The sequence below is a fragment of the Cyprinus carpio genome, chromosome B15 (genome assembly GCF_018340385.1).
Source record: "Cyprinus carpio isolate SPL01 chromosome B15, ASM1834038v1, whole genome shotgun sequence".
Taxonomy (NCBI): Eukaryota; Metazoa; Chordata; class Actinopteri; order Cypriniformes; family Cyprinidae; genus Cyprinus; species Cyprinus carpio.
In genome coordinates this window covers 7,034,083-7,178,261 of record NC_056611.1, presented here as the reverse complement: position 1 = coordinate 7,178,261, position 144,179 = coordinate 7,034,083, and the positions used below count along the sequence as shown (strand labels likewise).

General features: G+C 36.0%; 5 protein-coding genes across 9 annotated transcripts; 4 read left to right on the top strand and 1 right to left on the bottom strand.

The window, feature by feature from the left end:
* The first annotated feature begins 16,316 nt into the window (after positions 1 to 16,316).
* LOC109060051 (P2Y purinoceptor 14-like) lies at positions 16,317 to 21,215 on the top strand. The gene is made up of 4 exons (XM_042739037.1): positions 16,317 to 16,454; positions 17,496 to 17,580; positions 19,626 to 20,059; positions 20,189 to 21,215. The coding sequence occupies exons 3-4, from the start codon at positions 19,626 to 19,628 to the stop codon at positions 20,883 to 20,885; spliced, it is 1,131 nt and encodes a 376-aa protein (XP_042594971.1). The 5' UTR covers positions 16,317 to 16,454; positions 17,496 to 17,580; the 3' UTR covers positions 20,886 to 21,215.
* Positions 21,216 to 22,443: 1,228 nt separating this feature from the next.
* LOC109060050 (probable G-protein coupled receptor 171) lies at positions 22,444 to 25,822 on the top strand. 2 transcript variants are annotated; one of them, XM_019077201.2, is made up of 3 exons: positions 22,444 to 22,656; positions 23,894 to 24,090; positions 24,177 to 25,822. In XM_019077201.2, exon 3 carries the CDS (start codon positions 24,190 to 24,192, stop codon positions 25,141 to 25,143), a length of 954 nt encoding a protein of 317 aa, XP_018932746.1. In that variant the 5' UTR covers positions 22,444 to 22,656; positions 23,894 to 24,090; positions 24,177 to 24,189; the 3' UTR covers positions 25,144 to 25,822. The 2 variants fall into 2 exon arrangements, with proteins under 2 accessions (XP_018932746.1, XP_018932745.1); XM_019077200.2 differs by having other exon boundaries at positions 23,894 to 25,822.
* Positions 25,823 to 45,725: 19,903 nt separating this feature from the next.
* LOC109062964 (inactive ubiquitin carboxyl-terminal hydrolase MINDY-4B-like) lies at positions 45,726 to 54,884 on the top strand. Its single transcript, XM_042740031.1, has 13 exons — positions 45,726 to 45,931; positions 47,347 to 47,465; positions 47,546 to 47,672; positions 48,480 to 48,656; positions 48,997 to 49,119; positions 51,813 to 51,907; positions 52,311 to 52,476; positions 52,567 to 52,632; positions 52,809 to 52,879; positions 53,442 to 53,514; positions 53,611 to 53,806; positions 54,305 to 54,484; positions 54,589 to 54,884. Exons 1-13 carry the CDS (start codon positions 45,761 to 45,763, stop codon positions 54,729 to 54,731), a joined length of 1,707 nt encoding a protein of 568 aa, XP_042595965.1. The 5' UTR covers positions 45,726 to 45,760; the 3' UTR covers positions 54,732 to 54,884.
* Positions 54,885 to 56,298: 1,414 nt separating this feature from the next.
* On the bottom strand, positions 56,299 to 118,788 carry LOC109062965 (mastermind-like protein 2). 3 transcript variants are annotated; one of them, XM_042739034.1, is made up of 6 exons: positions 118,500 to 118,788; positions 116,721 to 117,149; positions 72,609 to 73,868; positions 62,033 to 62,200; positions 60,121 to 60,229; positions 56,299 to 57,986 (listed from the first exon to the last, which is right to left on the bottom strand). In XM_042739034.1, exons 2-6 carry the CDS (start codon positions 117,120 to 117,122, stop codon positions 57,136 to 57,138), a joined length of 2,790 nt encoding a protein of 929 aa, XP_042594968.1. In that variant the 5' UTR covers positions 117,123 to 117,149; positions 118,500 to 118,788; the 3' UTR covers positions 56,299 to 57,135. The 3 variants fall into 3 exon arrangements, with proteins under 3 accessions (XP_042594968.1, XP_042594970.1, XP_042594969.1); XM_042739036.1 differs by having other exon boundaries at positions 56,299 to 57,962; positions 118,500 to 118,786; XM_042739035.1 differs by lacking the exon at positions 118,500 to 118,788 and adding an exon at positions 118,276 to 118,490.
* A 3,955-nt stretch (positions 118,789 to 122,743) lies between these two features.
* LOC109103468 (NACHT, LRR and PYD domains-containing protein 12-like) lies at positions 122,744 to 134,907 on the top strand. Of its 2 annotated transcripts, none has more exons than XM_042739033.1 (10): positions 122,744 to 122,877; positions 125,869 to 126,072; positions 126,605 to 126,721; positions 126,922 to 128,892; positions 129,014 to 129,178; positions 131,827 to 132,000; positions 132,813 to 132,986; positions 133,075 to 133,248; positions 133,332 to 133,378; positions 133,451 to 134,907. In XM_042739033.1, exons 2-10 carry the CDS (start codon positions 125,924 to 125,926, stop codon positions 134,041 to 134,043), a joined length of 3,564 nt encoding a protein of 1,187 aa, XP_042594967.1. In that variant the 5' UTR covers positions 122,744 to 122,877; positions 125,869 to 125,923; the 3' UTR covers positions 134,044 to 134,907. The 2 variants fall into 2 exon arrangements, with proteins under 2 accessions (XP_042594967.1, XP_042594966.1); XM_042739032.1 differs by having other exon boundaries at positions 126,919 to 128,892.
* The last annotated feature ends 9,272 nt before the right edge of the window (positions 134,908 to 144,179 follow it).

The window sequence follows — 144,179 nt, the reverse complement described above, 5'->3', positions numbered from 1 at the left end:
TGTGCACTTTGGATGGGTTAAATGCAGAGCACGAATTATGAGTATGGTTCACCATACTTGGCTGTATATCATGTCACTTTCACTTTTTTTTCCACTTTCACATCTTGTGTGATGGGAAGCTTTATTAGAATGTTAAAGGATAATGTTCTAACAATGTTATCAATAAACATTTTTAGAATGTTTTTAGAGAATGTTATCCTAATTTTTAGCAGAACATTCTGGTAACTAAAATAAAACCTGCCGCTGAAAACATTCCCAGATCATGAAAAATTTCTAGATAGGAATGTTTCAAAAGTGAAAGTTAATTGCCTAACGAGTCTTTAATAATGATAAAAGTATTTATAATTTTAATAAAAATAATAATTTATGTGGTGGTTTTAAGTGAGACACTCTGTGTAGATTAAGTGGGCTTGTGTGTTTGACGGTTGATCGATTGATTGCTCTGGCCTGAGGGGCACATGTGAGTCTGTATAGAAGTTAGACAGTAAAGAGAACACTGGTTCATGGCATAAGGTCTCATAGTGTGTTTATTGGATATACGCCGAAGACATATAACATCCTGACAAACAGATAGGACACACACAAAACTACAACATGGTGTCAGAAGACAGTTCCAGTGAGTACAGCGAACAGACTGTCCATAAGAATTGAACGTCACGCCAGCGAAGTTTTGCATGCTAAAGGCTAGCGAACATGGAACAGTTCAAGCCGCCAACGCCATTATTGTTAACGGGCAATTTGGCAGAAAATTGGCGAAGATGGGAACAACGTTATCGTCTGTACATGACCGCTACGGGAGCGAATACCAAACCAGAGCCAGTCAAAATTGCAATTCTGCTACACACCATCGGAGAAGAAGCATTAGAAGTGTATAATACACTCACCGTCCATCTTGCCGATCAAGAGAACAAGACGATAGAAGACGTGCTCACAGCATTCCGAGACTACTGTAGTCCACAAAAAAATTTTGTATTTGAAAGACATCAGTTCTGGTCACATCCCATGGCGGAAGGATAGATTCGTCACAAAGCTGAGACAGAAAAGCAAAGACTGTGAGTTTGGCCCGATTGATAATGACATGCTGAGAGATAAGCTGGTGTTTAACATAACGAACACTTCTCTTAAAGAAAGATTACTCCGAGAAAATGATTTGTCGCTGCACAGAGCTTGCGAAATATGCAGAACAACAGAGTTACCCAAAACGCAGATACAGGCCATGCAAAGTGCAACAATTGTTCAAGACTCTCAAGTGAATACTATAAAAAAAGACAACAGACCAAAAGAAAATAAGCATAAGATGAAAGAGCAACAAGAAAACAACTATGCGAAACTGCAGCAGATGCGGAAAGAGCCATGAGCCTCGCCAATGCCCAGCCTTCGGTGCAGTATGCCACAAGTATGGTAAGAGTAACCACTTTGCCATGGTATGTCATGCAGTCACTCGCAACGATAACAGAACAAAGACTGTGCACAGCATAAAAGGTGAAATAGAATCCATGTACATTGTCACTTTAACACAAAGTCAAGTGCAAGAGAAAGACCACACGAAAGACAGTATATGGTACACAACAGCTACCATCAGAGGCGTACAGATAAAATTCAAGCTACACTCTAAAAAATGCTGGGTTAAATATAACCCAGTGCTGGGTTAAAAAGGGACCAACCCAGCAGTTGGGTTGTTTTGACCCAGCGGTTGGGTTATTTTGACCAGAGGTGGGTAGTCCAGGGGTCAGAAAGTAAAAGTCCTGCCATATTTTTGCTCCATCCATGAACTCAGCAGCTGATTTCACCAGAGGAGGAACCAAGTCATTCCTTTCAAGTCACAAACAAGTCTCAAGTCAAATCCCAAGTCCTCAAAGAGTTAAAGTTAATGAGATAAATAAGTGATTAATTAAATGATGATTGTGCATTAATGATGAACACATGCTGTTATTGGAAATTACAGAGGATCAGATGTTGATGTTTTATTGGTTAAAATGATGCCACCATCATGGAGATCAGTGTTTGATTTAGTTGTGCTCTTGACCCTTGAGTTGTTGCGCTAGATCTCTCTCTCTGTAGATATGCATGTGGTGTTTTACAATGATGAGATATTTGCTGTTTATATGTGATGAAACAAGCCTCATGAAATGGCCTGATTTCATTTAAAATAACTTGCTTCCATTTACATGTTCAGGTTTTGCATTAAGAACTATGTGAAACTACAGAATACTGTTGTTCTAAAATATACAGTGAATTAATAAAAAAAAAAGTATATGTGTGTATATATATATATATGTGTGTGTGTATATATACATATAATACACCAAAAAAAAAAACTACTATACTATTTAGACACAGAGAGACATCAAGAACCAGTATACCAATCTCAACAATGTTGACAATCAACAAAATGCTTCATGATGCAATGAATGCTGGGTAACACCATAGTAAAAACTCCCATCATGCACTGCAGTATGAAAAATTATTGTCACCACTGTTGAGGATAGTATGATAAATGTTCATGGCTAAATTCCTGAGTTGATATAGCTTTTTTTCTTTTATTCACTATTGACACATTAAGGTGGCATTTGTTTAATAGTTTTTTTTTTTTTTGTAGTTATACAGTAACTGAACAATAAACCAAAGAGAGAGACCGCTTTACGATGTTTATTTACCATGAGTTATTAGCAGAAATCACAAGTTACTCTGCTACTTCAAGCTTTTGATTCCGCAATGCACAAATGTTTGCTGTGAAACAATATTGCAATTGCTTAGAAACCAACTACTTTGAGTTATTAAAAGGGTCAAGAGACTAATTAAAGCAAACCTTGATCACAGTTATGGTGGCATCTTGTGTGCTTTTTAAAAAAAAGAAATAAATCAGTATAATTCATCCAAGGCTGTGCCTGGAGTCAGTTGTAGTTCTTGTGTTTCTCTTTTCTTCTGTTAAGTTGATTGTTAACAGCAGGTGTTCATCACTAATGCACAATCTTCATTTAATTAGTCACTTAATTATCTCATTAACTTTAGTTATTTGTGGTTTTTGTGTTTGTCTTTTGACTCGTTTGTGATGTGAAAGGAATGACTTGGTTCTCCTCTGGTTAAAAAAGCAGCTTGCTGAGTTCATGGGTGGAATAAACATATGGCAGGACTTTTACTTTCTGACCCCTGGACTTTATACCTCTGCCAACTGCTGGGTCAAAACAACCCAACTGTTGGGTTGGTCCCTTTTTAACCCAGCACTGGGTTATATTTAACCCAGCATTTTTTAGAGTGTAGACACAGGTGCAGAGGTGAATGTGCTACCTGTATCCATAGTCCAGAAGATCCCTGGTCAAGTTAAGCTTCAGCCTACATCAACCGTGTTAGTGGCGTTTGGAAGAATACGATCCGCTCCAACAGGTGTTGTGTCGCTGAAATCCAAAACAGACAAAGTCACAAGGAATTTACAGTTTTATGTGTCCGGTCAAGCAGATATACCGATACTTGGCAGAGCAGCGTGCAAGCAGCTACGGCTGGTGAAAAGGATTGAGGTGCTTGCAGAGAAGTCGGTGACTATCAAAGAGGACCTGGTCAGAATGCATCAATCAGTCTTTACAGGGCTTGGTGAGTTCCCAGGAGTTCATCGTATACACATAGATCAAACAATCACGCCTGTCATTCATGGATGCAGAAACATTCCACTAGCTGTTCGAGATAAGCTAAAAGTGACACTTCAAGAGCTTGTGCACAGAGGGGTCATAACACCTGTAACTGAACCAACAGAATGGGTAAACAGCCTGGTCATCACACAAAAAAAGAATGGGTCACTAAGGGTATGTTTGGACCCTCATGATTTGAACAAAGCCATTAAAAGACAGCACTATTCCATTCCCACACCTGAAGATGTGTGCAGCAATTTGTCGGGGAAGTCTATTTTCACCATTCTTGATGAGAAAGACGGTTACTGGCAAATCAAATTAGATGAACCGTCCTCAATGCTCTGTACTTTTAACACACCCTGGGAAAGATATGGATTTTTGAGATTACCGTTTGGCATCAAGTCTGCAAGTGAGGTGTTTCAACAGAAAAACTGTGAGACCTTTGGTGACATACAGGGAGTCCACATCATTGCAGACGACATGATAATAGCAGCCACGTCACAACAGGAACATGATGACATCCTCGCTAAAGTGATGGAGAGAGCAAAAGCAGCCAACGTGAGATTCAATGGTGATAAGATCCAGTTTAAGGTAAATACCATGAAATACATGGGGCACATCATCTCACCTGAGGGCCTGCGACCAGATGAGGCAAAGGTGAAGGCGATCACGGACATGCCGCCTCCAAAGGATAAACAAGGTCTTCAACGTCTACTGGGTATGACCAAGTACTAAGCATAGTACATCCCAAATGAAGCTTCAATCACAGCACCCCTGAGACAGTTGCTGAGGAAGAATGCTGTATTGCAATGGAACCCCCACAATGATGCTGCTTTAGAGAGATTGAAGTCAGCTCTCACACAGGCACCTGTCTTGAGGTTCTACGACCACAAGAAGCCAATAACGATACAGGCAGATTCGTCAAAAGATGGCTTGCATGTCTCTTGCAAGAAGGCCACCCTGTGTGTTATGCATCGCGGGCACTCACTGACACTGAGCAAAGATATTCTAAAATTGAGAAAGAGTTGCTCGCCATACTCATTGCAGCAAGGAAGTTTCATCAGTACATATACGGCAAGCCAGTGATGGTACAATCAGATCATAAGCCCCTAGAGAACATCATGCAGAAACAACTGTGTAAAGCCCCTGCAAGATTGCAACGAATGCTACTACAACTGCAGAAATATGATCTGAACATAGCATACACACCAGGCAAGCACATGTATATAGCTGATATGCTATCATGTGCAACTGCAAGCAAAGAGGTTGATGAGGCTGGAGATCTCTATGATGAGAAAGTCATGCATGGCTTGGAAGCCACTGATGCACTGAGTCCACAGACTTTGCAGCAATTGAAAGAGGCCACTGCAGCTGACCAAGTCCTGCAGGATCTGTGTGAAAAGGTAAAGTCAGGCTGGCCACAGAAACGACGCAGTGTAAACATCAATTTACACAGTTACTGGCCTCTGTGACACAAGATCAGCATACAGAATGACATTGTGATGGTAGGTGACAAGATAGTTATACCTCACACATTCAAAAAATCCTAGAGAAGCTGCATATAGCTCATCAAGATGTCCAGAGAGCAAAAGCCAAAGCAAGAAAATCCCTCTACTGGCCAGGGATGGCACGGGACATTGAGATGATGGTGGAGAAATGTGCGCCGTGCCAACAACTCCAGCCGCAACAGCAGAAAGAGACGCTCATCACTCACGATGTTCCAGAGCTACCATGAATGAAGGTTGGTGTGGACATTTTTGAGTTGAGAGGCCAGTCTTATCTATTGCTGGTGGACTATTTGTCAAAATATCCTGAGGTCCTTAACCTGTCAGACAAGTCAGCCCACACAGTAATACTGAAAATGAAATCTGTCTTTGCCAGACACGGTATCCCGAAAGAAATAGTGAGTGACAATGTTCCATTCGCAAGTTACGAAATAAGGTCATTTGCAGCATCATGGGACTTCAAGCTCACACATTCCAGCCCAGGATACCCTCAATCAAATGGACTTGTGGAAAGGGCAATAAAGACTGTCAAACATGCACTAAAGAAAGCACTACAAACTGGCACAGACCCACATCTAGTGCTGCTGTCGCTGAGAAACACACCAGTGACAGGCCTGAATGAATCCCCTGCACAAATGTTAATGGGAAGAGTCCTACGGAGCACAATCCCATGTTCTTGTGTAGTGCTCCAACAGTCGACCCCACAGTTTGTACACTCTAAAAAATGCTGGGTTAAATATAACCCAGTGCTGGGTTAAAAAGGGACCAACCCAGCGGTTGGGTTGTTTTGACCCAGCGGTTGGGTTGTTTTGACCCAGCGGTTGGGTTATTTTGACCAGAGGTGGGTAGTCCCAGGGGTCAGAAAGTAAAAGTACTGACATATTTTTGCTCCATCCATGAACTCAGCAGCTGATTTCACCAGAGGAGGAACCAAGTCATTCCTTTCAAGTCACAAACAAGTCTCAAGTCAAATCCCAAGTCCTCAAAGAGTTAAAGTTAATGAGATAAATAAGTGATTAATTAAATGATGATTGTGCATTAATGATGAACACATGCTGTTATTGGAAATTACAGAGGATCAGATGTTGATGTTTTATTGGTTAAAAAATGATGCCACCATCATGGAGATCAGTGTTTGATTTAGTTGTGCTCTTGACCCTTGATTTGTTGCACTAGATCTCTCTCTCTGTAGAAATGCATGTGGTGTTTTACAATGATGAGATATTTGCTGTTTATATGTGATGAAACAAGCCTCATGAAATGGCCTGATTTCATTTAAAATAACTTGCTTCCATTTACATGTTCAGGTTTTGTATTAAGAACTATGTGAAACTACAGAACACTGTTGTTCTAAAATATATAATGAATTAATAAAAAAAAAAGTATATGTGTGTGTGTGTGTATATATACATATAATACACCAAAAAAACTACTATACTATTTAGACACAGAGAGACATCAAGAACCAGTATACCAATCTCAACAATGGTGACAATCAACAAAATGCTTCATTGATGCAATGAATGCTGGGTAACACCATAGTAAAAACTCCCATCATGCACTGCAGTATGAAAAATTATTGTCACCACTGTTGAGGATAGTATGATAAATGTTCATGGCTAAATTCCTGAGTTGATATAGCTTTTTTTTTTTTATTCAATATTGACACATTAAGGTGGTATTTGTTTAATAGTTTTTTTTTTTTGTAGTTATACAGTATCTGAACAATAAACCAAAGAGAGAGACGGCTTTACGATGTTTATTTACCATGAGTTATTAGCAGAAATCACAAGTTACTCTGCTACTTCAAGCTTTTGATTCAGCAATGCACAAATGTTTGCTGTGAAACAATATTGTAATTGCTTAGAAACCAACTACTTTGAGTTATTAAAAGGGTCAAGAGACTAATTAAAGCAAACCTTGATCACAGTTATGGTAGCATCTTGTGTGCTTTTAAAAAAAAGAAATAAATCAGTATATTTCATCCAAGGCTGTGCCTGGAGTCAGTTGTAGTTCTTGTGTTTCTCTTTTCTTCTGTTAAGTTGATTGTTAACAGCAGGTGTTCATCACTAATGCACAATTTTCATTTAATTAGTCACTTAATTATCTCATTAACTTTAACTCTTTGAGGACTTGGGATCTGACTCGAGACTCGTTTGTGATGTGAAAGGAATGACTTGGTTCTCCTCTGGTTAAAACAGCTTGCTGAGTTCATGGGTGGAATAAACATATGGCAGGGGTTTTTACTTTCTGACCCCTGGACTTTATACCTCTGCCAACTGCTGGGTCAAAACAACCCAACTGTTGGGTTGGTCCCTTTTTAACCCAGCGTTGGGTTATATTTAACCCAGCATTTTTTAGAGTGTACACAAGGGGCTGGTGGATTTGCAGTCACGAATGAGGTATCAATACAACCATAATGCCAAGACACTACCTGAGCTAGCTCCTGGAACTACAGTACACATGCAGACCAGACATGGATGGAAGCCTGCTGTGGTGGTGCATAGGAGAGAAGAGCCTCAGTCATACACGGTGCAGACACCAGCTGGAAATTCATTCAGGAGAAACAGGCGCCACTTGAGGAAGATACATTCAAGCCTGTTCAACAATATTGATCCTGATGAACAAGTGGAGGAAGTACCTACTCAGACACCCGGACAAGCTGACCAAACATCTTAGATTGCGCCGGGAAAGGGTGGATGAGTATCCAGCGTGCCACACTAGAAGTGGTAGAACAATAATCCGGCCAAAGAGATATAATGATTATGTTATTGAAAAAAACAACTGAGAGAGAGTAGAGGAAGCAAAACAGGTGTCTGTAACATAATTGCAAAAAAAAAAAAAAATTTAGGGGTAAAGTAATTGAATAAGTTATTAATGTTCTAAATGTATGGTATGGTGTTTGGTTAGTCATGCTAAAGTTCAGCTAAAGTCACTGTTATATAGGCTTTAATTCGTAAATTAGGAGATCTGAGTTAAGTAAATTTGAATGTAAGAATCATATCTTTTTTTTTATTTGGAAAAAGGGGGATGTGGTGGATTTGAGTGAGACACTCTGTGTAGATTAAGTGGGCTTGTTTGTTTGACGGTTGATTGATTGATTGCTCTGGCCTGAGGGGCACATGTGAGTCTGTATAGAAGTTAGACAGTAAAGAGAACACTGGTTCACGGCATAAGGTCTCATAGTGTGTTTATTGGACATACGCCGAAGACATATAACATCCTGACAAACAGATAGGACACACACAAAACTACAACAATTTACACTCTGTTATTATTGGATCCAGTTAATGTACAACAATACTGAGATGCAAATAGGCCTAGTATGTATCTGCCAGTATAAAGTATAAATAGCATCTAATTGCTATTTACACCTATTGCAATGAACAGCTACTTTTGCATGGTAAATACAATATATCACGATTTTCACTAAGTGTAAATAGCATCTAGAGCTATTTGCACTTAGCCTACTGTAAATAGGATCTTTCGATAAGAAAGTATGTTAATTCCACTTAGTCTTAATAGCCACTGCCCTATTTTTCTTACCCTATTGGCAGATCATTTGTAAAATAAGGAAATGCACTTAAATTATTATTATTATAATTATTGTTTTTTATTTTTATTTTTTTGCAAGTGAGATACCATGAATATGAATAGTCTATTAGTTCAACAACCTACCGTTCTGCCAGTTTTCACCTTTGATATTATAACAATGATAAGAATTAAACTTGTATTGAGTCATAGCTTTTCATAGTTGTGGTGCACACGCTAAACTCAACCTACTCAGAGTTGACTGAACTTACACAATTCAGCTGTTCTGAACCTGAAAACTCAGCGTTTCTCATCTCAGAGTAAGTCAACTCAGAGCTCAAGTTTTAACTCAGAGTTGGTTGAATCTCCTTATTGAAACGGGCCCCAGGACTACTCACCTCTGGCTACACGTTAGATATACACATAATACAGCAATCCCACCACTGGTTAGATGACTCTTGTACCTGGCATTGTAATTAGAGTAATGATGAAGGTCATGTTGTGACTGAAATGTTTGTTGTTCCTCAGTTCACCCTGTGTTTTTTTTTCTTCTTTTATTCTCTTTATCTTGCATTTGCATTTTTGTTGTAATTTTCATCCCTATAGTATTATGCGGGCCCTCTTTTGCCTCTTTATGCCTTTTAGAATCCCGGCACTGAAACCAAACTAGACCGGACTGTTAGAATTCAGACACAAGCCCTGCACACTAGTGATGGGAGAAACAGACATATTCAAACAAGCTTTAAAATAAATTAACCAATTGCTTCCCAAATGACTCACTGTTTCAAAGCGCTCTCGAAACCACACGCTGGTGGCACCTGCTGGTCAAAACAAAGTAAATGCAACAAAATCTCAGGCCAAAACATGCATCAAATCAGCCTTTACAAGCCATTGCTAATGTTTAATTGTTATTGATTTGTTTAAAGTGTTAATTTGCAGGGGATCTAAGATCAGGTAAAAACCATAGAGCATTTGTCTCAAACTCAATTCCTGAAGGGCCACAGTTCTGCACAGTTTTGCTTCAACCCTAATCAAACAAGTTTGATCCAGCTAATCAAGGTCTTCAGGATCACTAGAAACTTCCAAGCAGGTGCTATTTGAGGCTGGTTGGAGCTAAACTCTGCAGAGCTGTGGCCCTCAGGAATTGAGTTTGAGACCACTAGCATACCCCCACAAGGACGAGACCAGGGGTGTCCAAACCTGTTCCTGGAGGACCACTATCCTGCAGAGTTTAGGTCCAACCCTAATTAAACACACGAGAAACAGCTGATCGCTGTCTTCAGACTCTCTAAAAAAAAAGACTTATAGGCAAATGTGCATTGGAGCTGGTTGGAGCAAAAATCTGCAGGGTGTTGGCACTCCAAAAACAGGTTTGGACACCCCTGGACAAGACAATACACATGAGTGTCAGGATTCTGACACTAAACCAAGAACAAGACCAACCAAAGTGAAACATGACACAAAAACACAAATTTGTTAAATATCCATTAAGGCGAAGTGTCATCATCCATGGTAGATGTATCAGCAATTTGCTTGAATACATTAAGCACATTTTCATGATTATTGGCAACTGTGGACACTCCTCATGAATTAAAATCCAATGTAGTTGGAGCATTCTTGGCAACCAGGAGTAGGCAAGTCCCTCCAGCAGAGCAGCATCATGCCTATTCAAAGATTTTTGAGGTAAATGGATATTAAGTGAATAAATGCACCTTTTATGGCCATTAATGGAGAAAGATGCTTGCTTTAGTTAAGGTATCTAGCAGCAGGGTCTCGGTGAATGCTCCATCAAAAATGGCATACTTCACTAGCATATAGTAGGCAAAAACAGTATGTGAAAAGAGCATTTTTATCCTAATTCACAGTATTCAAAAAGCAGTAAGCAAAAAGTACCGAGGTGTTCTATGAAGAAGGTGTTATATGATTCTGGAGAGCGCATGCAATGGTAGGGGTGGGCGGATCGATCCTAATATTGATAATATTGATACCAACATTGGTATTGGTAATGGATCAATACTAGTCTGATTAGATTGATACTTTAGGTTAATTCCCCTCTCCTCTAAACTTAATACATTGCTTAATACATTCAACAAAGAGTAGACATGTCTGTGTGTGTATATGCTGCTCTTTTCTAATCTTGTTTGCAAACATTGGTGCTCCTCCCTTGCTTTAATGTTTTGTTGTCATGCCATCATGTGACTCAGTGGCTTCAAGCGCAAGTGGATACTTTTGACTACAGAGAACTGCGAGAACTGGAACTGGAATGGTAGAAATTTGGTATTGTAGTAACAACATCACAAACTTATCCACCTTATTTTTCAATGCAGAATATTTTTTTTTTTTTTTTTTTTTGTGAATGTGCGAGACTTCTGCTTCATTAGGCATGGTTGGGGATATAACAAGAAAAATAACAAAGTACAATAAACAGTAAAACTGTTTGTGCTACAACGCTATGTGTTTTTAATTAAGACAATACTTTAAAATAATAGGCTATGATAAGAAACACCAGTTTGCAATATCAAGCAGCAAAACTAGTTATTTTTTACAGCTAAAAATTGCTGGAAGCAGATGAAACTAAAAGCCAGACCCATTAAATTTACCAAATGTGGCCTTTTTATACAGTATTACTGTCTTCAACCATTAAGCCACATTAAGTTTTTTTTTTTTTACTTTAAATAGGTTTTGTATCAGAGAAAAAACACTTAACATGTATGCGATTTGCATCCTGGGCTGCTTGCCTGCATATACTTTATAGTTTAATATTAGCCTACTTTCTTAATGCATTAAGCCACATTAAGTTTTTTGTTGTTGTTGTTGTTTTTTTCTTTATAACACTTTTCTACAGAGCCCCGCACATGGTATGCAGAAAAAAAAATAGTAGGCTAAATCGTGTGCATGATTTACTATTTCGTTCCCTCGATTTCTTAAATCGTGCACACGATTTATAAATTGAGAAAACAAATTAGTAAATTGTGCGCACGATTTAGCAAATCAAGGGAACGAATTAGCAAATTCAGGGAACTAAATAGTAATCGTGTACACATTTTAGTACATCGAGGAAATGAAATAGTTAACTGTGCGCACAATTTATTTATTTTTTCTTGCATGTCATGTGCAGGCATGGCCGGACTTACCATTGGGCTTGAGTGGGCTGCAGCCCATGGGCCCTGCCTTGTAGGGGGCCCCGCCTTTGCCCGTTTACGTTTATTTGATTTGTTCATTATATGCCAGTCAGAATTCATAAATTATTAGCCGCATTTCCACTGCGCACGCAAGATCTAAATGGGCCAGCCAGAGCTTACAGCTTAAGCCGGGCATACACTGTGCGATTTTCGTCTGATTTTGTCCTGTCAGAAATTTTGGTCGCCCCTCGTGAGGGTATTGCACAGTTGAAGCACCGACTGCCCTAAACTCAGTGCTTTTCCCCCTCACTGCGCCTGCACGAAAATAGAACTTCAACTATTTAATCTTTAATAGTCTACAGTAAGAAAGAAAACGAAAAGAGAGAGATCTTTTGATAAAATAATGTTATTATCACGGGAAATGTGAACCATTGTCCATCATTTTGCAATTAGTGATAAAGACAAACACGTCGCAAAATTCTAAATATTTCAGTTTTAAACCTTCGAGGCCACAATCAAACAGCATAAACTGGTATTTATGATTATTTCAAATAGAAGAATGACACACATAGGTCGCGTCTGCACCGAGTGGTTTATCACATGGTTACTTTAAACAGCTCCATTAAGCCTTTAGCCAAAGAGTGCACATTTAGAAAGATAATGATAAATTCTCAAATTTTCACACCTCATTTCTTTACAGAGGATGATTCTATATTACTATATTAATGTTCCACTAAATTATGTGATCATCTGATAAGTTTTATACAAGAAATGAAGAAATGTCATCAAAATTATTTTAAATAAAAAATAGCATTTTAATGAGTTTCTGTTTTCATAACATAGCTTTGTCTATGATATAGGATTTAGCCTATCACACAAACAAGAGTCCAGTTTTTTTTTCTCGAATATCTGCACGATCGCAAATGTACAATAAACAAATTACAGAGTAACTTTATCAAACACAAAATTCAGTTTTGCTCCGTCAGAAAGAAAATAAAACAAACAGCAGGACCTCTGAGTCAAGTCAAGTCAAGTCACCTTTATTAATATAGCGCTTTAAACAAAAAAGATAGTGTCAAAGCAACGGAACAACATTAATTAGGAAAACAGTGTGTCAATAATGCAAAATGACAGTTAAAGGCAGTTCATCATTGAATTCAGTGATGTCATCAAGCAGCTCAGTTTAGTTTAAATAGTATCTGTGCAATAATTTGCAATCAAGTCAATATTGATTGTTGATATTGCTGTAAATGAAATGTTCCCAACTAAGCAAGCCAGAGGCGACAGCAGCAAGGAACCAAAACTCCATCGATGACAGAATGAAGAAAAAACCTTGGGAGAAACCAAGCTCAGTCAGGGGGCCAGTTCTCCTCTGGCCAGACGAAACCAGCAGTTCAATTCCAGGCTGCAGCAAAGTCAGATTGTGCAGAAGAATCATCTGTTTCCTGTAGTCTTGTCCCGGTGGTCGTCTGAGACAAGGTCTTTACAGGGGATCTGTCTTTGGGGCTCTACTTGTCCTGGTCTCCGCTGTCTTTCAGGGCTGTAGAGGTCCTTTCTAGGTGCTGATCCACCATCTGGGCTGGATACGTACTGAATCCGGGTGACTGCAGTGACCCTCTTGACTTTGGATACAGGACTGGATTCTGGTGGCTACGGTGACCTCTCGGAATAAGAGAGAAAAACAGACTAATATTAGCATAGATGCCATTCTTCTAATGATTTAGCAAGTACATCAGGTGTGTATGGGGAAGTGTTCCCTGGTTCCAGTTTACCTAATTAATGCAGCCTAAAAATCCTTTAACAGATTTGGATATTAGAAGTATATTAGTGTGTTATGTGTAAGCTAGGTTAAAGAGATGGGTCTTTAATCTAAATTTAAACTGCAAGAGTGTGTCTGCTTCCCGAACAATGTTAGGTAGGTTATTCCAGAGTTTAGGCGCTAAACAGGAGAAGGATCTGCCGCCCGCAGTTGACTTTGATATTCTAGGTATTATCAAGTTGCCAGAGTTTTGAGAATGCAGCGGACGTGGAGGACTATAATGTATTGACACAGAATTGACAGAGCAGCCATCAAGTCTTAGACAGCGTTCTAGGTTATTACATGCAGAGCTTTTAGGTCCTATAATCAGCACCTCTGTTTTTTCAGAATTTAGCAGTAAGAAATTACTCGTCATCCAGTTTTTTATATTGACTATGCATTCCGTTAGTTTTTCAAATTGGTATGTTTCGCCGGGCTGCGAAGAAATATAGAGCTGAGTATCATCAGCATAACAGTGAAAGCTAACACCGTGTTTCCTGATGATATCTCCAAAGGGTAACATGTAGAGCGTGAAGAGTAACAGCCCTAGTACTGAGCCTTGAGGTACTCCATACTGCACTTGTGATCGATATGATACCTCTTCATTCACTGCTATGAATTGATGGCGGTCATATAAGTACGATTTAAACATGCTAATGCACTTCCATTAATGCCAACAAAGTGTTCTAGTCTATGCAAAAGAATGGTGTCGAACGCAGCACTAAGATCCAATAGCACTAATAGAGAGATACAACCACGATCAGATGATAAGAGCAGGTCATTTGTAACTCTAAGGAGAGCAGTCTCAGTACTATGATACGGACTAAATCCTGACTGGAAATCCTCACAGATGCCATTTTTCTCTAAGAAGGAATATAATTGTGAGGATGCTACCTTTTCTAGTATCTTGGACAGAAAAGGGAGATTCGATATCGATCAGTAATTAACTAGTTCTTTGGGGTCAAGTTGTGATTTTTTGATGAGAGGCTTAATAACAGCCAGTTTGAAGGTTTTGGGGACATATCCAAATAACAATGAGGAATTAATAATAGTCAGAAGAGGATCTATGACTTCTGGAAGCACCTCTTTTAGGAGCTTAGATGGAATAGGGTCTAATATACATGTTGTTGGTTTAGATGATTTAACAAGTTTACACAATTCTTCCTCTCCTATTGTAGAGAATGAGTGGAACTGTTCTTCAGGGGATCTATAGTGCACTGTCTGATGTGACACTGTAGCTGACGGCTGCATGGTTGCAGTTTTATCTCTAATAGTATCGATTTTAGAAATAAAGTAGTTCATAAAATCATTACTGCTGTGATGTTGGGAAATGTCAACACTTGTTGATGCTTTATTTTTCATTAATTTAGCCACTGTATTGAATAAATACCTGGGGTTATGTTTGTTTTCTTCTAAAAGAGATGAAAAGTAATCAGATCTAGCAGTTTTTAATGCTTTTTCTGTAGAATAGGTTACTTTCCCTCCAAGCAATACGAAATACCTCTAGTTTTGTTTTCCTCCAGCTGTGCTCCATTTTGCGGGCTGCTCTCTTTAGGGTGCGAGTGTGCTCATTATACCACGGTGTCAGACTGTTTTCCTTAACCTTCCTTAATCGTAAAGGAACAACTGTATTTAAAATGCTAGAAAAGAGAGAGTCCATAGTTTCTGTTACATCATCAAGTTGTTCTGAGGTTTTGGATATGCTAAGGGATTGAGATACATCAGGAAGATTACTTACAAAGCAGTCTTTTGTGGTAGAGGTGATGGTTCTACCATACTTGTAACAAGAAGTAGAATTTACAGTTTTAGCTATATGAAGTTTGCACAAAACTAAATAATGATCTGAGATATCATCGCTTAGCTGCATAATTTCAACAACATCAACATCAATTCCATATGACAGTATTAAATCTAGAGTATGATTTCGACATTGAGTAGGTCCTGAGATGTGTTGTCTAACCCCAATAGAGTTCAAAATGTCTATAAATGCTGATCCCAATGCATCTTTTTCATTATCATCATGGATATTAAAATCACCAACAATTAAAACTTTATCTGCAGCCAGCACTAACTCGGATGTAAAATCAGCAAACTCTTTAATAAAGTCTGTATGGTGCCCTGGTGGCCTGAATACAGTAGCCAGTACAAACATCACAGGGGATTTATCATTAACATTTGTTTCTCTGGATAATGTTATATGAAGCATTACTTTAAACGAGTTATACTTGAAGCCTGCCCCCTGAGAAATCCTGAAAACATTGTTATAAATTGAAGCAACACCTCCCCCTTTACCTTTTGGATGTGGCTCATGTTTATAACAGTAATCTTGGGATGTAGACTTATTTAAAATAATGTAATCATCAGGTTTTAGCCAGGTTTCTGTCAAACAGAGTGCATCAAGATTATGATCAGTGATCATATTATTTACAAAAAGTGCTTTCGTAGAAAGGGACCTGATATTCAATAAGCCAAGCTTTATCATTTGTTTATCTGTATTGCATCTGTATATATTTGTTGAACCTCAATAAAATAGTTGCTCTTAAATTGGTTTGGACATTTTTTGTATTTTCTAGCTCGGGGAACAGACACAGTCTCTATAGTGTGATATCTAGGTTAAAGAGTCTCCATGTGCTGAGAATTCTGTGACTTGAGGTCACATGATAACAGCATGAGGAATGTAGTACATCCAGTTTACATTCATACCACACAGTCATTTTAAAAAAAAGTAACAACTCTGAGAGTATCAGAAGCAACCTCAGAAAAAGCTTTTATTTACGTTCAGCTGGCTCTCATTATTTGTCCCAATAGCACGAATGGTCTCAGTGCTTTTTACTGACACCAACCGGCAAGGATTCGTGGCTGCCACTTCAGAGAGGTAATACATACATCTCTTGGTCTGCAATAAAAGCAGCATACGCTGGTTTTCATTTTCATTCCTTTATGTGTAAAACATTTTCAATTAGCAAAAAATTGTGGGTTCAAATTTTGGATGGAGTTAAGGTGGTGGGTGCTTGTTTTGTTATTGTATGGTTTACTGCTGGCTGTTCAACAAATTGCTCCAATGGGGATAATAAACAACTTTATTAACCTTGACCCTGAGGTTGAGACTCCTTAAAATCACCATTTTAGGGGGATACGTTAATCCTAGGTTAATTTTAAGGTTAGATAGTAGTCACAGGTAACCTGTTGTAATGCAGTTGAAAGAATGTTGTTTCATAGAGACTCCACTTGATGGCAGCAAACCTGCAAAAGTATATGTACATCAGCAGTTATAACCTTATGCAGCTTCTAATCTCACAAGTGAGTAGTCTCGGGTTGCAAACAGTTTGGTCGTGACAGGAACTTTGCGGGTTCTTACTCTTTTACTGAACATTATTCAGTGAAAGGTTCTTTGTTAGGCTGAGATATTGACACTAGCTAGTTATTCAGGATGGCCCACAGCTACAGAAAGGTATTTGCATGGTGAGAGAGTGTTGCACAGGCATCGACTAATCTGATGACTATAAAAAGTGAATCATTGATTGGAAATGAAACTCACAGCAGCATAACATAAACCACATTTTTTTTTAAAAAGCAATCCCCTCCAACAGTTTTGGTTTTTAAAAATACTTTTAAAGTACAACACACATAGTCTGAATTTTGTTTCATGTCCGAGAAAACAAAATGGGAACCAAACAATTTTGACTTGCAAATGACTAAAAAATATAAACTAAAATATTATTACAGCTCACAGTGTAGTCCTGCAACTGTTTGTGTATTCTATAACATCTATCAGGTGTCACCACAAAATCACCCAACCACCTCACCCCCCGGCCACCTGTGTTTGCATTTTTGTCATATACACTGACACACAGAGAGAGAGAGAGAGAGAGAGAGAGATACATACAAAACCCAATTTCCTCTTTACATGTTACAGAAGGAACATATGAAGGAAGTGAATGAAAAAGACCAACTCTAGATCAAAGCACAGTGGACAGCTTGGCTACAAGTGAGGATTTCAAGTAAGTTAAACGTGATCAGCTAATTAGCTTTTAGCTCTTCTTTTCTTCTTTTCTTTTTTGTTAATTGCAATTAAGGTTCTATTATAAACTTTGCTGGGGCAGTTTGACAGGAGACTTTATAATTTGTTAATTGCATCTTGTATATATCATGCATTATTATTATTATTATTTTCATTTTTATAGTCCTCTCAGTGCTAAGGAACATGATAAAGTTTTAATGTAATATGCATAATTATCAAGAAATGACCTGTGCTTTATGGAGCACTTTGTGGTTACTTTGTTCTAAATTGAACTGAGTAATAGATTTTTTTTTCATCTCTCGGCTCTCTCTCTCTCTCTCTCTCTCTCGCTGATATGTACTTGTTCATACATTTAGTTGCTAATAAACAACCTTTTTTGAATGCTTGGCATTATATATAAAAATGTTTGCGTCACTATTGATACAGTGTGTCAGTATGATATCAGTAGGACTTGTGGTGCGGGAAAGAGCACCTTAAAGTGGCCTCTGTGAACAGACCTGACCTTTATTAAAGAGAGGCATTTTATCAGTCATTGAACTTGATAAATGTCACATTATGCAGCTCTCAGCACTGCAAGAGAACGACAGAGATCTGATTATGCAACACTATATAATGATATGACCCTGTGTGATGATTCGTCATTTTGATCTTTTTTGCTCAAAATATTTTAAGTGTTTTGCTGATTATGCTGCCATAGATGGGCAAATGGGGTCAGGTTAGTCCTAATCATCCCTGACTGAAAAGGGAATATCTTTCTTGTGGTTTATTACCCAAAATGAGGATGTGCTCTCTGACTTTCTGTTGCTTTATGTGATAATTTTACATGTAAATATAAAGTAACGGAAATCACAGCATATCAAAAGTCTGATGATTTTGTCAGATTATGAAGTAGTAGGTACATTTGTCTGTATTAAAACAAAGCTGTTTTTTACTTTTGAGAACATCTATTTTGAATTGTCAAATTACACCAGTCTGTACTAAGTTTGACTTGCTCGCACAGGATGCATCTATCACGTGCTATTTTTAAAATAGTTGGCTTTACATGCTTTATTTAGCTGTTCTGTTGCACACTGTATGAAGTTAAAAGAAGCTCAGTGCACCTGGTGTTCAGTTTGATTCTGCTACGTTCTATTCAGCTCTGAAGAACACATCCTGTGTGAATAGAGCTTTTTAGTTTTTAGCATATGCTTCCCTTTTGATTATTTTTTGAGAACCATTCTAACATTCTAGGAATTGCTTCCATTTTTGTAACCATAAATGAACAAGGAGATTTTTGCACAACGATCTAACAAGAACCTAGACAGAATGGCTGCATTTGAAATCACATACTACTGTATATAACATGAAAAACAGAATGTGAAAAGAGTAGTATGTCCAATTCACAGTATTCATAAAACAGTGTGTGAAAAGTTCCTGGATCACCTACTACTTGTCTGGGCTGCGTAAAAGCACCGTAAACCGAAGTTGATTGTAGCTCCATTGATGACAATGCTTCTATGATCAACATAGGCTTACGATTTTATGCTTTTGGGAAATGCAGACCTGAAGTGTACATCCAATGGACACTTTACCATCCCACGATGCCATGGGAGAGGATTCGTGAATGACAGTGAAGTGATACAAATGACAGACAACGTAACAAATGTAGTACGCCTGGCTCCAATTCATACTACGCACATTCATAAACATACTTTTTAACAGTCACAAAGTAATAAAGACCTGCCCAGAGAGTATTTCAGATGCAGACACCATTCTGTAAGGGTTATTGCAAGTTTTAACGAGAAGGTATACAGAACATTGCCTATATTCAACCATAAACTAATGGTTTGATATGTTTAATGTTTTAGAATCATTAGTCGTCTGTTACGACTATAGACATAATCCTGCACATAGCCTATAAATATTCTACATTCTATGAATGATGGAGTTACAGCATATTTTACTTTTTGAGCTTTGAGGATCAAGAAAATCCCATATACAACATATGGTGACTTTAACTACCCCGTCTTTCTTGTGCATTAATAGATGGAGTCCGCAGTTTCACAGATTCTTCGAACTGCAGTCCCACTAACTAGCTTCACCACTGCCCTGGATGACATCACAGGAACAAATACGACTGTCACAGAAACAAATGCTTCCTGTGAATTTTCAAAGATCCCCTCTCACCCTGCTTTCATATTTGCATACTCACTAGTGTTTCTCGTCAGTCTGGTGCTTAATTGCATCACGATGCGGGTTTATTTCTTTTCCAACCAGCGCGTTCAGTCCAGCGTCACAGTCTACATGAAGAACCTGGCCGCAGCTGACTTCTTCCTTTGCCTTTGTTTGCCTTTGCGCATTGCTAACTACACCAACAGTTCAGATATAATGCGCAATATTTACTGCAGCTTTGGAGCATCAGCATTCTATCTAAACATGTATGCAAGCATTCTATTTATGGACTTTATTGCTGCGAACAGGTATGCAACTCATGCAAGCACCTACTTAAGTTCACCTACTTTTCAAAAAACAAAAGAACATTGCTCTTTTTTTAATTAAGTAATTTGAATGTATTATGACATTATATTAATATTTTACTCTTACCTCAGGTACCTGAAGATTGTCCGGCCATTGGAGACTCATGCTCTGCAGACGGTTCGTACTGCTCGACACATTTCCATAGGAACATGGCTTTCCCTGTTAGCCATGTCTTCCGTCTACTTGATCCTCTTTCTCCTGACCTCTTGGGGTCATGTTCACAAGCCTGAGAAAAGCGGCTGCGAGGCCTTACACAGTCCCCAGCTCAGTCTGGTCTACAAAATCACTCACAGTGTGTCTATGGTGCTCTTCACATTTGTGCTGGTGTCTCTGATTGCTTTGTACTGGGGCACTTTGCAAAAGATCAGACAAGCTCAGTTGTCCACACAGTCCACATCCAGAAACCATAAATTCAGAAAATCGAAGCGTAACATGCTGGTGCTCGTGGTGGTTTTTTGTGTATGCTTTGTGCCCTACCATTTGGTTAGGCTGCCTTACGCATTCATCAAACCTCAGACGAAACTCTGCACGGCGCAGGCATTCTACGTCCTGAAGGAGCTGACTGTCCTGCTATCGGTGCTCAATGCTTGTCTGGATCCTCTTATATACTTTATTTTCTGCAAGGCCTTCAGAGCCCAGCTGGGCCTCAGGAGGATGTCAGATTCAATGAGAGACAGCGACGATAAAAGCCAGCAAAGACGAATGAGCAACATGTTGAGCTACATTGAAACAAAGGTATCAACATTACGACGTGAAAGTGTCATTTAACACAAAAATTCTCTTGAAGGATGACACTGTGCTACTAACAATGCAGATAAAGGCTTATTAAATCTAATGCCGTGTAATACATCAATTTATTAGGTTCCTTCCTGTTACTACATGCAACATTTTATTTTCACTTTCAGTTGATTACAGCATGAAGATGATATAGAGAATTGGTTTTGGGATATTTTATTTAACTGACTGTAAATGTGACCACTTCTACCTGACCATCCAACCAGAAACTGGAATTGGGGATGAGCTTTTTTTCAAGTGCAATATAATTAGCATACTAATAGACAACACACACACACACACACACACACACACACACACACACACACATATATATATATATATATATATATATATATATATATATATATATATATATAGTTAATTGTCTGTGTATAGGCAAATGTAGAATCAATCTATAATCTACTACTCTGTATATACTGTTCAAAAGTTTGAAGTCAGTAAGAAAAGTTTTTTGAAAGAAATGTATTTTATTCAGCAAAGATGCATTCAATTGTTCGAAAGAGTAAAGACATGTATAATGTTACAGAATATTGATGTTTCAAATAAATGCTATTCATTAGAACTTTCTATTCAACAAAGAATCATGAAAATAATGTGTACCACAGTTTCCACATGGTTTCAAACCATATAATAGTAAAAAAAAAAGACTTGAGTAATCATGCTGAACATTCCGCTTTGCATAACAGGAACAAATGACATAAAATTTCTATTTTGCATATTTCTATAAATGTACAGTATATTTTGTATTCTTATTGTTTACTGATCATATGTGTGTGTGTGTATATATATATATATATATTATATATATATATATATAAAGTGATATGAAAGAATGATGATTTTTGGACATGTTTTTAGTTTGCTATGGAAACAATACAGCATTTAAAATTAAAAATGGCAAAATAAAATATTAAAATTGTCTTTTTAGCTTAAAAATATGTTTTATTGTTGTTTACTTTAATGCTTTATAGCTATTTTATTTTGAAAAGGAATTGTGCATTAATTTTGTAAACAATGAAGCAAACATGAAAAAAAAAAAAACACTTTGAAATTACTTCTCTGTTTGTTATTTAAATGGCTTGCATTATCTGACTTGGTAAACCTTATATGATTTGATATATCTTATGGTAGAATTATGTTGACAACATGCTGTATCTGCAGGCCAAATGATTTGTCTAGGTAATACTGTGCCAAACTGCAGCTGCAAAACATAAATATTACTGGATTCCCTGTTTGGTGGGTATGCATTGTTTTGTTTTGGTTTTTGAATGATTTTACTGAGTTACAGAAACTCGATTCGATGACGTGCCTGAAAGCATGGACGCCGTTAAATGACACTAACAGTGCAACTTATGTTTAACACATCGAGTGGAAAGTCAAAACCAACCTGTTGTCTTTCAAACCAGGAACTTAAAGCGCAGAGAGCGCATGCAAATGAGAGCCATAGACTAGTGGTTTGTGGTCGTCTACAGACACAGAATTTGGAAAGTTCACGTTTCCGCTGCGTCATTTCACTTCATTGTAGGTGTGGTAAATGCTTTCTTTCATTGGCTAATATAATTGAGACCAAACCCCAAGTAAAACGGAAACTGGATTTGTAACGCAGTTGAACCAGTGAAGAAACAAGTATCTCAGTAGCTGTATAGATCATTCAACAAGAACAATATACAGCCAGAGAGCAGAATCGCATTACTCCAGCATCTGATCTGATGTCTGCTGGAGAAGCCAGTCTGGTCATGTGGTAAGTTATCAAAATCTAATTCTGATACGAGGCATCATGCATCTGTTACTTCATGTCAGTTTATTAATCTGATATGTCCTCGATGTGTATTTACTTCCTGAAGAGACAGATGTGGGAACAATGTGCATGATGTTAGTGAGCAATGAAGGATAATTGAGGATTATTAAAAAGTGAAATAGAACAGTTTAAATGTAAAAAGAATTTAAAAAAATAAATAGACACCTTTCTAACTTCCGCCTGTATTTTATTGTCCATTAATGTAAATGAGTTTCCTTTTTCAGCACATTAGATGACCACAATTTGACTCACTTCCCTTTAGCGCATATTCAATGTTACCCTTAGCACCATTGGCAAAATATGCTAACAAAGGCCATTTTTTGGTTAAAACAGTACATAAAATTGTCTAGTATAAATTCAAGATGAAATGATGAGTGTTGAGCAAAAGACCTGAAATCCACTGCTCCACAAGATCCAAACAGATTGTATTGCAGTTGTGGATTACTTTGAGAAAGATACAAAGTTATGCTTTTAATTGACATTTTTGTCCTGAAATCAAAATGTCGAAATGGGAACCCAATTTAAACACTCCTTTTATGGACACTGAGGACAAGATGGTGACTGTCATTTGATCTAAACGTATTGGTAACACTTTACAATAAGGTCCTATTAGTTAATGCATTTACTAACATTAGTTAATAATTTGTAATACATTAGTCAGGCATACAGTATTTATTCATTAAACATTTGTTATTCATTAAACTTCAGTAAATGAAAATACAACTATTCATTGTCAGTTCAAAGCCATTAAATAACATTAACAAATATAACTTTTGATTTTAATAATGTATTTGTAAATAATAATAATAATAACAATAATGCATTGAATCAAGATTAAGATTTTAAAAAAATATGCTTTAGGATTTTTAGTTCTATGTAAATACTAATGTAGTTAACTAATGTTAATAATTATGACCTTATTTTAAAGTGTTACTAGCTTATCTATCATGGAAGAAACTGTATTTAATATTAAAAGACAATGTCTTTCCAACTAAACATTAATAGTGCTGTGATCCAGAGAAAATATCAAGAAACTGAGATAATGTGATTAAACTGATGCTTTGATAGCAGTTGCCTTGATGCACATTGTTGCCATCACATCTAAACCAGCTTCAGCATGTGCATACATTCATATAAACAGTTCATATATTATTGTGAAACACTTTTTTTTTTTTTCCAGGATTGCTGCATAAAATTTTCTATTTGATGCTGATATGTGACATCCTTATGCGAGCAAACAGGAAAATGCGTTCGCGTGCTTAAACAGGGGATTTACCACTTCCTCTACTGATACCTTTTACTTTCTGGTGAAGTGAAAGACGGAATTGTGTTCACATCAGCTTTGATTATTCTCGGTGGTCTGACAAGACTTAAAAGGTATAGTTACGGGAAGAAAAGGGGAAGTAAAACATACTTATTCGATAATCTTGATTTTAATCAGATTTTACTGTGAGTCTACACAGTCCAGATCCAAACATGGAGAGTTCGAACGCCAGTATCTGTGTGGTCAACGACAACATGGTGCCCTTTGCCACAGTCTACATCCTCATCTTCCTGATTGGAATGACTGCCAGCCTGGTGGCGCTGTGGGCCTTCATAACCAGCCGAAGTGCTAAAAAGTGCATTAATGTTTACCTCATCAATCTTCTGACGTCCGACTTCCTCCTCATGTTGGCGTTACCTGTCAAGATTGCCAAAGACTTGGGCAATGATTCTCTGAGTTTGACCATCTTTCTTTGCCGAGTGAGTTCGCCACTCATCTACATCAACATGTATGCGTCTATCATTTTTCTAGCTTTTGTCAGCGTGCAGCGCTACCTCCAGATCACCCGCAGCTCCAAACTGCTGCGATTGCAGGAAGTAGGCTTTGCGGTGCTGATGTCTTCGGTGGTCTGGTTCCTTGTGCTCTTCATCAACGTGCCCAACATGGCCATTCCTATGAAAGAAAACGTTGAAGACAAAGTTGGCCTAACGTGTTCAGACTTAAAAGATGATTTGGGCAAGCACTGGCACGCTTTGTCTGTGTTTCTGGGCATGGCCATCTTCTTCAACTCCTCAGTAGCGGTGCTGTTGTCCAATGGCCTGGTCTTGAAGCGGCTCTGGGGTCGGCGTGAATCTGACACTGAGGAACAGGCTAGTGCCCGACACGCCTTCATTAACATCGCACTGGTGACCTTGGCATACGTGGTGTGCTTTGTGCCGTACCATGCTGTGCGTATGCCGTACACGTTTACGCAGATAGAGGTCATCATCACCGAATGCAGATTACGGAAGAATCTGTTCCTGGCTAAAGAGTCGACTCTGCTTCTCGCCATCCTGCACCTGTGCTTCGATCCAGTGCTGTACTTTGTCATCTGCCGTGCATTCAGGCATCAGATCACGAAGGCCTTCTCAAAGAGAGGCAGCGTTCCGACCACAGACACAGAGTGAAAATTCAACCGGAGGAGAGTTATGGACCAAGTACTATTGCCATCATTTGCTGAATGTCAATTCAGTGTAAAGAAAGAGTTTCTTAAAGAACTGTGGATTAGTAATGTAGCGAAAGCCAGAAGACTGAAGCCTGTGGAAAAAGATGCACAAAGACCTATGGCAAAAGAAACTAACAAAAAAAGTCAGCTGTGGCAATACTAGTTGATAAGAATTTTGGGGCAAAATACAGTATGTACTGTATATATGTAAACATAACTAAATCTACAGAAAATGTACTGTACAATGATGCTCAGAGGTGTTTAATTGTACTTATATACAAAAAAAGACCAAGAGCCAGGACCAAGAGCCACCTCAAGCATGCAATTTAATTTGTTTTAGTTGTAGTTATTTTTCATTCAGTGGAGAATTGTGTGTATAAGTTGTATTCCATATCCCAAATTCATATTAAAAATCAATAAATAGACCTTTATAAAATAGAATATAAATAGAAATATAAAATATAAATAGAAGTCGTCATAGCTGGGTAAACTTCCAGAGGAATGAATGGGAGAGTACCACAAATATTTTATTTTAAATTAAAACCTTTTTTTTTTTTTTTTTTGCATTCCCACTTGCTCAAATAGCAAAAGAAACTCCAAGATAGTTTTTTTCCAAATGTTCAAGAAAGGGGAAAAATAGAGAGAGACTGATAACAACAGTCAGAAGTGAGAAAAAATTTACCATCCCTCCCATGCTGCATTAGAAACAGCCTTGCATTAGTTAACTTTTTTTTTTTTTTTTTGTAATTTGATGCAGAGGTGATATAATACCAAGATATAATATTTTGATTGTTTTTTCATCTAAATATAAAAAAACTTTGGAGTATTTAAGATGCTGATGGCCATTGAAACGGGTGTATTAAGTATGGCTCTATCCGAAATCGCTCCCTATACCCTTATTCACTATTCCCTACATTAGGTCACTAATTCAGTTCACTTGCAGGAATGAATGAAAACACGTGAGTGAATCTGGACACTGAGGGCACCGGAAGGACTGATGCTTTTTCATAGTTTGTGCTTGCAGTATAATATTCATTTGAAACTGGCAAACTGGCCTCTCCAATGGTAAGATTAAAGAATTTATGATATCATAAATTGTATTCCAAGTTAAATGTATAGGTTAAAAAATAATAGTTTAAAAAAATAATAATTATTGAATTTATTCCTGCTTTGTATTACTCTGTTTTATGCCGTGGACGGGTGCTTAGTTTCATCTGTGGGTGTCATCATCTGGTGAGGTGTGCGACTCTTACAGTGCATTATGGATATTCTCTAGCCTGTCACCTCAAATATATAGTGTCCTATTTAAGGGTATGGGGCAATTTATGTTTCTCAAATTATAAGGGTTGATTATAAAGAAATGTTTTTATTTTAACTATTTTATTTTTTAATAAATCATTGTTACCACATGTAATAATGTCTTATTTCTTTCCTGAGTATCTCTTATCTCTTTTTGATTAATGACATTTTGCATTGAAGTTTACATAATTTTTGCTCTGATATGACATGCTGTGTGTCAGAAAAGTCAAAACCGGCATGACTATTATTTACTTGGGATATTATTTCATATTCATATATTTAGCTAGCCCGCTATTATACCACACATAATAAACTGTAACCCTATTAAATGCAGCCAGAGATGTTGATATAGTAACCAATCCGATGTAAGTTCACATCTTGCCTGGAGCGAGATTCAACCCGGTTGCTTGGAGACGGAGGACGGTGAACACACTTGGCGTGGCTCTATCCAGAGAAGACATTGGGATCCAACTTTACTCGGCCAACATGTGGTATCTAGCATCAGGGATCATTTTATAGCATTCGTGTTTTTAGACTTTAAGGGCAAATCGACAATAGCACAATGTCCTTTTCCATGTTGGATTACAGGAAGATCGCCGTTGCACGTCACTGATTACTGTGGGTGCGCTCTGGCAAACATAATGCCTAGCTGTCAAAAGAAAATGATATTCTCTGTCGCTGGCATGCTTTGCTTCGGTTGTGTTCTAGTCGTGGCGGCCATGATGGGGACGCAGTTTTGGGTTCAAGCAGCGGTTCTGTGCAAGATGGGCGTACAGATCGTCAACGCGTCCGGAGTGTATCAACCCGTTAAATTCAATTTTTTTTTTCCCAGGTACATGAAAATATCCAAATGATGAATCAACCCTTTGAAATAATCAGTAGCTTTTTTTCTCTCTTTTTGGAAAAGTGTGTAAAAGAAAAAAAAAGTGTTTTATGGTCGACCGGTGGGATAATGTGTGTACTGAATTAACAGTTATGCAGTCATAACATTTTTTATATATCTTAGCTATATTAAACAGTTTGATCACATTCTAGGCTTTATTCCATATTTGCAGGAAGTGCGCTAAAACATCAGTCAGTACATTTTTTTTTAGAGCTTTATAAATGAAAACCTTTTCACTATTGTGGCTGGTAGGATTAAATGGGTTAAGACAGTGCAACCAAAAATGAAAACGTTGTCACCATTTATTCACCCTCATGCTGTTCCAAACCTGTATGAGTTTTTCTTCTGCTGAACATAAAAGAAGATATTTAGAATGTTGGGAACCAAACAGTTTCTAGTAGGCTAACCATTTACGTCCATAGTATTTTTTCCCCTGCTATGGAAGTCAATGGCTACCAGCAATTGTTTGGTTACCAACATTAATCTAAATAACTTATTTTCTTTCTTTTCTTTTTTAATTTTTTTTTTTTTTAATTAAATAAACACTTTAGGGGGTAAAGGAGGTGTCCATTATAGGGACAAAATATTGCACCCCTAAAGATACCATTTTATATATATATATATATATATATATATATATATATATATATATATATATATATATATCTGTCAGTGAAAAAAAGAAACTGACAGGTTTGGAATGAAAAAAAGGGTGAATAAAAAAGAATGACAGAATCCTCATTTTTGGATGAACTATGCTTTTCAAGAAAAGAACAGTACAAGTGTTTAAAAGCACACCAGAAATATAAATAGTCTTGTTATTTAGACCACCACAGAAATGCAATATAAGGAAATGGTAATACTGTAGTACATGTGCATGTACAGCACCTCTAAAAGTCTTTGGACACTTGACCACTTAAATAGTAGGCCTACCCTTGTTGCATGATAATAAATAACAATCATAACAATTTACAAATTAATTTTATTAAGGCATAAAACAATAGATAAGCTGTACAAAATGAAGAAAGTATTTTGATCTTTGTGGTCACAAATAGTGGAACCTATCAGTTAATGTACTGAGCACATGTGTGAACTTGAAGGGAAGTGACTTCAAATCACTTTGAAAGCAGTTGGTTAAAGGTCACTGCAACAACTGCTCAGAAAAGTCAAGTTAGTGATCAGAAAAGCTCTTGCATCATTCCTTTGAATGTGTCATGTGTGCTTTGTATCAACCCGTTTAATTAAAAAAAAATTTCCCAGGTACATGAAAATATCCAAATGATGAGTCAACCCTTTGAAATAATCAGTAACTTTTTTTTCTTTCTTTTTGGAAAAGTGTGTAAAAGAAAAAAAAAAGTGTTTTATGGTCGACCGGTGGGATAATGTATGTACTGAATTAACAGTTCTGCAGTCATAAAAATTATTTTATATCTTAGCTATTTTAAACAGTTTGATCACATTCTAGGCTTACTGTTTTGCATAAAAAAACCTTATATAACATTGATAGGAATGCTGAGATAAAAGACCAAAAAATACAACCATCAGCATATATCAAAATTGTTACTTTTTTGTAACATACATCATAAAATCTTTATATTATTGCTACCAGTATTACCACATCAATATTGTCCATTTTTTGTTACATTAGAACTTTTAATTTAGTGCATTATTTTGTCATTGGCACTTTTTTTAACAACTGCAATTGGATTTATATTGTATACCTAAATCCATTGTGACCACTATTGAGACCAGTAACATGTTTACTCATTCTATGACCACACTCAACAAAACTGAATATATGTGAATTCATATATAAATACTAGACATCTTGAAGATAATGTGCGCCAAAAATCATTGTCATATCTTTGTTAACATATTACTAGCCTTTCGGTTTGGAGCTTTGATGCAGCCATCATCTTCTCAAGGTGCAAACAGCAAATAAACTGCTCTGGTCATGTGACAATTTGCACTAACCATGTGAAACTGCACATATTTAATTGAGACCCTTTATTTATTTATTCCATATTTGCAGGAAGTGCGCTAAAACATCAGTCAGTACATTTTTTTTAGAGCTTTATAAATGAAAACCTTTTCACTATTGTAGCTGGTAGGATTAAATGGGTTAAGACAGTGCAACCAAAAATGAAAACATTGTCACCATTTATTCACCCTCATGCTGTTCCAAACCTGTATGAGTTTTTCTTCTGCTGAACATAAAAGAAGATATTTATAATGTTGGGAACCAAACAGTTTCTAGTAGGCTAACCATTTACGTCCATAGTATTTTTTCCCCTGCTATGGAAGTCAATGGCTACGAGCAACTGTTTGGTTACCAACATTAATCTAAATAACTTATTTTCTTTCTTTTCTTTTTTTAATTTTTTTTTTCTAATTAAATGAACACTTTAGGGGGTAAAGGAGGTGTCCATTATAGGGACAAAATATTGCACCCCTAAACATACCATTTATATATATATATCTGTCAGTGAAAAAAAGAAACTGACAGGTTTGGAATAAAAAAGGGTGAATAAAAAAGAATGACAGAATCCTCATTTTTGGATGAACTATGCTTTCAAGAAAAGAACAGTACAAGTGTTTAAAAGCACACCAGAAATATAAATAGTCTTGTTATTTAGACCACACAGAAATGCAATATAAGGAAATGGTAATACTGTAGTACATGTGCATGTACAGCACCTCTAAAAGTCTTTGGACACTTGACCACTTAAATAGTAGGCCTACCCTTGTTGCATGATAATAAATAACAATCATAATTTACAAATTTATTTTATTAAGGCATAAAACAATAGATAAGCTGTACAAAATGAAGAAAGTATTTTGATCTTTGTGGTCGCAAATAGTGGAACCTATCAGTTAATGTATTGAGCACATGTGTGAACTTGAAGGGAAGTGACTTCAAATCACTTTGAAAGCAGTTGGTTAAAGGTCACTGCAACAACTGCTCAGAAAAGTCAAGTTAGTGATCAGAAAAGCTCTTGCATCATTCCTTTGTATGTGTCATGTGTGATTTGTGATTTTGTATCTAATGCAGTGACTTTTTTATATTGATACTTAATGTTATTATAAGGCATAGTGCATGAGTCAAAATGACCTTCACAAACACATCAATTTTTTTTCTTTTGCTTTAGAAAATTGTTTAGTATATCAAATTTTAGTTTTTTAGTTTTTTTTTCTCAAGTTTTGGGAGGGACTCGTCTCATTGATGGGGTTTTGAATGGGGCTCAGGTTGATCTTTTATGACAGCTTCATGTATAATGATTCATGCTTTCCTAATGAGATCTGGAAAAGCCCCAGATTCGAGAGCCAGACGTTTAGCAGAACAAAAGAATATTGTCATCGTAAATTTGTTTTTACTCACAGGGAGATGCATGCAAATTGTGGACAGATATGATCAGAGATTACTTTTAATGATTAAATTAAATTTTCATACATACTGTACTGAAATCTTACCCTCAGAATTATTAGGAGATAAGGGCCAAAGTCAAAATGAAACAGTCCCTCACAATAGCTTGAAGACATTGATGACAAATTAAAAACTGATTAAAAACCACAGATCTTGTTAGATGTTAGAAATCTCTTTATGCTGTGTAGTTTTCCCTGACCTGATGGACGTGGGCCTGGCCAGTCTCCATGTGAGCGTGATCTTCTTCTGTGCAGTGCTCATCGTCTTCTCCTCAGTGTCCTGTGCTTTCTTCTTTTACAATGCTTTCAGAAGCCCATATGAGACACTGCATGGACCCCAGGGCCTTTACCTCTGGAACATGATAAGCTGTAAGTCTTTGCTTTCTCTCTCTCCCTCACACACACACACACACACACACACACACAGACAAGTTTGGACACGGTCGCACCTGCTGTACTTTGAGTACCAAGAACAATAAACACTAAAATTTTTTTTTTTTTTTTTTTTTTTTTTTTTTTTTTTTTTACTCAGAAATTTGTAGTACATTTTAGATATAATAATAGCAGTAACATTAAATTATGTCTTTGTCCTATTTACAACTTTGAAAAATATTTTTTTTACATTGTGTTCTTTATTACTACTATGATTAAACTCATCAAATTATCATCAAACCAATCAGAACTAAATGATTCTCACTTAGTACATTCTTTACATTTTACTTTTTTAATATTTTTAAAAAAGTAAAAGAGAATTTACTGTCTCTTTTAATCAATTTAATTAATTTCCTTATATATATATATATATATATATATATATATATATCTTAATAAATACAAGATTTTTTGGGGGGTATTATAAGAAAATAATGTCTGAGTCTTTCTACTTTAAAAATGTAATGTTTAATTCAGTATGATAATTGCTCTGTGTGTGTGTGTGTGTGTGTGTGTGTGTGTGTGTGTGTGTGTGTGTGTGTGATAAAACGTTTGTGTTTTTGTGTGTTTGTGTGTGTGTGTGTGATAAAAGTTAATGTTTTGTTAATTTATTGCTGTTACCAGGTCAATAGCAGTTGAATTCTTGAATCTTGAGAGAAAATCCTGAAGACAGCATGTTAGAAATATTTCATGCATACATCCATTTAGACAAGCTCTATTCTGAAGCATGGCAAAAAAGAGCCTCTGCAGTTGTTAATATCTGTCTGTTAGGAGTGAGAAAGTGATCTCAGCTATACTGAGAAGAGAGAATTGGATGATGAATAAATAAAGGAATGGAAATGAATGCGCTTGGTGGACCTGGCCAGATTTCCACTGCATCTCTAGTGTCAGGAGCCTCTGTTGTGTGTGTACTGATGGCACTCTAATAGGAAATTTGACCTGTCCACAACAGAACACCAAATGTCAAAAATAAAGCAGAATCACTTGCAAATAATGGGAAGTAAGAATAGTGTGGTAAACTTTGGAATAATAATAAATAACAGCAGCCAGTACTGGAACTATGTTAGAAGTGGAAGTACATTTGTTTTGTTTGTTGTTGTTGTTGTTGTTGTTGTTAAATTGTGTAAAAAAATGCATACAAAACAACAGCTAAATTTACATTTACATTTAGTCATTTAGCAGATGCTTTTATCCAAAGCGACTTACAAATGAGGACAATGGAAGCAATCAAAAACAACAAAAGAGCAATGATATATAAGTGCTATAACAAGTCTCAGTTAGCTTAACGCAGTACACGTAGCAAGGGCTTTTAAATAATAAGAAAACAGATAGAATAGAAAAAGAATAGAGCCAGCTAGTGTTAGATGTCTTTTTTTAATAATTGTATAATAAATGAAAAGAAAATAGATAGAATACAAAAAGATTAGAAATGTAGTTAGAATTTATTTTTTTTATTTTTTTTGAATAGAATTAGAATAGTGATTGCAAAAGTTAGAGGGTCAAATAAAGATGGAAGAGATGTGTTTTAAGCCGATTCTTGAAGATGGCTAAGGACTCAGCTGCTCGGATTGAGTTGGGCAGGTCATTCCACCAGGAGGGAACATTTAATTTAAAAGTCTGTAAAAGTGACTTTGTGCTTCTTTGGGATGAACAATCAAGCGACGCTCACTTGCAGAACGCAAATAAAAAATTATTTTTATTTTTAAGCAAAAGCATATCTGCAAACTCTATGGTTTTCCAAGTGCCTATTCATTTTATTTCAGTTTTGTCACAATTAATTTTACATTTTGAATGTGGTTACTTTTCCCCTTAAAATACATATATTTTGGTTCAGAAGTTTGGGGTTGGTAGGATTTTTTTGCATGGCTGCATTTATGTGATAAAAAATACAGTCAAAATAGTAATATTATGAAATATTATCATAATTAAATTTTTATTAAAATAATAATAATTAAAATAAATGACCTGTACTTGTTTCTGAATATATTTTAATATATATATATATATATATATATATATATATATATATATATATATATATATATATATATATATATATATAGTGATTTTATGTATATTTATTATTTTTTTTTTTAATGTAATTTATTCATGTGATCAATGCTGAATTTTCAGCATCTTTACAATATGCCAATTTGCTGCTCAAGAAACATTTCTGATTATTATTATTATCATGTTTTTTCTTGGAAACCATGATAGCTATTATTTCCAGAGAGTTGAATAGAAAGTTCAAAAGAACAGCATTTATACAAAATATAAGTTTTTGTAACAATGCAAGACTTTACTGTCACTTTTGATCAATTTAATAAATTCTTACTGAATAAATGTATTCATTTGAGTCTTAAAAACATCTGAATGGTAGTATTTTATTATTATTATTATTAATATTATTATTTATTTATTTATTTATTTTTTATTTTTTTACAAGTTCAATAGCCATTTGACTACCTCTTTTAATGTCGGGGAAAAAAGAAGAAAAACTTATTCAAAACAAATTCAAAAATTTTTTTTTTTTTTTTCATTGGCCAAAATTATGTGTAAAATATTTATAAATTAAAAGGTAATATATATATATATATATATATATATATATTATATATATATATATATATATTATATATATATATATATATATATATATTACTGAAATAAAAATTCAGAATTTACTCACCTTGTGTTTGGCAAACCTGATTTGTTAACATCCATGGAGCACAAAAGGAGATGTTTGGTAAAATATCTCTGCTGCACTTTTCCATACAATGAAAGTGGAGGGTGATTTCTTTTTCAAAGCTCCAAAAGGGCAATAATATACCATAAAGGTATATCAAAATTGACAAGTCTTGACGCAAGTCTTCACGCAAATAGTTTCCGATAGCATGGATTCCTCTCGAAATAGATGTATTTCACTCACAAAAAGTTGCTAAACAGCGTTACATGTTACTACACCTTAACAGCAGCCCGTAAGTCTTATGAAGTCATACATTAGCTTTCGTGAGGAACAGTTTGTCATTTTCATAATGAAAACCTCTCAGTCCACGACAGCTCTCAAATCTTAAGTTCGAGTTTATTCAAGTCTCTGAAAATGCTTGTCTCGTGAATAATCATGGTGACTTGAACAAAATTTGACAGCTACACCAAAGAGCAAGACTTTCAGTGAGTAATGACTTCTGTGCTATTGCTCACTGCCCTTTTTATGGGACTTTTTTGCCCTTTTGGAGACTGAATAAAAAGGGGCAGACAGACTTTTATTTAGGGCTGTATTTGAAGGCCCTAAAGAGCTAAATGGATTTAAAGTCTCACTTATACTTCCCTAGATAAAATGCACTTTTAAATTGCAAGATAAACGAAGCTCCTTTATAGTGAAGGGATGTGGTAAAAACCTAAGTGTCAAGAATTCAAACAATGGTTGCTCTGAGGCTTTTCTTATTTAAAGGGAGTTAATAGTTCAATAGTTCAACCAAATATGAGTCATTTGCTATAACTCATTACAAACCTGTATAAAGTGAGAAAGTCAATAAGACCCCAGGGTTGTTTTGGAGACCATTGGCTTTCACCACATGGTCAAAAACATGAACATAATGACGAATATCTCCTTCAGAACAGTTTATTATTATTATTATTATTATGCATTTTATTTATGCTTTTATCTATCATTCTATTTCCTGTCAGGTTTCTGCGCCTGCATGTTCCTCATCCTGTTCTCCTCGGAGGTGAAGCTGCACCACCTGACCGATATCATCTTCAACTTCAACAAAGGCCAGCTTCGCATACAAGCCGCGAAACGAGAGGTACAACAGATCCTTCTGGCTCGTCTTCCTCACCTTCCTCCTGCACGGCCTCAACATTTTGCTCATCCACCTGGCCGGGATCCAGTTCCCCTTTTAGGAGGCCAAAGAGTCCGATGCGAGCACAGGAGTGGCGGATCTCATGTACTGACCAACCCTTTTGTTCTACTTCCTCATCCTACCACAGCGACTAGCACTTCGTAAGAGGACTCTTCCAAATAAAAACAACAGCTGAACACATCTGAACCTCTTGAGCCATTGAGAGCATGTGTGGGGATGAACTTGGAGATGCCCGCGCGTCTTATCTCGCAGCGGGGAGACATTCATTCTGTCAATCACTCAGACAATTAATGCTCACGGTTTCAAACGGCTGATGAAAACACCCTGTAGTTTCCAGTCTGGCTGGGGACATGACAGTTTCCTTTGGTTGCGGATCTTTTATAATCAGAAAGGGATGCAATTGACAATTGACACTTAAGCCACACTTAAATATGTATGAATGTCTTTGCATTACATAACAAAATGCAAACCAAGCATCATTTGTTTTAAAAAAATAGTACAGGCACACTTTCTAAACAGAACATTGCACCAAAATAAGTTTGTTTGACTTTATTAATTCACTACAATTCACCAATTAAAAAAGTATTAGCAAAAATAGCTAAAACCATTAAAAATGAAAATGAAATCATTAACTGAGATGAAATAAAATACATTTTTTAAAAATCTAATTTGTTTAGGTTGAAGTACTAAAATAACCTAAATTAAATAAACTAAATTTTAAATCTGAAGCTATAGACATATAAATAATAATAATAATAATAACAATAATAATAATAATAATAATAATAATAATAATAATAATAAATGACTAAAACACAACAAATTTACTAAAATTTAAAAGTACTAAAAAAATCTAAAATATTAACAAAAACTATAATAGTATATTATTGATAGTAAAATAAAACTGATTCTGAGATAAGGTCTAGCATGATTTGTTTATGGATGCCACGTGGTTTGATACTTTCTCATCTATGCATGCAATGGCATTCGTCCATTTTATGTTTTCTTGCCTTTTTATGTTGGCCACTGTATTATATTCAAATTTATGTTTTTATGTATGCCTAGATATTTAAATAAAACATGCATGTAAATGCATAAAAAAAATTCTAAATATAATAAAATGATGTTCTATGCATCTAATTTCATCCTTCAGGAAAATGCATCCAACTATAACCATGGCTTTAGAATACCAGACAGATGAAACAATTGATATTGATTTATAACTTATTTGATTTAATGTTCTCATTAACTTTTCCACGTTTAACTGATATTGTATAATTTTATTGTATTTGCACATTTCAAAAATTCTTCTTATTTGTCTCCTGTGTGTTTAGACCCTCACGTTGTGCCAATGTGCATTTATTCATAATATAATGTGATGTTTAATAAATCAGTGTTTGGTATGTAAAAACTGAAATGTTCTCAAATGCTATTTTCAAACTGAGAATTAAATGAAAGTGGATTAATTATAATAATTAAAAAATGAGAATGAAAAAAAAACATACAAAAATACACAATCATGTATTGCATAGATGTGCTGTATCCATTCTGACACTCTGTTTTTTTGTGATTGTTATCGGACTGAATTTTTTCTGGTCACTATGAATTCTGTGCCTTTACTCTGAATAAAATCATATGCACTGTTCTAGTTTCACTTTCTTTACAATGCATTGCTTTTATGAACAGACAAAATAGTATAGTACAACCTTTGTACATTTATAAATATAACTGGGTGGTTTTATGCATCCAGGAACAATGCTGGGAAAGAAGAGAAAAGCAGTTCTCATCACTCAAGACATCATGAAAGAGCACTGCTTTGTTAGCACAGAATTCAGACCAACAGAAAAGAAACAAAGTACTCCACCTGCTGCCAGGAAACTGTAAAATGAAAGGAGGCTCTCTGTCATGTTGTGCATCAATGTGTCTGTCTGCCTCCTGAACAGAAAGTGTCTGGTATATAAACGATGTCTTGGTGACCTGATTCAACTGAGGTTTGAACTTTTATCAGAGTTTAAAGGATTTTATCCTGCACCACAGTCTGATACTCATCTCTGAAAAAGAGATAAGGTATGGTTTTTCTTTTTGGGGTTGTGTGACACAGATTTAGGTTGACTCAGTTTAAAAGTGATTCAGAGTCTGTAAAAAATAAATAAACTGTAAATCAAATATATTTGAATTAAAGCAATACAGACTTGACAGCTCAACTTTCTATTTGAAGTTATTTTGAAAATTGAATTCAGATGAATTGGCTGAACAGTACATTCAGTCATGAATTGGATTTGTTTTTTGTTTTTTTGTTTTTTTGTTGTTGCTTGTAATGTGTTTCAGAATTAGTCTTAAAGCAAACTTTTATAACTACATAATCTGCTGCCTTACAAATATTCCAAGTTTTCAGTATTAGTATCACTATTGTCCTTTTTTTTCTATTTTCTTTTTCATTTGCTATTATATTCTGTGAGAAAGCTAAAACATGACCCTTCAGTCTTTGCACACATCACCACTTTATTTCCGGTGCACAGAACCAGATAGAGACATACAGTCATTTTTTCCTTGGTTGCTGGTTAACCAGAAAGTGTGTTCATCATATGTCAGCATTTGCCTTTTTAGAGTTTGGTCAAATTTGATATGCATCATTTGGTATGCATTCCAAATGCAAATGTGCTTGTGCTTTTGCTACTGAAATCTGTAATGCAGCTTATGTTGAAAACCTTGCCAAGCAGAAGATGCATCAGTGTCAACAATGCATCAGTAGATGGAGCTGTAACCAAAGAGCAAGTGGATGATTTTGTAAAGACTAAGCTTTGTGAATTTCTACATTTTATACACTTGAACTATATATACATTTTTCGGTAAAGCAGGAGGGGGAAAACAATCAAGTTGCTTCTAATAAAACATTTCTTAAGGATAAAAATTCTAGTTCTGTTGCCATTACTTGCACATTACTTTAATTTTAATGGTTACAATTAACAACAGAGCACAAACTATTAAATTCAATTGCTAACTATTTAGTTATTTTGTAATTGAATATTAAAGAAGTAACAATTGGTAATTTTAAATTACTTATGGCATTTTATAACGCTCGACAAATTAATATTGTATGACTAAATTAAGCTTGTATATCTTCAAGCTACAATTTTAGTTTGGATTTCACTAATCTTCATTATAATATAGTCAACATCAATCAATCACTAACCAATTAACTAACCAAATACATACATACATACATACATACATGAAAAACCCTCTTATGTCAAATTATTTGTTGCAATAGTACAGTTATTTACAATACTGTACTCATTGAGAATAGTGTGTTTGAGAGATTATGTTAAATGTTTGGGTCATATTTGATGTATAAAAATGACTTTTTCATGCAAGCAGATTCACACATTAAATAACAATCTTAATAAAAATGTTAATCTATTGATTTGTCTATTGTACTATTATTTGAATAACCTAGACTTCATTATAGACTATAGCAAGAAAATCTAAAACAACCATAAAATTCTGCACTAATGTACAGAGAGATTTGAGGTAATTATTACTGCAATTATTACTTTTTTTTTTTTTTAATGGTCCTGTACGGAAAAACAGGATGCCTGCTGTACTGCAACATCTGTTATCTAATAGGCCTACCACAACTTAAAGGGGTACTCCATGCCAAAATGAAATTTTGTCATTAATCACTTACCCCCATGTCGTTCCATGCCATCTGCGTACTGCTCAGAATTGCCAAAATGGCGCTACGCTGATTTGGAGAGACACAGAGGAGAGGAATTGTTGAATAAAGTCGTTATTTCTGTTTTCTTCGTGTACAAAAAGAATTCTCGTCGCTTCATAACGTAAAAGTTGAATCACTGATGGCAGATGGAGTATTCTGATGATGCTTTTCATACTTTCCTGGACCTTGACACTGTTATTTATTTGGCAGTTTATGGGACAGTCTCAAGCCTCCCTGTTTTCATCCAAAATTTCTTAAATTGTGTTCCGAAGACGAACAAAGCTTTTACGGGTTTGGAACGACATAGGTTAATTAATAACACATTTTTTGTGTGTTATGGACATTTAAAGTTGAACGTGTGAAAAGAAAGAGAGAGCTGTTTAACCAAATTTGCTCCTCTTTTTTCATTGGTGGATGATGTGGATGCACTCAGGTAATTAGATTTCCCCGCTAGAAATGTAATGTTCCCAGAACGTTCTCAGAATGTCCCCGCCGGTGTCAATGACATTCCCAGAATGTCCCGAGATGGTCATGATGTGGAGTTCTTTAAATGGGTTGGGGGACGTTATCTGGAGGACCATCATGGATTAACACTGCTCAGAGTGTGCTTGGTCCCACAATACAGTGTGTTAAAGTTACAGTGAAGCAGAGTTGAACTTAATGAGAATGTTAACAACAGAATTACTGAAGGACAGAGAAACAGAAAAAGAGAAAAGACAAACAGAAACATTTGTTTATTGTCACCATTGTTGAGATTCATATGCTGATTCTCGATGAATGTTTGCATCTAAATCACACAGATGTTCAAAAAGTCTAGTGTGCAAAGTGTTTTTAAAATGCATAAAATTTTCTAATTAAAACATTACTTAAAAAATATGTCAATATAATTTTGCATTTCAACATCAAATATAATCACAGCTTTAGACTTTGGATGAGATCAGTGAATTAGGACATTACACAACCACTAAGTCATTATTAATGACCAGCCAAAACCAACTGATCATGTTTTCTTCTGGCTTTTTTGTTATAATAAATGTATTTTGCAAACACATATTTACAGCAGCCGGAGAAAAGCTAATGTTATAAAGTCAAGGGTCAAGAGCCCTAGACAAACTGGTTAGTAATAAGTGAAGCTGGTGATGCTGTTTGTGGAGTTGTTTAATCCTCTGCTGAGATCTTGAGAGATTTAATGTGTTTTATTTCAGTCGATTTCCTCTTTAAGTCTGTGACTAAGTCAGTTGTAGTTTCTGTGTTTCTGTACATCTCTCTCTTTTTTCTGTTTCTCTGTCCTTCAGTAATTCTGTTGTTAACATTCTCATTAAGTTCAACTCTGCTTCAGTGTTATTTTAACACACTGTATTATCAAGTCAAGTCATCTTTATTTATATAGCGCTTTAAACAAAAAATATTGCGTCAAAGCAACTAAACAACATTAATTGGGAAAACAGTGTCAATAATGCAAAATGACAGTTAAAGGCAGTTCATCATTGAATTCAGTGAAGTCATCATGCAGCTCAGTTCAGTTTAAATAGTATCTGTGCAATAATTTGCAATCAAGTCAACGATATCGCTGTAAGTGAAGTGTCCCCAACTAAGCAAGCCAGAGGCGACAGCGGCAAGGAACCAAAACTCCATCGGTGACAGAATGGAGAAAAACCAGGCTCAGTCAGGGGGCCAGTTCTCCTCTGACCAGACGAAACCAGCAGTTCAATTCCAGGCTATTGTGGGACCAAACACACTCTTAGCAGTGTTAATCCACAAAGGTCCTCCAAATAACGTCCCCCAACCCTTTAAAGAACTCCACATCATGACCATCTTGGGATTCTGAGAACGTTCTGGGAACTTTAGATTTCTAGCGAGGTAGATGTTGTTCATTCTAACAGTGCTTGTGAACTACATTATTAATGTTCAGTATTCAAATCACATGTGAATATTGACTTTGCGTAAATGTAGCAGTCAAGTTATGTGTATATATATATATATTAAAAATAGCTTTGTAGTGCATTCATTTTAACTGGTTAAACATACCACATCTATAACACAAATTGTGTGACTTATGACACATTAGTGTGTTAAATATTTTTTAAGATATAACACATGTTGTTGTTTTTAACACATCTGTTTTAAAAGAGCATAAATGTACACTCAAAAAAAAAAAGAAGAAGAAAAGATGGTTCTTTAAAGGTTCTTTACATGTAGTAATGGTTCTATTTAGAACCACAGTACCCTGAAGAACCCTTTTATGCTGAAATGGTTCTTTGTGTTAGAAATTAGTGTTCTTTATTCTCGCCATTTTGTTTTTCAAATCTGTTACTGTCTAAGCTGCTCATTACCGATTTTCTGGAGCTCAGACTGACTGTCAACTAGACATGTGCCGAGATTCGGTAATGTAATATATCACGATAATGAATATGCACGATATTGTTATCGTGGGCACTTCAACATAAAGAGAATAATTATTTATTACAAATTATATAGAATTTTGAATGTATTTTAGGAATACTTTTCTCATCAACTGGTCACAATGCACAACACCTATGTACAGTATGCTGCTTGAATGACGCATGTGAAGTCTGATGTAAACAAGCACAGATGAGAAGCACATGGCAGAACACGAGAGACACGCTGAATGAAAGCGCACATTCACTCTCTGACAGCAGATGGCGCTAAACTGCAGAAAATGCAGCGGCTACCCTGGAAACCCCATAGCTAATTTTTAAAACGTATTTAAATTATTTAAATAGCCATTCAAATTTTTTTATTTGCTATGGTGTTCATCAAAGCGGCAAATACACAAATATTTATACTTAATAGGCTATTTATTTTCAGACTTTTTTTTTTTTTTTTAAGTTTTAATCTGAGCTACAACATGCCCTAGACATTGTTTGAAAGTGTTTTGATTCTTTATTGCTCGGTTACACTTTACATTAGGGCTTCACTAGTTAACAATGCATTATTAAATATTGGAATAACCTAATATTAATGAATGTTAGAATAATTTTTCGTTGGCAGTTTATGTTAACTGAATTATCTAATGTTAACCCTCTAATGTTTTGTATGTGTTTTATGACCTTATTTCAGTGACTTCAAAATTGTAGTTTTTTACTAACCACGCATAAACGTTGTTTTCTCAAAAACACAATTATGTACATACATGCTATTTACATATTATTGTAGCCCAGTTTGTATACAGTGATATTAGACTTTAGCCATGTATCTGTTTATAAGCAACTGAAAAAAAGCACAAAAGTCAGGGGATGTCAAAACCTCTCCAGGCCCCCAAAACCCCCTAGACCTCAGAGGGTTAAAATCAAAAGTTGCAGTTGTGTTGTGTAGTAGTTGTATTTTGTAAAAAGATTAATAACTTCTGTAGCAAATGTAGCTTTTGCTCATTGTGAATGTTAATGTTAATGCATTAACTAAGATTAACTAATGAGGTCTTATTGTAAAGTGATACTTATTGGTATTTATATTACTTTTGAACTATAATCTGTGTAAAATGTTTAACTTTATACATTTTTCTGTATGAAATTGGTATTTAAATGTTCAGTTATTTTGTTATAAGAAAAAAGTTATTCAACCTGTTATACTGTATTATGACAACACTTTTTTTTAAAACTAAATTCCAATATCGTGATAATACCGTATATATATACCGTGATAAAAGTATCAGCAATTAATCACAACATGAAAAAAATTATACTGGCATAGCCCTACTGTCAACACACCCTCAACAGGTCAATTATTTAATTCTTTAATTTAAAAACAAACTGAACTTTAAAACTATAACTGGTTTCCAAACAAATGTTTTTTTTTTTCCCTTTTAGGTTTTTTTGGTCATATAAGTAAGTGTGAGCTCTTTTGTCATTTTGATTGCTTCTATTACCCTCATTTGTAAGTCGCTTGGGATAAAAGTTTCTGCTTTAATTATTAAATGTAAATGTAATGTAATTATTATTTGGGTTTATGCATAAACATACCTAGTCACAAAAAAATATTAAAGCTATCCCATGACTTTATATCACTTTTTTCTGTTAACATTGTAAAAGGCTCAGATTCTGTCCATTTTTGCTTTTGGCCTTCATGGACATTATTGTTTTTACATAAACAAATGGACAACTCTAAACTCAATTGTGTATTTCAGATGCATCACGTCCCACAACCTCATCCTCTGCAGAGATAAACTGCCACTTAATCAGACAAAAATGATGGACATCATAGAGGATTATGAAGCTATTACACTGGAACAGTATATATGTATCACATATATTTTTTGGTTTTATTTTGTGTTTTACTTCTTTATGTATTTATTCATGTTCAATGTCCACTGTCAACTGTTGTTAAGAGCACTGACATTTTTGCTATAATTTCACGTCAATATAAAAAGTACCTAATTCACACAATATGTTGCTGCTGCTGCTGCTGTTGTTTTAATGTAAATCCCTAATAGAGGGGGAAAATGATGCTGCTCCTTACTGATTTTTTTGGACCTCATCCATCAAACTACACAGACTGTAAACACACTCTCAACAGGTAAATGATTTCATTCTTAAAATATCTATAATTTGTAACTTTTAAACTGAAACTGGTTTCCTACCAGTCATGTCTTTTTCTTTTTTAGTTTAAGAGAACATGTAAGTGCGACCAGCTCTGGTCAGTTACTTCTGAAAGGATACTTTTTTCTCCATATCCACTAAATAAGTAACAAAGATATTGAATTTATGGGCCAATTTGTTAGATTTATTATTATTTTTTATTATTACTTGGGTTTATGCATAAACATAACATTGTGAAGTGCTCACATACTGCTTTTGGCCTTCATAACAATTGTTGTACATAAACAAATGGAAGGAGGCAAATTATAACTCTAATCTCAATTGTGTTTTTTAAATGATATCACACTTGTCATCTGCAGCAAGACACTGCCACTCAATCTTACCAAAATACACATAATGATGGACTTACAGACATCATAGGGGATTGTGAAAATACTGTATTTAATTACAGTATTTGTCTTCATTACACTATTTTTCTGTTTCTATTTTTGTTTTACATCTTTAAGTATTTATTTATGGTCAGTGTCAATTGTCATTTATTAACGTATTCTGCTAATAACAGTTGTTAGATCAATTTGCTACAATTTGCTTCAATTTCCCCTCATAAAATAAAATAAAAATACCTAATTGACAACATGCTGTTGTTGTTGTTTTTATGAAAACCTTAATAGACGCAACAAGATATATTAAGACCAGGCAGAAGAGTAAATAAATAATTTATTCAAATAATATTAATAAAAGCACCAAAAATGGTTCTGCTATTGTTACAAGCTGAAGAACCCTTTTCTGGTGCTGTTTAGAACCTTTAATCTTAAGAGTGTAGCCTAACTGTATCATTCCACTAATGTGCACAATAATAATTAATAATAGCAGTAATAATAATTGGATAAGTGGATAAATATTGGATAGTGGATGAGCATTAAAGGGGTCCCGCCGTTGCCGGCTAAAACTCTATAGGTCAAAAAAGAAGCCATATCTAAACATGATCCAGAAGCGCAGGCGTTTTCTCTGGGCCAAGGCTCATTTAAAATGGACTGTGACAAAGTGGAAAACTGTTCTGTGGTCAGACGAATCAAAATCTGGAGTTCTTTTTGGAAAACTGGGACGCCATGTCATCCGGACTAAAGATGGTATGGGGTTGCATGAGTGCGTGTGGCATGGGCAGCTTACACATCTGGAAAGGCACCATCAATGCTGAAAGGTATATCCAAGTTCTAGAACAACATATGCTCCCATCCAGACGTCGTCTCTTTCAGGGAAGACCTTGCATTTTCCAACATGACAATGCCAGACCACATACTGCATCAATTACAACATCATGGCTTCGTAGAAGAAGGATCCGGATACTGAAATGGCAAGCCTGCAGTCCAGATCTTTCACCCACAGAAAACATTTGGTGCATCATAAAGAGGAAGATGTGACAAAGAAGACCCTAAGACAGTTGAGCAACTAGAAGCCTGTATTAGACAAGAATGGGACAACATTCCTATTCCTAAACTTGAGCAACTTGTCTCCTCAGTCCCCAGACGTTTGCAGACTGTTATAAAAAGAAGAGGGGATGCCACACAGTGGTAAACATGGCCTTGTCCCAACTTTTTTGAGATGTGTTGATGCCATGAAATTTAAAATCAACTTATTTTTCCCTTAAAATTATACATTTTCCCAGTTTAAACATTTGATATGTCATCTATGTTGTATTCTGAATAAAATATTGAAATTTGAAACTTCCACATCATTGCATTCTGTTTTTATTCAAAATTTGTACAGTGTCCCAACTTTTTTGGAATCGGGTTTGTACCTCATGAACAGTTAAATGTTCCCCATATCATGCAATAAAAATGTGCAATAACCTTATATTTATTTGTTACCACCTCCATCCTAGTACATCCCTGCATCTCATTCTATTCTATTCTATTCTATTCTATTCTATTCTATTCTATTCTATTCAGTTTTATCATCTATAGCTCAACTGTACATACAATTTATTTATTTTTCGATTTATTTTTCAATATTTGTCTATTTATATTATTTATATTTATTCTCATCTTATTTTTTATTGTCTGTGTGTTGTTGTTGTCTCTGTACTGGAAGCTTATGTCACTAAAACAAATTCCTTGTATGAGCAAGCATACTTGGCAATAAAGCTCTCTGATTCTGATAACGCACTCACACAGGATTTACTCTCGTGTTCAAAGGACGTAACGCTCAAAGAAATTGTATGCCTGAATACGTCCTGTCTACACACAGCCTAAGTAACAAGGCACTTGTCTCACTTGTATATTCTTTTGTTTTGTGTTCCTGTGGGCAGTTGTGAGACTCTTTTTTAATTGGAATCCTGTGAAACACAAGGCAGGAAAGTTGGGACTCAAACTAAATGCTTGTGTGATGTTTCCTGTCACCTGCAGATGGACACTGATGTGGAGGCGAGCAGTGAAATAGATGAAATCCTCCAGCAGATCTCAGAATTGGATAAATGGAGAGAGATATTTAACTCCGGCGGGTACGCACACTCGCACACATGCTGTCTGCTGTCTTCTGCCGCCCAGCATGTTTACTCAGCTGTTTTTACCTTTCAGGTTGGAATTACCACAGGGCTATGTTAAAGTAAGTCTTAGTAGTTTTTATTTATTTAATTATTTTTGGATTGCTAAATATTTTCTATTTCTAATTTAGACATATACCCAGGATGCATTCACAAGCCACTTAAAATGGCAAAATTGTCATCATTTATTCCCTTTCACATCATTCCCAATGGGTATGATTCAAAACATGAATCTATATTTCTATAGGTATATATTTTAGTTCTGTATTTTAGTTTGTTGATGTTCTTTTTAATATGTTGCATTTTTAGGGGTTCTATTCTATGATATTTTATAGTCTCTTGAAAAAGACACTTGCCAGATTATTGCTAAAGTGAGAAAAAAAAACAATGTTGAAGTTTAAGTATATATATATATAATATATATATATATATATATATATATATATAATATATATATATATATATATATATATATATATATAACAGTGTAAATGTCTTTACTATCACTTTTGATCAATTGAATTGCTTCCATGTAGAATAGAAGTACTACTTTCTTTCAAGACAACCTGTAGACCTACTGTCAATCAAATTTTTTTTTTCCAAAACATGGTTTACTCTAAAACTCAGATATAAATACAAAAACAAGTTGTGTTCCAAATTCGAGGTTGATATTTCAAAAATTACCTTATCTCAAAAATTAGTTTGAGTGCAGTAAACATTTCTACCAAATTAAATTCACTTCCCATTCCTTTCCAATTCAAGTACAAAAGCCCTTTTCCACCGCAGGAACTTTCCCCAAGAACTAGGGACTTTGGGGAAATATATATATATATATATATATATATATATATATATATATATATTTTTTTATATATATATATTTTTTTTTTTTTTCAGACCATTTAACATTTTCGAATCATGTCCATGATTTTTATTTTATTTTTTTCACATAACAAAACAAAAAAAAAACGTAAAATTTTTCTGTCAAAAATGACTGAACAATACCAGAAGGTTAATTAAAAGTTACTCAAGACTCATAACGAAAAATTTAAATAAAAGTATCATAAAAGTAATTTACAAACTCTATATTCTATATTCTGATGTGCTGATAATTAGACCTGTTTTGTGAATGAATTCGGCATACTTTTGGAGGCTTATAGTCAATATTTTGTAAAGTGTATATAGGCAGACATCCTATTGTGACATTCATTTGAAATGGCTCAAGTGTGAGTAAATGATCACAATGTTAATTTTGTGGTGAAATGTTTCTGCTAAATATTTAAAAACACGTCTCCTAACTTGTGTTCTGATGCATTCTACTGTGCTTGCATCTGTGTGAACACCTCTTAAATGTTGCGAAAGTAAATATAACATCCCATGTGCTTATGCCATTCTTACGTGGTTAAGTCTGATATTTCGATAATTGATACTTCAGACCTGTGCTCTCAGGTGGCTGTATTTCATTTCACCCATGACATGCAGTCAGCCAATCCGATGAGAGTATGCGTGTGCCTGCGTGGCTGCAATCCTCTCAACAAACTCAGTATCAGACTGGAGGAGAGGGGTATGTTTGCTACCACATTACCTCTAAGGCAGTTTACTAGGCATATCCACACAATGCCGTGTGTGAAATCATATATACATGTAGTAGTAGAGTGCATGTAAAAGCCATCATGACGGATTATCAGGACCTTCTGCAAACCATCAAGAGTTTGCAGCACTCCAGACTGAGCTACATAGAGCTTCTTCAAGAGGAGGTGAAGAGAAACCAAGATGTGAGTTATCTACTGATGGCTCATTCATCTCAAACCTGGCATCTTAATAAGATTAGACACAGTGCTTTTGGGATTTCTGTTGTTTGAAGAGTTATAAGGAGAGGTTAGAAATAGACAACATATAAATGTATTAGTAATATTTACATGTTATGTTAGTAAATGTAATTAAAATAGGGCTACTTTGATCACCAAAAATCAAAGTTGATTATAATTGGATTAAATTGAGATTTTAAAAAGTTTATTGAAAAATCTTGTTACTCCACATCTGTGTAGGCCTTACCTTTAAATGTGTAAAAATAAGTTTTAGAGTAAGATTTATTGATTGACTAATGGGTGGATGGATGGATCAAAATAAAATGAATATCTTTTTTCAGCACGAAAATGTAAAATTGATCAAAAGTGTCAGTTATTTATCTTAAAAAAAAAACAAAACAAAACAAAAAACAGATTTTAAATGTAACATTTTTACAAATATTTTAAAACAAATCAGTTCTTTTAAAATTTAACATTCTTTAAGGCTATTCATATTTTTACTATATTTTTGTCAAATGAATGCACACTTGGTGAGCATAAGAGAGGGTTTCATTATCATTTCTTAATTATTCAAAACTTCTGACCATGTTATGTTGTTTGCAAATAAACAAACAAACAAATAAATGAAAAATAAACTAAGATCCTATATGCAATGATTTGTCAGACAGCCTAAAAAATATGTTTCGTGATTATATAATAAAAGCATTTTAATGGTAAGAAAAGGTAGAAGGTATACTGTAACAACTGCACATTTTCACTTTATCAAATGTATAGAAGCCTAGTGAGAAGATCAAATCTGACGAGGACAGTGACGACTCCTCTAGACCTGCCACCTCGGCCCATCACATCGGAGCACAGAACGAGCAGTTCACAGTGCCCTACTCCATCCCTCAAACCCTCACAGTGTCTCCGAGTCTGGGTGGGCAACCACTGTCACCAGAGCTGGCGGTGGTGAGTCGTGGAACATGACCCTGTCACTTGACCCTCGCTCACTTGCCTCCAATGTGTCTCGTAACAGACTTGAGCTATGTGTGTATATGTGTGCCCCGGAGACAAAAGACAGGATATGGACTCATCATTTATTTATTAGAACTTTAAGCAATAGATCTGGTTAGTAACTACTGGTAATTCCTCTAAATGGGTGAAAAAATACACCAGAATGTCATAGAGAACAAAATGTTAAATATAATGATAAAATAATTAGACTGCAAACCTGTTAGCTTGATCTGGGTGTTCATTTTTATTGTAAACAAATAAAAAAAAATTGTATTTTTCTTTGTCACTCATGCAGAGTATAAGAAATATTTTATTTGGGAACACGTTCCATATATTCAACTATGAGTGGAAGAAATCATTCTTCAAGTTCCGGGAGCCTTTCTCTGACATGTCATATGCTCTGGAGACTGAGAGGGTGGTGAGTATAAGAAAACTTCCCATTAACAGCCATCGCTTATTGTCAAAGTTTTGGGTATAAACCCTTAAAAAATTGGATATTGTAACATTTTCTAAAACATTAAACATTATTATTATTTTTTTTTTTTTTTTTTTTTTTTTTCATTTAGATTACTTAATGAAGAGTCAAATGTGCAACTTTCATGTTTATGCATAAGTTAAGAGAATGTGTATCTAAAATGTCAAAGTAAACTAAATGCAATACAACATGAAATGAAATTGGAGTTCTTATAATGGAAATGGTAAAAAGAATGTTTGGTGATAAATTTGCACAAATATACAGGGCCTTGCACATAACATGAGAAAGAAAAAAAATAGATATTGTTACTACAAATGAAGTAAATTAATTCCTGAGACTTATTCATTTGTTTAAAAATTGTGGTCATGTTTTAGTCATTTTTTCCACCTCTTTTTAATTTAGTTAAATCATTGTCAATCGTGACATGAACAGGGAATAAATATTATACTTACAATTATTATGCTTGTGCAGTCTGGAAATGGAGGCATAGCTCACTCAAAAATGAAAATTCTGTCATAATTCACTCACCCTTGTCATTTCAAAACCCTTTCCCATGGGAAAACATTTCCCATGGCGCATAACAGGACAAACTAATTGACATTCTAATCTTGAATTCAAAACTGGCATGTCATAACTTCTTCTTTTTTTTTTTTTTTTTATTTGACTTGTTATAGCATTCTTATTTGACACTATAACAGATTTAACAGTTCTTAAAATATCTTCTTTCAGAGGAATTGGAAATATACTTCTAGTAAATCACAAACTTGAGACAGTTGACCTTATGTTTGATCACGTTAATAAAGTTACTTCCCCTTTGACAGAACTGCAAGCTATATAAGTGAAGACGGATTGTGTTACAAGCTTTAGTAGATCACTTTTTCATGGAGAAGCCATGACTTCAGATTGATTAGCCTGACACCATTGTCTGAACATTGCATCACTACCCGCCACCTCATTATTGCATAATGAGCTTCAAATGTTGGCCATTTTCTTAACCTCAGATCATTGGTATACTTAAACTAAGGCAGCTAAGCAAATATGCGACCCACTAGGTAAGCCCATGTATTCTCCACATGTCAATCTTCAGGTAGGATGTGGTCTCTGCATTGTCCTTTTTTTTACTATATAGTGAAAAGAACACTTTCCACAGCACAAACGCAGAAAAGGTCAAGAAGCAGCTGAAGTGGCCTATTCCCATTGTAAGCACAGTCCTTACCACCCCATCATGGTACAGGGAAAGATGGCAGCTTACTTGGGCACTGGGAAGGTTATGTCATAGTCTAATATTGGGCACACAGCAGCCTGCCTGCATCTGCTCCACCAAACCTCATAACACAGTTCAGCTGGTTGTGACATTCAGTATAGGGACCCCTAGTGTCACTAAGTTGACACAATGTCAAGTGAGCGACAGATAGGGAACATCTTACTACTGCAACCTCCGTTCCCTGATGGAGGGAACCAGACTTGGTCTTTCAAAGACTGAAGTCTCAAACCCAAAGAGATATTCTTTATAAAAGTTAAGAGTTGTCCACGCCCTCCTAAAACAGCTCATTTAAATGCCCCCACATGTCTACGTCACAATGTGGAAGATTTGCATAACACCGCCCAAATGTTTACGCAAAGAAAGAAGGTGTAACTTTTATTTTTGCTGTAGTATTGTTGCTGTCACTGCCGCCATGTCGTGAAGATGCTGTGTGTTTCGTTGCAAAAGTGAAAATACTTTGTTTGGTTTTTCAAAAAGAGGACACAACTAGAAATCAGTGGTTAAGTTGTACAGTATTTACAACACTGTTTCAGAACAGTTCAAACCAAATATTTGTGTGTGTGCAACGCATTTCACAGAGGACTGTTTCCTGAACCTGGTAGAGTAGCCTACAATGTCGGCTGTTCTGACTCACAGCCTGTAAGTATGTTTTCATATTTAAAGAATTTGCCACAGATGATTCTAACACGAATTTTGAGCAGTCTATTTAGAGTAGCGCTTGCTGTTTGTCGTTTCTCCGATCACAAATTCAGACATGGTTTTATGATTACGCAGCGCGATACGCAATGCAACGCAATGCAAAAAAAAGACAGTACAAGTCATTATAATCTGTAACTATGTCTCCACTGGATGTAACAAATGCCTCGTTCGTAATGGGTTTTATTGGTTTTGTCTCGTTGCACCGGGACACACAGCATCACAGTATGTTAAGGGGCGTAACATTTCCGTCACACGCTTGAGGTATTCGGCCAATCACAACAAACTGGATAGCTGACCAATCAGCGTACACTTCGCTTTTCAGAACGATGAGCTTTGTTTCAGAAAGGTGGGGCATAGAGGAGAAACAATAATGTACAGTATGTGGAAAATAATGTTTTTTTTTTTTTTTTTTTTTTTACTTAAACTGCATAAACACATTACATTACACCAAATACACAAAATAATGTTCTTTTTTTTAACAACATCATATGACCCATTAAATTATAGCTTTTGGATTAATCATAGTCATATTTGTTGTGTTTCATCATTAATATGGAAGTCCTGAATTCTGAAATGGAAATTACAGTTAAAGGAAATTGTCATGTTGAATTTTTGAGAGAAATGCATCACAAATGCCAGTGCAAACAATGTTTCTCTTTCTGTTTTCTCGCAGGGAGGAGCCTGTGCTATTCAGATGGTGGTTCAGGCTTATATTATTAAATATTTGCTCTTCAACCGGCCAATGAACTCAGAGTGCACAATGCAAAGGTGATTAATTTTTTTTTTTTTTTTTTTATTATTATTATTTTTTTTTTTTTTTGTATGGGATATAACCATGGCAGAGGAGAAGATTTCAGATTGTCAGTCGGTAGTAACTTTTACATTTCTATCAGAACATTTATGGTTAGGGTAGGAGTGGGGTTAAGGGCTCCAAAATATTGTTATTTCTATAATCTAATGTAATATTAATAATACTAGTATTACTACCATTATACTATTAAAAAAGAAGAAGATTGTATGATGATAATATACATATATTGGATCTGAAATCACTTGTGTCATTCAAAGAAAGATTTCTGAGGTTTCGACTGAATGGTCTGAACTGAAATGAGAATGTTGTGGTGCTGCACTGTCCACTGGATGACAGACTCTTTCTCTCTCTCGTTCTCAGTATGATGACGGTAGGGGAGAAGGAGCAGAGGAAGGCGCTGGCAGCCGCTCTAACTGACATCTTGTGGACAGCTGGTGAGGAGCAGACAGCCACCGTCTGCTTGGTCACGTCAGAGCGCTGTTTCACCCCCCACATGGACTACAAACTGGACAACTTCACAGAGAGGGTACATGCAGTTTATGAGAACGTTAACATGCAGCTAAAAACAAAAAAAAAAATTGTAATTGTTTAAATTCTTTCTTTTTTAATTTCACAGTTGCAGCTTTTCACCTTTAAAAAGAAAGATGATGTTAAATCATTTATATGTGAGCACATCCAATGTGTAGGTACATTTAAAAACACAAATAATATATTATTAGGAAAATCTGTACCATATATTATATTATAAGACCATGATAATTCTATTTGAAATTTACTTTCTTCTATTTTTTCAGATGTTTGTAGAATAAATACTGGCTGTATAAAACTTGCATTTATGTTGCACCTGAATGTGTGTAGTTTAAGGATGAAGGAAGCCATGGAACCATACTTTTTCTGTATAGTCTTATCTTCTCCAGGACTATTGACAGGTACAGTAGGTCTACAGGTTGTCTTGAAAGAAAGTAGTACTTCTATTATATTATATATATACATGTCATGGCAAAGCAGAATTAGTATATAATACATTTTCCCTCATATATATATATATATAATATATATATATATATATATATATATATGAGGGAAAATGTATTATATACTAATTCTGCTTTGCCATGACATGAAAAAAACTATGTTTAAATACATTAAAATAGAATAAAAGTTTATTAAATGTAATTTGTTTATTAAATGTAAATTGTAAGACATAGTACTACTGTTTCTGCTGTATTTGTGATAAGATAAATGCAAACAAACATTAAAAATGTTACCAACTTTTGAACACTAGTCTATTTAGAAACAAGTATGTTCTAATCATTAACACTCCACATCTCTAGTATCTGAGAACTACCTCAATATTTTAGTCAGCTTTAGTTTGTAATACAGTCAATTGATGGAAGAATATGGATCTGCCATAAGAATAAATACAGATAATTTTAGTATTTAAAATTAATGAAATGAGTCATTGAAATATGCAAGTCTCTAAATTTGTAGGATGCGTGCAGACTTCGACTGTACGACCACTCATCTTTTGCATGTAAGCTTGGGGAACTTTGTTTGTCGACAGGTAAGGAAGTTTTTTTTTTTTTTTTTTTTTTTTTTTAGTTTTATGTTCATGTGACTTTATAGTGATTAATTGTCAAATTATCTCTACATTCATTAGGCTTTATTAAACCTGCTGTTGACGGGCCGTGCGACCCCTCATGTCTTTAACGGTGCATCACTGAACGATGAGCAAGACGAAGCACTCGCCCAGCCTCTCCATGGGGTCCTGACTCGCAGTCATGTCGGATATCTGCTCTGGAACAGAGAACAAGTCCACCATGCACAGCTCCCTCTGGTACTGCACCCATCCTTATGTGTTTTCTGGGGGTTTCAGGGGTTTGGTCTTTCTCTGTCACTTTCTCTGAAAATTTTACATTAGCTCAAATAAATGAGTAAACACTGTTAAAACAAGATACTTGGGGGCTTATCACTCTCTGAGGATCTAATGTTCAAAATGAAGCCCTTGAATTTGAAGTCGCTTTAATGCACAATAAAGATGTTTCTCAATATGCATTCTTAAGAAATCCTGTGTCCTTGTGTTCTCATACATTGTCAATATCAATTGTGGAAAATCTTTGATATCATTTCCAGTTTTTTTTCTTTCTTTTTTTTCTCTGCATGTTGTTGATTTATGTTATTTGTTCTAAGCTAATACTATGAGTGAATTAATGCTTTTCTGGTTTCATTGGTATGTCTTTACTTAAAGTGTGCTGCTGTATCTACTCCCACTTGGCTTCTTAGCTTCTGTATTACTGCACTGTAGTCTATTATATTTTGAATGCATCCATGTTGAGTTGATCCTTTTTCCTAAGTGGGCAGTATGCTGAAAACCCCCAAGCTACCTATCTGGGTGTGCAATATCAATGGTACCTATAGTGTTTTGTTCAGCCCAAACCGTTCGCTGCTCTCTGACTGGAAGATGGAGCATCTTTTCCACCTTTACTTCTACAATGGCCAACCAACTCAGCTCAACACAACAATGCTCACCATAGGTAGAGTCATTAGCTTCTGCCCACGCCTGTTGCCACCTGCCTGTTATAATCATGTGAACCAGAATTTTCAAATGCATATATTATGTTGCTCTTTTGTATTTCAGATACACACTCCCATCACTGGGAGGCTGAAAATAATGATATTCAAGGAGACCCTGAAAAAAAGTTTCCATCTGTAGAGATGACCATTAGGACCAAGTGGGAGGGTTCTGTTATTGACTGGAATGGGACAGTGCCTTTTTTCTGAATAGGTTTATAGCAGGTCACCTGATGTGTAACATACCACTCCTGGCCTGCAATAAAGAATTTTTATTGGTTTTGATTTGGGCTTAATTTTTTACTTTAATTTTGGCTTGTGAACCTTAATAACATTACCTTTTACAACCTGCCCATTTGACCATCTGAGCATTTAACAAAAGTGAAAACATAAAATGTATATCACATGGAAAAAAAGCTAAGTCTTTTTCTCGATTGTTAGATATATATTCAAATCTGGTTTACACATGTCCCACAGATGTTTAAATCTAATCTGGTGCTATTTAAAAAAAAAAAAGCGGGAAGTCGTGGCCTAGTGGTTAGAGAGTTTGACTCCTAACCCTAAGGTTGTGGGTTCGAGTCTTGGGCCGGCAACACCATGCCTGAGGTGCCCTTGAGCAAGGCACCGAACCCCAAACTGCTCCCTGGGCGCGGCAGTATAAATGGCTGCCCACTGCTCCGGGTGTGTGTTCACGGTGTGTGTGTGTGTTCACTGCTGTGTGTGTGCACTTTGGATGGGTTAAATGCAGAGCACGAATTCTGAGTATGGGTCACCATACTTGGCTGTATGTCACGTCACTTTTGTATCATTTAGCCTCCATACTGTTTTTACCCTTTTTTTTATATCCGATATGGGTTCAGATTGCTAGTATCAAGTCTCAAGACTTAATCGCTCAAGTCTCAAGTCATGATGGAAAAAGCTGATGTCTCAAGTTACAGGGTTTAATCAATTTAAGTCAAGACCGTTATTCAAAGCCTTGCAGCCTTTGATTCCTATCTGGTATAAATCATGTATGTAGTATTTTATTTTTAGATTTTAATTTAATTACTGCTGCATGCCATTATTGTTAATTAAAGAAAGGCAATATGTTACAATAAGGTTCAGTAACTTTTTTTTTTACAGTATTTATTAGTCTAGATTTGTTAATTAACAATTCCTTATTTAACTATTATTTTAATTAATTATTTTCATTATTATTCATTCTGAATTTGTTATATCATCGTAATCAACTTAACATAAATATCGTGAAGCATCACAAATATAAGTATGTAAAATTTTAAATTAACCAAAATTAATAAATACTGTAAAATTATTGTTCATGGTTATTTCATTGTTACTTTGCATTAACTAATGTTAACATAGAACCATGATGTAAAGTGTTACCTAAATAACTTATCTAAAAAATAAAAAACAGTTATTTTTGAATATTCATAGACTGGTCTCATGGCTGTGATATTTGGTTTGTTTGTTAGAATGGGAAAACAAAAGATGGTAAACATTTTATAGTTAGAATTAAAAATCATCTTGTGAATTTAGTGAGTTCTGGACTACAAAGGGATTGGATGAAGATTGCTTAGATACTAAGGACATTATAAGGATCAATATTTTATAATTGTTTAGGAATCTAACAGCTGTTCAATGTACAGTAGAAAAGATGGATTACTGCTGATTTGATCAGATTTTCTGAATCTGGTAAAAAACAACAGAGGACCTAAGACAGAGCCTTGCGGCACTTCACTTCCATCTGACCTGAAATATAAGAAAACAAAATGTGCTGTAAATGTTCATCTTTTATGTAGTTTATTATCAAAGGCTAAATTGACATAATAGGATACACACTTTTTATGACAGAATTATAGTGCATTATAGAAAAGAAATAGAAAAAATATTATTTTATATACTGAGATACAGGTGTATAAATACAATATTACCAATAAGAACTTATAATGTCTTTCTAAAGAAGGTCAACCTTATCAGTTAACAATAGCATCTAACATTCTGAACATATGTGTATTCCCTTTACAGATTTTCTCTTTTGGATGTGTAATAAAATGATACATGGCTCTTTTTCAATACCCGTTGATATATAATTTCAGAATGGATAGTCAAAACAGATCTGTATTTTTATGTTATGCAACAGCATTTTAATATTATAATATTTAAGATGTATAACCTTGAACTATAAGAGTCAGAACAAACAAAGTATAACAAAGTAAAAAACAACAACAACAACAACAAAACTGCTTCTTAAGTGCCAATGTCATGCTCAGTGGGCTCTATCATGGCAGTCGAATCACAGTTTCTTTTACATTAATCTCTGTGTTAACAGATTAGTAACAAAAGCTCTAACAGAAATCTCACAGCATTTGAATGTTAACTGGTATGAATTTGGGGGTACTGTGTGGTGGATTTAAAACACTGAAGCTATGAACATTAAACTGTACAACATGTTAGTAGATGGTACGAAGAATCAACCCAACAATATAATAGAACATATTATACATTTGTTTAACACACAAATAGAGGGATAATAAAATAATGAATTTAACAGGCCTTTCATGTCAGGCTCCTAATACAGTCAGTTCCAACTAAATTCTCATGCTTTGAGTCTATTTTACGAATGTCCACCTAGAATTTCTTCCAGGTTGATGTCTTTCATCCAGTCATCATTGCCTGAACCTGATTTAAGCAGGGAGTCAATGAAATCTGAGTCTGCATTTATCCCTGGTACCGTGTTATCATCTTCTGGTAAGAAATCAAAGGTCAACCGGCCTGCCTGGTTGTTCTGATAAGTTGCTGGGCTTTGGCTCAGCTCTCCAAATGTGGTCGGACAACCCTGTTGTTCGGTGGACGACTGTGTCAGGCAAGTCAACCCAGGTAGAGGGGGTATCCTGGGCTGACTGGCTCTGGTAGCAGAGCTTCTGATTGCAGGGTTTATGGGTAGCAGACTTGAATGAGGTGCTACCTGGTTAGGTGGACAAATAGATCTTGGAGGAAAATGAATGTCACTTTGGGGCATCACTGTATTGGGGAGCCTTTTGACATCTAGTCCTGTTGGAGCTCCGCTCTGTTTGGCACTGTTCGCCCAGTTCAAAGCAGTGTCCATCCTGCTGGTATTGGTGATCATGTCACCCAATCTTTGCCCCAGCTGGGAATCTTGACTGAGGCTCGTCCTCACATGCTGAGTGCTCGATTGAAAAGTGGCACTCTGTTTATTTGTCCCATGGAACTGAGGCTTGTTTTGCTGAAGCCCTATTCGGATCAGGCTGCTGGGCTGCTGTCGAAGCTGGTTTGCGCAAGCTTGAGCACCTGTGGGTCCTGAATTACGGTCTTGTCCAAGTGGAAACCTTCTCTCTACTGACGTGGACACCATCTTTGTACCCTGTCCATTAGGCAGGTGGCATGACAAGGGTTGGATGTCACTTTGGTCTGACCCATTGCCTGTTGCATATTCATAAAAATGATCTGTGATGTAAAATACTGATTTACCAAGCAGTAGTGTACTGATAATGACTAATACCTAAGTCAAGATTTGGTGTGGTTGCTTAAAGGAGTCATATGACGCGATTTCATGTTTTGCTTTGCATTTGGAATGTTACAAGCTGTTCATGCATATATAAGTTCTGTAAAGTCGAAAAGATTAAAGTCTCAAACCCAAAGAGATATTCTTTCTAAAAGTTAAGACTCATCCACACCTTCATAAAATGCCTCATTCAAACACGCCCCCACAAATCTACATCAGTGTGCAAAGATTTGCATAACACCACCCAAATGTATACCCTAAGAAGGAAGGTGTAACTTTTATTCTCACTGTAGTATAGATGCTGCCATCGCCATGTCGTGGAGATGCTGTGTGTTTACAAATATGGTAAGGGGCGTAAGATTTCTGTCATGTCCTTGAGGTATTCGGCCAATCACAATGCACTGGATAGCTGGCCAATCAGAGCACACCTTGCTTTTCAGAATGATGAGCTTTGTAAAAATCAACGCGTTTCAGATAGGCAGGGCAGAGAGGAGCAACAATAATTTTCAGTATGTGGAAAATAATGTGTTTTTTCCTTTTTAGCAACATCATATGACCCCTTTAATTCAAACCTAGGTTCAATGAATCGTACCACATCAATTGTGCGAGTATACAGGTGCTGGTCATATAATTAGAATGTCATCAAAAAGTTGATTTATTTCACTAATTCCATTCAAAAAGTGAAACTTGTATATTATATTCATTCATTACACACAGACTGATATATTTCAAATGTTTATTTCTTTTAATTTGGATGATTATAACTGACAACTAAGGAAAATTCCAAATTCAGTATTTCAGAAAATTAGAATATTGTGAAAAGATTCAATATTGAAGACAGCTGGTGCCACACTCTAATCAGCTAATTAACTCAAAACACCTGCAAAGGCCTTTAAATGGTCTCTCAGTCTAGTTCTGTAGGCTACACAATCATGGGGAGGACTGCTGACTTGACACCATTGACACCTTGCACAAGGAGGGCAAGACACAAAAGGTCATTGCAAAAGAGGCTGGCTGTTCACAGAGCTCTGTGTCCAAGCACATTAATAGAGAGGCGAAGGGAAGGAAAAGATGTGGTAGAAAAAAGTGTACAAGCAATAGGGATATCCGCACCCTGGAGAGGATTGTGAAACAAAACCCATTCAAAAATGGGGGAGATTCACAAAGAGTGGACTGCAGCTGGAGTCAGTGCTTCAAGAACCACTTTGCACAGACGTATGCAAGAAATGAGCCCCAACTAAGTATTGAGTGCTGTACATGCTCATACTTTTCTAAAGATTTCTAAAAATCCTTTCTTTGTATTGGTCTTAAGTAATATTCTAATTTTCTGAGATACTGAATTTGGGATTTTCCTTAGTTGTCATTTATAATCATCAAAATTAAAAGAAATAAACATTTGAAATATATCAGTCTATGTTTAATAAATGAATATAATATATGTTTCACTTTTTGAATGGAATTAGTGAAATAAATCAACTTTTTGATGATATTCTAATTATATGACCAGCACCTGTAATTCATTAACTTCATTAAATGTAGTTCAGTCATGACAACTCTGAATAGTCTTAGCATGTTGATGGATTTAACAACGTTAATGAATTTCAGGGGTTGTATAATCTGTCTATTTGGTTCTAAACTCTGGCCCTGTTTGTCTCTGGTATTATTCATATAATGGTTGTAAAATCTGGTCATGGACTTCAGGATTACTAAAAAGTTATTGGCAAGCCAGTTTGATCAAGGTTGGAGCAAAAATTTTGCAAGACTAGATCTACTATGCATCCTGCTGCCAAGCTAGTACGGACTTGATGTAGACAGGTGGAGCTGGAAGGTTTTAGAGGAATTCTGACAGTGTGCTGTAAGAAGAGCTTAGGGTGAACACTGCAACAGCCTATTTAAAGGTTGAGCAAGAAATCTCATTGGCTACAGAATCAGCAGAGGCGAATCAGCATGTGTAGTAAATGATGTGATTGAACAGATTGCATGTGAAGGTCCTATCAGTCCATGCCATCTAGAGTTTCATGACTGAACTAGATATTACATTCCCATATTATAGGACACTGAAAATACATTCCACACCTGTGAATAAGCGTGGCTGTTGAGGTCCAACTCCATTGCGTGGTTGTTTGTAGTCTGGTGGAGGTCGTGTTAGATGACGACTAAACTGATCCTGTGTGCTCAGTTTCTCCTGAAACATTTATAGCACAAGCACATTGTTTAGTAGTTTAGGAATAAAAGTTCCATAGATTACAACTGGCCAAAATGTGAGTGGTCAATCACAAGGGTGCCGCTATGATATCAGTCAATCAATCAATCAATCAATCAATCAATCAAAGCAGGGTCCACTAGTTTGTATAATCTGACATACATGTAGGGCATCTTGTCATGCAATGCTAAATGAACAGTGCAAGAGATTCAATTGAGTTTTGTAGCCATGACTTTAAGGTATGTGCCATACAGAAATTGACTTAATTATAAACTTACCCTGAGAAACATGTGTGGCACTTAAGTAGATTAAAGCTAATTCTCTTTCTATGAGCTATAAAATTCATTGACTAGGGTTGGGTATCGATTGGGTTTTTTACGATACCAGTGCCATATCGATACTTTTAAAACGGTACCGGTGCCTAAATGGTGCCTGAACCGATACTTTATATATAAAAAAAAAACCAACCAAAAAAAAAAATAAAATCCCACAAAACCCTATGGATAACATTAAAGAACATTAGAAATATTTAAAATAAATCCATAGCATTCACGCGCTCCTTGAATGCTCATTTTTCCCAAGTTGTGCTTCCCTTACTCTAAGGCTAATAAATGTATTTCACGATCTGGGTCATTATTTAATACAAAACCACTCATGATGTTTCTACTGTATCTCTGTCACTCACTCTGATATTTATTTCAAATGAGTGCTGTCTCTCACTGTCTTTAATCAGTTCTGTGAATGACTGTATGGGCATTCTTTATAAAGTAGCAACAATGTTGTTTGTAAAGTACCGTACTGTGCAAAAGTCTTAGGCACATTAGTATTTTCACCCCAAAAAAGGGCTTTAAGCCAGTTATTTATATCTTTTGCTGTAGTGTGTCAGTAGGAAATATCAGTTTACATTTCCAAACATTAATTTTGCCATTAATTTTTATAATAATCTAGTGAGATTTTTGAATGCACAAGCAGTCTGACAACAGCCAGTGCTCCACACAGAGATCTGATCTCACCATCATCGAATCTGTCTGTGATTACATGAAGAAACAGAGACAAACTAAATGTCTCTACAGCAAACAGACACACTACAGCAAAAGATATAAATAACTGGCCGAACATCATTCTTTGGGGTGAAAATACTAACGTGCCTAAGACTTTTGCACAGTAGTGTATATTTAAATAAGTATAATTAAAGTATGTGTTCACATGTGTTAAGGGCTAGATTTTCGCTGGAGGAAACAGCTGTGGTTTGATGAGCGGTGAACGGAGCGAAAACTTTACAGTAGATGAGAAACCGATTGCTCCCTTGTGACCTTTTGTAAACTGTATTTATGACAAAGAACTGCACAGATACAGATATTCTATATTCTATCGATAAACACACCTTGTGTCCTCTGTTTCTGTTTGAGTCCGCTCGCGCTGCTTCGATTGGTCTGCCGATAGAAGAGCGCGCTGAAAGACGGGGAGGAGACCGGCCTGCCGCCGTTTTCATATGAAATTTAAGGGGACTGACTCTGAGGCGATCGCGAATTTGTGTGCAGTTTATGGAGCTATAGCCCCGCTAAAAAAAGCCTAGCATACATTCCGGAGAATCAGGACAAATATTTCAATCAATCGCTCAGGCATTTAAGAGGCACCGAAATGAAGCATCGAAATCTACGTTCTGATACGGTTCGTTACATATCGGTTACATAGGTACTTCTTCGGTACCCAACCCTATCATTGACCTATCAGAAAACATTTTAAAACCACCGTATTTAGGCATGAAGCTACGGCAGCACTCACTGAATCAGGGATGTTGAGCTGCGGTTGAACCAGCGGTCTTTGAAGGTTCTGGTCCTGGCCTGAGTTCTTCTGCTGAGAACTGAGACTCGGAGGCCTTTGCTGTTGGGTCTGGCCTGTTACATCTACAGGACGCCCATTCACTGGTAAACGAGGTCCTGGCGAAATTCCCTACAAATGGAAAGTGTGTTATTATTATAAATCTCATTTAAATGGCACATCAATAAATGTCACACCAGCCACTGCATTACAATCCTGCTGTGATTGAACGATCAGTCCACTAGAGGGCAAGCTTTGTTTACAGTGAATCTGATGTTACACAGTCCCTGTTCACATGTGACTTCCTGTGCGTGGTGATAGGGATTTTCCATAGCCTTTCCCACAGTGTTCTATCACTTAGAGAAAACACATCCATGGATATATCCATAATGGGGATGTAATGGTACCTAAGGGAGAACAAATTAGTCAGAAATTGTCAAAACATCCTGTTGTTTTAATATGCCTGCAGTGACACATGCACTGTGAATAAATGGTTGCTCTAATATTATTAAGAAAGCACTGTCTTACAGACTGTTGTTTAAACACTTATAGTTTTCTGTTTTAAATCACTTTCATTTTACATGCATTTATTAGAAACCCTAGTCAATGAGGCTCTTAGGACTTTTTTTGCATACAGGTTTTACTGTGTGACTGATAACCGCGTTCAAGCACTGCTACACTCTTATGAGACTGATCCTATGGGGCGCAACCCACTTACTGCCAGCAAAGGACAGATTTATTCAGCCACAGGGCAGAGGCACACAATAACAGATAATCTCATAGGACTATTTATCCTATTTCTGCACTTTTCCTGAAATGCACTTATTCAGGCTGTGATATTTCATGTTAGTTGCTCCATTAAAACACTGATTGCATGGCTGTACACTGCTATTTTAGCCTTTAAGAACTTAACTTGCATGACAGCCAAGCATAATTATCAATAATGAAAAGAGACAGTTATCGGTTTCAAGTAAGTCATGTACTAACTATTTACTTTAAATCAAAGTATGGTTACACTTCATTTTAAGGTTTCCTTGATATAGTGTAATTATACATTTAAGTACTGAGTAATATTAATTAACTACATGTACTTACAATATGGTTAGGGTTAGGATTAAGGTTTGTCTTAGGGTAACTTGCATGTAATCATGCATAATTTATTGTTATTACCGATGTATCGGTTTAGCCGATTAATCGGCACCAATAGTTGATTGTGGGCACACTCTGTTAACAGCAAAAATCCATGCCGATAGATTTTCAGGTTGTGTCCACTGCTGGAGCAGCTGAGAAGGGTCTGTAGTGGTTGAAATCACTGACAGCATGTGCTATTCGTTTAAACACGTGATGCTGCACGCTGAACAGAGCGAGAAACTTCAGACCCAGATTTAAATGCAGCTGACAAAAAAATCCTGCCGCGCCACAGAGCGCCAATCACATAGTTTTCCATTAAATTACATTATATTCGCCCCAAATCATTGTTAATGTATAATGAATTGTATATTGTGCATTTTCTTCGAAACGTTTGTCTTTCTGTGGCTCTAATAAAGTCTGTATGCTTCATTTATAGAGCTATAATATAGATTGCTCTTTCCATTTGCTCTGTTTTTTAAACACTGAACTTCAAACTGATCTATGCCTCATTGTTCATTCTTTAAGTAAACTTGTGTCCATTTGCTGATTAAATAAACTGTTTTAGACCGCTGCTCGAGTTGAACGTGACGGGTCAAGAGTGTGTGTGATACCGGTGAGTTCTCCTAGACTCAGCGCTATTCTTTTATTTTGATTAGATAGTCATTAAGTGTTCAAGAATAGAAGCAGTTAAAGTGTGAGAATATACATTGTGCTTGTAATGTAGGGATGCTGGTATAAGTGTAATCCGTGATGCGGAAAACGCGGACGGAATCGCGGAATCCAGTCATAAAAATGGAATCTGCAGTTTAACGCGGAATGTCACAGAATTTGTCAAATTTTGAATGAATTCATCAAAAGTAGGTCATTACACTTAAATCAAATTGTGATATGGATTATTATCTGTAAATATTAAGCCAATTTAAATACAAATTGTAAATACAAAAGTTGATTTAAATATGAATCCTGCATGTTCTGTGTGTGTCTGTTAATGAATGGCGCAGACGCGTGGTTTCATATTTTACTACATACACTGAAGCGTGCCTGACGCTCGCGGTGTTTTTAGCATCTGCCGTCTCACTAAATGAGTATGTAAACACATGAACAACATCTCCAGAACTGCTGTGAGAGTTACTTCATAAGCATTTGACCATTTGATTTGATTAAAACTAGCATCATATCACATACACAGAACTGTAAAGGTTTTCACGGCAACCTGTCAAAATAAAAGTCTGGTTTGATTTTAAGATGTGCCTAATGATATTTTTCAGTAGAATGCACATAGCCTACTACTACTAAAATAAAACAAACATTATTTTTTAAGGAAAAAGCACACAACATTTCTTCCATGTTTTAATTTAAATAGTAAATCCCCTTTGTTTGCCAAAAAATAAAGTTTGCTTAATTTTCAATAATTAAAAGATAAATTAAATTAATGTTTTATGCCTTCATTTGATAACCAGAAAAATGTAAATACACAACACAGAATTTCTGAGGGGGGGAAAGGCTACTTTAAGAAAAAAATAATAATTAAGTTGTTTTATGCATTCAAATAATTAGACATGCTAAAACAGAATTTGGTAACAATAAAAAATATGGTGAGAAAAAATAAAACATTTCATAGGGCCCTAAACATGTATTTTTTGTTAAACTTTTATTAAATTGATGTGAAAATGTATAAGTTTCAAGATTTTAATTAATTAGACATGCTTTTTGATTAATAAACTTTAAATGTAACTATTAAAAAGGAGTAAAAAATGGAAAACAGAAAAAAAACGGAATTTGGAAGAAAATAAAACGGCCTAGTAATGCTATGGCCTTTGTGTATATATTTAAAGATGTGCATCTTTTAGCATGACAAATAAATGGTAACACTTTCAAATAAGAGTCCATTTGTAACATTAAGATTAATGAAAGCTGTGTAAGTTTGTTTCTTGTTAGAGTGTGGTAATTTCAACATTTACTGTTACTATTATTATTATTACTATTATTATTATTATTACTACTAGTAGTATGGTTCAGTATGTTTTTTTTTTCTTTTTTTTATTTTAAATAAAGCACTATTTTAGTTTTTGTTCAGTATCCATTTTAAAAACTATCGGTTAATTAATCGGTATCGGCCAGTGTGGCCCAACCTAGCTATCGGTATCTGCAAAATCCACTATCGGTCGACCTCTAATAGTAAGTACATGTAATAAGGTCACCTTAAAATAAAGTGTTACCCAAAGTTATACTGTTTGGATGTACATACATTTTTCATTTAGAAACACGAGTTGCAGTGGGATGGGGAAAAAACCCACCATTCTCAGTGTATGGACAAAGAGCAGCTGGACATTCTACTTAATATTTCTTTTTTATGTTCTATGGAACAAAGTCATAAGGATTGGAATGAAATGAAGCTGAGCTTATGATGACAATTTTCTAAAAGTTTCTGTGGTTCAGTCAGATGAGGCCTATGTCAAAGAACATTTCTCTGTTGCTGCATAACGTGAAAATCATATTTGTTCCAAGTTGCTCTGGTAGGAACACTATTACACAGTGCAATGAGCATCTAAACAAAAGACCTTTGCACTGAACCAAAAGTTAAAAGTAATAATTCCGTGTCAAACAGCTTCAGTAAAGTGAAGTTCAAAACAAGCCTGAACCTGAGAAATGTCTCACGCACCCTGATCTCACATGAGCGTTACATCTTGAAAAACAGCAGAGGCTGTAGGCTTCTGTCCTCAGCAAACTCTGTTTGAGAACTTGTCAGCCTGGATGGCCAAACACACACTGTGTATACAGTGTCAATCACAGTGTTGACACAAAACATTTCCCAGGGCAGAAAGGATTTGACTGAAACCCCACTGCGTTACGCGAGGCTATTAATTTGAGAACAGATGTCTTTAGGAGAGAAACTCCCTCTAAAGCCCCACTCAAGAGGTCCAGAAAGGAAAACATTCAAAGAACTGCTCTGTCATGGGAGGAATTCCACAGTCGAACCACAAAGAAGAAGCGATACGAGAGCATGTAACACAGAAACCGTATCTCTAGAAAGTGTTCTCTTAGTGGAGCTCTAGATGCCTCATTCCCTGATGGATCAGCTCTGGGACATCTGATAATTAATGAGCCCTGTCCGGACCGCTGATAAGCTCTTTTCACCATGCAAAGATGAATCTCTTCCTGAGACTATTACTACAGTATATAAAAAAGGAATGTGACATTAAGAAAACACTTTTGAAGAGGACAGGAAGGTGGTACAAATGTGGCATTGTAAATGGCTGACCATGTGTTATTAAGTTGCTAATGCTCTTTATTTTTTTATTTTTTTTTTAGGTAAGGTAAATATCTCAAGTCAGACTGCTTATAAGAAATTGCACATTGGATAACTGGTACAGGATAAATTATGCAATGCATCAAAATATAATATAAGCAGTTTCAAATAGGAGTGAGCATGGTCAAAAAAAAAATAAAAAATAGCTAAAATACTAAACATATTCTTAGAAATGTTCTCTTTGTATGCATGTTAGTATCCGGGATACTATTGTAGTCAATTGAAACAAACTGAAACCATAGAAACGTTTATTGCCGCTTGAAAAAAAAATGTTGACGTATTAAAAACATTTTATTTAATAAAAAACTAAAGACATAAAAAAGTATAGAAATGACAAAAACATCCAACAAAAGTCATAAAACTGTACTAAAATTAAAATGAACATGGAAACTATACAAATATATACCAATTCAAAATATAATTAAAACTATAATAGTTTTTCATTGAAACTAAAATCACATAGGAGTATAATAGTTATTATATATAATACATTAAGTTTACATTTAAATTTTTTTTTTTTAATTGCACCATCTTACAGTCTAAACTAACCTTGATTTTTCACTAAAGGTCAAACACAGTCAAGCTCTGTGATATAATTTCCCTTTTTTTCATGTTGGTCATACCACATGACCTTTGGCAAACAAAATTTGCTCTAATATACTGTGAAGAAAGAAATAATGATTATGACAAACTGCTTAAGGTTTTCATTAAACATGCTTTTTTCTTCATTATGGTATCAGACAGTCGTACCACCCTGACATTTTTGATTCTATACCCCCCAAAAAAGATCAAAATGAATATTAATTCAGAAATTAACATACAAGAATTAGAAGAGGCTCTCAGGTCAATGTGTGTATGTATTGTGTATTTACTTTTAACTTTTAAATTTATTGATAGGCCAAAAAATAGCATTGCATAATTGACCCATAAAGCATGAGCGGTGCTTGCTAAGGCTCACAAAGAAAAAATGCCACATATTTGAATAACACAAAGCCTCATCACATTCCACACATGCTATCATGGTTAAAGTTTGGGTCATGTTGTAAAATTGTCTCGTGGTGACGAAAGTACGGAAAAAAGAGGTTATTCACTTCTGTTCAGGTCTATTCATTACGTTTGAAGTCGCTCCACTAGCCGATACCATGAGAAATTCAGACCATTCTCATAAGTTGTAACCACAAAGCCAGATTGTGTTCACATCTGAGTGAAATCGGCTGCCTCAGTCAAACCCTTTGTTATGTGGGCAGCTAAAGCCTCGTTAGTGTGGCCGTCTCTGTAATCCACTCTTTCTGATCCTGATGTGTCATAAAGCTGTTTTCCATCTCTCTTTAACTCCTCGTTCTTCACCAGTGCATCATTAAATGAATACCACATGTGTCCGCCGAGTCCATAAAGGAGAGATGTGATTTAGGCTCCCATTCCACCAGCATTACAAGCAGTTGACAGGACTCCAGGCCTGGGCCCCGCTGCTCTCTCACAGCACTTCCTGCCGACTGGAGGCAGGGCGCCCTCCCCAGGGAGCAGCCCGGCATCTGGACTTGGCCCCAGATCATTTTCCCAGGAAACATGCGCTCTTCGTAGCATGGCTACAACAGCCTGGCACTCTACACCAACCCCCACAAACCCCCACAAACCAACTCATTCCCACTCACAGTAATGTAGAAGCTACGAGCAGCACAGAACACAAACCTGAGCCTGACATATGAAAATATAATCAGACAAAAATATATACATATATTTTTTAAACAGAACAATTTACTAAACTTAGACCAAAAAAAAAAAAATGTTGGGCTCATACTCGAGAATGAAAAAAAAAATCTGATTTGTAAATATTTTCATGTAAACTGATTAAATCCTTATAACAGAATAACAGACCATGTACATAAAATGCATCAGTCTATATCTCCCAATAATATGTTTTAGTTAGATGATCTCCGTAGGTGATCTCTGTAGTTTCAAAACATATAATGCAATGCAATACAAAACTGACAGATCATTTGATGCTCACATTGTGATGTATTGATAAATAAAATGTTTATCTTGAAATAAAATTTTCATCTTAACAATATAGAAGTTATTCTTACAGTGGATTGCACTGTTCGCTTCTTTTAAATCAGCTGCGAGTAGAGTCTCCTGTAGGGAGCGCTCTTTGTGTGATGCACAGCATTGCTGCCTATGTAAGGAGTGTTTTAATTCAGGCACTTGAGAGCTTTCATTACTGTCTAATGCATTTATAGTTGGTTGCTATGTAGGCAGTGAGTATCCAGGCAGTTCACTAGGTTTTGGAGCACAGCTGCAGTCTCCCTTCAGAGCCAGAAATACTTGAATCGCTTCTCCAGATACTGACTAGTCAGTGTAACAGCACTTTAATCAGAAAGTATCAGACGCTGCTTGAAGTTTTTGGGGCACGCAAGTCTCTCATTGTGATATATTACACTTGTCTGAGGGGGGTTTTTTTTAGTCTCAGGTAGTGCATGCAGTACATTTTTTTCTCCACATGCAATAAAATAGATTTCCACTCGACAGTCTGTGATATCGCAGATACCCGGTTTGCCATACTTAAGCTGACAACTGATCAGCAGGCTGTGAGAACAAGGACACAAGAAACATAACAATCTGGTCTCTTTACATGCATTTTGTGCATTCCACCCAGTGGGAGAAAATTTAGCTTGAACAAAAGTTCTCGAGGGCTCCGGTGGGATCACGGCACCAATTCGGAACCTTTATTTCCATGGCATTACTAATTCAGTTCACTGTGGGAAGACTTGTCCATTGCCTATTTTTCTCCCTGTTGGAACAGACATTCTGGCTTCATTTCCACTAGTGCAGCATATTTAACCCCATCAATGCTGAATTATCTTTACAATCCCAATTCAATCATGAAATCATGGTGTATACTGTATATAGGTAACACTTTAGAATAGGGACTAGTTTTCACTATTAACTAGTTGCTATTTGCTTATTAGTATGCCTATTATTAACATTTTGGCTGTTTATTCTGCATGACCATATTCTATATATGACATTGTGGTGCGAACTAATCTCACCAGCCTGATCAATTAAAATACTTTGATAACGTATGTACACAAACACGGTTAAAATGTTAGCTAAACATTATAACGACATAACATTCACAAATTAGTCTGGAGTGAAATGATTTGCATAGACAGACATATTTAGGTAGATTTTGAGGCGCATTACCTTCAAAAATAGAACTAATCCATTGTGTTAGCGTTACTCTACACAAAAATAAGTATAATTTTAATAGGAGGATTACACTTTTACGTAGTCGGCGCCAATAGTCTTGTGTGCAGCGTGCTGACATACGCTGTTGTGCTACAGGTGTCCTGAGTTCAAATCTGGACCCAACGGTCTTTCCAGATCTCGCCCTTTCTCCCATAACAAAGGTGAAAATGCCAAAAAAAAACATAAAAAAACCTTTGAAGTAAAGCATTTAATTCAACCCCACAAAGTGTACTTTTAAAATTGTACTCTTTAAGTACACTTAAGTGGCCATTTAGTTCATTAATATTAAATTACATTATGTTTATTACATACTTTTTAAGATTTTGAAAACACAATTAAGTGTACTTATTTTCACAAGGAGATGCTTACTCGATACAGTAGCTGTCAGTTGTTAGACTGTTTGTTAGCTAAGTTAGCTACACTTTTTCAATAGCTTAACAATGTTAAGGTGTCTGGAATCATAGTTCTGAAAAGCAACAAATAGCTGAGATAGCAGGATATTGAACATTGTAGACTGAGAGACTGCAACGGCTGAAGTTAAAAAAAATCAAAATTTGTGTTCTACTGAAGAAACAAAGTCACCTACATCTTGGATGTCCTGGGGGTAAGCAGATAAACATCACATTTGTATTTTTTGGGTGGACTATTGCTTTAAAGAACCCTAACAACTTTCCCATCAAAATTTCCCACCAAAAAGAGCTGTATGTTCATGTGACTGAACTACATCTTCGTATCAAAATCAAGCATGTCTTTCCATGCTCCCCTCCCTCTTCTGGAGAGCCTAAAGATGACTCCTCTTGTGTGGTTCTCCTTATCGTTTCCCACAAAGACAGTCAAGAGATACTGTTTGTATGAAACACAAAAGGGGGATGTTCTAAAGCTCCTAAATCATAACAAATCAGTGGTTCAACCTCCGGCACTGGGCTAAGCAGATTACTGTCATTTTCCACAACTTGTCCCTTGCAGCTAACAACCTCCAATTAGCAAATCCCGCTGTGCGCATCTATGCCCTGACGGCAAGTGACTGTGACAGGCGGAGAAATTAGAAGTTTGGCATGTTAATCCACCATGCTCTAGCAAGACTGGGCTACCGTCGAAGTGCTTTGAGGGGATATACAAATTCAAGGCACCTCACACCCGCCTAGACACAAACAACAATCGTGAAAAACAAAAGGAAAAACAGGCCTACAGCAAAGTGCAGCGCCATTGAGTTAAAAGCAGTCAGCAGACTGCTAACGGCTAACACAAAGGCAGACAGATGGAAAGAAAGCAGTGTGTGAGGTTTTGACACTACGACTCCACTGTGTCAAGAACAACCTGCTCTGCACAGTAGAAATGTGATAGAGTGTTTAATGGAAAATGTAGTGAAGCTAATTATTAGAATCAAGACTTGACATATCATGCAGTCTAACACAAAAGACAGTTAATGTCACACAGTGGGTCTCTTTCACTAACAACGGCACCAAACTTCTCACAATTATTTTTTTTTCACTTCACATTCAGCGTTCCTTTCCGTCTCGCGCAGAGCTTTCAAAAGTATACTCAACCGCAGATGAGCGTGGACGGATGAGCTCGACACATGCGCAGTACCACGGGGTACGCGGCTGTCTGCGATCCCTCTTGACGACGGAAATGATGTACTACCGACGGTTACAAGGACGGCCAAAGTGTACTTTGGCCTTCATGCGATCGGCAACTGGACGTTTTTTGCCTTATTGCATCTCTCTGTTCTGGTCTTGCACAAACTGCGTTGCAATGCAATAATTTTCCAAAATGTAATTTATTTTATGTTATGATGTATGTTAACGCTTTTGTTAAAGGTTGTTGACGCTGGAGAGAGACGCTGAGGGAAAGATTATGTTGCTGTAGCAGACAGATCACTCACTGTTCATGATGCACAAACTATTGGAAGAAAATCCTCAATATTGATTTGGGGATTAATATAAATTTTATATTTGGGGATTGATATAAATGATATGTACATGAATTACATAACAAATTATATAACTAATTAGAGATTTAGGTTAAATAAAGATGTTAGTCTTTATTTTTTACATTTTAAGAAACAAATCAAAGAAAAAATAAACAAATTCTACTGTTTCTAATATTCTGTATGTTGCTCAAAAACAAAATATATTGTGTCCTGCGGACAAAAAGATTTAATTTTTTTACCCAGTCATTAAAAAATAACATATTTCAGAGCAGTAACAACAATACCGTGATACTGTAAAACTGTGATATTTTTGCTTAAGGTTATCATACTGTCAAAATCTCATACCGACCCATGCCTAATTCCCAATGTGATTTGATTCAAATATTGATTTGATTTTGTATTTTTAAGAATTATGTAAAAGCTTTTCCTGATTTTAATATTGTGTTACAATATTAACGACAGAATTTTCATTTTTGGGTGAACTAACCCTTTAAAACTGTTTACTGTGGCGAGGTGTTCGCACAATGCAAGTGTTTTATTTCAGTGGTAATGGCCTTGCAATGAATTATCAATGGTTTGTCTGCATTTTATTCAAGACTATAAAGCTATTTATACAGCTAAGAGCTGTCATTTGCTCACGTGATAGTCATTGACCGTTATGTTTATATATTTTAAATTAATCAATAATTCTTGACCGAAGCAAATGATTTGCAATTCAAAAAGCCATGTTTCAAGAAAAATGCATGCATCAGTAGGATTTGTAAATCGATGCATTGAGGAAACAAGTGAATTATTACACCTCCAATGATTAGGGAATGAGACCCAGTGTCTTACGGCTTTTACCCTAGATCTCACTGGGAACACATCATACAGTTTGACAAGCAGCAACTGTTAAAAGGACCATAAACACATTGTCTTACCTGTCTCTGCTGTGCCATTTTGAAACTGATTCCAGCACCATGTTGACTGAGTGGAGGCCTTTGACTTAGCGGCTTTGTTTGTAGGCAAGAAGATGGCTGCATGGGCAGCTGGCAGTTCTGAAAGTGCATGCCCTGGCCTGCTGTAGATGGCTGCTGTTGCATGGTTGTTTTGTTTGGTGGAGCAGCCATGATGGGCAATTGTTGGCTCATGGTGGAAGGTGGTGCTTTAGGGCTGAAATGCAGCAGGGGCTTAGTGCCGAGAACCTTCGTGTCCATGTGATGGGATGGGTTGAATTCATTGGGTTTGAGAAAGCAGTTGGACATGCCTTTGGCCTGACCAGTACTCTGAGCATTGAGTCTCTGCTGAGAAAGGGAAGCATTACCTGGAAGAGTCTCCTGACTGAAAGAACCAGGAGTTTGGTGGACACCTAAGGCAGTAGACCAGTTCCTAACCCCTCCTGCTTGACTCTGCTGGTGGTTGTGGAGCATAGAGTTGGGCTGATGTTGGTTAGCGGCCATTTGCTTTAGCTGCTCAGCATGTGACATCTCAGGCCATGCTGGAAGACCTCGAGACGGACCGCCAGTCGATACCTGACCATGGTGTCCTGAAGTGATGGGTGAGGTGGATAAACTTGTGTTGGCCATGGAGAAGGAAGGTCCGGCAGAGGCTGGTCTTAGTTGTGACGAGCTTCCAGTGGCCTGGCTAAAATCTGGGGAGTACTCTGTCTTGATTGGCTTATCCAGGTGAATACAAGGAGGAGCTGCACCAGCTGAACTGGGTCGACCAAGATCCAGGCCGAAGTCATCATCTTGCTTTAGCATCTTCTCCAGCTCTAGATCATTGAGTGATGGCACGGTCTTGGTGAGCTCATCGAACAAATCCTGGAGCTCTGGGTCAATCTGTCCACTTACTTCATCTTTGAAATCAAACGTCAACGTGGCAGGATCTGTAGACGACTGGCCACAGGTCTGAATTTCAGTTGGTTCCTTCTTCATATCCCTTAGAGTTATGTTGAATAAATCACTGCTGATTCCGTGAGGCATCATGAAGGGGTCCTTTCTTCGAAGGATGTTGCTTTGGGTGGCATCGCCAACCAATCTTTGAGTCTGCCCTGAAGCCAAAGCACAGCAACCAGATCGAAAAGAGCTGGGTTCCATGCGGAGGCGCTTGAAGTCAGACCCTGACGCCCCACAGGAGAGGCCATTCTGCTTGGATGTATATCCAGGAGACTGCGCTTCAATCTTTCTCCTCAGTCCCTGCTGAAAATGCAAAGAATGTAAAGTCAGTGAGGCATTTTATTGATCTTAACCTGTTACAAGTCAGGTGAAAAAATGTCTAAACAGACTGTTTGGTTGACAGTTAAAGGGATACTGCTCTACAGATTTGATCAAAAGAATTATTCAAAAGCCTTACGCTAGTTTTCTACAGCCAAAATTAACTAGTGTTCTGCCCAACTGGGAGACAAGGGCACATAATGTAACAAGACCATCTCTATCTAATTAATGAACTCTTATTAAAATACTCTTTGATGTTACAAACCAATTAAAACTATGATGGGAGTTCTAAATATTAGTGTATAAAAATGTTAGTCTAATTATCTCTATGAAAATTGATACAGTTTTGCAATTTACTGAAGAGACACTTTAGCCTTGTTCAGATGTCCATTTTTGAATTTCAAAAGAGACTTATTAGATTTAATATAGAAAGTTTATGATTACCCACATGGCCCTAATAGGGGAATGTCTGCAGATATAGGTTAAACTCTAACTTACTAAGAATGCATGTGCTAGACATTTGGTTTCATTTTCAAAAAATTCACAACAGGTGCTAACATGCATTTGTTGAAATCTAAGTTCGTTTTAAATTAAGCAGCTCATGCCCACAGTTAGTAATTGGGATAATACATGCACAAACCATATTCTGTACAGCCATCCGTCACTCTCTGCTGGCACATTGCTCTCTAAAGATGTGCTTTTGCCCTGAGAGCATGCATAGCAAGATCTTTGAGTAAAGCTAAGACCGCCAATCTCAAAACCAGCTGAAACACAACAAACAACTTTTATAGAAGCCTAGACTACATGTGATTAGCTATATTTTTATGCAGCACCTGTCACAGCTATGATCTTTTTTGTTATTTGGAAAGACCTATTTTTGGGGTCACTTAGTTATTGATATTTATGCATATACATTTTTTTTTTTCAACACAATACATGTTTCTAATGCCACCACAAGTGATTTCTACATTTGTGTTTGTTGGTTAGTTCTCTTAACCTAATACAACTTATTGATAAATCAATTTCTGTGTGGAAACTTTCACACAGGTTTTATGCACAAATATGCGTGCACACACACTGCTACAGTTAATGAGACCCAATCTTAATCATATCATAAATATCCCTCCATCTTCACTAATCCACCTGTTTTACTCGCAGCAGGCCTGTGGTCCCTAACAACATTTGCTGAAATAAATAAATTAATAAATTGAATCCAAAAACTATTGTCTCAAAACCTGGTATTAACTGTGGATAAATTTAGCCATTAGACTGATGCTGTTAGACAAAAGAATGCTTTATCTGTGTCCCTCATTTGCATGAATTACATTTCCCACTGTTGGCTTGCTGTAAAGATAGCAACATTTTCCTTGTGTAAAACTGTTCCCTTTGTTCCTCAAGTCTTAATTTATGTAAATTGGGCTTGAACAATGACTCATAAGTAACATTTAAGTAGCTGTATAGAGGTTGTATAGGCTATAGATTAACTTTCATTTTAAAGATACACTATGAAAAACTTGAAAACGTTTTTTTCGGGTAAATAATAAATAAAAAAAATAAAAATAAATAAATATATATATAGTATTGCTGGTGTAGCCTAATGTAACAAGGTATATTCACATATATAAAAATGAATACACTTGACCACATTGCGTTACACCAGTAAAGTAATTTCAGGTCAGGTAGAAACTGCTCCAACATCTGCACGTTTTCAGTTTTACGATGAAGCATGATGAATGTAATTTAAAAGACAGAATAATCATGAAGTAGCTGCTGACCGAAACCACCCTAACCAACATTACTTCCACCCAGCCGCAATATTGCCTCCACATTGATATGCATAGTTATTTTAACACCATCTGACATTATTGCCTGCAGAGAGAGAGATGTATGTTCAACCCGACTTCATTATCAGCGCAGGGACGGGTGACCGTGGTGCAGTTTTCGCTGTAGTGGCAAATTGGAGGCATTTCCATTTACTGGAAATATTACTGGGTTGGGATTTTTTAATGCCTTGAGGACTGGGAGTGATCACATTTCTTCACACTCCACCCCCCCATCTTTGTGTCTCAGAAGCCAGTATGATATTTAAATTAGCTATGAATGGCATGCTGGCATCAGTATCAAATTCCACTGTCTGACTCAATCATGTTACAGTATTTGTTCATACAAGTTCACAGGGATGGAGCGAGTTTTGATTTAGGCTGGGCATCAAGGTGTGTGTGTGTGTCAATGCTTGTGTGTTGTTATGTTGTTCCTATGAGGTTTTTAGGCCATTATGTGCTGCCTAAACCCCTCTGCAACCAGTTATGGTTAACATGGTCTCACCTCCCGTCATTTGAACCATGTTGGTTTCCTCACACATTTACACACATGCAAAATGCACACTCTTTAAAAACACAGCTAATTGTTGACATGCTAAAATATAGAGTGAAATATATATTTAAATGGCATGCAGATAGATTGTACTGCATGTTATGTTATTGTGCACAAGAACATTATCTATGTTAGTTTACATGCCATAATGATATGAAACTATGCTTCTAACCACAGGTAGCTTAGGTCCCTATTCTGAGATCAATCCCGGGATGTGTTTGTGTCAGTGGGATTTGTTTAGTGATAGGAGAATATTTTGGCCAGGCTGATGATCTGGACAGTATGTCACTTTTTTCTCTCTCCCTCTCTCTTTTGGCCATGAATTCTGTGGCCATATTGTGTGAAATAAATGTTCATTAAATTTTTGTGCGTCTCGCTTGCTATTCTTAAATTTCATGATAAAAGTGCATATCAAAAACTCGCAAAATAATACAATGTTGTCTCTTGCACATTTCATGTCACTTAATTTCACACAATTTTCCACAAAACAGATGAATGCAAATTTGTGTGGAATGGTATAATTGCATTGGTTGTTGTATGTATTGTGGCAGTTCGGAAATTAAATGTTTGGCGAATGGCGTCAAAAAAAGATTAATTCTCTATTGCATTTAAAAATAATGTGCAACCTACACTAAACCCTACTTTAAACCTAACCGACAACAAAAGCAGGTAAAAATGCATTTGCTCTCAGAATTTGAAATTCTGCACCAGGTGAGCTACATAGCAAGTTTACAATGTCAATATTTCTTATATATTGAGCTGGTTATATGGTTATGTGAATTGTTTTGAGGTCAATACATAGTATTGTGCAAGGAACCATGTGAAAATAAGCCTTCATTAATCAATAATGTCTCCTTGTGATGATAATTTGTGCCACTATTGTTATTTCAGCTAGAAACTGTAGTGAATTGGAGTTTTGCAAAAATGTAGGTAGAGGCAGGGTTTTATAGTAATGCAAAATTAGGTTATCAGCCATTGTATAACTAATACTTCATTTTTTCCACTTGTTTTATTTGCTGGAAAGTGCTTAGCAAAGTAATAGCACACTTCTCTGCACAGTCTGAGCTATCATTCATCATTCACTTACAGTGCAGGATAGATTACATGCAAATGTAATACTCAACCATGAGTGGGAGCAATACTGATGCTTGCTAAAATGATACAACACAGAACATTTTATGCAACATCAGTGAATCTGTCTATGCTTTTACAAACTTTTTGCAACTTCCTTCAACATTATTTATATTAGTGGATGAAACAGTATTGCAACACTCCAGAATCTTTCTTCATGTCCCTTATAAAACAGGCAATTATTTCCCAAGTTGAAATTTCATGAAGAAAGAGTGTTGTACAATTATAAATAAAACACAATTGAACAATATCCTCTGTGTATCTCACAAGATCCCAAACACAAAGCCCGACATTAGCCAGTGAAGAACTGTGTCCCATTTTAAGAGACGACCCCAGTAACAGCCATGTGTGTCACTACCTTTTACAGTCCCTCGCTAGATTAAATAAGACATTTTTATAAAATATTCACATGGTGACACAGATAACTGCCACCAACCAGATGTTGCATATTAAGGCAGAGAGGAACCTGAGGTTTCTTGTCAGTATGCCAACCACATTTGAGAAAGTCTGATAATACTAGCATGTTCATTTTGGCGAGGGGCTGCAAAGAAACAGTGCCCTCTATTCATTGGAAATCCTCCCGACAGAGTTACAAGTGACCTGAAAATAGATTTTCTGATTAAGCTTTAATGAGCTCAGAAGCTCTGGATCACTTTGAAAGTGACTCCTGGAGGGAGGAGAAGAAATGGCTCGCAGCACAAACCGTGCGAAGGCTTAGAGGTATCACACGTGTGACACTGCTCTTATTGAAAACGAACACAATGGCAGATTAATATTGTAAAGTAAAATCGCTCAATTTGGGCGCGCTAGGAAGTGTGCTTTTGGCCAGGCTTATATCAGACAAGAATCTTCTAGTTTAAGAACAATGGAAATTAGTGACTATAAACCATTTTACAGTAGGCCACTAAAAAATCATGAGCTGTTGGTTTAAAGCTTAAAGTGCTGAAGCTTTTCGATATTTTTTCATTTCCGTTTCCAAGTAAACACAATTGCGATTTTAAATCTCCCAAATGCAAAATAATAACCAGATTAATAGCGCAATTGAACAGGGGTGCGTTTCCCGTACAACGACATAGCTCACTGATTCACCACCATAGTATGATGCATTGTCATGAAAACTAACTAGCCAGTAACAACTGTTTCCCGAACACGGTCGCATCTCCGTCGTTTGAACCACATTATTTCAACAATTTAGGGCCTTTTTTTAATGACGTCACACGCATGTGGTGGAGTACTAACTTCTGCTAATTAACCGATTCAAAATTTCTGAGATGCTGCTGTATTGAGCATGGCACCTGGTGACTAATTTACTATGTTTTTTTCCCTGTCATTTTGCTTTATTTGATGTTTGATTCATGGTGGGTTTCATCTTACATGTGCGTCATACTCCAAGGTTCCCTTAGACATTTATGCATATGTGCACTCTTCAAAAATGGAGCTTTCGATTCGATTATGATTAACGATGGATCATAATGTTGTCATACATCCTGTACATCTATTAGGGGTGGGGATCTTCAGGCACTTCACAATCCAATCCGATCCGATTCTGAGAGTCACGATCGGATTCCAAAACGATTCTTGATCTACATTTTTTCCCCAATTTATTCTTCAGCTGTGCAAATACATCTTTAAAACTTCCATCTTAAAAATAGGGGTGTGAATCTTCACTGGTTTTCACAATTCAATTCAATTCCGATTATCATTATCAACTCAATATCATGATGCGTCACATTCTCAGTTTTCAATATTACTGCACATGGGTACATTTTCATATAAATTTTATATTAAAAAAAATTGTGCAAAATTAACCTTTTTTATTATATAAGCACAACAGGCTATTTTTTTTTTTATTATTTAAAATAAGTGTTCTTTAAGTGTCCGAAAGTTTACAGACAATAGTTTTTCTTTTTTTCCTCAGCATTATTGCCGTTTGATTATTACTGATGAGATCATAAACGGTGGCAGCTTTAACAGGCTGCATTCACACTAATGCACAGATCTATTTCACTGAAGAGTGAATTCCGATGCAGAGCAATAAAGCTCATTCTGATTCTGAAAAGTCAGACTCAGAAATCTGACTTAGCTAGATAAAATTTTAATTTCAATCCAATTGAAAGGGGTGGCATACAGTAGATCAAAAATAAACCATCAAATAAGTAAATATTGCCAATGTAAACCGACTCTTTCTCATCTTCAAAAATATTAAATGTGTTTTGCTGTGGTGCTTATGTTTATTTATTTCTTAAGCCAGAAGTACACTTCAGTTTTGACATGAATGCTTAGTGTATGCATACAACCAAACACAAAACTTTTGAAGTACATTTGATAGCCAAAATTGACTCAGTCTTAAAACCCGCAAAAACCCGTCCTGAAGCCAGTAGGTTTTTGGATTTGGTTAAACACCTGAAATAAGGTCTGTGGTTATCTCAAGCTCAGAATATTTTCATGTTTTATTCAATGAAATAAAATACATCAGTGATACTTCACTTGTGATTTTTTATAGGCAAGTGTCTAAATGGGACTACAGAGGTTGTCTAGGTCTAGGACATGAACAGTCATCAAGCTCACTCACTAGTCACTTTTACAGCCTTGTTGTTTATAATCATGCTTTTGCAAACTATTCTAACTCAGACTTTCCAACTTTTCCAACTGAAAGAGCTGTCAGATGCTTAAAGATGGTGACACTGATATCATGTTTGGTGTAATTCGTTTATAGCCTAATTTTATCAAACAGCAGCAACAGGCCAGCTTACAGGCAAGACCCACTGTCATTTTCTTCGAAAATGTAAAAATCTAGTTATTTTATTTAATTCAATGCCGCAAGCAGCACAAAAATCCAGGTAGACACTTTAAAAACACACATTGTTAATTTTAATATAACTTATTGCCACAGTGGTGAAATAAAATGTATTATACTGAATCCTCTTCAGTAATATCAACCAGATTCTGTCATTGTAAAGATGTGGGCTTTCGAACATTACACAGTGTACAGTATATGGCTAAGAACTTGAATCTAAAAACCTGGCATGCAGCGAGCACCATGTGCATGTCTGCTGATAAAGTGTTAGTAATCCACCATGACCATTAATTGAAACGTTTTATGACAGCTTTCCAAGTTTTTGCCCTGTTGCCACCATCCTCACTGAATTATAGCAGGCCACAGAGGTTCTGGTTCTCTTCAGGATTAAGAAATTTACAATTTACATTTATGATTTACATTAAGCCTCTGTGCTGTGGCCCCTCAAACCAAAATTGTTTAAATTAAATGTAATCAAAAATGTGAAACATTACTTTTTTTTAAAAGGATAGTTGACCCAAATATTTTAATTCTTCAACAATCAAGTTGTTCCAAACCTGTATGATCAGAATGAACATACATACACACACAAATAAAAACTATATTATATATATGTATAATATATATATATATATATATATATATATATATATATATATATATATATATATATATATATATATATATATATATATATATATATATATATATATTATAAAATGTGCTTAAAACCATAAAATGGGATGCACCGGTACTGATACTGGTATCGGTAGCAGGCCCGATACCGTGCTCCTATACTCGTACTCCTACTTGTAAGAATGCCCCGATACCAAAAGCCAATAATACACAGCGTGTGAACAGAGCCGTGCCCAGAAAATGAAACACTGACAACAGAACAACAGAGAGTAGAATGGAGCTATTAGAGATTAAGGATGTCTATGAATTACATGTAAGTAATTAATATAATGTTTATCATTCATTATTCACACCTGTATAGGCGATTGAGCGCACGGCTGCACAGATGCGCAATCTTGTTGAGTTAATATCTCACAGACATCACTGGAAATTTTGTAGTTCAGGAGGATATGTCAAAAGCAAGCAAGCAAAACAGTGCACAAGTTACTAAAGTTATCTGACGGTAAGGAGAGCGAGAGAGAGAGTCAGAGAGCTCGCACTTCTGTTCCATGATCTTGATTGCTGTTTGCTTGCATGCACTTGGAATAAAACTAAATCGTAAATAAAAAACAAACAAAAATTATAGGGACATTCACTATAAACAACATTATTATACGTCAAGCATACATGATTAAACCAAAAGTGAAACTAGCAGATTGTGAAATTCTCTAGGCTATAAGTGTCTCTCCCATTCTGCACCAATGCAAACGTATGCGCCCTGTTTAGCTTGCTTTAAAATTATGGCTTTTATTCGTATGCGAGGGTCCATGTACAGTGCGCATGACGCAAATTCCATCACCAAAATAGTATGCACGTTCTCGTATAATGAATAATGAGTGTATTTGTTTATTAGTTTATTAGTTTTGTGACTACAGTATTGAGCTGCTGCAATGGAGCAGCTCTAATGCACCATTAAAATGAACAGTGAAAGTAACAAAAGCTTATACAATACATTTAAACAGGTATAATTAAGTGTATAAATAACTAGGAAATATCCGTTTGCAAAATGAAGCCAACTAACATGATGATGATGATTCTTATTATTATTTTGTCTCTGATACCAATATTTGTAAACAAATGACAAATGCTGTGAAAATACAGGTATCAGTATCGGCGAGTACCAAAAATGAAAGTATTGTTATCGGACTCATTCTCAAAAAAGTGGTATCGGAGCATCCCTAATAAAAAACCCTAAGCTATGGACCCAGCATTGGACATTTCAGTTAACTCTATAACACAACACAAAGCAGTGTACAATTCATAACACAGGAAAAACACCCCTTGCAATATACGCCTTAGCAATACATAAAAAATTCTTCAGAGCCCTAAACCTAACCCAACTACACATAAACACTATAGGAACCACCCAAAACACCACAGAAGTACGCAGCAATGTGCTAAAAACCACCCAGAACCCCCAAACAACCACTTAGCAAACTATAATACATTTTGCTTTCAATGGGTCCTATTATGCTTTTTCACTTTTACAACTTTAGTTAATCTGTAATGTTGCTGTTTGAGCAACAGGGCTCGCAAAATTTCAAAATCCCTGGAAGACATAAAAAAAAAAGACATCGGGTGAACTTTACTGTGGACAAATCAGCATGATCAGCGAAAACTAGAAGCATACAGGGGTGTAACGATTCACTAAACTTACGATGCAATAAAATTCATGATACTGATTACACAATACAATTTTCTTACTATATATATATATATATATATATATATATATTTATTTATATATATATTTTTTTTTACAAAATGAGATTTAAGATTTATTATAAATAAATATATAAATTATTTATATAATTATAAATAAATATATAAATAAAGGTGTCCTTTTATTATTTCTCAGACAAAATGCTGCATATTTCTTTGTGATGAAATGAATTGAAATGTTATATAATAAAACTAACTTGAAAATTTAAAACAAATCCCAAATAAAAAAAAAAAAAAAAAATTATACAACTAAAATAAATCTCTTCATAATATAAACAAAGGCTTTGCCTGTGCTCTATTTAAAATCAGAGGCAACCACTGCATTTATATTAATTTCCAAAAAAGATGCTAAATGCATGTTATTTGGATTGCATAATTTAAAATTTTTTCAGCAAAAACAGAATGGTCTGATTTTAGCTTTGTGAATGAGATGCAAGTGTCACTCTCTGACAGCAGGTGGCACTAATGGAACAGCAGGTATTTATAGGCTGCTGCCCCTTTAAGACCGAATGCACAGATGCAATAAAATGATGCACAGGACACTTCTTTCTCCAGTTTACGTTCACTTAAGACATAACTGACTGTGTTTACAAGAATACTTGCAGAGACAATAATTTTGAGATTATTTTGTGTTCATTCAGAAGCAAGGATACGCAAAAGAGGAATCAATTCTGTGTATCCTTTGAATGAGTGTGCTAGCTCCGAATGCGCGCGAATGTTTTAAAACGCTTGAATGTTTAAATCGGCAAGACTTACAAACAAGTGCAAACGATCAACTACGATCCGTTTCACCCCTACAAGCGAGTGAACAACGCAAATAAAGTTAGGAATTTTACATCACTATTCAAGATAGCCCATTGGGCAGGGCGGTTTTACATTTTGGTAGCCTGGAAAACACAATAGCCCTGGGACGTCGGTCTAGTGATTTTGCGAGTCCTAGAGCATAGAAAAAGATCTGCAAAGTTACAAAGCTCAAAGTCCACTTCAGCCATCATCCGTCAAGTGTTACACAGTGTTCTAGTTTATTACATACAGAGTTTTTAAGTCCTATAACTAACAACTTCAAAAGGAGATATTTTATTTAACAGAAATCACTTTTTAAAAACTACAACAAACGACTAGTTTGGACTACAACGCATATTTTCTGAGATTTGTGATATCACAAATATTGACGAATGGGACGAGACCTGGTTGAGCTGCACTAGAGAAGCCAACGAGTGTTATCACTGTGTCGAAGACACGCTAGCTTTCCCAAAGCAGATGAACTTAGAGTGGTTAAAATCAACCGGGTTTTAATCGGACTCAAATTGATTTGATTTTGATAAAATATTTACACTGAAGCTCGCAGGCGGCTATGTTAAGGCCCGTGACATTTCCCCACCAGGCGTCAAGTTGAGCCAATCACAACACACACTGGCCCAGCTAACCAATCACAGGACATTTTGTATTTCAGAAGGTGGGCCTTCATTTGATACAGGAACTATTCGAGTGGTTCATGCCAGACTGGGAGAGAGCTGTTGTAATAAAATAAAATATGTGAAAAATAATGTGTTTTTCGAACAACCTAGTATGAGAACAAAATCAAGACTTTGTAAAAGAGCATAATAGGACCCCTTTAGTTGTGAATAAAATGCATTTAAATGTCTGAAAACACTGCATTTAGCATTTAATTCAAGTTTTCAATGCTAAAGTGTACTTCTTTTTCAAAGGGATGTCGCAAATTTACTTATTGTATTGACCAAGAAAAAGTGCAGAATGTGAAACATTTCTTTATCATTTTACATCTGTAAGTGTTCACTGCTTGTAATTTCTCAGATATCTTCAAACTGCAGCTACTAGACCATCGACTGTATTTAAAGAGACGGCTGCGGCCCGTTTGTCAAACAGACTCAATCTTTGTGTGTAAGAGTGTCTATGCTCTTCTACTCTTTAATCTATTCCACAGACCCTTCAGGCATATTGTAATCCACTCCTGTGAAAATATGAAACCCTCTCAAATCCAACCTAGCAAAAAACATGCCCAAAATAAAACAAATTAAAAATAAACAGCACTATTGTGTTCCTAGGGAGACATAATATTTATATGGTTACACAGGATGCAGAGTGCCGAGAGGTGGAATTTCAATGTTTCATAGACCCAACTCCCTGCTACCTGTGCATGAGAACTAATTACATTCAGCCTCTGAGTGGAGAGAGGAAATAAAAAAAAAGAAAAGATAGGCAGAGAGCACTTATCACAGAGAGATAAACATGATAAAACCTACTAGACCAGCAGATTTTGTCTCTGTGTGTGCTAATCGCTCCCTACACAAAATGATTCAGGCACAGTGACATTTAAATGCCAGATGATTATGGCTCGTAACTGTTGATTATTTCTGTTAATATTAAGATTATTAATTTTGATTTGTGTTGGACCACAAATAGATTAGTGAGGATTTTTTGAGATGTTATTTTTCATTAGATTTTTATTTCTCTTCGAATTGTTCATACATTTTTTTTAAACAAACTTTTTAGACATCACTTACATTCAGCTTATAGTATAGACAGTATTCACGGCAAAAACCTCTAAAATCATCCATTTTAAAGCAACTGGATGTAGTTTTGTGTATTTTTACACCTTTGGAGCCCCCTACAGTTCAGGGAGTGGAAATATAGAAAATATATCACTATCATAATTACAGTGGATCCCGATGACATAATGAGGTCTTATGAAGCCAAATGATCATTCTGTGAAAGAAATTAACCATTATTTGCAAAATGATTACCTGTAATCCAGAACTGTAAGAAAACAGGGAAATATTATTCATAATCAACAAGTCATAGTCAATTAAAAACGTTAATTTTGCCATTTCATTCAATCTCAGAGGCTAACTGGTCTACAGTCAAACTGCTTCCTCAGTGACTGTTGGAAGAACTGGAGCGCAGAATGATTCTCACCACAGGATCAGATACACCACTATTTTGGCTCGTTTTGAGTTGGAGTGACTGTCAGGCATCTGAAAAGTGTGTTTTGATTTTACACTGTTCAGTCCGATAACATGAACTAATTCATCTAGTTCACCAAAAAGAACCGGTTCAAAAGAATGATTCACATGAGAACCGTTTGAGGCTCTGGATTACAGGTAATAATGTTGTAGATAACATTTGGTTTATTGCACAGTAGACAAGACGCTCCGGTATTCGGTAATGCGATATATCACGGTAATGCATATGCACAATATTTTTATCGTGGGCACTTCTAAATACCGTGAATAAATATATATTACAAATTATTCAGAAGCCACAAGTACACTGTCTTTGTTGTTATTAAAGTTTGTATGCTGTTTGAGTTGCCATGGTGGAAATTACTAGTGGAGCTCACTGTTCTTGCCATAATTTTATGGCTCTGACAGATTCTCTTGAACCAAACATAGAAACCAAACATGTCCTCCAAACTATGTTGAAACATCATCAATCATTACTATCCTATTTGTAACCTGCAGAAAAGAAATATCCCAAATGAGAATTCTTTAATATCTCAAATCTTCCCAGTCAGCATCGTAGAAACTACAGTAAACAGAGAGCAAATTAAGATGAAGTCCAGTTTCTCAGGCATTTCTCTTGAGAAAAGTAATGTGTCTTCTTCAGAATTTCTGGAGAGATGTGCTCAGATTTGCCAAGATACCAAAGTCTGCAGTCAAAAGTCAAAAGGCAAATCATCTGGGATTGCACGTCCACTGTTGGCTCAACACTCTTAAAACTCCACACTCTTAAAATTGAGGTTCCAAACATTTTTTTTTTTTTTACAGCAATGTCATAACCATTTTTGTTCCCTACAAAACCTTTCATTTAACAGTTCTTAAAAGAACCACCATTTTTCTTAGTGTGAAGAATATTTGAAAAACCTAAAGAAGTTTTATCCTCTACAAAGAACATTTTGTGCAATGGAAATGGTTCCATGGATGTTTTTCATGGAGCCACAGATGCCAAAAAAGAGTGTACATACGCTTTGGGAATGGAAACGAATCATTCACACCACGTTTGTGAACCACTTCACAAATGGGACATTGCTTCTTCTCACATGCACTTAGAAAAGCTAGAATGGTTGTCAAGTAATTAGCATTTTGCTCCGTTCCTCACAAAAATCATCAAATATGGGATACAGCAATACATGAAATAATTTTCTATTTTTCAAGGTTCATTTTAATTGCATAGGAAAAAAGCATGGAAACAAATGTTCTCCTTTTGAGTTCTGTGGAAAAAAAGAACATCATAGCGGGTTGAGGATGAGTAAAAGATGACAGAATTTTATTTTTTGAGCGACTGTCGGATACAAGTGCAGTTGACAGATCTAGCACTGCTTTGCTTTGTGGGTATCTGTGTATGCATGTACATGATTTCACGTCTACGATACAACGATTTGATGTATGTACGTGTGCATACTAAATAAGAGAGATGCCTGCAGCGGCACACGAAAAGAGCAGAACGTTCGCTCTCAGAGATTGAGGCAGTTCCCTGGAGAGAAAAAGGGAGGAAAATAATAGAATGATCAGCAGCATATGAAAAAGGGAAAGGAGGAGAGAGAAGAGAGGCATGCAGCTCCATCACGGAAGCCTCGGAGGAAAAGAGAGAGAAGGAGAGGGATGATCGTATGGCTCTTTGAAGTAGTCAAGCATCCATTATGTTTACTATGGGCCGTGTGTTATTAAACACTAACTCACAGCATCTCATTTCCCCTGTCTGTCCACGGCTGTGCTGAATCCACTTCACCAGACCCTCTGCGGCAAGAACCCAGAGATCCAGAGCTTGAGCTGACCGCCTTTACAAGCCAACAAAGCAATATGTGTGTCCTCAGCACCTCTTTTTTTCTGGACCTGACAGCCTCATAGTGTGGAAAAGAAGAATTTTTTTTTTTTTTTTTTTGCATTAAACTGGTTAGGTCTACCCACAGTGAAATCATATGACTGTATACTCCACATAATTGTATATTAACCATCAAATTTGTACTGAAAATCATGGATTATGGTCCATCAAGGCCACTTTCTTATATCTTCAATTTGTGGCTTAAAGGGCTCATATGATGCTGCTAAAAAGAACATTATTTTGTGTTGGGGTGTCGCGATATACCGGTATTGACGATAACCGTGATATTCAAATCACCAATTATCAATATCGTGTTAATTTAGTGTGTGACGATAAACCGCAATATTTAAAATGAACAGTTCTCTTATGATAACACCCCCATGTAAATAACTCCAGTGCCAGTACCTGGTTGAGCATCCAGGTGGCAGTATTGTGCCTAACGCTGACACTGTCACACAAGAAGAAGACGCAGCGCTCGCAGCTACTCCGAGGAGAGCCGTGTTTGGCAGAGAAAGTTGTAGTTTTTTTTGTAGTTATTTTATTGGTTATGTTATGTTAAACTTTTTATAGTGGTTTTCTGTGTTCATATATTTAAATAAAGGGTGATTATTTTAATAGGTACTGCATTTTCTACTCGTCTTATTTTTGTATTTGCAATCAACACAGCCTGTGCATAGTAACACTTTAGTTCTTTGTTCAAATCTATTAACAGTTACATGATTAAAACTGATCTTGAAAAACTGAGCGACCACATTGTTACATTAAACTCTGTAAAATGTTAAATTGGTCGCAGTGCCATGCACTTAATGCCTCATCTGTGGTCATTCTTCAGTAAGGTTCATTAGTTAACATTAGGTAATTACATTAGTTAACGTATATAAATAACATAAATAATAATGAACAATTGAACAATGAACAATGAACAAATGAATAATTTCCACAGCATTTATTAATCTTAGTTCATGTTAATTTCAGCATTTACTTATGCATTATTAAAATCACAAGTTGCGTTTGTAAATATTAATGCACTGTGAACTTACACGAACAATGAACGACTATATTTTTATTAACATTAAGAAAGATTAATAAATTGTGTAATAAATGTATTGTTCATTGTTCATTCATGTTAGTTAATACATTAATGTTAACAAATTACATCTTATTGTAAAGTGTTACCATTAATATTTATTCATCATACTGTTGAACTTGACAGTATTTTCTCTCTTGAGCTTCAAAGAATACGGAGAAAGCCAGAGTCTTGTGCGATGCGTTTATCAGTATCCTTATGTTCGTTGGGTGAAAAAGAAAAACTCAATAAACAAAGTAAAAAATAATTTGACTATCTTTTTCCCCCCAAGGTTTCTATAGATATAACGATATATCGATATCGTGAATTCTTATGGCCACAATAACCGTGATATGAAAAATCTAATATCGAGAAAAAAAAAAACACAGAAGAGCATACGCAGCACGGTGATATGGAGTGACACAGAGGAGACCGTTGACAAAGGAATTGTTTTCTTCGCTTACAAAAAGTGTTCCTGTCCCTTCATATAACCAAGATTGCACGTCTGATGGCAGATGGAGTATTCTGATGACGACTTTCATACCTTTTCTGGACCCTGACACTGTTATTTATTTGGCAGTCTATGGGACAGTCACAGGCCTCCAGGTTTCATCCAAAATATCTTAAATTGTGTTCCGAAGATGAACAGAGCTTTTACGGGTTTGGAACGACATAGGGGTAAGTGATTAATGACATAATTTTCATTTTTGGGTGAACTAACCCTTTAAGGTTAAAAAAAAACATTATTTTCCACATACTGTACATTATTGTTTCTGCTTTATGCCCCGCCTTCTGAAACGTGTTGATTTTTACAAGGCTCATCGCTCTGAAAAACGAGGTGTGCTGTGATTGGCCAGCTATCCAGTGCATTGTGATTGGCCAAATGCCTCAAGCGTGTGATGGAAATGTTACACCTCTTAACATATTGTGATACCTTGTCCGTCCGGAGCGACGAAACAAAAACATAAAACCCATTATAAACGTAATATAAACATGATTTCTAGTCGTATTTTCTTTTGGAAGGCAAAAACAAAGTAGTTTAGCTTTCTCAAAGAAACCGCGTCACACACCAGCTTGACTGAGCAGAGGCGGGTGGCTTGAGAACGGTGTGTCAGGCGGATTCTACGAAGAAGCGTAGCTTGGTCTTGCAGCAACCATATGTGACGCCCCCGGTCTGGACGCCGCTTCATCCACAGTGAAAGCCGATTCAGCGAGCCACAGTGCAAAGTTGATGTATTTCCTCAGCGACCAGCACGGATCAGCTCCAGGCATGACAAAACGGATATCATCCTCTTTTGGAAGGCCAAACAAAGTAGTTTCTCTTTCACAGTGAAACACACAGCGTCTATATGACATGGCGGCGGCGGCAACAACAATACTACAGCAAGAATAAAAGTTACACCTTCTTTCTTTGCGAGAACATCTGGGCGGTGTTATGCAAATCTTCCCACACACTGACGTAGAGATGTGGGGGCGTGTTAGAACGAGCCGTTTCAGGGGGACATGGACGAGTCTCAACTTTTATAAAGAATATCTCTTTGGATTTGAGACTTTAGTCTTTGCAACTTCACAGATCTTCTTTATTCACCAAGAGCTTGTAACACTCCAAAGAGAAAGGAAAATTTGAAATTGCATCATATGACCCCTTTAACATTCAACAACTGCAACTTAAACTGGGTCTTGATTGCGAAACATGAAACTGAAAAAACAAGAAATTACCTTTTTAAATATAAGAAATAAAGAGAATACAGTCGCAATTACAGTAATCAATCCTAAAAGTATAATACCAAAAATGTGTATTCCCATAAATCCATCCTTGAATTAATTTTTTTATTTACTTGCTGGAAACATATCTATGCATTATAAAAATGGTCATCCATAGAGCACAGCAGGCTGAGCTCTGAGCTTAATCTATAGCAATTACTGAAAGTAAATTCATCATGTAAAATTGTGGTACACAAAGGCAGTGGGTGACCTGAGGTGCTCTCTGAGAGCCATCAAGAGAAGCACACAAACATTAATGCCGAGACCCCACAGCAAGACAATGTCATGGCACCAGCCGCCCAAAAACCACACACACACACACACACACACACACACACACACTAGTCACTAAGGAGTTTATCAAACTCGGCATGACAGTCCGTCACATTCAATGATCATATCTGTACTGCTTTTTTATTATTTTTTTTATTTATTTTTTAGCATGCCCTGGATATGACACTGTTGTCACCCTCAATCTTTACGTCACCTTCAACTCTAAGGACAGTCAATGAAAAATCCCTCCAGCACTGAACCACATATCCAAGCATCAGGTCATCATTGTGACTTGATGTAGCATGTTCAAAACAACAATCACTTCACCGTTTCTGAAAATAAAAAAATAAATAATAATAATAATAATAAACAAGTAAATAAATAAAGAAATAAAAACCAAATATTGTACTGTGTGTGTGTGTGTATATATACATATATATATATGTAATTTTCTCAGTGCCACTGCAAGACAGCCCAAACAACGTAACAGGCAACGTGTTGCACCAGTGGCGCAGCAGACGGGTGAAAGCAGCTGTTTTTGCATGAACTGACTGAGATTAAGTTCACCAGCATTAATCTTGCGCAATGTTTGCACGTTGCTTGTGTGATATCCATTGGCTCGCCTTCATGGTTTAAAACAGAAATATTTCCAACATTGCGACGAAACCAATTACCCCACCCCCCATATCGAACCGTGACACCACTGTGTCGTATCAAACCGAACCGTGCATTTTGTGAACCGTTACACACCTAATATATATATATATATATATATATATATATATATATATATATATATATATATATATATATATATATATATTATATATATATATATATATATATATATATACACACATATATATATATAAAACATACAACGTATTCAATTAAAAGAATAAATAAATGTAAATTGAGCTGAATGTTTTTTGAATGTTTCTTGCGTCAGTAAAATATATGCAAGACATATTTTAAAAAAGTCTGTTTTACTGTTGGCTGCTTACATTGTAAAGAAAAAATATATATAAAAAAATAACAATACCTTAAACGACAAAAAAAAAAAAAAAAAAACACAATGTGGTGCAACCAACAGGTAAACTGTTCAAAATATACAATTATGTCCCAGCGCCCAGCGGTTTGGGCGCTGGGAGGGGCTTTTTTTTTTGTTTTTTTTTGCATGATAAATATGACCAGCACAGCGGTTTATATGTTTATTTATCCATAAAGGGGTAAATATTAATTTTGCAGTTAAAAACAAATATGGAAACCATGTAGGAGAATTATTATTATGTGCAGACAGTGAGAAACTCTATATTATCTATGTCACTTTCACTTTTCACTTTCACTATTTGAGTAGTGTGCGCATGTCTAAAAAAATCTATTCCGATTTGAAGCTTGTGACATATAAACGCAAACATCAACCCGATCACTTTATTTAGCGTTCATGTAAACACTACAATCAGATTCATCAATCATAAGGAATTCAGTCCAATTGAACCAAAAAGTGTGCATGTAAACGTAGCCAATGGCATTAAAAGACTTATGACATTTTAAAAGACTTGCTGAGCTCGTCCTTTATGAAATAATTTACTGTTAAGGGTTTTTTTTTTGTTGTTTTTTTTTACTGCATCACGACTTTGTCATACCACATGACTTTCATTTAGTTGGCAGTTGCTGAATATAGTTAGAGAATAATAATTTGAACCAGATATAAACAACCGTCACTTTTTTTTTTTTCTATTTTTTTTTTTTTTTTCTTGATTATAAACCTTTAAACATTAAGAGAAAGATATTTGGGAATATCTAAAAATGCTGAAATACAATAACTACTACAGCTTTGAAATGAAGTATCACCATTATTTCAGCTAGGTTACTCATATCAAGCAAGTGCAAAAGCAGTAAACGCTTGAATCTCCTAATGATGGATTTTTGTATTTGGTAAAAGAGACGCACTAATGTGAAATATAGGCGATGTGCAGCTCCACTGGCTGGAAAACACTGCCGGGGAGGTGGGGGTGGTACAGGCTGCTTGACTGAGCTGTGCTGAACAAAAGACCTATGGTATCTCCTTCACAATGGCTGCTACAAAAGACCTCTGTTCTCCAGGTTCAGTGGGCATTTCCTGCCCTTGTGTGCTAGTTTGGTGTTTAATTTCATTGTTTCTATAACACACAACAGCCACCATTTTCCTAGACCTGGCCCTTCTTTCTTGCTTGCTATGCAAACCGGATTAAGAAGGAACAGTCGAAAGAAAGACCTCCCACTAGCACTCTGAGCTTTTCTCAACTGATGCTCTCGCAGTGATCTGTCAGACAGGCACGGGATCCTTCCACTCGGGCTGAAAAGGTTTCATTTAGTGAGAGCTCATTTGCCTGAATGCACCTCAGCAGGCTTGAGAACAGAGTTTAATCTCTTCTGCAGTCTCGTTTCGCTCTCATTATCCAGCGCAGAGACGATTCTGACAAATGTGTGAAAACCACATCAAACGTGGGCCTACCTACTAGGAAGTGCAGATACAGTACTGCTGTGTGCGTTTAGTCACGATCTGCACATCTAAAAGTTCCTGAAATGATACTAAGGTCACTAGGGTATTGATATTAAGTTGCTAAGGTGTTCTGGGTGGTCGCTAGGTGGTTATTTGCTGGCAAAAGTGTCCTACTGTAAGTCTATGGTTAGTCAAACAGTATGAGTTTTTCAATGACTGATGGCAACACACATCTAGAGATTAATGCAGATGAAATTATACTCTGTTTATTACACACCACATTACACCTGTTTTAACTCATTTGCATTAGTTGCTGATTTGCATCTTAAAAGTACAAGATTTTAAGATTTCTTTCAGTTTTTGAAGGTCCGAATGACTTCACCTAAAACACTTTGGGGCCTTTTTAATCAAAATATGCTCCACATTGTAGTTTAAATGCTCTCTAATGCTTTTTTTTTTTTTTTTTTTAATTTGAGCTGCATTAAAGTACACCCTCAGAAAAAAAGGTACAAAAGCTGTCACTGGGGCGGTACCTTTTCAAAAGGCACGCCTTTGTACTTAAGAAGTCCATAATGGTACCTTAAAGATACATATTAGTACCTAAAGTGTACATATTAGTACCTAAAAGGTACAAAAGTGTACTTTTTGAAAAGGTACTGCCCCAGTGACAGCTTTTGTACCTTTGCACCGTGTATATGTGTAAAGGGGCCCAAATAAATGAAATGTATTATATAATAAGCATTATTATCACCATTTAATGACAGTAAATGAGGCATACAGAAATTTGCTGAAATTAACACTTATTTTCATTATATATATATATATATATATATATAAAAATTATAATTATTTTAATTATGCTTGCGATGCTTGGCTTAGGAAAGTCTTCTAGTAACTGAGTCGTGTGCAGAAGAGCAGAGATGGGAGACAGGAGGAGAAAGAATCTGCTAGATGACAGTCTGAGTGTGTAGGAGGGGAAATGAAAATCATATTTTAAGCTGCACCAGATTACTCTGCTAAAGCTCTGACCGCGGCTCATGCCATGCCAGCAGAGGTCAGTCTGTTAAGATGCAGGAACAGCTGTGTTCAGTCTTTCAAGAGTGAGAACTTGATGATAAACCAAATCTACTGCTGACCAGGCTCTCAGTTGCACCACAGAACTGTAAATTACAAGCACAACAGAGGTGCTGTTATTTATCCCAGATCTCTTGCCCTGAAACACAGTGGCCTCAAAAGTGGAAACTCTAACGCAATACTACTAAACTAACACAATATCAAATTAAATGGCATCTGCAAATAAATGATGCAAGAAAATCTTTTAACCTAGTAGTTTAGTAGGTGTATAAATACAGCTGTCCTGTTTTTCTTCATTTTAAACACTATTTCTGCTGTTGCTGAATTCTTCCACACCTTTATTATATATATTTTTTTTTTAATATTTTGTTAAAAAGTGTCCTCATGCACATTCTTTTAAATGCTTGATGTGGTATTTTTCTATCAAGTGCAATGACATTTCAAGGGTGGCATAAGCATTAACATACTTTACAAGAGCCACGTCACTGTCAATAAATGATTAACTCGTATATATTAACAGTATTTCAACATTACTGAAGTTAATGTAATTAACATTTACTGTAAATTTAAGTTAAATCTTTAAAATTTTATATGATGCTGCTGTATTGCTTACAGTTACATTCTAACATCCACGGCTGCTATTTACTGTAAAATTATAATTTTTTTTTTTACAATGATTTATTCAAAATCTGAGTTAAAGTACAACTGTGTAAAGAAAAACAGCTACTTGTTGATAAAAAGTGGTATTGGGGTAAAAGCTGCCAACTGGCCAGTCCAGCTTCCTCTTCTATCCATAAATGGTCATTTCCAGTTACGCACCTTCTCAGTAAAATGTCAAAGCCCACAGTCCCCCCCCTCCAGACCCTTGCCACAGGAAACGGCCCATAAGCAGGGAAACAAGTTGCCTTCCTGTTTTCAAAGGCGACTCCTGTGGCATGCCAAGCTGTTTCCTGCTCTCTCTCTCTCTCTCTCAACATCTGGCTCTCCCTCAACAGCGCAGCTGCCTCATATGGCTCAGCTAAGCCATGCTATTGACCACTAAATGATTTCAGGCATATAGCTTGGCCCTGCAGGATTGTGTGGGGAAAATCCTGATTGAGGTTTTTTTTTTTTTCTTTTTTTTCTTCTTTTCTGTTGTGCTGATCCAGGACCAGCTTCCCCCATGTGAATGCAGTCAGAAACCACAAAAAAAAAAAATGCTGCATAGCTGATCTCAATCGAGCCACAAAGGCTGTACAAAGTGCAGTATAAAAGATGCACTTCACTAAATCTGATTAAGCAAATCTGATTTTTAAAAATACATGATTTCATCTGGGGTAACGGCTTTCGACTCGGGTAAAGGCTGCTGAAAATTCAGCTTTGCCATTTCAGAAAAAGACAAATAAAATTGAAAATATTTCAAAATATTACTGTTTTTGACTGTATTTTGATCAAATAATGCAGCACATAAAAAAAAAAAAATACATTCATAAATAAATTAAAATTAATTAATTCTACCTACAGTGAACTGAATGCTGGTATACACAAAATCCAATGGCAAACTATGAACATGTTCCAGTAATGTCTTAAACACAAAGTATCAAGCTGCAACACAACGAAATTTGTAATCATTTAAAAAAAATCCTAATTTCAATTCCAAATAGTTCCAAAAGCTAGTAATCAACGAGTGGGACAATATTTGCACTATGGATTTGTTGTTATGATTCTGCTCAAAGTGCCTGAAGTTCCCATAATGCATCCCTGAACGCTTCATTCAAATCAGAATGCAGTTAATCTCCCGTGGGAACATGGGACACAGGGGTTAATTCTGGGCTCAGACACTATTGTTTATGTCTCTAAATCGAACAAGATCACTTGTTCAACAAAACATCTTTTCATAACCAACAGGAGAACAATGGACAAATATGTTCACTTAATGCAAAAAGCCTGAAAATTGAGAAATAGTACAAGCTATTTTTGGAGCGCACTCCTTGCCTGAGTCACCTCCGTGCGGATCTCAGCCGTAAAATCCTCTCCTGAGCTTTTCTTGCCTTCACAACTATAAATGCTTACTGTCACGATGCTAAAGATTACAGTGGACTCAGGTCACTGTATGGTCTGGCTTCGCTCCCAACTATTTTAAACAACATTCAAGCAGTTGACTGACTTTAGGACCGCACAATTCCTTCAATGAACCACATATGGGCTAAGAACCCCAACAAAGGAGCACATTATGAGATGATTTCACAATGCGAGAGAGAGAGGGAACGCAGTAGGAACTGAACTCCGCTAAACTCCCACACACTTCTGACATTCCGACTAAGGCCTGTAGACCAATATTGGCAGCCGCATGCACAAACCCAGGCTGAGGTCCCGCAGCCAAGAACATGGGAAAAGAGAGGCACGCATACAAAGCAACTTCTAACCTCACCATCTATCAACAAGCGGCCATTTACTGAGCTGCGCTCGGAGTGATAGGGTGTTTGGAGTGATTCAGTGGTTGTGACCCGCCATTGTTGTGGCTAGCAAATTATTGGGTTTCTGGTGCTGTCAAGCAGCCAAAACCTCTCTCTTTTGACAGCAAGTGTGAGAATTTAGCAGAGGACGGATTGGATGACACCAAAAAATATAGGGCTTTATGTGGTTACCATTGAAGCTTTTGCAAAAGTACAACACATTGGCAAATGTCCACACAAATCAGGGAGGCTGAATCAACGGTAACAGCATGCAGCTGAGGAATAACTAAACTTCAGTACGTTTTCAGTAGCATTGAAGTATTTTAGTTGTTTTCAAAGCAGCTACTTTTCCAATGAGAAAAACAGTGTCTTCAAGTGGTCATGTAATGAAAAATCTAAATGTCTTTCAAACTGGATGTAATGTTTTCAGACACTTAACTGCGTGTTATTTACAACTGAATGAAAAAGTTTAAAATTAGTTTAAAATGCACCGAGGTATGCTGTTGAACGTATAATCATCTATGGTAAATTATGATGTACTAAAATGTCCTTTCTACTGAAACATAAATGTCATGTATTTAAACATCTGTAATTACACATTTGTAATATTGAAGTTGCAATTTAGTACATTTAAATCTATGGATTTCCTAAGAATAATACAAAAAATACAGTCAAAATTATAATCAAGTACTTTGCATGTGCTTTAGTATGTTAGTGAACATCAAAATAATGTTACTTATTTAAAGCATAACAAAAGATTACTAAAACAGAATTATTTAAAGTGTAATTTAAGGATTTTTTTTTTTAATTTGACTATTATAAATTGCAATTTTGTAAAAGTGTAGTCATGAAAGTTCACTTTTTAAGTTAATATTTTCATTAATATTATGTTGGGCCCTATTTTAACGATCTAAGCACATGGTCCAAAGAGCACGGCGCAGGTGCACTCAGGGCTTGTTCGAATCCACTTTTGCTTGTTTAACGACAGAAAAAAGGTGGTCAGGATGATGAGGATGGTGTTATACAGGAAGTAATTATTTTTTTTATTAGTGATGTGTTGGTTTTTTTTTGGTAAGATGAAATGTAAGCAATCTTAGTCTCATCTAGGAAGTCCTTATTCTCTTAGTTGCGCTCACCCATGGCGACGCTTTACATGGCGGAATGTAATTTTTAAAAATGTTTGTGTGCTGCTGCGCGTCCCTGTGTGTGTAATAAGCAAAGTGTAATGCTTTGTGGACCTGCCTATAGGCACATATTACTTAACGCGCTCTCTTTAAATAACAAAGAATGATATAGTGATATACTTTAGACTTTGTTTGAGTTTTTCTATGGTGCGGTATATTTTGATTTCCTCAAAATAGCAACAAACCAACAATGCGCCTGAACACACCTCTTTTTTAGACCAGCACGCCCACGAGCGCACAAATGGGCGCAAATGCATTTGCTATTTAAACAACGCGGCGCAGGACGGGAAAATGAGAACTGCATCGGGCTGAAACTAGCAAAAACACTTGTGCCGAGTGTATGACAGGGCTCAATATCTGCAAGTACAGTTTTATTTTTTTAATGCTTTTCAGATTTAAAGTACTCTACAAGTGCACATTTCAGTACAATTAAGTACACTTCATTTCCCAGCTAAAGTTTCCAAGTAACTTCCCCAGCTTGTTAGCTGTTAGCATGCATGCTGAGGGTTATCGCTGCGCAGCTGCTGTGTCTTTACTGATAGCCGCACGGAGAGTTCAAGGTTGCAGCAAGTCTCCATATCAGGGCATGTTTGTACATGTGAGGCTAGTTGCGTGTGAGCTGCGTGTGAAGCAACTTTCCAAAGTGGCTTTGTACTGTACAGCTGAAAGTGTGAGCTGCGTGTGAAGCAACTTTCCAAAGTGGCTTTGTACTGTACAGCTGAAAGAAACACAGAGAGAGAGAGATTGAGAAAGCAACGAAAACAGAGGTAGAGAGACAGGGAGTGGGGAAGAAGTCATGTGATCCTGCTGAAATCAATCTCCACTGTAACAGTGACTGCCCATTTTGTAAAGCAGCTTTCCAATTCATTTTGTCCATAGCCATTAAAAAAAAATCAAATAAGCTCAAAGGCATGAACATATCAGCAAAAGGTTTGATCACTGGAGAAAATGAACTGGAATTTTTCTTCTGGAACCTGAATGTCGCACACTAAACAGACCAACAATCAGCGTGGACCAGCTTGAATGTGATTCAAATAATGCCTCAGGCTCTTTGAGCCATAATTCTGTAATTTTTGTGAAGAGTGTGTATGTGTGAGTGTGCATTTTGGGGAGAGCGGTGATAATGTATTATGAATTCATCTCTGGATTAGAGGCCCGAGGGAAGTGTGCATGTGTTTTGCAACAAAGAACCAACCACTTAAGGTACTTCCCATTTAATCACACTGGTTAGAATATATCCCACAAGGCCACAACCTCGACAGAAGCGCAGGGAACTGTCACAAACAGTTTATTAGCAGTGTGTCAGGCAAAGATCAGATTGGCTTCCTTGTAGCTATTATGGAGTCTGGGGTAAAAATTACCGGTGATCCTAAAATCAGTCATTCCTATGCAGTGCGTTTTTATGCCACCACCATTTGGATTAATATACAATAAAAAAAGCTTTACAATAAATATTTACTTCAATGACTTTTAAAATGAAAAACTTATTAATATAAGACTTTGATTTTAATAATAATAATAAAAAAAAACTTTCACACTGATATCAAACAAAGCTGTGTAATGCAGAATTACAGACATTTAAAGAACTATATGCCATGATTTTATATTAGTTTTATGTTCTAAGTAGTAAGTAACTAAATAGATCCACTCTATTTCCATTTCCAATCTGTGGTTTCACTCGGTTTCTGCAGACTGAATATGATGTGGAATAATATCAGGATGACTGACACCAAAGTGAGGGCAGAATTCAAAATGTTCATTTTTAAACATATAAAGCTGTCTTATTATTATTATTATTAAAATCATTGAATATTCTTAAAATTAATATCTGAACAGCTGCGTTGTTTGTTTATATAAGTATCTAATTCACAAGGCAACACAGTTACAATGAGTAAAAAGACAGGGATGTATAATCTACATCATAAAGTAATTGCAACTGAAACATTAAATATTTACAAATTCTGCTGACAAATTCCACTTCAATAGCAGAAAATTAAATATTGATAAAGTCTATATGTCTTTTGCCTAACCATAGTGTTTAAATAGTTGTGAACACTTAATAAATGCTCTGAAATCATGAATGATCCTCTACATTTACTGGCAATCCATTATTTGAGAACACAATTTCCTTTGCTAATCTTCTTTACCAGGCTGATCTCATTTGTATTGTCATACAAATATAGATATGTATGCATACAGTATGCACATACATTTTGTGCGTTTGTTTGTTTGTGAATCCTCTGAAGACAGAACTGGATTTAGAACCAAAGCACCAACGGAGGTGACCGAGTTTCACACGCAAACCCACAGTGAGACTCTCATTTATCAGTAAATGGAGACTTTGTCCAAGAACCACTTTTTCAAAAAAAAAATAAAAAATGTATTTAGAAGTGAAATCCACATGGGACTAATAATAAAAAAATAAGTTATTTACACTCTCTGAATAGCTGAACTTAATCAGCATGAAATATAAGCAAAACACCATGGAAACCATAATACATAACAGAGTCATAAATAATGTTTAACATATTTTCAGCATATTTATAAGTAATCACATTTATTAAAAAATTATCAAACCAACCCATGAATTTCCCAACGATTCAAAAACATCTCTAAAGTTGGACATACATGCCGATGTAAAAGAAATTATATACAATGCTTGTCAAAAAATTAGAAAATGTTTTTGACAGAAGTTTCTCCTGCTCACCAAGGACGCATTTATTAATATTTATTTAATATTTATTTATAAAAAAATTTATTTAATATAGTAAAACAGTAACATTGTGAAATATTATTACAATTAAATTAATAAATAAATACATACACACACACACACACACACATATATATTATATATATATATATTATATATATATATATATATATATATATATATATATATATATATATATATATATATATATATATATATATAATTTAGTCCTCTGATCACAGCCGAATTTTTAGCATCATTACTCAAGTCAACATTTGCTGCCGATTTGCTCCTCAATTGATATTGGTGCTCATTTTTTAAAAATGTTTCTTATTATCAATGTTTTAAAAACAGTTTTTGCTGCTTAATGGTTTTTAGTTTGTTTGTTTTTCAGGATTTATTTGATGAATAAAAAAATGAATAGGGATATATATATATATATATATATATAAACTTTTTTGTTGCGTTTGAAATGTTTTACTGTTACTTTTCATCACTTTAATGCATATTAGCTCAAATAAAAGCATACATTTCTATTAAAACACAAATGACTAGGGCTGGGCGATATATCGCATGCAATTGTCACACATTTTGTCAGTAAAGCCGGTTCCCTGATTAGCGCTAAATCGCCATCACCTGCTTTCAAATGGAGCGCCATTTAATAGACAGAGCCGTAGATCACTGAGAAGCTACGCAATATCGCATTCATTATCGCAGATGAATCGCCTTCGATAATGAACGCGTTATTGCGTAGCCTGTCAGTGAACTACGGCTCTGTCTATTAAATGGCGCTCCATTTGAAAGCAGGTGATGGCGATTTAGCGCTAATCAGGGAACCGGCTTTACTGACTAAATGCGTGACAATTGTATGCGATATATCGCCCAGCCCTACACAAGACCTATACATCTGAATTGTATTTTATGGTTTCTGCATAAATATGAAGCAGTACATCTGTTTTCAAAATTGATAATAATCAGAAATGTTTCTTGGGCAGCAAATCAGTATATTAAAATGATTTCTGAAGATCATGTGACACTGAAGACTGGAGTAATGATGCTGAAAATGCAGCTTTGATCACAGCAATAGATTACATTTTAAAAACAGATATTTTAAACTGTGATAATACTTCAATTTTAGTGGTTTTACTGTATTTATTATAAAAAAACTGCATCTTGGTGAGCAGAAGAGACTTCGTTCAAAACATTTAAAAATCATAATGTTTCCAAACTTTTCACAAGTACTGCAATATTTGAATAAGTGTTAAGTAAATGCCCCATTTTCTGCTTCATATCAAAAAGTTTTTACTATAAAATATTATTTCATAGGAAAATAATTTTCCCTTCCAGGCTTCTGTATGCAGAAAATGATCCAATCACATGCAGAGAGCGAGAGACCTGCAGACAGACTAAAGAAACCTTCAGCAATCTTATGAAAATATTTGATCGTGCCCTCGAATGCTTGCCATGCGTGAACATGCAGTTGGTATATGGCACAAGCTTCTCTTTGTTGCCGGATGTGGGAAAAACATCCAATAGATGCTAAAATAAGAACAGGAAGGAAGCAGGGGGTGGAGTGGCAGCGGGGGAGGACTAGAGAGAGAGAGAGAGAGTGGGAGTGAGAGAGGAATGTTCCCTTTTCACTCAATTCTCTCCTTCTCTCACACATACACACACACACATCTCTCACAAATAAAACGAGTATGTACAATCGCTATTATTTGAATTTGGTATTGGTGTTATTTTGCATTTGGAGTTGTTTATAGTGGGGTTTGAAGGTTTAGGAGTTTGAAAGTTTAACAAGCTTTATGATTCTTTTAGCCTCACGGAGAGACTCCCAGACTCTTTGCACAGCCTCCTCCTCAGACGTGTAAGAGGCCTGACAAATACTAGACAGAACAAGTTCTTCTTTTTGTTGAGTCAACAAGTCAAACTGACACCGTGCTCCAGCCGAAGAGGCCCAGGGCAGAACACACTCGTTTATCACTGTGTACTCTGATCTCAGAACAGCACCAGCACAGACTCAAACACAATGTACCTGGACAGGTTATAAATACAGTCATTAGTGCTGGATGGGAAAGTGTGGAGCAGGACTACACACTAACAAATCTTTATACATGTGGTAACATCACACGCTAATACCAAGGTATTTACATGGTACACCAAGATTCCTCAAATAATTATCATCGTACATATCCAAACACTATGGTATTACCATGGTAGTCTTTGCAAAATGTCATTTAATCCTGTGATGCAAAGCTGAATTTTCAGCATCATTAGACCATGGTCCTTTTTTTGTTTGCGTTTTAAAAAATACACACATATCCCCTACAATTCTATGTTTGTTTGTTTTTTTTAAATGTGCAACTTAATGGTATTTTAGACACAAAGAAGCACTATTGCACAACTATATTTATTTTGTTTTAATTATTATTATTATTTTTTTTTACTTTATGTTTTGGACAGAGTACCATGTTAATACCATGGTTAATTAATTTTAGTAACATGGCTTTTCTCAAAGTATCACAGTTTTACCATGTGCTACCACTGCTGTACCATGATACTATCGTAAAACTTTCAGGGGTAATAGCATAGTATTCTTTGGAGAACCTCATCCTGCCATTTAAAAACATCATGTATGAATATGGTAATCTGCAGTACTATGGTACTCAGCTATAGTACTATCATAATTTCTTCTGTAAAGAAAACATACAGCTTAGATGTGAATCATGGGAGGTTGTGACACAGACAGAGATTTTGGTTCGGTCTGAAGAGGTGGAGATGAGCATTGAAACAGCGACATGTTTAATAATTATTTTAACTGTTAAAATGTTTATACATCATGATGGTATTTGTTGCAATGCCCTCAACTTTTATTTATATAAAATTATTCAAATAATTGTATTATTTATTTGAATAATTTATTTAAATAAAATTAATTGTATTTAAATTGCATTTAAATCATTTAATAAATAATATATTTAAATCAATTATTTATTAAAATGTATTTAAATCATTTTATTATTTATTTAAATATTATTTTAAAAAGTTGTTCTACGGCAGTTTTACTGTAAAAATACTGTATTAAAGTAACAAGAATTTAATGAGAACATTCACTGAAAATGACAAATCCCTTCACGCAAATTTTATGCAACATTTTATTTAAAATAATAATAATTTATCCTTTTTTTTCACATTTCATAAGGTGAAATATGACTTCGATATTCACCACAATTGTTTCATTTCTAACAAATGTGCCCGAGTTCACATATTCTTTAATATAAATCCTCTTTTTTAAAATATCAGGACATTCTTATTGGCAATGTTGCAAGTGGTGGTTAAATGAATGTGGTTTGAACATCCTGTCGAAGACAGGAAATAGGTTGTGCAACTCCAATGACTTTTACATTATCTAGTCATCTGATCCTTTATTTGAATGCAGTTCAAACATCAAACTTTATACATGGCCAGTGAATCATAATAAATTACTGTATATGATTATATACATTTTAATATGAAAAAAAATCTTTTGAATTTAGCAGTAACGCATTAGATATTAAGTAAATGTGAGTCCTGCTTGTCTATTAAACAAAACAAAACAAACAAAAAAAAACCCACTCTAAGGTGTTTGTGTGTTTGCCAGGGTGTTGCTGTTATAGATGTTCTGAGTGATTTAAAGTGCAGTGCTATGCAGTTGCTAGGGTTTTCTGGCTCACAGAAAAGTGACCTCACACATCTCCTGAACAAGATGCACACTTTGAGGTATCATTCACGTTCGTACCCCAAACAGGGCAGGGTGGGTTATGAAAAAGTGAGAATTAGTTTGGGGTTAGTAGTTTGCTCAAATCCCAAACCCTAATCATGAGCAGTAGTAGCAGAGATGCCTGGCTCACAAACATGAGATACATGTCGTGTTAGAGCTCAGCCGTATACTTTGTAAAGATGGAAAGTTACATGGTTCACAGCAGATTTGTCTAAACATGGCAAGTTTGGTTTGTCTCCATGTGATCACAATTTTCTTGTAATGACTTTGAAACGTATTCTCAAATTTATTCCCACAAAGTATCAAGAGGATATCAGCAGAGACGAGTGCCAAAGCAGTGTCAGAAATGCTACAGCGAGCATTCTTTAGTCAGCATATCATTCTCAAGAGACAGAGAAAATGCTGTCAGTGTCACATTTCATATTTCAGACTTCTGTGAATATGAGATACAATGTGGAGATGCAAAAAATGTTTTGCACTACACAATTCTGGCAAGCAAAAACCTGAGTTTAGATAGGGGCAATAAAGTGAAAAAAAAAAAAAAAAAATGCTAACTAGATGCAACCAACATATCAAATAAACAACTCTTGTGAAATCCCAAATGTATTTGGAAGTGGGTCAAAAGATAAGAACTTTATGCAAAAACAACGTTGCATCTTTGTCAAAAGGTTATTCTAAGGTCACAGTGCATAAAATTCAGAGACGACAAACAAACATGACCTAAAATTGACCTTTCTGAGCAATCTCAGGCCTGCACATTTTCGAACATTACATCATGCAATTGCAGAAAGACCTTTTTCGATACTTTTATGGTGCTTGACAGTCCCTGCTCTAATCAGCTTTCATTGTATGGAAAGGAGCAGCTCGGGCATTCTTCTTTTTTGTTCCACATGGGGTAATTAACATTAACATTCAATCCACATTCGGGTAAATTGAAGAAAAGAAAAAGGATGAACTATACCTTTAATGCCAGTGTAGGCTTGATGATGTGTTAATTAAATTCGAGTTTAGGTTTTGATTTTAGTTAATAGTAGTTTGGTTTAGTTAATGAAGCTACAGAAATGTTTTTTTTTTTTTTTTACTGAATGACAGACAGGGCAACATCATACAAAAACCAGAACAAGCAACTAAAGTGTAAGCATGTGGCGTTGGTTTTCTTTCCAAGAAATGAAAGTTGAACTCAGAAATCCGGTAGCAGAGTGGTATAGTTTCATACCAAAAGTTATCTAACAATAACTTACTATTCAATCTTTTGACAAATGACTCAACATTTTCTACTCATAATTGGGGCCACTTCATTTTTTACTATGTATTCACAATTAATTCAAAATTCAACAAAATTGTGAATACTGCAATGTCTGCTTAACAGACTAATTAGACTAAGATCCTTGTTGTCTCAGGACTTACAAGTATTAAAGGGATATTTCTCCCAAAAAATCACAACTCAGTGATCATTTACTCAGCCTCAGAAGAATGAGAAATGCCTTTTTTTGTTTTGGTCCATACAGTGGAAGTCAATAATCAAAAATCTATATTGTTACCAACATTCATCAAAACATCGTTAGTGTTTCAAACAGGTTTGGAACGACAAGAGGGTGTGTAAATTACTATTTTTGTGTAACCAGTGGAAAAAGATTTTTTCAAATATTGTGTGGGGGGGGTGTTTTTTTTTTGTTTTTTTAATTATATCACTTAGTAGTGCTCCCAACATTGATCCTCTTCTGATTTTGTCCTCACTGCATTAGCTACAATATACTGAATATAAAGAATAAGGTTTTTTCACCTCCCACTCTCTGCTGAAGCTGTACTTTGACTTTGACCCTGGAGGCAGTGAAGGGGAGAGAGAGAGAAGCAGGAGGGAGGGACAAGAGCACAGAGGGAAAGAAGACATAAAGAGGGCTTGTGCTTCTTTTCAGGGCTGTGAGCGAGGAGCCTGGGAACGCGGAGCAGTTTGGCCAGCCTGATAGAAATATCCTGAGTTGAAATGTAAACAGGCCTGATCTCTGATCTACCCGGAGAGCCCCTGATCTGACCCGGCATTCCACCCAGGGGTTCAGCGCTGACATCAGGAGCCCACTTTCTCATTTCCTGGGCCGGACGCTGACCCCTCGGGAAAGTGGAGTGTGTTTGAAGGTTTTCAAATCATGCTCCTATGCCCAAGACACCCCTACTGTCACTTATAATTTAAGAAATTTCAGATGAGCTGGGTAACGTAAACGCAAATCTGAGCAGTATGCAGGCGGCATATGCTCTTCTGTGTCAGCCGCGCCAAAAGGATAAGCTTTTTACATGTATTTACGCTTTGGTTTGAAAGAAAACAGCTCATCAGCGCGGCTGACACAGAAGAGCGTACGCCGCCTGTGTACTGCTCAGATTCACCAAAATGGTGCTACGCTGATTTGGAGAGATACAGCGGAGAGGAACTGTTGAATAAAGTCATTATTTTTGTTTTCTTCATGTACAAAGACTATTCTCGTCACTTCATAACGTTACGGTTGAATCACTGATGGCAGATGGAGTATTCTGACGATGCTTTTCATTCTTTTCTGGACCTTGACACTGTTATTTATTTGGCAGTCTATGGGACAGTCTCAAGCCTCCCTGTTTTCATCCAAAATATCTTAAATTGTCTTTCAGAAACACGAACAGAGCTTTTACGGGTTTGGAACAACATGGGGGTGAGTGATTAATGACAAAATTTTCATTTTGCAGTGGAGTAACCCTTTAACACCATGCTGTTACTTAATCTCAGAAATTAGAGATGGAGGTAACAGAATGTAATTTGCTTCGTAATTTTTACAAAACATTTTACCGAGGTTGTGTGTGAAAACAGATTACAATAACTTACTATATCTGTGAAGCACACATTAATCAAACCCTCAGGGAGAACAAGCCTTTTTGCCAGTTTGTCAGTTTTTCATTAAAGGCAGATTCTAATGTTTACAGCATGACAAAACATTGATATTGTGGCTAATCTAATGTTGTTTACAGTGAAATTATGTAATAATAGAAAATGAAAGGGTAACTGATAACACAAGGGAGTGTGGATATTTGAGTCATATCGCATATTTATGCAACTCCCACATACTTTAACTGAACATTCACATATGAACAAGTCATATATTGTAGATTGGGGGCTTTTGTGGGTTGTTGTTTTTGCAGGAAAGAGTCACAGATTTTATCGTCCACTCAGGGCCCCTGCATACACACCTGAGGATGCAGTTTCCCACAAGGGTTGGATTTCAGGTGAGTTCAACAGAGCACAAGACTTGTCGAAAGATATAGTGAACCACCCCCTCTAACGCTTCAGCTCCTTATTCTGCTCTGTTCTATTTAGTCGGGCAGGAAAAACCTGACAGACATCAGAGTGCTCTGTGTGCTTTCTCTGTGCTAGGAAAACCACACCAAGCCTGAATGTGTCTCACAATTCACAACCACTGGCTGGTGCAAAGAAAAAGTCAACATAGCTCTTCCCCACCCTGCATTCCTGCAGGAATATATTTATGTAGCAACTGCAATAAATAATAATAATTATTATTATTATTATTAGGGATGCACTGATATGATTTTTTGGGGCCGATACCAATACCGATTTTAACAAACACTTACTGGCCGATTCCGATACCGATATTTGTCACTTACTCTCTTATTTGAAATTTCGGCATCAATATAGATTGTATTTTCATCATGTTTTAAATTAGCAATGTTCAAAAACACCTGTATTAAATTATACTAGCAGTTTTATTGCTGCATCATCAAATAATTTCTAATGAACATGGATTGGATCCATGTAAGATTCAGCAGGCCTACATAAATACAACAGAACAAAGATACATATTAAATAAACAGTGCTTTTTAGGTAGGTTTAACAGTTTTCAGGTACAGAAATAAAGTAAACAAATGTAAAATAACACTTCACTGTATAAATTAAAAACATATTAATCCTTTATTGTAACAGACTTTATTATTAGTCTTCTAATATGTTTTTGTATACATTTGAATTTTTTTTGTAAGTTTAAATATGTATGAGATCTCCTTTACTAAGGCAGGACTCTTAATTTGACAGGGTTTATAGTCTACGGAGCTATATGGGCAATGAAAGCACGCAGTTCTTCGGATTTAAAGTTTGTCAGTTTATTAAGCACCCTCTGAAAAGGCATGAGATCTGTATATATTTGTTTACTGTTAGTTGTAATAAGTGTTTTGTGTAATTCACTGTATGTTGATGATAATGCAACTGAGAGAGAACGTTTAATGTGCACTTCTCATGCTGTGTTTTTCTTATGGTGATTTTTTTGGAGTGAAAAAGGACGCAATAAACTTAAAACATCAGTAAAGTTTTGGTCATCATTCAGATGAGGTCCACTACACTTATGAAAGTTACAAAAGTTATTTAGTCAAGAATAGTGTGCAATCTTTTGTCTTTTGTTATATGATTAGTATTAAAACGCAGACAGCAGCTCTAGGATTATGCAACATTATACAGCTCAGTGCCTTCACGCAGTTAATTAATAAACCATCTGTTTGTTATATCTGCCTTTTTCCTTATATAGCCGATATGCCGATGGTTGTAAATTGAGGAAAAATCGGCAGATAAATATCGCCAGCCAATACATCGGTGCATCCCTAATAATTAATATTTTATTATTATACATATTACAAATAATGATTTTTAAATAGTTTATTGAATAGCTATAATTACTAAATTATTCCTCAGAAATTGTGGGGTAAAATGCAGTAAGAGGAAACTGTATTCATATCAATAATAGTGATACTGGCCTTGATAGTATTTGTTAAAAAGATGCCAATAAATAATTATAATTTAATATTCTACATTGACTTGGGCAACCTTTTAATTCTGTCTATCTATCTATCTATCTATCTATCTATCTATCTATCTATCTATCTATCTATTAGTGCTGTCAAACGATTAATCGTGATTAATCGCATCCATAATAAAGGTTTTCGTTTACATAATAAATGTGTGTACTGTGTATATTTATTATGTACTGTATATATAAAAGCACATAAAGTATATATTTTTATATATATTTACATTTATATAATATTAATATTATATATATATATATATATATATATATATATATATAAACATGTTTATTACATAAACAACATTTTTTTCCTTAAATATATGCATGCATGTGTTTGCATTTATAAATACATAATAAGTATACACATAGTACACACATATATATTATGTGAACAAAAACTTTTTTTGGATGCGATTAATCGTTTGACAGCACCTATATATTAATAAAGGGGTGGGAAATATAGCAAAAATATCATATCACAATTTTTTTGTTAATGTTAATGTATGTCGCACTGTATAGTATATTGAGATTGAGATGGAGGCACCAGAACTGTAACTGATTGAATGTGTGCTGTAGCATATCACATATATATATTCATAGTCCTACGTTTGATCAACTCTTATCAATGTGATTTTTTTTCTCTGTATGTTTCCCTAAGCAGAGGACACACAGTTCTCATAATGACAACTCCAAAGAGCAAAATAGTCAAAGACAATTACTATATAAATGACCAAATAACATTATTTTGGTAAATGCATGCATGCATGAACAGGTAATATAGCAATGTCAATGTGCTGAGTTCAAAAGTATAATCACTTTACATTTTAATCTTTGCTGCCTGTTCAACAACAAGATAAGCAAGAAATTGAAAAAGTTTGAGACAACAATCAAGCACAATAACTGCTATACCACACTATTAATACAGCCCATTAAAACTTTCATTAAGCTTTGTGACACAGGCGTGCATTTCAGAGCATGTTTTCAACTTGTACGGAATGGCCTAGAAAGTGCTTTTAGTTCCAACGTATCCCTTGGTTAACTATAATAATAAAAATAAAATAAAAACTCAGAATTTGGGTATCAGAGGCTGCTATAGACGCTGAGGGGGCGATTTCTGCCCGCAGCCATTATGTTGTGGAGATGGAGGTAGGGATGTATATGCCGAATGGTTTCAGCACTCTTCAAAGCCCCAGTCATGTCTCAGACTGTGAATAAAACATGAGGTATACACAAGGCGCACCTCACAAAGAAACCGCTAGGAGAGCCAGCGCAGATGAGGAGGGAATGCTTTTGATTTAAGCAGCATAAGCAATCCTACTTGAGTTTCCTAAAGTTCTCTTCTATTTATGCCTCAACCTTCCACTTGGACATTTTTATCTTGTTTTATAGGTCACATTTAATGCATATAATGCATTTGTTGCTGCACATAACTCTATCGTGCAAGACTTATCCTCAGACAGCGCACAATCTGTTTGATGGCTGCCTGGTGCATAGCGCACACAAAAAAATGGCAATCTGACGATCCTATCACAACTTCCATAAAATAGAATGCACCAGTTCGGCTGGAAACAATGTCATCTTTACGAAGTATCAGGTTAATAAAATGAGTGCTGTTGAGAATTGTCCCATTGGCTTGGCTGAAGATTGCCAGATTAGTGGAATTAAATCTTTAAAAGACACTAAAGAGTTTCACAAAATCAACCTAAACACAAAACAAACTATAGTTGCTGATTTTACAGAAAACTCGTCCAGTCAAAGTGGACAGTTCTTGGCCATTATAAACTAGATTACACTTTATGCTGACAGACAAATAAATTGTATCTGTCCTTGACTTTCTAACCAATTGCTTAGGCTTTCTGCCAAATTGTGAGTGTGCTCATGTAGGATCAGTTTATTTCATGTCAACATGAACATCGACCATGGGACAAACTGTCCAGGGACCCATTCATATTCCCAAAGTAAGGCTCAGACAGATTTGCTGGGCTTAAAGTGGCCTCCAAGGAGCCGGACTTATTGTTTCACATTCAGGTGGAGTGAATCGAAGCCTGGGCCACCTTCAGCTTCCACTCCTAAAGCACTATAGCAAAGAAACACCAGGAAACACTTTGACATTTCCTTCTTCCACCTATTATTTGTAATGCCTGCCCGTCATGCTTAATTATGTCCAGTTATGTTATATCTCTATATAAATGTATTTACTTGTTTTTTCATGAAAGTAATTTACAACAATACAAAGAGCAATGTGTAACATTTTACCAGATTTTAGACTTATGCACTTTTATTTGTAAATAAAATATTTCACTAGATTTTATAAATTTATTGTGCCCCCAAGATTTTTCTAGAGTATCTTTTGCTGCTGAATTATCCACTAACCTAGTTTATAATAGCATTTGTGTCATGGAATATAATTATATCTTTTTTAACTTGTTATTTTTCATTAAAATGAAGTTGTCTATATGTAGTAGATTGTGTTTAACACACAAAAGAGTGACGATCAGGTCAACACAGAGAATTCTAAATTTATTTTTTTTAAAAACTGCAATGGTATTGGATTGGATCGGTTTTGACAGATACTTCGGTACTCAGAATTTTCGGGATCGGATCGGTTCTGAAAAAATGGCATCGTTGCAACCCTAGTCTTTTTACTCACCATGCACTATTAAAAATAAAGGTGCTTCACGATGCCATAGAAGACCCTTTTTGTCTAAATGGTTCCATAAAGAACCTTTAACATCTGATTCTGATTCTGGCAAAAGAAGGTTCTTCAGATTAAAGGTAAGAAAGAGATGGTTCAGAACCTCTGACTGAATGGTTCTTTGTGGAACAAAAAAATGGTTCTTCTACGGCATCGCTGTGAAGAACCTTTATTTTTCTAAACTCACATTTCACTTCTGTGAAAAACATAAGATATTCTGAAGAATTTTCAAATGTTTTTGCCCAAAATTCACAGTCAAAACAAAAAAGTAAATTCAAGTGTTCCAACGAAAGAAAGAAAGTCAAATCAGGTTTGGAACGACATAGATTTCAGCAAAGAATATACTTGAGTGGAAACAGAACTGAATGTTCCCAGACACTTAACTGCATTTAAATTAGGGCTGTCAAATGATTAATCACGATTAATCACATCCAAAATAAAAGTTTTGTTTACATAATATATGTATGTGTACAGGGTATATTTATTATGTATATATAAATACACACACATAAATTATATATTTAGAAAATATTTACATGTATATACAATTTATATATTTATATTCTTATATTTTATATATAAACATAACATATTCTTCTTAAATATATACATGCATGTGTGTGTATTTATATATACATAATAAATATACACAGTATACACACATATATTATGTAAACAAAACTTTTATTTTGGATGTGATTAATCGTGATTAATCATTTGACAGCCCTAATTTAAATTCAAATGTATTATTGTTTAAATTCATATCAAATTAAATTAGCTAAAGTCAGTGCTTTTTATTCAGATAGGATTTAAGTACATCTTTAAACAGTATGTAATAAAGAAGGTGTACTGCCAAATGTAATGACAGGCATTTATAGTGAACAAAAATATTAAGATTATAAATATATTTATAATTTTTGTTCACATTTGTAATGGTGAAGCTGCAATTTAGTAGAATACATTAAATGTAATATTGAATAAAATAAGTGGTTTAGTGGCATTAGTATGTTAGTTAACATCGAAATAAGTGTAATTCTTCAAAGCATGACAAAAGATTATTAACATAATTATTTAAAATTACAAAGTAAAACTTATAATTTTATATTATTGCACTGCACTTTTTAAAAAGTGCATTTAAGTGTGTTTAGAAACATTGTCAAAAATGTCTGTTTAAGTGAACTTAAGTGGCATTTTATTTCATTAATATTAATATTTAAAAGTAAAATTTTATTTTTAATTGAAGTTAAGTCCTTGTTGTAATCTGAGTAAACAAAACCAGGACATGTATTGAATAGCTCTAAACATTTATACGCAGACTGCACGCTTCAATTGGCTTTATGGGAAAGCCATCATTCAAGAAGGTGCTTTGAAAGCAATTCATCAAACCTTTGATAATAGAGCATGACAATACATGGTATGGAACAAAACACAAGGCCATTCACACAGTGTTTGCGAGATTTCATCATCCAGCAATTTCTGCTTGTGCCTTTGTTTTGTTGGATAGATATTGGTGTACACTTTCAAAATTGGCAAAGCTGAAAGGAAAACCTGATGCCTTACTTATGATTTTCCATTTTGCAAGAATATCTCTACGATAAACTAGTCATAAACTAGGTCTGTTGTGCTTCTTTGCTTTTATTCTCTAACATGCTTTTTAACTAAATGCCTGCAAAATGTGTTCTTTTAAAAGAGGGTTTCAGAATTATAGTAAAGCACTCATCAGTGTCTATGAGCAGAGATACTAAATAGATGCATCAACCTCAAGTGGTGTCAAACAGTGAAATCCCAAGAGGCAAATATAAGGATGGAGAACAAAGAACCACAAATGACCTGTCGACCGCAGGTGTTTCCCTCGGTTACAGAAGTTGAGGTTACGGTTTTATTTCTATACTAAGAAATCTTTTCAATAATTATGAAAATATGCATTCACTTGTATAAAATGGTGCCATAAAATATTTGGAAACTCAAGCAACAATTAGGAAAAGGAATTGTTCATCCAAAAGTGAAAATTTGCTGAAAATGTACTCACACTCAGGCCATCCAAGAAGTAGATGAGTTTGTTTCTTCATCAGGGCTCTAGAGTGCGACCAATTTGGTCGCACATGTGACCTAATTTCTCAATGGTGCGACCAGCCATTCGAGGGAAAAAAAAAGTCTCCGCGACTCTGAAAGTCTCCATGTGGTTCAACAACAGACACTAGAGCCATGCATTCCAGCCCGAGCCCGACGGACCCCGACTTTTTTATGCCCCTCGAGCCGGGCTTCGGGATAATTTTCACGTCATAGTTCAGACGTGGGCTGGGAGCGAAACCGTACTACCACGACTGTCAAGAGCGGCTCGACGGTGTTTAGTGTCTCCAAGCAGCAGCGCAGCTGAACAGTTCTCCGTTCAAATACACGCAACAGGCTCAAGCTTGCCGCAAAGCACCGGCAAAAGTAATTACCATAAATGCGAAGGATGAAGTTGCTGATCCTGACTCGCCATCTCATTAGACGCGCCTTTAGAGAGAAGTGCATCTTTACGGATTAGGATTATAATGAAAGAGTTTTTGTTTTTGATTTGTTTTATTTCATTAAGTAATCATTTAAAGCTTTCTATAGATATATTTATCATGTCTGTGAGGCATGTTTTCACTGAGTTTCGGTTCATTTTTGTACTGTTAAAGATGAGTCGCAGAAAGCGCATCGTGTTTGTTTTCTTTATTTTATAAAAGCACAACGTTTTGTTGATATTGTGAGTGCACACAAATAAAAGCCCTATTGCAGTCGCGAATGATGTATTACTCTTACCTTTATGTGCGTAAATGACGGCGTATCTACTGAAAAAAATGCAAGTTATCACACTGGTGTCTCCATGTCCTGAAGCGTCTCCACACAAACTATTGGATATAGCGCACATTTATCTGGGTCTAACGTTTAAACATTGTTATATGCTAGAACTGTTTTATATCTATAGATTTTATTTTAGGTGAGTCATGATGTTTTGAGAAGGCTAAATTGATCAAACATAGGCTCACTGTCTAACACTGGCCACTTGGCCGTTACTTTAAAAAAAAAAAACTACAACTTATATTTAACAAACAAAAAATACTCCAAACGTTTTTCTAAATTAACTTAATAAAAAAAAAAAAAATGAAACGAAACAAAATATCACTTTGCTATAACATACAAAACTGAACTATTTTAATAGCTAAGACAGTTAGATACAGTAGTTAGATAGTATAAGCTGTTTAGGGACTGTTTAGCTGTTCAGATCAGACACTAGAGCATCCCTTCATTCAGACACAGTGAAGATCTGATCAGAATCAGTGTAGAGGGGCCAAGTCTGGAAGATTTTGCTGCTAGAGAGAGTGTGGGCTTCTGGTTTAGCCGAGGCCAAAGATCAAGAAGAACAAACTACAGGAGTTTGCCATCCAAGGTGCATGTGACTGCAATGGAGGATAGTCCATAAGACACTGAGCCATGAGATGTTCAGTTTGAAGCCCTTAAAACACTTAATTTAGATTTTCTTTTTATTTCATTTATCTTGAGATGTTTTAAGTTTAAATTTCATCTCAGTGAAGCACTTTAAGCACCAGCACTTTTTCAGTAAGTTACCTTTCTTGTAGAATTGTGCTTCAAATAAAGAACTTTATGTTGACCAGATTGTTAGTTAATCATTTATAAGTCAATATTGCCTATATGGACAGCGATTTAAAAAAAAGAGAACTTGTAAAAGTGCGGTGTTAAATGCAATGTGGTTGAAAATTTGAAAAAAATGTTAGGCGCACCAGTGCAACAAGTTAGTCTAAAGCCCTGTTCATCAGATTTGGAGAAATGTTGCATTGCATCACTTCCTCACCATTGGATGTGCCATCAGAATGAGAGTCCAAACAGCTGATAAAAAAAATCACGATAATCTACAAGTAATCCACAGCACTCCAGTCCAGCTGCGTGTTTGTAAGAAACAAATCCATCATTAAGGCATTTTAACTTAAAACTGTCGCTTCTAGTCAAAATTCAAGTCCATAATCCATAAAACACTTCCTCCAGGGAAAGTCATCCCCTGTTCAACCCACATATTTGTTAAATTAGAACTGTTTTGTACTATTATTGCTTGTAAACAGTGCTTGATCTATGATCTGGATTGATCTGTCTTCTGATTTAGGTGAAAAGACTTTTTCACTGGAGAAAGCAATATTATGGATAAAGGACATACATTTTAGCTGTCAGCAATGGATTGATGTATTTGTTTATTACAAACATGCAGCATTTGTCTTTACAAGATGTTAATTGCTTGATAATTAATTAGATTAATCGACTGGAGTAGTGTGGATTAGGCCTACTTGTGGATTTTCGTGATGTTTTTATCAGCTGTTTGGACTCTCATTCTAACGGCACCCATTCACTGCAGAGCATCCATTGGTGAAAAAGTGATGTAAGGCTACATTTCTCTAAATATGTTCCCATGAAGAAACAAACTCTTTTAAACAGTGTGATATTTTGCTATCTATTGATATTGATATTTATTTTTAAAGGAATAATTCACCCATAAATTACACTATGTAGCATATGCAACAAATTAATGTTTAAAGCCATGCAAACTTTTTGTGAAATGTTTTGCTTGAAACGTGTCTGTATTCTATCTTTCTTTAAATTAAATTCCATGTGGTTTGATATTTTATCTAATGCAATGGCATTCTATAATTTTCCAGTGTGACTTATGAGTGAACATGGAGGGACCGTACTGGATAATGGACATCTGCATTGTTGAAAAATCAAATGTCACTGAATCACCACATCTTTTAAAGTAATATTTTGTTTTGCTATATTTTTAAAAGACCTTTAAAGAATCATGTGCCTGCCTGCAGGGCCCTTTTTAATTAAACAGACGCCCTCATCTCTCCCTCACACACCCACAGCAATCACATCATATCAGTGTGTTAATGTCATTCTCTGGGGAACTGGTCTGACGTGCATTACACAGATTATAAGATTTATTATGTGGGCATAGTTAATACAACCCTTAAAACTTACTGCTATTTGTGAAGAAATTTTGGATTCTGTCTCCGATGAACTGTGGGCTTTATGTTCCCCATTCACTCTGCTGTATTGAGGAGGCTGCTGAGAGGCCGATTTATTGGCCTTGTTCTTCCTGTTCCCCGGGCCCTGATGGACAATGCTTAAGAGATGGAGTGTGCTCTCGTGTTCCCGGTCCGAAGTTTCCGCCTGACCGCGCACATAGCGGTCCTCGCAGGTGGAGTGATGGCGCCGACACAGCTCAATTCTGGCACGCAAGCGCTCCACTATGGCGCTGTGGAGCTGAGGAACGGCTGATCCTCTTGAAGTGGCGATTGGTGTGACTGATCCTCCCATCCCGACGCCCAACATGGGTGCAAAACCACTTGGGGTGGCCTGGGTCGGAGCCGCCTCTCCCATGACCTTCAGTTCCCCTCTCCGTTAACCCTTTAATGGTCACACCCAGAAAAACAAGGGGAAATTATTCATTTGTTCAATTTATTTGGGCAATAAATCAAAAAAAGTTTTTTTTTACAGTACTAACTCTTTTTTTCACTTATTTTATAACAGAATAAATCAAATTTGCTCAAAAATTTACCCTGGAAACCACAGATTATGGAAAAATACCGTAACTGCTATCAGGAATAGTGCCGTGATAGCTTGATAAATGCCTCATCTTTCATAAGAATATGTTTTTAATTGCATATAAATTGTTTTATATATAAATACAATTATAAGTTTCTGTGCAAATCAGTGATATTAATGCAGAACTGAAAGTGCACTTATACCATCAATGGACATTAAGCATTTGGTTGAGCATGTTTTTCTAAAAATGATTATCCTTTCACTAAACTTTTGTAAGCAGTTGATCTGGTATATTTAGCAATCCATCTAAAGCAATATTACATGCTTGCCTTGATGAAATCTTGGATATAGATCCTAGATGCTTAGGCTATATCCAAAATGTTAGCAAGGCACTGTTAAGACCACACGGTTTTAAATAACATCAATTTAACGTCCCTCTATAATGCTTGGGTTTGATTAAAGTTGGCACAAGAGAGCGCATTCCGAGCTCAACGCTGTTTGAATTGTTACTTAAACATGCTGTAACAAAGTCTCCCTTAAAAGTGCGTCCCGGTACAAAAAGAAACGATTTTTAAAAGCTGTTACAAATGAAGTTTAGTGTACGGTTGAGGGGAAAAGAAAAACTGTGTCATTGTTAATTAGTTTAATGCGCAGTTAATAAAACGATTTTGGGAACTGTGCGCTAAAAATGGTTCTTTTTACATTACGTAAACATGTTGACGTTCTTACAGCAAAATGGAATGTTTGGCAAGCGTTTTAAAAAAAAATACACTTGAGTGACTTGTACAAACTCAATAGAAGAACGCGAAATTATGAACGTTTCTATTACTTTTACAGCCCGTTCTCAAAAGGTATGTTCGATAGCATCCATTATGAAATTAAAATGTGCTTCCCAGATCCACAACTTAATTTTCGAGTGTCTATGCCAGCATAGGCACTCAAAAATTGCAGTATATCGCAAGATTATTACAACAGTATGCATTATTACTTTCCAGTGCACTGGGGTGTCTTGCCAAAATCGCAGCGTGCGCTCATTCAACTCCATGCAAGGTGTAACAAATCCACGGTGTGCTATCAGAAGGCAGAACACAGGCCATGCAGCAAGGGGAAAAAAAGCAAGATCGCTAATGCACGCGGTTATTAGCCGATCATACCCTACACCAAGCGGTCCTGTCAGCTGACAAATAATAAACGCAATTATAATCCATTTACTTGAAGGCAGAAATCCGCAAACTTCCAGAGAGTTCAGGCTGTGTACGAGCACTTCCCATCCTTGTCATTTTAGAAGCTTCCTTGTGGTGATTCCCAAACAAAGTGAAGTGTCGTTGCAGCGCGCCTGGACTGGCGTTACCCGCGCGGTGACTGTCAGCAGTCCGAGCTCGTACGAGGTTAGTCCGGAGAGGCTGGCTCACCGCAGGCTGACTACAGACAGACTCTCATTGTGTGAGCCGTTCCCTCGTGCTGGAAAGCGGTCCTGAGATTGGTGAGCTGACGTTTTGCAGGCTCTAGTGGTGCCAGAAGTGAACTACAGGTACATCTCAATAAATTAGAATGTCGTGGAAAAGTTCATTTCAGTAATTCAATTCAATTTGTGAAACTCATGTCTTAAATAAATTCAGTGCACACAGACTGGAGTAGTTTAAGTCTTTGGTTCTTTTAATTGTGATGATTTTGGCTTACATTTAACAAAAACCCACCAATTCCATGGCATTCCAATTTATTGAGATGCTCCTGTACATGAAAGCAGCTCGACTGGACAACATACAGGGTTTGAACTTGAAAAAACAGCCTAAACCAGTATGAGTGGAGTTCACTTGGTTGTTGAATGTCACATACTTTATTAGGAGAGACCGGCTCGTTTCATTCCAGTTATAAAGATATGATATAGGCTAACTATTATAGATACTCTGTAGACTCATTCTTACTTGACAATAAAAAGCCAAACATTAGTTTATTTATAGCATTAATTTTACAGGTGTTGATCTAATAGCAGGGCATGCCACACTATGTTGGTGAGTTGCCACAATGGAAACCTGTCTATTTTCTGTTTTCACTCATTATTAACATAAACATAGTTAAAGGTAATGAAAGATTAATTAGGCCTATTAAACCCCAACAAGTAACTAACAAAACAATTTAACAATAATCTTTAGGATAGTACTGGGCCCCGCACATGGCATGCAGGATAATATAGTAGGCTAAATCGTGTGCACGATGGCAGTGCGTCACTGCGCGTCACTCCCGGATAATCGAAAATGGGCAAAAAGGCGGGAGCTGGTTGCTAAAGCCACGCCCACCTAGCTCGACAGCAGTGTCTGCAGCCGCAATACACCTGTCACTCAAGTGGTCACGCCCTTAATTATTCAGAACTTTAAGGCTTAATATAATTTAAACGGATGAGTTATAAAAAAAATGAAATCCAGTTATACATAAACAAATAATGCATACAAACATACAAATACATAAAATAAATTAAAAAAAAAAAAAACCTTAAGACCTACATGTTACCAAGCAGATCAGCAAACAAAAATATAATTTTAATTTAAATATCTTGTATTTGGTTCATGTATAATTTATTGGTTTATAGAATGATTTGTTAATCATATCGGGTTTGATGGTTCATTGTGTTGATATAAAAGCTGTTGATATTTGCTGTGTTTTTGCCTGATGAAAACCATCACATTACTTTTTTTTTTTTTCTTTTTTTTTTTTTTGTGAGTGTTTTTTTTATTGTGCTGGTCTTTTTCCATTTCAGCTAAGCTGTCTCCTAATCGAGCACCTGTTTAAGTGATATTTGGATATGCGCATTCTACTTTGAATTAATCTCAAACATTTTGACATTAATGAGTGCTGTTAGACTGCTAATGCAGACCAGTCTGAAAATATATCTTTTAAAACCTACAGGATTTAAGTTATTAGGCCAATTGTGAATTAGTTTAACCATTAATATACTGCAAGAGAAAAATAATCCTTTATCATAATAAACAAGAATCACACATAAAGAATAATAATGAAAATAGTTTTAGTGGGTTTAGATAATTTAATGATCATTATCTCTTTTGGCTTTCTTCCTACATTTTTTTTCCAACCAACACCATGTACACCACATCCAAAACATAAATTTAACTATAAATCAAAATTTAGGAAATACTTTGTGTTATTGAATATGCTGGCTTTATACATAGGATCCCAAAGGGAATGTTCATCCAAAAATGCGATTCAGTCATCAATCACTCACCTCAGGTTGTTCCAAAACTGTATGATTTTCTTTTTCCAGTTGAACACAAAAGAGGATATTTTGAAGATTGTGTGTAACCAAACATTTGATGGTCCCAGCTGATGACAGAACTTTAAGCTCTGCGTGAAGTATCCCTTTAAACTGCCATTTGCATAGTTGGGTTATCTTAATATTTGTTATTTTTCTACCAGAATAAGATAATAACTCAAGCTGTCTGAGGTGCAGTTGTGTCTTGACGTCGATTCTCTTATATGTCTCTCATTTAAGTAGCAGCTTTATCTTCAGATGTCTTCAATTTAATTATCATAAATTTCAGAATATCAAGCGTTAGTTTAAATTGATCTATATATATATATATATATATATATATATATATAGATATATTATAGATATAATAGTATATATAGATAGATAGATAGATAGATAGATAGATAGATGGATAGATAGATAATATATTTTATTGAACAGGTTCTGTTCCAGTGACAGTCTTTTGTAGGATAAGTCTGAGCACATTGTGATGTTGTTGAAATCTCCACACCATTAATACACAAAATGTGGCAAAAAGAAATAAACATGAACGTGTCATATTTGTTATGACCACCAGAGGGCCTATGTGTACCTGAAGTTTGATGTACAGTGGGTAAAATAAGTATTGAACACGTCACCATTTTTCTCGGTAAATATACTTCTAAAGGTGCTGTTGACATGAAGTTTCCACCAGATGTCGGTAACAACCCAAGTAATCCATACTTACAAAGAAAACAAATCAAATAAGTTCAGAAATTAAGTTAGGTGTAATAAAATGGAATGACCCAGGGAAAAAGTATTAAACACATAAAGAAAGGGAGGTGCAAAAAGGCATGGAAAGCCAAGACACCAGCTGAAGTATATCAGTAATTAGAAAGCAATCCTGCCCCTTGTCAGTGGAAATTATTATTAGCTGGTTTAGTCCCAACTGATGGCCTGTAAAAAGGCTTCTCATTACCAAGGTGTCACACAAGAAACATTACATGATGGCGATGTTTTTTATATATATATTTTACATTTGTGTATAAATATATACGTTTCAAATAATACGTTTACACCTTTTTAATAAACAAGTTTTGATAAATTCAGTCTAAGTACAAGTATTTATTCAGTGGCACTTACCTGACAATTAACTTTATAGGCTACACTTAACATAAATATTCATTTTTCTTCAACATGCGACTTATAAAACACTTCTAAATATCCACTCAAAAACGTCAGATATGCTGTATGTTTTTTGTCGATAAATTGAATCTAAAAAATAACATTTATTTAGTTGCACTTACCTGAGGGGTGAACTTGACTCGTGCACGTGCGGAATGATCTCAGGATTGGCTGGATTAGTTTTTATTCGATTAGTCAAACACTGACATTCTGAATGTTGACTGGATTTAAAAATAACCCTTCATTCAAAGTTTTTTTAAATATATTTGTGTAGACTTAATATATGTCTTCTCAACTAAGCCCCATGCAGCAAGAAAATTAGCTCAATGTTTTTGCCCTTCCAACATTGTAAAATTTTGTTGGATTTTTTACAGTGTACATTTGTCACAATTTCATTTCAAATTATGTATGTACAGTGAATAATATGAAGCGCTTATTCTAAGCTTAAAGGGGCGCTATTATGCTTTTTCACTTTTTCAGCTTTAGTTAGTCTGTAATGTTGCTGTTTGAGCATTAAAAAAAGATCTGCAAAGTTACAAAGCCCAAAGTCCAATATCTCCAAAAAGAGATATTTTATGTAACAGAAATCACTTTTCAAAAACTGCAACGAATGACTTGTTTGGACTACAATTTTGTTGTTTTTTTTTTTTTTTTTTTTTTTTTTTTTTTTTGGAATTTGTGATATCACAAAGATCGACGAATGGGATGAGACCTGGTTGAGCTGCACTATCTGACAAAACATTGAAATGATGCAGTGATTTAGTGTGTGATTAAAGCATGTGGACAGACAGACATCAAACACACTGGCTGCCCTCCTCCATTTCATATGTCTTTCATATGTTTGTTTTCTTTCTTCAGCTTCATTAGTTGCTCTCTCTGTAACTGAGAGATGTTTGACACATTAATATTGTTTTAATTATCATTAATATATTAATCTCGACTCTAAACGGGTACAACAGAAACACAAAACAACACATAACACAGTCCTGTTAAACCTGTTATGACGCTCTGCGCCACTAGAGGGAGTAAGTTAGTATTACGTATTAGGGGAATTACAGAAAACAACACACCTTAAGCAGGTAGAACGAAAGTAAACGGAGGAAAGTAAAAGACGCCATTTAAGCCTCTTAACTGTGTGTTTAAACTGTCGCATATTTTGAGGTAAGTTCAGAACTTATTCTTTGTGTGACCATGTTGTGATATTAAAATGAGCTGGTGTTTAGGTTTATGCTCTTCTTAACATGGGATTTAAAGCACAGATCATTTTTCGACAGTACAAACCAACAAAAATGGCGGAAACGTTAAAGATTATATATATTGCTTTAGGTATCCCGCGAATACGCGATCTTTGAAAAACTTTATGAGAAATATTCGTAATATTCGTAGGCTATAAAAATTTATATACAAATATTTCTAGATCAAAATCGGCTCTGAAGGTCATTTTGACACAGAGACGCATTATTGTACTAATGATTATCACATTAGAAGCATATTAATGAAGCAGTGATTTATTCTGTTGCACAAATACAGAGCGCCACAATAATAAATGGTGTGCGTTAAATTCGACACAGAGGGTTCAAAACCAGAGCTGAATAAAAGCAAATTACCCCACTGTATTAAACTACTAAAAGTCTGATAAATTGTGTTCTTAAAATACATGAAAATGATCACAAATTTTCATGTGGGCTATTTTAAACTTGCCAGATTCTTCGTCACACTGATGTATTAAAAGTTGAATAAACAGGCACTTTCATTTATCATTTTCTATCTGAGTATAGCATTAATACTCGACTTCATGATGTTCGAAATAAAATAATTGAAATGCAGTTTTGCTCTATTTTGTATTGCACTGAACTTGAGCTTTAAAACCCTACATAAAAAAAAATAAAACAGTTATTTAGCTTTTAACAATAGCAGAAAGGTGCTATAAATTATCATTTTGAAATGTAATATTTTATTTTTGTTAAGATTTTTTAATCCCTCTATCTTCTTACTCATCTCTCTCTCTCTTTCTCTCTCTCTCTCTCTCTCTATATATATATATTTAAGAATATGCATTTTCATTCATTCATTGGCTATAATTCTTGCAATAAAATTTTTGTTCAAATATTTAAGTGCCATTATTTAAAAGATGTTTTACTGACTGACGTTTTTTAGACGTTCAGTTATGCTGTCAAATTTCATGTCATTTGTAGGCAATGTAGCCTATGTAATTTCACAGTATTTAAAATTACTACTTGTCCAGTCACAATTCTAAAATGGTAGCCTACAATTTACTCAGGCCAACGATAAAAAAAAAAAAGATTATGTATGTGACATTAAAATTATTTTTAGAATAATAAAACAAATGTGATTATTTCGGATAACTTTTTAACTGCAGGCAGACATACAGTACATATTACAGTGTGTCCCCTATCATAATCTACAACACTTGCACAAGCACAAACAGAATCTGAAATATGCACAAAACTACATATACACACTATTGACAATACATGTTGGTAAAAAACATAAATGCAATGAATGTACAGTACATTGCGACTGAAAATTACTGCATGAGATTGACAATTTTTTAGTAGCACCATGTGCGACCGACCCGATCAGGACTGGTTCTACAGGGGTGCTACAGGGTACTAATAAACAAAACTAATAAAAGGTCTAACAGTTGAAAATGCATATTAGAGCAAAGACCAAGCATTGGAGTCAAAAAACTGCCTGTAGAGCTCAAAAAAGAAGCCCAAAAAGAAGTATACTTCAAGTTTATTTTATTAAGTATACTTAAGTAAAGTTCAAGTATATTTTCTAGAAAACTTTATGTAGTAAGTATACAAATATCAGTGTACTAGTAGTATACTTGTAAGTGTACTATTTCATTACTCCTTGGGACTAAATTGGCTCAATTTCTAGCATATAAAAGTACAGTTTTAAGTATACTTAAAGTTTAATAGTAGTAAACTTTGAGTACACAACTAGTTTACATCTATGTTTTTAGTTTGTGCTGCAACTATACTAAAAGTGAACTTGTAGGTATACTGAAATTTTACTAATGAAATACTTGTAGCATTTGTAGTACACTTATATATAGTCTCAGTAAACTACTAGTTAAGTAGTTTTATACTGCAAGTGAACTTTACATCATACGTTATACTACTTTGTCCCTATTTATTAATTTGTTAGTTTGTTATATGAAAATCTGAACATAGAAAACATCAAAAAGAAAGAACAGGGTATCTGCTTGTAAACAATAACATTTTATTCTAGCTTCATGCATTCTTTTTTATAAACACTTGAATGTGGGTGAGTTTCATAAATAAAGAAATAAAGAAACAGCATTTTAAACAAAAAGCTGAAACTGTATCTTGAGAGTTGAACAAGTGAGGCAAAGAGTAGCAGATAATTGCCAAAAGCTGATGTACAAAGCTTGTTGCATCATAACCAAAAAATACTGGAGGCCATAAAGGTGCTTCAGCTAAGTACTGAGTTAAGGGTGTGAATACGCAATGTACTTATTTTAGTGTTTTTATTTTGTTAAGGGTGTGATGTTTTTTTTTGCTTTTTTAATATGGTGTATACAAAGTTGTGACAGAAAAATAAATCTTTGCATTGCCATTATGGTGCAACATAACAAAACATGAAAAAATGATGTGAATACTATGCGCAAGGTCTGTGATATATATATATATATATATATGTGTGTGTGTGTGTGTGTGTGTGTGTGTGTGTGTGTGTGTGTGTGTGTGTGTCACAACAGAAAATTATGCAATGAGGCATAAGTTCCAACATTTTATCATGTCTGCAACATCTGTTACAATGTGTGTTTCTGGTGTGATTTAAAATCACTGGCTGTTACACAATTGAGTTTAAGTCTGTTTGTATGTATGTATGTATTATTATTATTATTATTATTATTATTATATTGATGGACAGTGCCTTTCACAATTTTTCAAGGTTCAAATCTATAGACATTTACAAAAATACCAAGTATTCCTAAATAATAATAATAATAATAAAAAAAAAAAAGTTGAGATTACAATTAAATATATTGTATACTGTTTTTATAATATGAGGATGGTAAAAATTCTGCAAAATTACTTTGTTTTAGCTGTATTGTGCCATTACTATAGAATTTAACTCATTGTTTCCACATAACAGGTCTGAAATGAGTCCCCCCACACTGTTTGGCAAATGAGAGCAGGAGGACACTAAAATGAGCCTCCATAAAGAAAAAGTTGATGATGGCACTGCCTCTAAATTGAGTTGTATATCTCCTGGATCCAGCTGTGTGCATGTGAAGTGTGATCAGTCCACAATGAAACATCCCCTTAAACTCAGTAATGCAGTGGTCTCTGACTTCAGGTAAGACACTGGCCATTTTAGACAGCTGCTTTTATCTAAAGTGACTTGCAGTCAATTCCAGAAGCCTGCGATGAGTGAGCGGCATCTCATGGTGCCATCACACAGAGACACAAAATCACATTCCTGAACCCTCAATGTTGCTGTTCTTCACTGGTGGAAAGATCTTCCCACATCTCCCCAAACTGCTGAGTTTCTTGAAAATATTTTAAGAAAAATCATTGATTGAATCCTGTTAATGGATCTCTCTCTTTAATTTATTAAAAAAATAAATAAAAATACTTTATTGCATTATTTATTCATTTAATTTCTAGCCTGTACTTCTCTTAATAGTCTTGGAACTTTGTGTTACAACACTGCTCATGTTACTGCAACATTAGGATCAAACACTTTTTTTGTTTTCAAAATGAACAAATACAAATGTAAATCAAAAGTAGATTTATGTTATAGATAGTACCCCATTTCAGACAAATGGCAGGTTTTTAAAACAGGAAAGGTCTAAAATACTATTTTATTTGTCTTTTGTTAATATCAGAAGGATAAAGAGACAGAGATCAGAGTCTCCAGAACCCAGCGGTGTGTCTGTAAAGAGTAACTCATCCATGTTGGATCCCCCTGAACTGAGGGATGGACCAGTGACCTCTGACCCTCCGTTAGTATAAACATTTACTAATTTATTGTTGTGCATCTCAGAATAGTGATTTACAAATTTCAATCAAATAATACCAACAAAACACACTTCACAGGGATGCAACTCAAAATTGTATCTGGTTATGGATATATTTCTGATGGTGTCCAACAGTCATTGTAATCACTGCCATTGTCTCCTTTTTGTTGCTGTTTATTCAGCAGGGGGAAGATACATAGGCTGATCAGATACATGCCGTCCTCTACATCCATCTATCAGACCTGCATCAGGCAAGACAACACTGAAACTGAAACTGGAGACCTGCAGAGAGTAAAAGACCAGCACAAAACTAGCATGAAGAAAAAGTACGAGAGATTATTTGAGGGAATCAAACTGCAAGAGAATGAAACCCTCCTGAACAGGATCTACACACAGCTCTACATCATGAAAGACGAGAGTGAAGGAGTGAATGAAGAACATGAGGTTTTACAGATGGAGAAAACAGACAAAACACAACTCTCACAATACACTCCAATATACTGCAATGACATCTTTAAAGCCTCACCTGAACCAGGATGTGAGGAGAATGAGCAGATCAAGACTGTTCTTACTAAAGGCATTGCCGGAATTGGAAAAACCATCTCTGTGCAGAAGTTTGTTCTGGACTGGGCCGAGGGAAAAGCCAATCAGGATGTAGATTTCATGTTTGTGCTTCCATTTCGAGAGCTGAACCTGATTCAACATCACCAACACAGTCTTCACAGTCTTGTGCTGGACTTTCATCCTGAACTTCAACATCTCGACTCAAAGATTTATGAGGAGTGTAAAGTCGTGTTCATCTTTGATGGCCTGGATGAAAACAAAATCACACTGATGTTTTCAGACAGTCAGAAAGTTTGTGATGTGATTGAGACTTCATCAGTGGGTGTGTTGGTGTCAAACCTCATGAAAGGAGAGCTGCTTCCCTCTGCTCTCATCTGGATCACATCCAGACCAGCAGCAGCCAATCAGATCCCCTCCAAATACATCCACCATCTGACAGAAATCCAGGGATTCAGTGAGCCTCAGAAGGAGGAATATTTCAGGAAGAGAATCAGTGATCAGCATCAAGCCAGCAGAATCATCTCACACATCAGAAGAGCAAGAAGCCTCCACATCATGTGCCACATCCCCGTCTTCTGCTGGATCTCATCCACTGTGCTTCAGAAGCTCCTGAAAGAAGATCTGAGTGCAGAAATCCCTCAAACTCTGACTGAAATGTACATCCACTTTCTGCTGATTCAGATCAACATGAGGAATCAGAAGTATGAAGAGAGAAATCCAGAGAAACTCCTGCAGTCCAACAGAGAAGTGATTGTAAAACTTGCTGAAGTGGCTTTCAAACAGCTAATGAAGGGCAATGTGATGTTCTATGAGGAGGACCTGGTTGAGAACAGCATAGATGTCACTGACGCCTCAGTGTATTCTGGGATTTGCACTGAGATCTTTAAGGAGGAATCTGTGATTCATCAGAGGAAAGTCTACAGCTTCATTCATCTGAGTGTTCAGGAGTTTCTCGCTGCATTCTATGTGTTTTCCTGCTATTTAATGAAGAACAAGGAACCACTTCAACTTCTGCGTGCTAAATATAAAGATGACCATGAATATGACTCTGACCCAGATGTTGACGGTATTAATTTAGCCCATATAAATTACTCTAACGCTGAGTACTTGTCTGATGAAGACTCTTTGTATGATCTACTAACATCAACAGTAGATAAAACCCTCAAGAGTAAAAATGGACAGCTGGATCTGTTCCTGCGATTCCTGCTGGGCGTCTCACTGGAGTCCAATCAGAGACTCTTACAGGATCTACTGACACACACAGAGAAGAGCTCAGAGAGCATCAGGAGAACCACACAGTACATTAAAGAGAAGATCAAAGATGGACATGGACTGTCCACTGAAAGATCCATCAATCTGTTCCTCTGTCTGCTGGAAGTGAAAGATCAGACTCTGTCCAGAGAGATTCAGGAGTTTGTTAAATCAGACAAACACTCAGAGAAGTATCTCTCTCCTGCTCACTGCTCAACAATCGCCTACATGCTTCAGATGTCAGAGGAGGTGCTGGATGAGCTGGACCTCAAGAAATACAACACATCAGATGAGGGTAAAAGAAGACTGATTCCAGCTGTGAGCAACTGCAGAAAAGCTCTGTGAGTGTTTGTTGTCTAATGGTCCTTTCTAAATTGAAATAGATTTCTGTTGTTGTCTAGCTGATGCAGATTGTTGTAGACAGTTAAGTATTCTATTCTTGTGTGTTTTACTCTCTTTCAGTCTTGCTGGCTGTAATCTCACTGGTCAGCATTGTGAAATTGTGTCATCATCTTTACAATCCTCTGTCTTGAGAGAGCTGGACCTGAGTTACAATGACCTTCAGTACTCAGTGAATCTTCTTTCTCATGGACTAAAGAGTACAAACTGCCAACTGGAGTTACTGAGGTGTGTAAGAATATTAGGCATTTAAACATTTTCTTGGGATGATGTCAAGGCAACAGATCCTGAAGATTACTTGAGGTTTTTTTTTAAGTTTAGATGCCCTTTGCAATGAACTTGATAATGTGTGTTTTTCTCAGACATCAATGAGATCAGTCAGTTTACTTATTCAAATCAAATTCATACATACATTTGAGAAACAGAATTAGCCAGTAGGGATTAGCATGTGTAGAATATTTAGGCTACATCATATTATCATAGGCTTTGCAGAGAATAGTGGTGGGAAATCCCCAAATGCAGGTGTGCAAAGCTAATTGTGTCATATCCAAAAGACTTGAGCCTGTAATCAATTCCAAAGGGCCCTCCACTAAGAGTTAAGCCCCTCTGGTCTGATTAAGTTTTTGGGCTGTGGAGAAGTTTTGACATGTCATGATATTTATGCTTTTTTCAGTTTCTTATGAACCTATTAATGGCTAATGTCTTATTATACTGTATTCAGCACAAACTGCATTACAATAATATGTAAGCAGTAATAATAATAATTCATTACATTTATATAACACTTTTCTAGGCACTCAAAGTGCTTTACATTGTCAGGAGGTATCTCCTTATCCACCACCAATGTGCAGCATCCACATGCAACAGTCCACCACACACCAGCTTATTGGTGGAGAGGAGACAGAGTGATGAAGCCAATCAGCAGATATGGGGATTGTTAGAAGGCCATGATGGTCAGAGGCCAATGGGCAAATTTAGCCAGGATTCCGAGGTCATACCTCTACTCTCTTCAAAAGACATCCTGGGAATTTTAATGACCACAGAGAGTCAGGACCTTGGTTTAACGTCTCATCCGAAGGATGGTGCTTGTTGATAGTATAGTGCCACATGATGCTTAATTCAAAAATTGGATGTTGTTGTACCATCACCACAAAACACAGACAATTCCAAGCAAGAGAATCCAGATTCATAAGGCTCCACTGGTTTGCACTTTCATGATATATGTGACCCTGAACTACAAAACCAGTCTTAAGTCGCTGGGGTATATTTGTAGCAAAATACCAAAAATACATTGTATGGGTCAAAATTATTGATTTTTCTTTTATGCCAGAAATCATTAGGACATTAAGGAAAGATCATGTTCCATGAAGATATTTTGTACATTACCTACTGTAAATATATCAAAACTTAATTTTTAATTATTAATATGCATTGCTAAGAACTTAATTTGGACAAATTTAAAGGCGATTTTCTCTCTATTTAGATGTTTTTTTGCTCCCTCAGATTCCAGATTCTCGATGGAAAGATTCTTTGTTCTGCTTTCAGATTATTTATAAATTTCAATTTCGAAAAATGTAACCTTATGACTGGTTTTGTGGTCCAGGGTCACAATTATGTTCATGATATATGGAAGCATAAGTGACATGTTATTTATCTGTAGGCTACATCCCTTTTCTTTCTTTTCTTTGGTTCATCATGTTATCTGTTTAAAAAAAGAGAAAATATATAGAATATGTGTATGGGAGCCACATGTTTTGAGATGGACATATGGGGAGGATTTGAGTAAGGGAAGAAGTGGGTGGACACCCATGAAATCAGTTCATTACAAAGTCATCTCACAACACATCTCTTCTTGTACCCATCTACAAAAGTTAAGAAACCAACTAAAGCAAACTCCACAAATGTTGACTTCAAACCAAACTATTATTTTCACTAAAACATCAACATCTAAACCTCTGTAATTCTCAATAAGGTCTTTTGTAGAAATAAAGAAAAAAGTTAGTTACAGAAATAAAGTTAGTAATAATTGAAGCTGTTAATGCTGTTTGTGGAGTTGTTTAATCATCCTCTGCTGAGATCTTTAGAGATTTAATGTCTTCTTTTATTTCAGTTAAGGTTTAATATTAATGTCTTCTTTTATTTCAGTCTCAGATTTCATCTAAGGTTGTGGCTGGAAGTCAGTTGTAGGCATTGTGTTTCTCTTGTTTTTCTGTTCTTGTTGTCTTCTTAATTACAGTTTTCTTGTTGTTTGTCTTTTTTTTGTGTTGTTTTTCTCTTGTTTTTATGTTGTTGTTTTCTTGTTATGTATTTAAACAGTAATAAAATATCAATTAAGTTCACAGCAAGCAAATTGTAGAAAAACAGTCATATATTGGCAAACCTGCCAGTAGTTTACTGTAAAATTAAAATGCTGAAATCAAGTGTTATTTTATGTGTTTTTGCACATAATGATATGGGGGCAATCTGTTAGTGTTTAATGTTCTTGTTCTCTTGGGATTTTTGTTTGTCTGAGTTTTGTGGATAACCGTTGTGCTGAAGAGTTGTGTGTTAACTCAAGGATGAGCAGTGAAACATTGATCTTCTGCTGCATGTTGTTTTTTTTAAAGGCAGTAACTATGTAGATGCTGGTGCAGTGATGATCTCTTGGTTGATTCCAATCACACATGCATGTGTGCTGTTGTTAGCTAGCAGTTATCTGCAAGAGATTTCGTACGTAAATCTGATGTGAATTTAAAAATATTTTCAAGAAATTTAGCAACATAGGGATGCAACATAGGAAAATGTGGTGAAAGAATAGTTTACTTTATTGATGTTTTTTTTATTGGTGATTTTTTTTTTAATCTGTGTAATCACTTTGTTTTTATTTTCCTGTATAGATTGCGGTTCTGTAATCTCACTAGTCAGCATTGTGAAATTGCGTCATCAGCTCTACAGTCCTCAAACTCTGTCCTGAGAGAGCTGGATCTGAGTAACAATAACCTGCAGGATTCAGGAATGGAGATTTTATCTCATGGACTGCACAGTTCAAACTGTCGGCTGAAGATATTGAGGTTTGATTTTCACATTGAGTCTTTCAGCTTTTTGGGAGATTTCATGAGATATATGCAAGACAATGTACAGTCATCTAATCATGATCTCAAAATAAATACTGACAGGATGATCAGGACCTTGGTTTGAAAGGGTTTTATCACACAGAATGGGTTCCTATTGCAATAATGATAATCTGACTACATGGTCCCTCTTATAACACTGCTACTTAGCAAATAAATGACATATATTGATTTGAGTATATAATGATTTATTATGTGAAAAGAAATAGACTGGAGTGGAGTGACATAAGAAACAAACTTATTTTTAACATTATGGTGGCATGGCCAGTTGTAACTTGAATGTGCGATGACTCTTGGTGTCATCCACTCCGTTATTTTAGCTGTTCAAAATTGCTCGTTATGCTGCTTGATATTGCAAATTGGTATTTGTTACCATAATATCTGTATGTATTGTTGTAATTACACTGATTGTAGTGCACAAAGTTTTACGGTTTATGGCACTTATTGTTAACTATATATTTACTGCATAAATAGTTTCCTTGTTGCAAAATAAAGTGCATAGAACCACATTTGATCGCATGATGACACCATTGATCAATCACAATGTACGCTGAAGAGAGGCAGAATAAAACCTTTTTATTTTCAAATAAAAATATCTGATTTTATTAGTATTATATGTTTATCAAAGGCCAATCACACTTAGAAAGAAAATGGGAAGTTTAAATGAATTTAAAAAATGAGATTCATGTAATATGAGCTATTGTTGTGTTTCAAAGTATTTTTAATTTGTGTGTTTTATTGGTTTCATTTAGATTACCATGCTGTAATCTGACTGGTCAGTCCTGTGATATTGTGTCATCAGCTCTACAATCCTCAAACTATGTCCTGAGAGAGCTGAATCTGAGCAACAATGACCTGCAGGATTCAGGAGTGAAACTACTCTCTGATGGACTGAAGAGTCCAAACTGTCAGTTGAAGATACTAAGGTGTCTAAGAATATACAAGAGATAATGTTCAGTCAGTTGATCATGATGTTGATGTTTGTCTGTAAATGATCGGACTGTGTGTCTTTAGGTTGTCAGGCTGTATGGTGACAGAAGAAGGCTGTGTTTATTTGTCTTCAGCACTTAGTTCAAACCCTTCACACCTGAGAGAGCTGGATCTGAGCTACAATCACCCAGGACAATCAGGAGTCCAGCTGCTCAACCACAAAATGGAGGATCCAAACTGCTCACTGCAGATACTCAAGTATGTCAAATACTAATACTGACACATTAATCTTGTGTGTGCATAATATATATCTACATTAATGTGTGTTTGGGTGTTTTTAGTGTGGATCATGGAGGAGAGTTCATGATGACAGCAGGACTACGAAAGTGTACGTGTACAGGCACACAGGTCTTCAGTGACTATTTTGTTGTTATATATGTTTCTTTCTTCTTATATTCAGATGCCTGTGATCTCTCACTGGACCCAAACACAGCAAATACTCAACTCATCCTGGCTGAGGACAACAGAAAGGTGACACGTGTGAAAGACCATCAGCCATATCCTGATCATCCTGAGAGATTTGAAAAGGTTCCTCATGTTTTGTGTGGAGAGAGTCTGACTGGACGGTGCTACTGGGAGGCTGAATGGTGCAGAGATAATGCAGAAATATCAGTGACATATAAAGGAATCAGCAGGAAAGCAGGTGGTGACTGTTGGTTTGGATACAATGAGAAATCCTGGAGTCTGATCTGCACTGATGATGGAATTACTGTGTGGCACAATAATAAGTTCACTGACATCTCTACCCCTTCACCTTTTTTTAATAGAGTAGGAGTGTATGTTGATGTGTTGGATGGCACTCTGTCATTCTACAGTGTCTCTGACACACACACACTCACACATTTACACACATTTAACACCACATTCACTGAACCCCTCTATGCTGGTTTTAAAGTTTCTCCTGATTCCTCATTGTCTCTGTGTTGGATTACACCAGAAATGGGCTCTCGAGTTAGAGACTTGGACTCAAGTCGCACTCGAGTTGCATTTTAAAAGACTTGAGACTCGATTCCAGACACGACCTGAAATGACTTTTGACTTGACTTGACTGAATAAGAAGGACTCGTGAATATTTTAACCACAACTCCAGTCTTTTATCCTTAACTACTGATATCCTAAAGAAAGAAATCAGAATTTATTTATATGCTTTTACTATATCGGCATCACGTATTTCCTTGTTGATGTAAATGGGACTCTTATCATAGTATTTGAATTTGTGTGCCTGTATATTGTGTGTGGATTCTGAAATGTCAGAATTTTATGAAACAAACTGTTATGTTAGTGTGTCAGAATCAGGACGTAGAATCACTCTTAGAACGCATCACATCTTAGAACACATCCACAAAGTTTAGTAACAATAACTCTATATACACTCAAAAAAATAGCTTGTTGGTCTAACTTAATAAAATCATGACACATATTTCCACGCATTTATACTGATTTATTTGAACTTAAATTAAGTTAAATGTACTGAGTAACATTCATGCTAATTTAATGAGATCACACCAATTTCATTTGACATATTCTGTGAACATAATTCACTCTTGTTGATCCAACCAGTGTTGTTGCTGTTCAGACTGGTGCCTTCGTGTAGAGTTGCGTGAGTTTTCTGCATTTTTATGAAAATGGAAAGGCCTGTTAGAGTTTAAGTTTTTAATGTTTAGTTGTTTTGAACATTTAAATTAGTCCAAACAACATAAAATGATGGGGGTTTTGTTTTGTTTTTTGGTTACATTGTGGTGAAGAGTGAAGCTTGTGCTTAGGTTGTCAATAGCTTTCATACACGCTTGTAAATGTTCTATGATCGTTTGATTGTGATGGGGTAGAAATGCTGACAATATAGATTGTGTAAATAACGTGCTGGTCCTCAAACTGATTTATTTTATTTATTCTTATTAACATTTTGGTAATCTAAATGTGTTCATATGGAACACCTAATGAAAGTAATATGTCTACTTATGGTCAATTTTACGTTTAAATTGGCGTGAATAATTATTAAAAAAAATAATGCATATGGGTTTATATTTGATATAGTTTAGCAATATCAATATCAGCAAGAGTATTGTTTTTCCCAAATATCTGCACGATTGCAAATGTGATATTGATTTTATACAATAGTTCAATTAACTCGAAATTAATATTATCTGAAATTTAAGACACAATGTAGTAGGGTGACTATACGGGCCATCTTTATGGGACACACCCTTGCCAGGATTTCTATATTGCCTAAAATATCCAGGTTTTGGCTGTGTGCACTGTGCAGATCTATCTTTGTATGACATTATTTCATACAAAGAGAGCTGAGCAGAGCTGACAGCTCCTTATGCTTTCAAAACACTCTCGCGCTACTTTGGTGTCATACAATAAGCAGTGCACAGCTTCAAGTCGAATGAATGAACAAACGTCCATATTTGCATCACTTTGATCGTTCTCACCTTCTCATGCGTGATGCACCACAATTGGTCGATTATGTACAATATCTGCATGTTATTGGTCAAACTACTGTGGATGTTTTTTTTTTAGGCAATATAAAAATCCTGGCCTGTATAAATGATACATATGGCCAGGCTACAATATAGAGAATGTAAAGCTGATGTCACAGCACATTAATTTCTGGGAAACTGCTTTGTTTATCCACCATACTGTGAGGATTGCACTGCCTTTCCACTATTGAGTTTAGGGCAGTATTTTGATTGTTCTGTCATGATTGTGAAAAATGTCACCATTGCATGTCATTCATGCTGCATCGAGAATTGCAATATAACTCAATATAACTTATCTTTCTTAGAGAAAACTGAACAATAACATCACCGTCTTAGTACAGAAATATCAGTGACATATCAAGCCAGCATTTCAAAATGCTACAGAACTATTCACAAGCTCCCAAGGATTAAATTTTGGTTGACATTTGTTGAAATATATAAACAATAAGGTGTGTTCGTGTCTGTCTATTGAATGTGACCCACACTTTCTAGCCCCTTTCACACTGCGATTCCGGCAAATACACGGGTAATGTGTGTGTCCCGGCATTTGTACCCGGGTCACTAGATTTTGCACTTTCACACTGCCAGTGATTACCCGGAATATTAGTTTAGGCAGTGACTTTCACACTACAACCCGTAAAGTTCCCATATTTTGACACGTGATTTCAGGGTTTCGAAAACGTGTCATATGTAGGAGTCGAAAACGCTATACAACTATTAACTTTCACTGAAGCTATGGCGAACTTATCTCCGCTTCAGCTTGCAGCGCGGAAAGTGAGAACTATTTACGCATCGGCGAACGATCTCCTATTTTGCGCGTAATTTTTTTGTCTAAGATAATGTGTGTTTTGTTATAGGTTGCACATATTTTTTTGTCACGCGATAACGTGCGTCATCACTACGACATGGCATTAGCAATGTTACTATGGTCCCCGACCCGGGTTCAATAAAGTAAGAATCAATCCCGGGATGTGTTTGCTTTCACACAGAAGTCGACCCGGCAATGTTCCGGCAATTTTCCGGGTCTGACGTGCAGTGTGAAAGGGGCTTCTGATTCTCCTCTGTGGCCACGGAAAAATTAATATTTACAATGATGTTATTTAAATCATCAGTTTGAAGGAGTTGGTTGAATGAATGAATGACTGATTTAAATATTCAGTTTGAATGATTTGGTTGAGTGACTTACTGCCACCTACTGGAGGTTAAAGTTTCATATTTTGAGTGTCAATTCATTGTTTTTAAAAATAATTTCATATTTCAGTAGTCAGTTTAAAACCCATTAATACAACTATTATCATTATTTATGCTATGTTGAATCATTATATTTTTTTCTAAAGCTACATTTTGTGTTGTCTATTTACTCATCTAACACAATGGCTATGTCCGAAATGGCATACTTCCATACTACTGTATACAGTAGGCAAAAAGCAGTACACAGTAAAATCCTGAGTGTTAAATTAACACTGCTCTGAGCATATATGGTCCCACTTTACAACAGTGTTAAAGTAACACTGAAGCAGTGTTAAAGTTAATTAAATAATTTGCCGACTGAGCATTAGTGATGAACATCTGCTGTTAACAAGCAGAATCATGGAAGGAAAGAGAAACACAAGAGCTACAATTGATTTTAGTCACAGGCTTAAATGAAATCAACTGAAATAAAAGAAAACATTCAATCTCTTAAGATCTCAGCAGAAGATAATTAAACAACTCCACAAACAAATTCACCAGCTCCATGCATTACTAACCAGTTTGACTTTATTTCTGTAGTATCTAAAACATAAGTTCTTTATTGAGAATTAAGGTTTAGTTGTTTTACTTTTCAACTTACCGTTTTGGTGAATAGTGTTTTCTTATTTGGGCTCTTGACCCTTGACTTTTAAAAAGTTTTTCTTTGGCTGGCCCAATTGTCTTTATAAAGCACATGTTTTATGGCAAGGAGCTTATAATAATATTTTGTGCATCAGAGTCTTTGATTGTATTTTATCTAAATATGTAGTGCTTTTATGATTTCTATATTATTGCAGTTCTATGATATGAGATGACAATGTGAGAAAACTTTTTAAACCACTTTTATAAATATGATTCATAAAGAGGTTTCAATTGCAACAGCATGTGAATCTCACAAAATATGACAAAACAAGGCAGTAAAAAGTCACAACAAAAATAACAATAATGAAAGCAAAATGTAAACGAGCTCTGCTACCGACCTCGCTCTCCGGGCAACGAAGGTCACTTCGCGCTCCTTGGGTCAGGTGATGTCCACTTTGGTGGTCCAGGAGCACCACCTATGGCTAAACCTGGCAGACATGAGGAAGTCTGATCGGCTCCTCAACTCCCCAGTCTCCCAGGTTGGCCTCTTCGGCGACGTGATGCAACCCCAGTCGGTTCAGCTGATTTGGGAACACTTTGGAGACGCTCAGGTAGACCTGTTTGCCTCTCCAGAGAATTCCCACTGCCAGTTGTTTTACTCCCTGACCGAGGGCACCCTTGGCACAGACGCTCTGGCGCACAGCTGGCCATTGGGCCTGCGCAAGTATGCTTTTCCCCCAGTGAGCCTTCTTGCACAGATGTTGTGCAAGATCAAGGAGGACGAGGAGCAGGTCCTCATGGTTGCGCCTTATTGGCCCGGCCGGACCTGGTTCCCCGAACTTGTACTCCTCGCGACAGCCCCTCCCTGGCCAATTCCTCTGAGGAAGGACCTTTTTTCTCAGAGACGGGGCACCCTCTGGCACCCACGTCCCGATCTTTGGAAACTACATGTGTGGGTTCTGGACGGGTCATGGAAGGTATAGGTACCTTGGCACCTCAGGTGGTAGCTACCATCACTTCGGCTAGAGCCTTGTCTACAAGACACGCCTATGCTTTGAAGTGGAACCTCTTCGTCACTTGGTGTTCTTCGCGTCGTGAAGACCCCTGGAGATGCCCGATCAGGTCAGAGCTTTCCTTTCTTCAGGAAGGGTTGGAACGAAGGCTCTCTCCTTCCACCCTGAAGGTCTATGTGGCTCACCATGACCCTGTTGATGGTAAGTCTCTTGGGAAGCATGATCTGGTCATCGGGTTCCTGAGAGGGGCCAGGAGGCTCAATCCGCCTCACCGTCATCAAGTTCCCTCTTGGGACCTCGCAGTGGTTCTATCTGCACTGCAGAGGGCTCCCTTCGAACCCTTGCTCTCAGTAGAGCTAAAGTTTTTATAATTGAAAACTGAGCTCCTGACGGCTTTGGCTTCAGTTAAGAGGGTTGGGGACCTGCTGACGAAGAAGTGTGTGTGGTTTTGGGGGGGGAAATCTCTTGTTTTTTGTTGAGACGGCGTGGTTGATTGGTGAAAGTTGTTACCACTACTTTTTTTAGAGATCAGGTGGTGAACTTGCAAGTGCTGCCCCTGGAGGAGGCAGACCCAGCCTTGGCGCTGCTCTGTCCAGTACATGCGCTCTGCACTTAAGTAGACAGAACTCAGTGCTTCAGGACCTCAGACCAGCTCTTTGTTTGTTACAGAGGCCAGCAGAAGGGAAAGGCTGTTTCCAAGCAGAGGTTATCCCACTGGATAGTGGATGCTATTGTCCTGGCTTATCAGGCTCAAGACCTGCCATGCCCCCTAGGGGTGAGAGCTCACTCAACTAGGAGTGTAGCCTCCTCCTGGGTGCTGGCACATGGCGCCTCGCTTACAGACATAGAGCTGTAGAGCTGCGGGCTGGGCGACACCTAACACATTTGCAGGATTTTATAATGTCCATGTAGAGCCTGTGTCCTCCCAGGTACTCGCCCCTTCGGGCCAGTAAAAGGACCTGCTCGGTGTCAATCCGCTTGCTGCGCCATTCCACTCCACAGACTGGATGCGTGCGCTATTCCCCTCAGGTGAGTTCCTCAGTTCAGAACCCTTGGTTCCTCCAGCACTGTTGATGTCCAGCACTTGCGGGCATGCCCTATTGGTCAGCCACGGTGTTGGACTAGGTGCCTCTATGTGCCCCTTTTTTGGGGCAATCCCACATGTGTATTTTCACAGTAAGTCTCTTGGTAACGTGTGTCTTCCTCTTGGCAAGCCACCTTGCCAACTCTGTTGTTGTAACTTCCACCCTGCGGGCTGGGTACCTCAGAGATTCATATGTATTACCGCCACTCAGTGATATTTTACGGAATATTATACAAACCTGCATTTAAATGCGGCTGCAATTTATTTATTTATTATTTATTTATACTTAAATTAAATGAAAGCAAGTAAAGAAGACTCCATTTAAAATCACTGAAGTTGTCAATTAATTAAGCTCTTTTTTACATTGTGTGCATTTTGTTGATTATAATGAGAGAACTTGAGTTTAAACGTGAGGACGTTTTATTAAACCGTCCATTCTTTGGAGCTTCAATGATTTAGTTAAATCGTGCAGGTTTAATTTATTTGTTTCTTGTTTTAATTAGGCCTAAATAATGGAAGCGAAATTATACAGTGCCTCACGTTTTACTAAAATAAAGTAAATAATTTATAAAACACGCAAGCCTAGCTCACAATAGGCTACCACTTTTAATGCTCCGATGCAAAGTAAACCACAATTTATTTTGAATAATATAACACATAATTTGTATTATATAAATAATACTGCACACTATTTAAATGTGTCAATTATAAAATGTGGTTTAGAGAATATATAATCTAAGGTTTGTTGTAGAGACATTTATCCTGCTTGAATTCGTTCTAAGAAACGCACATATCTTCATAAGGACTAAACTTTCATCTGTGAATATTAAATATTTTAACTAGTCTACAGTGTTTTTTCTTTCATTTTCCCCGACTGCAGTCAAATATAACACATCGGTGAGGCAAAGCTGACGTCTATTTGCGAAAATATGCTTTGATGCGCTTGTTTGATAACTTGTGGTTAAAGCGCCACTCAGCGGTCAAAAGCTGCAAATGCACTTTGCAGACGCGGCGGCAGCAGTACGTGTGGCGGTAGAACCACCGTTTTGGATGGCCACCTACTGTGTATATATATATATTGCAGAAGTGTATGTAGTAGTTAGTTTGGTAGATAGATATACTCACAGCAGCCCTACTCTTTATATTATTTTCTCGCAGCCCAACATTTAGCAAGGCAGGAAAACATTCAGTCTACCCGAAGGAAGACGTAAGTTAATGCTGTTAAATAGAGAGAGAAAAAAATACATTGAAGAAAACAACAAACAAACAAACAAAAACAAACCTAGTTTTGGCTATTCTTAAATTTGGACCTCATTATACTGAAGTATCAATCCAAACACCAGAAGCAACCTAAACTCTCTTTAAGTGTTCTTTCATTGAAAAGTATGCATTTTTATTCATTCACAGGCTATATGGTTGAAATAATGTTTGTGTGAAGTGCAACTGTTTAAAAAAAATGCTTTATTGACTGACGTTTTATAAACCTTCAGTTTTTTTTTATTTTTTTATACTAGAATAACTCGAATCTCAATACTATTAAACTGACTTTAAAATCTCAAGGAGTTTATAAGTTGAAATGGGTGAAAATGTCACAGTGCATGTTAAATAGCCTAAATGAACTTGTATCTTGTATAGGCTAGTAGCTAACTGAAGACCTTGATTGCATGTTACCATGAAACTAACAATATAATTTGATTGTTTTTAAAATGAACAATTCCTGTATAAAATGGGACCGCAATCTTTATATCAAACATTTTTTAATTGTCCACAGATGAGCAACGCGGAAGGCAGGTTCTGCGCCAGAGCGTACAAAGTGAATGTGCATGCACATTTTTTTTTTTAGGGGGGAGGAGGCTTTTTTGTTTCTCAAGTAATTTTCAGATGCAATGGAAAAAAACTGGATAAACACAAACAAGAAACTTGTAAATAGTTAACAACATAGTCTAGATTAATTTTTTGTTTCTCAAGTAATTTTCAGATGCAATTGAGAGTGTGTGTGTGGTGTGTGTGTAATATATATATATATATATATTATATAGTTCCCCTATATATATATATATATATATATATATATAGTATATATAACAGGTGCTGGTCATTATAATTAGAATATCATCAAAAAGTTTATTTATTTCACTACGTTTTCACTATTCCATTCAAAAAGTGAAACTATTATTCATTAGGTTAGGCTTTAGTTCAATGCATGTTTTTATTCGACATTCATGAGCACACAAGTGGACTGATCTATTTCGAAGGGCACGTTTATTGCGCTTTTCCATGTGGCGTGATGATTATAATGACAACTAAGGAAAATGCCTGCAAATTCAGTTTTAAAATCTCTATAGCAAGTTCAAGAAAAATTCTAAAATGCTGGAATCGCTCTGTGAAAAAGTTTCAATAGTTTCTTTTGCCAAGAACACCTGAAAAGAGTTACCTTTTTTAAGCTGTGGTGTGTGTGTGTGTGTGTGTGGTGGTGTGTGTCGATGTGTGCATCCTTATATATATATATTTATATATTATATATATATATATATATACGGTGCGCGGTCAATATAATTATTTCATCAAAAATGACTGTTTAATATAGCTCATTCATAGCATGCAGAAGGAGCCAATGTTTACTTTTCTGTAATTTGATGTAAAGGTCGTATCTCCAGAGCAATTAGAATATTGTTAAAAGTTTCAATTTGACACCTGGTGCATATATATATATTATATAGATAATATATATATATATATATATGATATAATATATATATCGTATGACTGTAGATATATATTGACCTAAGACTGGACCCACCGTTTATTTATAAATTAACGGTAGAATTGTCTAATGGTCTTTTTTTTAATTAGTATGTGTAGCCTAACATGAATTATAATTTTTTCTAAATGGTTTTTTTTAAGTATGGTTACAATGTTTAGTATTCTATGTTACAATGTTATATTATAATGTTTCTCCGTTTACAAACCAAAATTTTACAATTACAGTCAGTTTACCTGGTGGTAGTTTCGCGAATAACTTTAGCACACGACTGACTTGCAGTTAGCGCCGCGGCCCTGCAGCGGCGGTACACGTGGCAGTATTAGCCATTCTGGTTGTCCACCTACTGTATGCTGGTTCATGATGTCTGTGTTTCTAATTAGAACAAGAGTTAAAATATTTATATGCATTACGTACACTAGATTTAAAATTACTCCATTATAACTATTAGAGCAACTCTTCCCTTGTATGCTGTAATTCCTTAGTGTTCTGTAATTCAAAAGGTTTGATTATTAAAGAACTTAAAAATTTAATTTGGATGTAATGTTGATTTGGAATTATGTATTATTTCATCCTATAAAAGCAGCAAATAGCTGCTCACTACAAAGAACTGATTTTTCTGCTTTACAACAACCCATGTATCACTACAGAGAGAGAACACATGAGTCAACGGTGAAGATCCCAACTAAAGAAAACACTGATCTCCATGAAGGTGGCAACATTTTAGCCAAAAAAACATCAACATCTGATCCTCTGTAACTCTCAATAACAGCAGGTGTTTATCACTAATGCACAATCATCATTTAATTAGTCACTTAATTATCTCATTAACTTTAACTCTTTGGGGACTTGGGATTTGACTTGAGACTTGCTTGTGACTTGAAAGGAATGACTTGTTCCACCTCTAGTAAAATCAACTGTCTGAGTTCATGGGTGGAATAAACATATGGCAGGACTTTTACTTTCTGACCCCTGGACTATCCACCTCTATCTGCTTGTTCTACACTCTTTGGCCACTAGGTGGTATTGTGACCAAATGAAGCCTCCAGAAATAAACCCTGTTGTGAACCACTTGGCTGAAAAGCTTAAAGCTTCACGAGGCTTCATCTCGCCATCACTACTAGTCACCATCCCAGTCACCAGCTCAGTCACCTTACCACAGTAAGGACTCCATTTCCCAGCATCCCGCCTGCTTCACACCTGCACCTGATCCACAATCAACACTCCTGCCACCATTCACCACATTACCTACCTGATAAAAGTAGTCGCCCTTCACTGTCTTATCGTCTGGTCTCGTCAATGTTTTCCCATACTTGATTTCTTTCCTACTCACTTTCATTCTTACATCCTGGCATCTCGTCTTCAGCCAGCCAACCTGCAAAGAGGAAAAGAAACTTTGTTACTCTTTACCTGACTCACCTACCTGGACTCTTACCTGTTACCCACCTGTCTTCACCGTCTGCATCATCTGTCTGACCTATAAAGATATACAAGGATCGGTTATCAACCTGAGCTAAGTCCAGCCATTATCAAAGAATCTTGAGTTATTCACCCGTTTGCTCTTTTTCTCTGTATCTTTCACATCAAGATGTAGATGTAAGTATTAGGATTACATTTATGTATCTGTGTGGTTTAGTTTTTTATTTTTTACAAGAACAAAAAGAAGAACAAATAATTAAAAACAGTTTAACTATGAAACATCTGCTTGACAGCTCACACTCAGGGTGTACTCACACTAGGCACGGTTGCCTTGAAGCAAGCCCGAGCGTGATTAGCCCCCCTCTCCACTTCCCCGCTTTCCTGCACTCACACTTGCACTAAACATTCTGAGCTGGAGCACGCTTGCATCATGTATGAGATAACGGAGAAACCAGCTTTCACTAATATTCTGCAGAATAATTCATAATTAATTTACAATTCATGTCTTGCATTGATTTTCACTTGTATGTATCAGAAAATTATTACGGAGGCAGCTG

Coding starts and splice junctions, on each gene's coding strand:
- LOC109103468 (XM_042739032.1), top strand. CDS start 125,924: ATGAGCCTCCATAAAGAAAAAGTTGATGATGGCACTGCCTCTAAATTG. Junction 126,722..126,918: donor CCAGTGACCTCTGACCCTCC/GTTAGTATAAAC, acceptor CTGTTTATTCAG/CAGGGGGAAGATACATAGGC. Junction 133,249..133,331: donor TGCTCACTGCAGATACTCAA/GTATGTCAAATA, acceptor GGGTGTTTTTAG/TGTGGATCATGGAGGAGAGT.
- LOC109062965 (XM_042739034.1), bottom strand. CDS start 117,122: ATGGGAGAGGCGGCTCCGACCCAGGCCACCCCAAGTGGTTTTGCACCC. Junction 73,869..116,720: donor AAATTTCTTCACAAATAGCA/GTAAGTTTTAAG, acceptor TTGCATTTTCAG/CAGGGACTGAGGAGAAAGAT. Junction 62,201..72,608: donor AAATGGCACAGCAGAGACAG/GTAAGACAATGT, acceptor TTCCATTTGTAG/GGAATTTCGCCAGGACCTCG.
- LOC109062964 (XM_042740031.1), top strand. CDS start 45,761: ATGGACACTGATGTGGAGGCGAGCAGTGAAATAGATGAAATCCTCCAG. Junction 45,932..47,346: donor CAGCTGTTTTTACCTTTCAG/GTTGGAATTACC, acceptor CTGTGCTCTCAG/GTGGCTGTATTTCATTTCAC. Junction 47,466..47,545: donor AGACTGGAGGAGAGGGGTAT/GTTTGCTACCAC, acceptor ATATACATGTAG/TAGTAGAGTGCATGTAAAAG.
- LOC109060050 (XM_019077201.2), top strand. CDS start 24,190: ATGGAGAGTTCGAACGCCAGTATCTGTGTGGTCAACGACAACATGGTG.
- LOC109060051 (XM_042739037.1), top strand. CDS start 19,626: ATGGAGTCCGCAGTTTCACAGATTCTTCGAACTGCAGTCCCACTAACT. Junction 20,060..20,188: donor GACTTTATTGCTGCGAACAG/GTATGCAACTCA, acceptor CTCTTACCTCAG/GTACCTGAAGATTGTCCGGC.